General features: G+C 43.9%; 3 protein-coding genes, 1 long non-coding RNA gene and 1 other non-coding gene across 7 annotated transcripts in view; 3 read left to right on the top strand and 2 right to left on the bottom strand.

Annotated features, from left to right (window-relative positions):
- Positions 1-19,485: 19,485 nt before the first annotated feature.
- Katnal2 (katanin catalytic subunit A1 like 2) lies at positions 19,486-76,434 on the top strand. The gene is made up of 16 exons (XM_038330372.1): positions 19,486-19,589; positions 35,423-35,493; positions 36,516-36,682; positions 38,247-38,289; positions 42,720-42,834; positions 43,833-43,931; positions 46,553-46,651; positions 46,834-46,911; positions 50,582-50,680; positions 52,578-52,641; positions 52,765-52,883; positions 57,829-57,920; positions 63,072-63,182; positions 73,866-74,028; positions 75,218-75,320; positions 76,056-76,434. The coding sequence occupies exons 1-16, from the start codon at positions 19,539-19,541 to the stop codon at positions 76,193-76,195; spliced, it is 1,614 nt and encodes a 537-aa protein (XP_038186300.1). The 5' UTR covers positions 19,486-19,538; the 3' UTR covers positions 76,196-76,434.
- Positions 76,435-81,681: 5,247 nt separating this feature from the next.
- On the bottom strand, positions 81,682-114,832 carry Hdhd2 (haloacid dehalogenase like hydrolase domain containing 2). 3 transcript variants are annotated; one of them, XM_038329593.1, is made up of 7 exons: positions 114,758-114,832; positions 106,000-106,110; positions 101,723-101,931; positions 97,995-98,079; positions 88,832-89,048; positions 86,373-86,436; positions 81,682-83,002 (listed from the first exon to the last, which is right to left on the bottom strand). In XM_038329593.1, exons 2-7 carry the CDS (start codon positions 106,098-106,100, stop codon positions 82,899-82,901), a joined length of 780 nt encoding a protein of 259 aa, XP_038185521.1. In that variant the 5' UTR covers positions 106,101-106,110; positions 114,758-114,832; the 3' UTR covers positions 81,682-82,898. The 3 variants fall into 3 exon arrangements, with proteins under 3 accessions (XP_038185521.1, XP_038185520.1, XP_038185522.1); XM_038329592.1 differs by having other exon boundaries at positions 114,683-114,823; XM_038329594.1 differs by having other exon boundaries at positions 114,675-114,789.
- Positions 103,546-103,669, top strand: LOC119815961. Its single transcript, XR_005285632.1, has one exon. It is a non-coding gene; the product is annotated as a small nucleolar RNA SNORA40 (small nucleolar RNA).
- Positions 114,833-119,495: 4,663 nt separating the features above from the next.
- On the bottom strand, positions 119,496-128,751 carry Ier3ip1 (immediate early response 3 interacting protein 1). Its single transcript, XM_038329596.1, has 3 exons — positions 128,562-128,751; positions 121,380-121,481; positions 119,496-120,635 (listed from the first exon to the last, which is right to left on the bottom strand). The coding sequence occupies exons 1-3, from the start codon at positions 128,650-128,652 to the stop codon at positions 120,580-120,582; spliced, it is 249 nt and encodes an 82-aa protein (XP_038185524.1). The 5' UTR covers positions 128,653-128,751; the 3' UTR covers positions 119,496-120,579.
- An 85-nt stretch (positions 128,752-128,836) lies between these two features.
- LOC119815404 overlaps positions 128,837-137,668 on the top strand; it is a 38,751-nt gene continuing 29,919 nt past the window's right edge. Inside the window, exons 1-2 of the long non-coding RNA XR_005285504.1 lie at positions 128,837-128,886; positions 130,346-130,473. This is a non-coding gene — a long non-coding RNA (uncharacterized LOC119815404). The remainder of the gene's footprint in view (positions 128,887-130,345; positions 130,474-137,668) is intronic.

The raw sequence follows: 137,668 nt of genomic DNA, 5'->3' as shown, positions 1-137,668 counted from the left end.
AGCCCCTGTTTACTACTGCTCCTACCTAAGGCTTCTTGTCATTTTCATTCATTTTCAAGAGTGGATCCCTGGGCAAAGAATTCCTACTCTATGCAATCTTGAATTCTCAATTGCTTACTAAGTGCTTCCTTCACCCATTTTAATTCAGATGCCTTTTTAAGGTTAGGTCACATAGGTCAGTGGTAAGCTCTTGTCTAGACAATTAGGCTCTGACCTCCCACTCCCCACCACAGGAAAACAAAAAAACTAAGCCCTACAAAGTCTCTTCTTAAATCCTTACCCACAAGCTAACTGAGCCCAAGCCTAAACTGAGTAAGGTATCTGTGTGCCATGAATGATGGGGTTCCAGTCAATGGAATGTGTGCAGCTGACTGAATAAGGTGTAAAGACAAAAAGCTGCATCTTAGTCACTTCTTAGTCACAGCACTTCTGTTGCTGTGATGCAACACCATGGCCAAGACGACTAGTATACAATAAAGCATTTAATTGGGAGCTTGCTTACAGTTTCAGAGGTTAGCCCATTATTATTGTAGTAGGGAGCAAGGCGCCTTGCGGGCATGTGCTGGAGCAGTAGCCAAGAGGTACATCCTGATCCATAGGCGGAAAGAGGGGCTCTAGGCTTGGAATGGACTTTTGAAACCTCAAAGCCCAAGTGCTATTGGCTGTTTTTTACTCTTCGGGCTCTCTGGAGGAGAGGGGGCTATGACTCGGCTCCCAAAAAAATACACAGAGGCTTATTGTTTCTTATTAATGACTGGCCTTAGCTTGACTTGTTTCTTGCCAGCTTTTCTTGACTTAAATTATCTTGTCTATCTTTTGCCCATGGGCTTTTTCTCTATTCCTATATACTTTTCTTCTTTCTCTGTGACTTGATGTGTAACTGAGTGGCTAGCCCCTGGAATCTTCCTCCTTTTATTATTCCTCTCTGGCTCCTAGACTTCCCCTCCCAGATTTCTCATATTTATTCTCTTTCCCTACAAGTCTCACCAATCCTTTCTCTTGCTTTGATATTGTCCATTTGGCTCTTTATTAGACCAATCAGGAGTATTAGACAAAGTAGCACAGCTTCAAAGAGTTAAATGTATCATAAAACAGTGTTTGTATCATTAAAATCAATGTTCAAAGCATAACACATCTTAAAATAATATTCCACAACACCAACTCCCAGTGACACACTTCCTCCAACAAGGTCATACCTCCTAATCCTTCTAATCCTTTCAAATAATGTCACTCTTAGTGACTAAACATTCAAATGAGTCAAAGGGGGTTATTCAAACCACTACATTCTACTCATTGGCCCCCATAGGCTTGAATCCATTTCATAATGCAAAAATGCATTTAGTCCAACTTCAAAAATCCCTGTAGTCTGTCAGTCTCAACATTATTTAAAAGTCCAAAGTTGAAAGTTTCTTCTGAGGTTCATGCAATCTCTTAATTGTGATCCCCTGTAAAGTCAAAATGAAAAACCAGATTACACACTTCCAACATATAATGGCACAAAATATGTATTACTATTCTAAAAGTGATGTGGGAAGGTCTTCTGTTTTAATAAAGAAACTGCCTTGGCCAGCCCTTAGGTGGGTGGAGTAGACAGAACAGGAAAAAGGAAGTGAGGTAGAGGGCTCAGTCAGATGCTACGCCTCTCCTAAGTTAGACAGACCGCCGTGCCTCTCCTCAGAGAGAAGACAGATGCAACAAAGCTCCAGCCCAAGATGGACGTATGCTAGAATCTTTCCCGGTAAGACACCACTTTGTGGTGCTACACAGATTATTAGATATGAGTTAGAGAAGATGTGAGTAAGAGGCTGAAAATAATGGACCAGGCAGTGTTTAAAAGAATACAATTTGTGTGTTATTATTTTGGGGCATAAGCTAGCCGGTGGCTGGGAGCCTGGCGGCGGGAAGCCGGCCCGCAGCCCCTCCACTACAGAACAAAAGGGACGAGAGTGAGGAAATACTGGACCAAAGCAAAAGGAAACCAGAAGGATATGCTCCAAATTCTGCATCTCTATATCTGATGCCAAGCACACTTCAGATCTCCACCTCCTTTCAGCTTTGTTAACTACAACATACTTCTCTCTCTTGAGTGGATTGCACATTCTGTTAGCATCTCTCCTTGGCAGGTATCCCATGACTGGTATCTCCAATACCTTGAGGTTTTCAAGACAGTCCAGTCTTCACCTTCACAGCTTCACACAGTGGCCTCTCTGGCCTCCATGCAGGGACACCCCTGACATACCTCATCTCCGCAGCTCTCCTTAGTCTCTGAAGGAGATTCTGCAATCCCCTTCTTGAATCTTTATAGCTGGAACCACATGGCAGAAACTCTGCTGCTTGCTGGAGCTGGCCCCCTCCTTTAACTCAGTTTTCACCAGCTTTCTGTTGGTGGTGGTTTCCTTCACTGCCTAAGCTTCTCTTTAATTCCATTGCACTTCTTGGAAGCTTGTACTGAGGTTAAACTCCCTTTATTTCATTTAGCATCATGCTTGTCTTTAAACTTTCTATTTCCTCAAGCACTGGACTTAGCTTCATTACACTTACTCGTGCTCCTTTTCTTCCCAAACAACATTTGTATTTCTTTGTCCAGCTTACTCCTTTTCATCATTACAGGTCTGCATAAGAAAAATTACTAATAACCACAGGACAGGATCAATACTAAGCTATCTTGAAATCTCCTCTACCAAAACCATTAATCCAAAACTTTTCAATTTGGCCTCAGGCAGATTTTTCAGACAAGGACAAAGAAGCCACATTCTTTGTCAAAATATGACAACAGTGGTCTCTAGGCTATCAGTTAAGGATCTCTATATAAGCGGCTCTATTACACAATAAAGGGGGCATTCTTGGGGCATTTTGGCATCAAGGATGACACTTGTCTCAGTCTGTGAGTCTTTGTGTGTTTCAATAATCAGCCCCTTGCCTGGTTCACGAACTGTATGGTAGCAGATGGGGCACAGACGGGCGTGGTGTGCTACAGTTAATGTTGGACATGTGATTCCAGCTCAAGCTGCCATTGGGCATTTCCAGGCTTAGCCTTTTAGATCAAGTGTGCCATATGATTGGCTGTCAGGGAAATTGGGAGGGGTCAATGGTTAGACATGAGAGAACTGTTAGGCAGGGAATACTTTGCTAAGGTTCAGAAGCCAACCTTATTACCAGGCCTCTTGATCAGAAATGACAGAAAATGAGAATTGCCTTTGCTGGTACCTTTCTTTGAGTGCTTTGAGTCTCATGTTCATTGCCACCTAAAAATCCCAGAATGGGGAATTATCTTCCTGAAGCAGATTAGGATGCCTTTCTGAAACTCCAACTTTAATAGTCATGTGATAGCCACTTAAAGGAAAGTCTTAATGGCAAAAGGTATAAAGCACACATGTTACTTTTCTTCAGTGTTTGAGTTTTCAACTCTGATTCAGATATGTACATCTCACTTGTCCAAAAAAGAAGAGGGGTGGGATGGGGGGCAGTGGTAGTCCACACCTTTAGTTCCAGCACTAATACTTAAGAAACAGGAAAGCTGATGTCTGAGTTCCAGGCCAATCTGGTCTACAAAGCAAGTTCCAAGACAGCTAGGGATACACACAGAAAGCCTGTCTCAAAAACAAAACAAAACAAAAAACAATGATTGCCTTTGGTAATTAATCCCCATATTTCCTGGTAGATTGAACAGAAGGAGAATGTCTGGGTGTTCTGTGGTAATGGGAAAGGATCAGATGCTTTAAGCCCTAGGGAGTCGACTTGAATTGACCTCGAAGAGCATTTTGGCAGGTCTAAGTGGTGCCTGATGGTTCTACAGAGTCTGGAGAGTGAAGTGTAACAGCCGGGTACTCTAGGACATGGCTGGCATTGCAGCTTTCTCAGGTCACCCAAAGATGATCAACACCCCCAGGTCAGCAGGAAGTAGTCTTGAGAACACAGTGTCCACATCCCCATCTCACCTGCTACCCCTTTCTAACTCCTCACCTTTTTTGTTTGTTTTTGTTTTTCAAGACAGGGTTTCTCTGGGTAACAGTCTTAACTGTCCTGGAACTAGCTCTTGTAGACCAGGCTGGCCTCGAACTCATAGAGATCCGCCTGCCTCTGCCTCCTGAGCATGGGGATTAAAGGCGTGTGCCACCACCTCCTGGCTCACCTTTTTATAGCAAATAAAAAGGGAGGGATGTTAGTATTCAGGCATCTGTACTGGCCTGCCCTTGGAGTTCTCACAGGAGACATCCTCATCTGTGGCCTGTGCACATTCACTATGTTCCCTTTTAAAAGGGCCCTGCCAGGCAGTGGTGGCACAAGTCTTTAATCCCAGCACTCAGGAGGCAGAGGCAGGCAGATTTCTGTGCGTTCAAGGCCAGCCTGGTCTACAAAGTAAGTTCCAGGACAGGCTCTAAACCCAGAGAGAAACCCTGTCTCAAAAAAACAAAACAAAACACACAATAAAGGGGCCCTGTCCAGTGGTGACATAGCCTGGTCTGCAGAGTGATTTCCAGGACAGCCTGAGCTATTACACAGAGAAACCCTTCCTAAAAAACTAAAGACAGACAGACAGACAGACAGACAGACAGACAGACAGACAGACAGATAGATTAAAAGGGCCCTGCCCACCTCCCAGCATTCGGGTGGCAGTGACAAATGGATCTCTGTGAGTTTGAGGCCAACCTGGTCTACAAGGGTTCCAGGACAGCTAGGGCTACAGAGAAACCTTGTCTCGGGTGGTGGGAGTGGGCAGAACAACAGGACACCTTCCAAGTTAACTCTGTCACATGGTGTTTTTCTCTCTCCTGCCGGTTTTTAAATTACAACACAAGCTAGACACAAATCCTCCTACTTCAGCCTCCTGAGTGCTATGTTTACAGATCTGTACCGCCACACACCTAGTGATTAATAACTTGGTATTTTATTTAACTTTGAAAATATTTGTAAAATTGAATATTAAGTTTTCTTTGGAATGTTTGTTTTTGTTTTTGGGTTTTCTTTTTTTCTGGTTTTTTGAGACAAGGCTTCTCTGTGAAACAGTTGTGACTGTCCTAGAACTCACAGAAATCCACCTCTCTCTGCTTCCCAAGTGCTAGTGCTGGGATTAAAGGTGTGTGCCAGCCACCATCACCTGGCAGAATGCTTGTTCTTTTTTTTTTCTTCAAGACAGGGTTTCTCTGTGAAACAGTTATGGCTGTCCTGGAACTAGCTCTTGTAGACCAGGCTGATGCCTGAGAATTGTTTTCTAGTAAATATTTTCCATGTCATTAAATTTCCCATATAGAGAATTGCTGCATGGGGTTAGCTCAATTATCCACTATTATTTTGTTTTGTTTTTTGAGGCAGGATTTCTCTCTGTAGCCCAGGCTGTCCTGGAACTTCTTTTGTAGATCAGGCTTGTCTTGAACTCAGAGATCCACCTGCTTCTGCCTCCCAAGTGCTGGGATTAACAGTATACACCACCACACCTGGTTTATTTATCTATTATTGATTCACTTGTTCAGTAATAAGACTTTTAAGTTATTTCCACCACAGACAAGGTGAGCCCTATGTTCTGTCTGCTTATTATGCACCATGCAGAGCCGGTGAACACACACATAAGATCAACACACAAACAGAGCAGGTGAACACACACAGGAGATCAACACACACAGCAGAGCAGGTGAACACACACAGGAGATCAACACACACAGCAGAGCAGGTCAACACACAGCAGAGCAACACATACAGCAGAGCAGGTGAACACACACAGGAGATCAACACACACAGCAGAGCAGGTCAACACACACAGCAGAGCAGGTCAACACACACAGCAGAGCAACACATACAGCAGAGCAGGTGAACACACATAGCAGAGCAACACACATGGCAGAGCAGGCCAACACACACAGCAAGTGGACACACACAGCAGGTCAGTACACACAGCAGGTGAACACGCTTAGCAGAGCAGGTGAACATACGCAGAAGGTGAACACATACAGGGGAGCACATGAACACACAGCAGGTAAACACACACTGCATGTGAACACACAGCAGGTGAACATGACACTGAAACTTGGATTCCAGAGTGTGATCAAGTTTGGACAGTCACAAATTTTTACTGCTCTTCCCCTCAAAATGTACTTTGACCAGTATATAATATGACAGACATCATGCCATGTGAGTCACAAGTGACAATAACGAGAAACAGTTATGCGGTTTAATGCCTGTGACCCCAGCACTTGGGTGATAGCAAAGGGATCAGCAATTTAAGGTCATCCTCTGCTATGTGAGTTCAGCCAGCTTTGGCAGTGCAAGACCCTGCCTGGAAAGCAAACAAAGCAAATTTTGTATTTCATGTTTTCCTTAATACTTTTGTATTTTATGCTTCTTTTTATGATTTTAAGGAAAATGTAATTATCTTTTCCACCGAATGCAAGACTGATGTTCTCTCTAGTTGACTAATGGGTTATATAGATTTTATCAATTCTATCTGAGCTCTGAACTGAATAAGAAAAGCACAAGCTATAGAAACTCACCCATATACAAGGACACTAGGCAACATTTAGTAAGATATGCATGTCATCATTGTTGATGATAATGAGTACAAACTCATGAATCACATGAATGGCTCTAAAACACAATGATAGATTCCTTAAAGAGAACACTATTTACAGAATAAGAAAAGTGTGTAAGTAAAAAATACACGTGAAAATGGACAAATCTCAAAACCATTGCTAAATTGGGCTGGGTACAGTGGTGGATGCTTCTAATTCCAGGGCTTGGAAGGCTAAGGCAAGAGGATCACACCAAATTCAAAGCCAGCCTATATAGTGAATCTGGGCCAGCTGGGGCAACACAGTGAGACATTGTCAATAAATAAATAAATAAATCAATAAATGTTGGAACAGTTGCTAACTATTCATGCAAAATTTAAAAAATACAAATGCTGTACCTCTTAGACATATACATTTGTGATAGAATTTCAGCAGCATACATTATGAAAGGTAAATACCAAACTAGAAGAGTGAGTAACCAAAGAGAAGGTAATTAGATCTGTAAGGCTAGTGTGGAGCTTACACAATATATAAGATTGTGGAATAATATATATGTTGTGGAGTGTACACACATACACACACACAAATATGTATTGTGGGGGGGTTGTTATTTTTAAGACAGGGTCTCACTGTGTAGCCCTGCTGGCCTGGTACTAACTATCCTAAGTATGCTGGCCTTGAACTCAGAAAGATCCACTTGCCTTTACCTCCCTCATATGTGTGTGTGTTTTAATTTTCTACTGCATTTTTGTTTATTTTGTATAGGTGTGGGTGACCATATAACACATCATGTATGAAGAGGTTCAAGGATAACTGTGGGTGTAGGTTCTCTTCTTCCACCATGTTATGATTTGGATGGTGATTGATAAATGTCCCTCATAGCCTATGATATTTGAATACTTGGTCACTAGTTGGCATCCCTGTTGGAGAAGCATAGTTGGTATGGCCTCCCTGGAGGAATTATGTCATGGCTTGGAGAGTTTAAATACTCATACTATTTTCACTTCTCTCTCTCTTGTTTCATACTTTATTGGGGCTTACAACTTCAGAAGAGTGCATGGCTACTATGACTGGGATCATGGCAGCAGGCAGGCAGGCATGGTGCTGGAGCAGTAGCTGAGAGCTTGCATCCTGATCCACAAGCATGAAGCAAAGAGAGTTAACTGAAAACTGTCAGCATTTGAAATCTCAAAGGCCACCCCAGTGACATACTTCCTCCAACAATGCCATGCCTCCTAATCCTTCCAAAACAGGTTCACCAAGTAGGAACTAAGTATCCAAAATAAGAGTCTATGGGGATCATTCTCATGTAACTACTACAGCTACCATGCCTAATACTTGCTTCCATGCTTTCCCCACCATGATGAATTCTAATCCTCTGGAACCATAAGCTAAATAACTCTTCCTTATCTAAGTTGCCTTCATGGTGTTTTATCACAGCAATATGAAAGTAATTAGTATACACCATGTAGGATCCAGGGATCAAACTCAGCTTGTCAGGCTTTGTGGCAGATGCCTTTTCTTTCCTGTTTTGTTTTTTGTTATATTGATAGAAGAGTCAGAGTTAACTGGGAAGAGGGAACCACAACCAAGAAAATGCCTCTTAAGACTTGCTTGGGCAAGCCTATGGGCATTTTCTGTTTAGTGATTGACTTAGATGGCCGAGGAAGCCACCCAGCCCATTGTGAGATGGACAGATGGCCTTGGATAGTATTTGAAAGCAGGCATAGCAAGCCATGAGAATCAAGCAAGTAAGCATGGCTTCTGCATCAGTTCCTGCCTCCAGGTTCCTGCCTTGAAATCCCTGGATGATGGACTAAAAACCATAAGATGAAATAAATTCCTTCTTTTCTAAATTACAAAGGTCATGGTGTTTAGCAAAAAGAGTGGAAACCATAACTTTTTTTTTTTTGAGACAGAGTCTCATTATGTTGCCTTGGCTGGCCTGGTGTCCTCTCAAGTATGTGCTCTTACCCACTGAACCATTTCTCTAGCCCAATTGCCATGTGCCTTTTTTTTATTGTGTGCTGAGAACCAAACTCTTATATTTTTGGTTGTGAGCCTAGCCTTTAATGGCTGAGCCTTCTCTCTAGCCCCTACCTTATTTTTTTTAATTGTCTTGTTTGTTATATTTGTTTAAGACAGGGTCTTAATATGTGTACTGCTCTGGCCTAGAACCCGTTGTATAAACCAGGCTGGCCTTGAGCTTACAGAGATCTTCTGCCTCTTGAGTGTCAAAACTAAAGATGTACACGACTATGTCTACCTCTAACCTTGATTTGTTTGTTTAGATTTATCTGATTTTTATCTATTTATTATGTGTGTGTGCACGCACATGCGCATGTGTATTTGTGAGTCAGTATGCATCACATACATGCAAAAGCCCAGAGAAGAATATCAGATACCCTAGAACTGGAGTTGCAGGTGGTTGTGAACTACCATATGGGAACTGAACCAGGATTCTCTGCAACAGCAGTAAGCATTCTTAACTGCTGAACCATCTCTGCAGCCTCTCCTGCCATCCCTTAGTGTAGGAAGTTCTTCTGTTTGTGTGTTTCTTTCTTTTTTTTTTCTTTTTTTGGTTTTTCGAGACAGGGTTTCTCTGCAGCTTTTTTAGAGCCTGTCCTGGAACTAGCTCTTGTAGACCAGGCTGGCCTCGAACTCACAGAGATCCGCCTGCCTCTGCCTCCGAGTGCTGGGATTAAAGGCGTTGCGCCACCACTGCCCGGCTTGTGCTGGTTCTTCATTGGTTAATGAATAAAAGAAACTGCCTTGGCCTTTTTGCTAGTGCAGAACTTAAGTAGGCGGGAAAACAGAACTGAATGCTGGGAGGAAGAAAGCAGAGTGTGAGAGAGAGCGCCATGGAGCCACAAAGTCAGACATGCTGAATCTTTCCCAGAAGCCACTGCCATGTGGGATATACAGATTAGTAGAAATGGGTTAAATCAAGATGTGAGAGTTAGCCAATAAGAGGCTGGAGCAAATGGGCCAAAGCAGTGTTTTAATTAATACAATTTCTGTTGTGGTATATTGGGGCTAAGCTAGCTGGACGGCTGGGACAAACAAGCAGCCTCTCCCTACAACAATCCCTCCCTCTTTTTGTTGTAGAGTTTAACTGTTTAGCCCAGGCAACCTCAAGACTGACAGTTTTTCTGTTTTTGTCTCCCAAATTCTGGATTTACAGTCATGAGCTACCATGCACGCTTACTCTCTGCTTGTTCTCTACCTTGATCCACCAAACTCATTCTCAGTAGCCAGAATAGTAGTGATGGAGGAGGGTCATCTGTCTATGTGTTGCTTTTATTGGTTAATAAAGAAACTGCCTTGGCCCTTTGATAGGACAGAAAAGAATAGAGTAAAGCATATTTTCTTGGTAGTAGCAATTTCTCGGGTCTGCTCTGCTTGCTAGAGGCAAACAAGTGCTCTCATCTAAGAGAGGCTTCCTGACTCATCTTTAGCTGCAAAACCCTACAGCTCTTTGAAGAGGTCATGCCACAAAACACTTAAAGGGTGTTGATGAAAAGCTAAACGCATGCTTTTCGGTTTTCAGCCGTAGCAGAAAAAAAGCTGTGCCATTTTAAAATGCCGGCTTTTGGGGCCGTCCTGCCAGGACAAACTCTACTCTTTCAGACAGACAGTCCGACTGAGTGTGCTCTGTGAGCAGAATGCTACAGCTTGCTTACTGACAAGGACCTTAAAACACCATAGAGTTGTGACAATAAAAATGGCTACAGGGCTGGAGAGATGGCTCAGAGGTTAAGAGCACTGACTGCTTTTCCAGAGGTCCTGAGTTCAATTCCCAGCAACCACATGGTGGCTCACAACCATCTATAATGAGATCTGGTGTCCTCTTCTGGCATGCAAGCATACATGGAAGGAATGATGTATACATAATAAACTAATAAATCTTAAAAAAAATACTCATTTAAAAAATGGCTACAGCCGGTACCTCCACCATGAGGCTGAAAAGCTAAGAAATGGGCTGTACCCAGTTATCAAAGCCATGGCTTTCATCCTCTCCTTAAAGACTCATGTAGTCAAAAAAGGAGAGATATATAGTAAAGAGAGATTCAAAAAAATATCTAAAGTGTTTACTGTGTGTTAAAAATATATGCAGGCTTGGGAGAGAAAAGAAAAAGGTTAAAGTTCTTAAAAAAGAAAAAAAGTAGTTGGGTGTGGTGGTACACACCTTTAATCCCAACACTTGGGAGACAGAGGTAGATTGACCTCTGTGACTTCAAGGTGTGGTAGCACATGCCTTTAATCTCAATGTCTGGGAGGCAGAGACAGACAGATCTCTGTGAGTTCAAGGTGTCGTAACACACACCTTTAATCCCAGCACTGAGGAAGCAGAGTAAGTTGGACCTCTGTGAATTCAAGGACAGCCTGGTCTACAGAGTTATTCCAGGACAAAGATATACAAAAAACCTGTCTCAAAAAGTAAAAGTAAAATAAAAATATAGAGGTTAAAATAAAGCCACATAAAGGTAAAAAATACACAAAAATCTTGATACTGTATGCTCTTATGCTCTCTTTAAATTGTTCAAATGCTGAAAAGGGAGCAACAGCTGTTAAAAGATATTTGTTTTTTTTAATTATTTATTTATTATGTGTACAACATTCTGCCTCCATGTATGCTTGCAGGCCAGAAGAGGGCGCCCAGATCTCATTACAGATAGTTGTGAGTCACATGTGGTTGCTGGGAATTGAACTCAGGACCTTTGGAAGAGCAACCAGCGCTCTTAACCACTGAGCCATCTCTCCAGCCCAAAAGATATTTGTTTATAAATGCTACTAAATTAATCCAAGATAGATATTTTAAAATATCTTGATTTCAAATTTGGATCTAAGGTTATGATGCTTTGGAAAAGTTCTTCTTTTGTTTTCATAAAGGATGACACCCTGTGGATTGTTTCTAATCCCAATATGGTTATGATAGACCACGCCCTCCTAAAAGGTTGCTGTAAACACCCTCAAAAATTACTTTGCTCAACTGCCGACATAAACCTAGCAGACAGGTTGTACTATAAAAGACCTAAATAACAGCGCTCCCATTCAGCACAAAGCAGTTTGGAGAGAAAAAACTGAACTGTGCCCATATTCCCAAATATTGTTTATAAATGTTTTTTTTACATTTAAAGGAGGATATGATATAGATATGAATAATTTCAATTGATATGGATTTTAAGGTCAATTTTATTATATGTATTTCTGCTCTTGATTAAGGTATTGTGATTGTATAGTTTATTTAAAAATGTAATGTATAATTAGGAAATATAGGTTGTTAATGGATAATCATCAATAATAGTCAAGCTTTGTAGTCATGTTAGTTAGATTTTCTAGATATAGAGAGATATTTCAGTTAGATAGACATTCTTCATATCTTTCAAAGACTGCACAATGTGACATTTTAAATGTCTTAATAACTTAGGGCTTTTCATGACAATGAGACACGTCTGCTCCTGGCAGCACCAGCTACTTCAAAGAAAAGATGGGCATCAAAGAGGCTCCTTATGGAGTTGGTTAGCCATTTGGGCAAGAAACTGCTCTTGCCTGGACTGATGCATGAACTGGACACAAAGAACGCACAGAGAGAGGACTGCTAAACTTGCCTAAAGGTGAGATGGTCTTTTGGGGTTCTTGATTCATAAAAGAGTCTACAAGACATTCTGCAGGACACAGCAGATAGTGACTAAACTGTCTTTAAAATTTCCTGCTTCATGGAAATGTCTGCTGGATACTATGGGTCTATAGGCTGAAGATGGATGCCCCAACAAGTACAAAAGAACTTTGGGTGACTGTCCAGGCAGCTAGATGTCTCTGTCATTTCTAGAGTTTGGAAGTTGCTTATTTCTTGTTTGCTTAGGTAATACTATATCCTTCTGGAGTCTTTGATGGAGTTAAAGAATAGATAGATAGTTATAATTATAGTTTTCCATTGTTATAATAAAAGGTAAAATAGACATAAATATTGTAACTGTAATTCTAGCTTGATAACTTGTTATATGTAATTTTACTATGTTAAAGTTAAAGTCTTTCTTTTTTGTTTAAATAGAAAAAGGGAAAATGATGGAGGAGGGTCATCTGTTTATGTTTTACTTTAACTGATTTATAAAGAAACTGCCTTGGCCCTTTGATAGGACAGAAAATTAGGTAGGCGGGGTAGACAGAACAGAATGCTGGGAGGAAGAAGGCAGTAAGACAGATGCCATGGAGCCAGCTGCCAAGTCAGACATGCTTAGTATTTCCCGGTAAGCCACCACCTTGTGGTGCTACACAGATTATTAAAATGGGTTAATCATGATGAGAGAGCTAGCCAATAAGAGGCTAGAGCTAATGGGTCAAACAGTGTTTAAAAGAATACAGTTTGTGTGTTGTTATTTCGGGACATAAGCTAGCCAGGCAACCGGGAGCCGGGTGGCAGGAACGCAGCCAGCTGCTCCTTCTACATAGTAGTCTGTCAGTAAATCACATCCAGCATACCCTTATTTAAAACTTCATCAGCTGCTGGGCAATGGTGACCCATGCCTTTAATCCCAGCACTCGGGAGGCAGAGGCAGGCGGATCTCTGTGAATTCAGTGGCAGGCTGGTATACAGAGTGAGTTCCAGGACAGTCGGGGCTGTTACACAGAGAAACCCTGTCTCAAAAAAAGCAAAGATAAATAAATAAAATAAAAAACAAGAATAAAATACATCAGTCTGAAAAGGAGACTCTAATTCTCTACCACAGTCCTTTAGTTCAAAGTTTCATGTCCTCTTCACTCTGTGATCATTATCTGTCTTCTTCCACTGCTTTATTTTCTTTATGGAATGAACCACTATCTTAAGTCATATTAACTCATGGATTACAGGGGTAATAATCCTAGCATCTGTTCCCTGCTAGAAAATAAGTTTCATGAAGGAAACTTTGTCTGAGTCCCTTTGCCAAGAACATTGATTCATAACAAATATGAAACAAATCTTTTTTAAATGAATGGATAAATGGATGCTTCTATTTTCACTTAAAGAAGGGAAGACATAAGGCATGAGTTTCATCTGGAACTCAAAACAGATGTACGAGGGAAGGAGGGGAGACAGTGGGAGAAGGGAGGTCATTTCTGTAGTAAACATGATCTAATAAAACACAAAGGCTGAACATAACAAGGGAATCTACAGATACTAACGGTGGCTAAAATCCACTGAGAACTATGTGTTAGGCATTTCCAAGCATTAGTGCCAGATACTTTTAGGTTTGAGGGGACTCATCAGGGTTGCTCTTCCTCCAGTAGGCTCTTGCAGACCTATTTCTATTATGAGGTCATACACTATAGCCAGGGCTGACCCATCTGTCAGCCAGAGAGAAACATTCCATGTCTTCTAAGTTTGGGCTGAGTGTTACACTGCTGAAAAGGATTTAAAGTGAGTCATGCTAATGGCAGGACACTTCTGAGTGACAGGAACAGCTGTTGAAGCTGCTCTGGTCACAACACTTTTTGAATTGTGTTGTTCAATACTTTCTGTCATAATAACCCAAATAACCACAGCTGTTTGTTCTAGTAACACATACTCCCCTCACTCTCTCTTTTTTCTGCTACACAGAGAAACCCTGTCTTGAAATAGGAAAAGAAGAAAGAAAAACCCCAGGTTGTACAAGCAGCCCAGAGGAGGGAGACAGGGAAGAGTAAAAAAAAGTCTCAGAGTTCAAGTTAACATGACTGGGTGGGTAGCCACATGGTGGACAAACACGCGTGCACACATGGCACTGAGGAGAGCCCTAGAGAAAGAGAGATCCAGACCAATTAGAATTCACGCTGCACTAGGCCATAGTGCAAGTGCAAAGGATAAGTCTCCGGAGCGGGTTGGGGGCAGATGGGGAGGAGGGATGGGGGAGAAGGGCAATGGGAGAGGGAGGAAGAAGCAAATGAACCATCTCCGGAGCCAGGTCATGGTTGCACATAGCTGCAATACTAATACTCGGCAGAGTTGCACACTTGAGGCAGAACACTGAGACTGAGGCCAACTTTTGTGACCTTTTGTGTTCCAAGCCTTTCCAGACAACACAAGTAGTAAACTGAAAAGGAAGGAAAACAACTGAAGAGGCCTCTGAAGGGGCATGAATTCTAATTGGTCTTAATAATAAAAACTCTCAGGGTAAATGCTGAAATATCAGAGAAGTAAAGGAGCCAACCACTAGACTTTTTAACTCTACCGAATCCTCAAAACGAATGGCCAAGATCCTGTCTGTGAATCCTCTGACTGAATGGACCTGACATTCTGTCTCCACCTCCCTAGTGTTGGGATTAAAAGTGTATGCTTCTCAAGTGCTGAGAACAAAGGCATGAGATCCCAAATGCTGGGATCGAAAGTGTGAGCCACCATCGCGTGGCCTCTATGGTTATCTAGTGGCTAGCTCCACCCTCTGATCTTCAGGCAAGCTTTATTTGTTAGAGAAAAAAAAATCACCACAATCTAGGCTGGATTCGAACTCAAGGAGGTGTTCCAGGTTCAGCCTTCTGAGTGTTCAGACAGCAGGCATGGGCCACCACAGCCAGCTCATGAGTGCTATTGATGGTTTCTAGAATAGCAGATCCCAGTGTGTTTCATTTTACTTTGCCCAGATCCTCAGGAAAAAAAATGCTGTGCAATCAATCACTGTCTATGCCACAACAACTTTACGTATTTCCTAAATACAACTCAAAAATTAAATTACTGATTTACCCATGGGCTGAAAATGAGATATCTTTTTCAAAGACATGAAAATGACATTAATCTTGTAGGTCTCCATTGGAGCACTTGGGTAACCACAGGAATTATCAATTAGAAATATTATTTCAAAAGAGACTTTTTTCTTCTAATCAGTAGCTCTGAAAAGTGCTTAAAATATGGAGTAGACCATATTGTAACCAGAGGTACAGCTATCCAAGCTTTGTTATTCCAATTACAGAGCACAGAGACTTAAGAAAATGATGAAGGGCCCTAGGAGGTTTTGAGTGGGAAATAAACATTGCTTTCTTCTTTAGTCACCGGTCTTTAGCCCCCAGAGGAGCGGCAGCCTGTCCTTTCAAGTTTTAGGCTAGGCATTGCCTTCTGTCTACACACTGAAGTCCTAGATAACATCCTTTCTGTCACGAGCTCTTGGGTTTAGCCACTTTAATCACTGTGACTTTTCTCAGCTCAAGGTTCTTTTGTGAGTAGTGTTATGAGGACTCAGTGTCATTCTCCCCAGAGAGCGATGAGTAACCAGACCAAGCAAGAGAATTGTCTTTATAATGATTCTTTTTTTTTAAAGATTTTATTTATTTATTATGTATACAACATTCTGCCTCCATGTATGCCCACACGCCAGAAGAGGGCATCAGATCTCATTACAGATGGTTGTGAGCCACCATGTGGTTGCTGGGAATTGAACTCAGGTCCTCTGGAAGAGGAGTCAGTGCTCTTAACCTCTGAGCCATCTCTCCAGCCCCTTTATAATGATTCTTTATTAGTGGCTTCTATATCCAATGCATTAAGGGGGTTCACACTCTTAGTACGCATGGGAGGACTGTGATAGGCAACACACAAACAATTCAATATCACAATTACCCTACTAATCCTAATACAGAAGACCAATTCCTCACCTCTATTCTACTTATCAATTATCCATAAAACACTTCTTAACGTTAATACAACTTATCAATTAACATTTCCTAATCTTACCAATTATCCATAAAATATCTCTTAGCATTTCACACACTAAACACACACATTAATACATCTGTGCTCTTCTAATTATCATTAATGCATCAATCTCAGATTTATGAAGTTCCATACTTGAGTGTAAATACAACCTAACATCCTCTGTCCTAGGCTATTGGTATCGACTGGACACAGAAGGGTGGGGTCCTTCTCGTGTGGCAAGATTACTTTTGTTACCAAAGTTACTGGATGGGTGTGGTAGCCTCTATGTGGGCAAAAATGTTCTCTTAATATTTCTCCTTAATAATTTTTTACTTCACACAGTTTTCTTAATTTTCTATTTTCTATATTATACTTATACTATAGATTTCCTATTTTACCTACACTATAGATTCCCCCTTTTTTACTCATTTAGAGGGATCTGTTTCCATGCTCATTACACTTTCCCAATAAAAGTTTGCTTCATCTGCACTGAGAATCACTTTGTTGTTTGTTTAAGACAGAGTCTCACATAGACTCTTTTAGACACTACCTCTCATGTAAGCAAAAGTGACCTCGAACTTCTGTCTCAGCCCTCCGAGTGCACTAATATGAGCATGCACTACCGGGCCTGGTTTATTCAGCTCTGTGAATTGAACCCAGCTTCTTACATACTAAACAAGACTCTAGTAACTCAGCTACATTCCAGCATGATAATTTGTTTAATATAACCACCCTCATCAAGAATCTTAGCTTCATTTTCTAGACAACTTGCTTCAGCTTTTACATCAGGCTTTTGCTTCCCTGGAAATTCTAGGAACACAGGAGACTTTTAAACAATATTTTAATTTTACATGTATGAATGCTTTGCCTGCATATATGTTTGTACACCACAAGCATGCAGTGCCCGTGGAGACCAGAAGAGGGCCTATCAACCTCTGGAAATGGAACTATGAACAGTTGTGAGCCACTATGTGTGCTTGAAACAGAACCTAGGTCCTCTGTAACAGCATAAATGCCTTTAATCCCTGAGCCTCCTTGTTTTCAGGAAGTGAGCTGCCAAGTAACACTTTCAGTTTCCTACAGAAGCTTCCCCTTCTCATTTACAGCTTGGCTAGCCCATGTAAAAGCTCTGCCTTTCAGCCAATCTTGTCCTCATTTGTTAACTCATTTGTTTAGTTCTACTGGGGATTGGATTCAGGGCTTTCACAGAAGCTGGGCAAATATTCTATTACTGAGCTAAAAGACCCAGCCCATTTTGGCTTTTGACACATCTTCCTCACTTAATCATTACAGCCTTCTGTCTCTTGAACAGTTAGAGGCCATTGTAGCTTGTTAATTGGCTTGACTTTAATATCATTGTGTACCTAGGAATCCATAGGCCAATTAGTAGGGGACAGTATGAGTGCACGTACCACATACCAATTTAGTTCATTACCTCCAAGCAATTATAATAGTAACATCACAGACCATTAGTCACAGGTCATCATAACAGATATATAATAGAGAGAAAAATTTAAGTGTCATGATAATTATGAAATTTGGCATGAATATAGCAGATGCTGGGGAAACTGGGACCAATAGTTTCCTAGCTGTAGGGCTGCAACACATCTTCAATTTTTAAAAGCAGGGCTGAAGAGATGGCTTAGTGGATAACAGCACACACTGCTCTTGCTGGGGACCAGAGGTTAGTTTCAGCACACACTGCTCTTGCTGGGGACCAGAGGTTAGTTTCAACACACACTGCTCTTGCTGGGGACCAGAGGTTAGTTTCAGCACACACTGCTCTTGCTGGGGACCAGAGGTTAGTTTCAGCTCTCACGGCACCAGCTCACAATTACCTGTAGCTGGTTTCAGGGGATTTGACATCTTTGACTCACTCACAGACAGACACATACACTTATATAATTAAAAATAAATGCTTTAAAAATACGGTTGCTCCATAGGGCAACAACGCACAGCACAATAAAATGCGGTAGGACTCCAAGTCACGTAGTGCTTGGGTGCTATAGATGTTTAATAAAGTATAGATGTTAGTACTTCTAACATAATGGGTATCAGCTTTAAACAATGTCAAATTTGAAAAGGAAGGCTGGGTGTGGTTGCTAATGTCTGTAATACTAGCACTCAGGAGGCTGAGACAGGACTGCCACATGTGAGACCCTGTCTCCCGATCCCAACTCCCCACAAAAGATAAAAGTGTAAAATAATTTGTTATTGAATTTTACAAATAGGAAAGAATTTTTAAAAAATTCAGGGGTAGCCGGGCGGTGGTGGTGCACGCCTTTAATCCCAGCACTCGGGAGGCAGAGGCAGGCAGATCTCTGAGTTCGAGGCCAGCCTGGTCTACAAGAGCTAGTTCCAGGACAGGCTCTAGAAACTACAGGGAAACCCTGTCTCGAAAAACAAAAAAATAAATAAAATAAAAAAAAATCAGGGATAGAATGTGTTGAAAAGTGTATGGGAGATGAAGTAATGAAGAAAAAAAAAAAAAGACTAGTTATTCCAGGATGTTCATAGTGACTGAGAGATGAATCATTCAACAGTTAAGAAGGTAAGTTGTTTTTTGTGTGTTTGTTTTATTTAAGATTGAGGACACTTGAGTACTTTATATCTGAATGAGAGAGAATGAACAAAGAAGGCAGGAAATAAAGAAGGGAAACTCCAGGGGATCAGATGCCCTCTTCTGGCATGCGTGGGCACCCCCCCCCCCGAATAAAATCTTTTTAAAAATGTTCTACTGCAGTAGCTTCGAGAGGTGGGGGTGGGGGAAAGAAAGGAAAAAAGGGAAGACAATGAGGCCATAAATGAGTTAATATACTAAGAAAACGGAGGGAGAAAAATCCCAGAACCCACGTATGTCCACTCCTACGGATCTCGGGCTGATGCAAAGATGAAGGAGAACGAAAAGCTTGGTGCGCGGTTGTATTCCTGAAAACCTCTGACAGCCAGAGTGTTGGCAGCCTTCCAGCCTGGGGCAGAATTTCAAAGAAAAGCTGGGGGAACTCCCTAATCTTTACCCTTTGAAGCGGAGGCGTGTGTCAAAACCTAGCCATTGGGCCACAACCGCCTCAACAGCTGCCCAGACCAAGTGCAAGTGCGAACTGGGAGAACCCAAACAATCACAACGCCCGCCCCCGTTCTCTACCAATCACACCCTCTCAATGTCTTGATTGACTGGGATCGCGCAAACGCTCTGGATCAAACGTTATCTGTAACCTTGACTGACGCGTTAAAGAATCCGTCTGAGGCCTGTGATTGGCTGGGACGTCTGGGTCCTGGCCAATCCCGAAGGGGGCGGGCTGGTTGAGCGTCGGATTTCCAGCTGCAGTCCTTAGACACGGGTCCGCTGGTGGCGGGCTTCTCTTCACTCCTCGTGGTCCCTGGCTCAGTATCTGATGGAGCTTTCTTATCAGACTCTCAAACTCACGCACCAGGCGCGGGAAGCGGTAAGGAAAGCTTTCCCAAACAAACAAGACCTAGAATCGTGCCAGAAACTCTTGTTGCAACAGGCAGATTCGCGAGTCTCCGGTTGCTATGGTGACAGAGGCGGCTGCCCAAGTGGCGCAAGCGCAGTGGCTCTCGTTTCACCCGTTGAAGGAGGCTGGGTTTGAAGTAGTGGTCCCGGCAGGATAAGTCTGGGATCGAACCATTGAGGGTTTGGGGATGAAGGTCGGTTTGTTATTACGGAAAATGAATTTTAAGGGTCAGATTAGGCTGCTTGCGGATGTGAGTTTGGACCTGCGCAAAAAGAGACTGTTAGGCTGGGCGTCGAGATGCACGCTTTTAACGTTAGAGCCCTGGAGGCAGAAACAGGCTAGTAGTCTTAACTAGTGCAGTTCAGTCAGAGAGGATACATAGTGAGACCCCGTCTCAAAAACAAAACAGAAAAACAATAACAACAACACAATGACATTGTTGAAAAGCGCCTCCTTCACCAAAAGGGAAAAAAAAAAAGCATTGACCTGAAGGTAGAATTTTAGGTTTGGGTGCTCAGTTGTCATTACCAAGGCTAGAGCTCATAGCCACTAATTCGCGCCTCCCAACCCCCTTCAGGGTCTCCTTGTGAAGTAAGAGAATTGGCTGTGATCCTATTCACACGAGGGTTTTGTGAATTTACAATACTTCCCATGGCTTCCTGTGGTCTGGGTCGTCAGCTACCACCAGCAATATTTCCACAACAATGAACATGAATTGAAAGCTTACCGTAAATGCAGGCACCGGGCGTGAAAACAATAGTGGGTACTGGGGGTTGTTGGGGGGAGGGCCATGCTGCGGGTGCCTGGGCAAGATGAATAAAATTAAAGCTAAGAAAATAGGGACATCTGGCGCCTGCTCGGGGAGTCAGGATGGGTCCATTTTATTGACAGCTTTTAAAGCTCCACAGGTGACCACTCCATTGTGTAGCTGAGGCTATGAATCATTGCTCTAGAGTCTTTTTAACCTTAAAAAAGATATTTCTTATTTTTGTGTATGAATGTTTTATCTGTGCATGTCTGTGCACCACCTGTGTTCGTTGCCTGCAGAGGCCGGAAGAGTGCACTGGAGCCCCAAAGAGTGGAGTTACAGACGGTTGCTGGCTGACATGTATGTGCTGGAAATTGAACCCAGATCCTCTGGAAGAGCAGAGTCTGTGTTGCTCTTCTTCAAATTATTATCGTTATTATTTTTTTTACCCGGTTTCCCCTTCCTCCTCTATTCTCAGTCCCTCCCTCCCACTTTCCCTCTGCCTCCTCCCTTATCCACTCCTCCTGCATTTCAATTGAGAAAAGGGCAGGCCTGCCATGCATATCAGCCAAATATGGCATATCAAGTTGCAGTAAGACTAGGCTCACACACACACACACACACACACCCCTTTCTATTAAGTCTGGGCAAGGCAACTCAGTATGAGGAATAGGGTCCCAAGAGCCAGCAAAAGAGTCAGATACAGCCCTAACTTCCCACTGCTAGGAATCCCAGCGGAAGACCATGCTACACCACTGTCATATATGCAGAGGGCCTACATAGTCCCATGCAGACTCCCTGGTTGTTGATTTAGTCTCCGTGAGTCCCTATGAGTCCAGGTTTTTTGATTCTGTGGGTTTTTTGTGGCATCTTGACTCCTCTGGCAGTCAGTGTTCTTAACCACTGAACCATCTCGCCAGCTTTTCTACCTTTTTTTTTGTTGTTGTTGTTTTTGTTTTTGTTTTTGTTTTTCGAGACAGGGTTTCCCTGTAGTTTCTAGAGCCTGTCCTGGAACTAGCTCTTGTAGACCAGGCTGGCCTCGAACTCAGAGATCCACCTGCCTCTGCCTCCCGAGTGCTGGGATTAAAGGCCTGCGCCACCACCGCCCGGCCTTTTCTACCTTTTGAAGTGCCAATAATACCACACACACAAAACACACATCCTTTTGTGTTTGGAACATCTTTATCCCGGCATTGTGTTTAAACCCACTCCACACTGAGCCTGAAGTACCTGCGTCAGAATCAGAAGCACCACCTCATGATAAAGCCGATTCTAGGCCTTCAATGGGACTTGCTGAAACAAACCAAGATGGGGCTTGTGAAACTGGTGTCATACACTAACGCCACGTTTTTAAGGCACAGCACTAAATGGTCTCATGTTTCTATAATTTCAATTCTAACTACATGTGGGAAAACTCGAGACCGCTTCTAGAGCACTGTGCTCAATGGACCCATGTCTTAGAAAGATGCCTCACAGAGAAGAGGGTGATACAGACAGCGGGGTAGGCTAGGTGTCTTCACTTGTCAGTACCTGACTTACAACCTCCCGTATCAACACCTCTACCTTTTCCATCTTCCTGACTCTGAGATTGTGCGACAATATACACCCAGTTACCCTAATCAGAATCCCAGTCACCCACACTTTCACCACCAAATATTCTTTATTCTACCTCTGTAATGTATCTTTAATGGTTCCTGTTACCACCCCGTTCTGATGCCCAGAGATCCCTCATGACTGCCCCATTCGGTAGCCTTTCATCTTTTCTCTGTTGGGTTTGCCCCTCTGCAGCCTTCATTGAGTGTTACTCTGTTGCTGGGGTCCTTTTAATGACTTTCCATTACACTTGGAAAAGCAAACCCAAACTTAGACGGAACATAGGGAACACGACAGTGAGACAGAGAACCGTCTGTCGCAGGGTTCTTCCTCACTGCCTTCTGCTGTGTCTCCCGCAGTAGCAGCTGCATTCTTCCCGGTCAGACATATTTCCATACTGCATAGAGTTTGCACATTGTGATTAATGTATTACCTGTTGTCTGTATGTAACATACTCTCAAAAACAAATTTTCTGAAGCTTAAAGATAAAGATCCGAGTCTTTTCTGTTTCTTTCGTTGTTTTGTTTTAGGCCCTAGATGGCGCTAAAGCAGTGTTTAGATGAGCTGGGATTGTTCTGCTTAGGGGTCCCAAGGAGGGAGAAAGGTAAAGCTGGAGCAGGTGCGGGGGAATTCATTATAAAGAGAACTGGCTGTCCACGGGAATTTCAGTCCCTTAATTCAGATACTGTATTAATATTTCCAGAATGTTTTCTTTAAGATAAGTGTCTTGTGTGGCCCAGGATATTCTCAGATTTGCCATGTTATTTAAACAAAGGAATCCATGCCCTCGGTTCTGAAAAATAATGTAGCATAGTTTAAGATACTTTTCTCACTCGTCCCTTTCCTCTCCCCTCCTTTAGGAAGAATTTATAATGGATGAGTAATCTAGAGATGACTCTAGGTCTGTGGAACGTGTACGGGTTATGTGCAAGCACTGTTACATTTTACGTAAGACGTTGGAGATGCACAGGTTCTGCCATCTGAAGGGGGTCATGGAGCCAGTTCTCCCCAGGACACCAAGAGATGCCCCACCCTCCATCCCGAAGTGTGTGTGTGTGTGTGTGTGTGTGTGTATGTGTATGTGTGTGTCTGTGTTTGCAGGCATATATGTATCTTATAGGTTTTGATACTTTGGAGAACCCTGATAAATACAGGTTTGTATAACAAAGATTCTATGAAATGCTGATGCTATTGGTGTCTTTGGGTGGCAGATTTTCTCTTACAGTATTTTTAATTTAGTGTTTCATTAAAATTAGCCTATATGTAGGGGCTAGGGATCTAGCTCAGTTGATAGAGTGTCTTCATAGCATGCATCTCCAGTTCAACATGGACTGGGTACAACAGTGAATGCTTGTTGATGGAAGAGGGTCGTCTGTCATGTATTACTTTCATTGGTTAATAAAGAAACTGCCTTGGCCCTTTAATAGGACAGAAAATTAAGTAGGCGGAGTAGACAGAACAGAATTGTGGGAGAAAGAAAGCAGAGTCAGACAGACGCCTCAGGCAGACGCCATAGCTCTCCTCTTTGAGATGGACGCAGGCTAAGATCTTTCCCGGTAAGACACCACCTCGTGGTGCTACACAGATTACTAAATATGGGTTAAAGCAAGATATGAGAATTAGCCAATAAGAGGCTAAAACTAATGGGCCAGGCAGTGTTTAAATAAATACAGTTTCCGTATAATTATTTCGGGTGTAAAGCTAGCGGGGTGGCAGGACTCAACCCGCTGCTCCTTCAACAGCTTGTAATCTTAGATAGGCGTTCAGGGTCATCTTTAGCTACACAGCGAGTTTGATGTCAGCCTGAGGTACCTGAATGGGACCTTGTCTCAAAAAAGAAGAAACTAAAATAAGGTTGCATCTAATTTGTGTACCTCTGCCAGTTTTTTTTTAATTTTATTTCTTTCTAAATTGAATATCAGAACCTCTAAAATGCTCTGAGACAGGCAGGTTGTAATGAGCAATAGTGTAGGTGTTTTAAATGTGAACACATAATTAGAAACAAATAATGACTGGACTAATGTCCATGAATGGTTTTTGGAAAGCCTTGTGTACACACTCATGTGTACACTCAAGATGACTGGGACACGAAGCCAGTCTTCCTTTTTTCTCATCCAATCTCAGCTGATTGGAAGAGGCCCTTCTCCTAGGGCTGTCTCTTCTTTCTCATGTACTTTTTAAGAGGTTTCTGCTTTGCCTAGGGTGAGCCTTGTGTATTAAAAATTATTTAATATCTGTTTAGGTAATTCATTAAGCAGTTGACTAACTTTTAAAATGAGTGTTAAATGCCTTAACTTTAATTAATTGCATGGATCCCTAAAAAAAACAAGTAATTGAAAATCTAATTACCTCAGTGTTTTCCTTCAAAGAGCTGAGGCTTATTAAACTTTAAATGTTAAAACATTTAAGTATCTATTGAAATACCAATAGCAATAAACAATGTTCAGTTCTAAATACTAATTAAACAAGTTCTAAATCACCATAAAGCTAGGCTGAATTGTAAGTAACTCATGCTTTATGCCCTGCTCTGTCCTTACACAAGGAAGATTAACTAATTCAACTCTGACCACTGCTGCAGCATAGTGGACATCTTCCAAAACTCCGTGGCTTTAAAAGCTGCGCTCTGGGATGCACAGCTGCAATCCCAGCACCCTGGAGGCAGAGACAGGAGGGCTGCTGAGAGTTCAAGGGTAGCCTAGGCTACATATAGTAAGTTCCAGCATGGCCTATTTATAGATAGACCATGTTTCAAAACAAAACAAAATAAAAACCCAGAACATAAATAAATAAAGTGCTGTTGTTAAACCACATTCTACTTGTAAACCTGGACCAAGAAAGGGAAACTTATCAGAGAAGCCGGAACACTTTGCCAACATCATGCTGTACTTGTGGAGATGTATTACTGTCACCGTGAATATCCAGGTTTTGTATTAAAAACATCCTTACTGGCTTTCTTTTGTACAAATAACTTATTTTTTTTTTTTGAGGGGGAAGAGGTGAGATAGGATTTTTACAATCAAACTCACTCTGTAGATCTTGCTATTCTTTAACTTTCAATGATCCTTCTCCCTCTGCCTTCCACATACTGGAATTACTGCCACGAACCACAGTGTGTGGCTAGGTTTTACTTCTAACCATCAAGAAATAAAAATCTCATATCCTTTTTTATATTTTATTTTTAAGGTTTATTTTTATTTTTGTGTGTAAATATGTGTGAGTGTGTGCAGGTATGAATGCAAGTATTCGTGGAGTCCTCAGATCCCATGGAGTGGGACTTAAGCAATTGTTGGTGCTAGGAACTGAACTAAGGTCCTCTGTTAGAGCAGTGCATGCTCTCAACCATGGAGCCATAGCTCCAACGCTGATTTTATTTTTATCTATAGGTATATATGTCTGCTGTGTGTGCAGATGCCTGCAGAGGCACAGGACCCCAATAGCTGTTGTTCTAGGTAGTTGCTAGTCACCCAATCAGGGTGCTGGGACCTCAGGTCCCCTGGAAGAGCTGTAAGTATTAATAACTTATGAGCCACATCTCCAGCCCTACCCAAATACATCTTAAAAGGACTTTTAAAAACTGGTTTGTGGCTGGGCATAGTGACACGCACCTGGTGACCCTAGCACCTGGGAGGCAGAGGTGGGCAGATATTTGTGAATTCAAGGCCAGCTTGGTCTATGCAGAAAGTTCCAGGTCAGCTAGGGCCACAAAGTGAAACCTTATCTCAAAACATTGGTGTAACCTTTTACTCTGAACTGTGGTACTGGTTCCTGAATTAGCTCTCTTGCTGTAAGGACCCAAGTTTGGTCCCTAGTACACATATAAAGAGAGGAGAGTGGTGGTGGGTGCCTATAATCCTAGAGCTGGACAGGCAGAGATGGGGGGGTTCCCTAAACCTTGTTGGACAGTCAGTCTAGCCAAATTGACAAGCTGCAGATTCAGTGAGAGACCCTGTCTTAAAAACAACAACGGGCAGAGCTGGAGAGATGACTCAGCAGTTAAGAGCACTGACTGCTCTTCCAGAGGTCCCAGGTTCAATTCCCAGCACCCATATTCACGTGGCAGAGGCAGGTGGATCTCTCTGAGTTCAAGGCCAGCCTTGTCTACTTAGTGAGACCCTGCCTTGGAAACAAAGAATGAAATGGGACTTCAAGAGTTGAAGATACAGTACTGCACCTGAATGCCAGATTTCCTGGAGGGCGGGAGAAGTATATCAGTGAACTGAAGAACTCACACCAGAAATGATCCAAACTGAGTCACACAGAGAAAGAGAAGAAAAAAAAAAATGAAGGACGTGTCCCAGGGAAATGCAGTTCATACCCAAGAGTAAACTTGGGGAGGGGAAGTAAATTATGGCCAAACATGTTTATATAGATCATAAAAACCCCCGAAGCCTCCATGCAGGAGAAACACTCGCTGACTTTGACAAAGGAAGCTACGCAGTGAGCTGCTGCTTTGAAGCCAAAGTAACAATAGTGAGGCATGGGAATTTTTTCTGCTTCCAAAGACTTCTGTTTCTTCTCTGAACGCCCAAATTCAATAACCAATTCGTACTTGTATCAGTCATTTTTGGTTGCTGTGGTAAAGCAGCATGACCAAGGCAACTTCTAAAAGTTTATTGGGCTCACAGTTTCAGAAGGTTGAGTCCATATGGCAGGGACAGCATGGCGGCAGACAGCCAGATGGCAGTCAGAGCAGAGAGCTGAGAGCTCACATCTTGAACTGCAGCCATGAAATGACACAAGGCCTTTCTTCTCAAAGTCTTCCCTAACAGTGTACTTCCTTCAACAAGGCTGCACTGCCTAAACCTCCCCAGACAGCACCACCATCTGGGGACCAAGTGTTCAAATGCCCAGGACTATGAAGGGCATTTTTCATGCAGATTATTATAGTACTCATAATTATGAACCAATCTCCCTCCTGATCAGCACCCCTGGTTGAGCTCAGGATCTCAGGCATGGTAGGCAAGCCCTCCCACCACCGAGCTCCATCTTCAGTCCTTTTTCTAGTTCTTATTTGAGGATAAGCTAAGTTGCCCACTAAGTTACCCAAGCTCTAGTACTTAAGACAAGTCTTTATCTCTGACCTGTTGCTTCAGCCTCTCCAGAGGCCAGGGTTACAGGCCTTCACCACCACCACGTCTACTTCAAAACTTCCTTTTATATTCAGGAACACAGTTGGTCAATTCTGGCTCTGTATTAAATACAATAATTCTCTTTCCGGATTCTGGAACATTCTAGTTCCAGTTTTAGAACTAGAACATAGTTCTAGTGTTCCGTTGGGGTGTGCAGCCTTTGAAATTTAGGAAGTTTCTTGGCAAAATCAGGGAGTAATCAGAAAACAAACAAAAACAGATTAGAACCTATGGGCACAGCTACTCAAGCTTTTAGTTGAATATTTGATGCGGGGGCTGCAGACTAGAACTATAATAAAAATCATTTGAAAGAAGAGATGTGTCCTTCTTAACTGTTTGTTTTTGAGATGGAAAACTCAGTGCAGAATTTAGACATTATTACAGAGATTGAAACAAGCTCATGCAAATTAATCTCCACTGCACCCGTAAAAGGAAATTGAAATTGAATAATGCCGCATGTGGTATACGTACAGTAGCATTTCCTAAGTATCTTTGGGGTCTAAATCTGGAAATGACATTCAATGCTTCCTTCTCCTCAGGCTACAGTATCATAGGATTCAATTTTGAAGCTGATAATGGAGCATTTTTGTGGCACAATAGCCCACAAAGGAAAAGGAGGAAAAAGTAAACAGCCAGATCATTGAAACAGGCAAACAAGACCCCTACATTAGATGCTCGCTCCTGGGCTTCTTTTTGTTCGTAGACAGAAATTAATTGAGTATCTAATTGTGTCCATCTCTGGGGCACACCCTCACTTACACTTTCAATTGACCATTTGTTGGTGGTTCATTCTTGGCTTTTAATTCAGAAGATGATTTTCTATGCTAATTTGAAGGGGATGAACAGGAAGATATTGTAGGCCTGGCAGACTTTATACCATCAATTTAAAATTTTGTGAGTCAGGTATTGTGGCTGGGGCTCATAAGCAGAGGCGGTGGGGGGTCAGGAGTTCAAGAGCAACCTGAGATAGAGAACAAATTCCAGGTTTGTAATGGAATATTAGAAATGCTGCAGGTCCCCAAGGGGTGGCAGTAGGCCATGCGGTGGCAGGCAACAGGCCCTGAGAGCAACCAGTCCCAGGCAGGGATGGCTGCAGGTCCCTGAGCAGTAGCTGGTCCAGGGCAGGGAGACACGCGGTGGCAGGCAAGAGACAGATACATGGATAGGCACGCCATGCAGAGTGAGGTTGGCTATTTATTTATTCAGGGGGTTATAGAGGGGGAAGAGAGAAGGGGAAAAGAGCAGAGAGGCAGAGAGAGAGACAGAGGAGAGACTGAAGGGGGAAGGGGAGAAGTGGGAGAGGCAGAAGCTGCCTCTTTGAGAGGGAGATAGAAAAGAGAGGGAACTCAGGCTGGAAGCTGAATATCAGCCTGTCTCAGCAGACAGTGGGACAGGGAGTGAGTGTGGCTTGTCTCTTTAAGAGAACAGATCATTACAAGGTTAGCCTAGGCTTTTACAGAAGAGCCTGTCTCAAAATTACTAATAAAAGAAAACAAATGGGGGTCAAATGAGCAAGATGAATTGTGGATATGTATAAAATAGTCAAAGAATAAAAGACATTCAAAACCAACAAGCAATTCTGTAAGACCATTGAACACCACAGAATCACCTGGGAAGAACCTCGGCTTGGCCTGTGGGCAGGTCTCTTAGAGATTGCCTTGATTCCCTTCATTGGTGTGTGAGGACCCAGCCACTGTGGGTGGCACTGTTCCCTAGGCGGAAGACCCTGAACTATACAGGAAGGAAGAGAAGTACCTCGGCCATTGCCACCTGCTGGCATCCTTTTCTCCCCACGCTCTACTGTGGATGGTGACCAGCTGCTCCAGATCCTGGTGCTGTGACTCCCTGTGGTGAACAGTGGAGGAACCGAAGCCAAAGGTACCTTCTCTAAGTTGCTTCTTGTTAGGGTATTTATCACAAGAGCCCTGAAGCCAAAACAGCCCCATTCTGTGTTGAACAGAAGTGCATCTTAAGTATTTCCCATTTTATCTGTATCTCCTTTCCATTATACTAAATGGGGAGTTTCTATCTATTGTGTTTTTAAAGTAAAAGCTATTTTATTTCTAAGCCAGTGACTCCAACTGTAAGCCGCTTCACAGTCTATGTAACACAGAAGCTTTTCCCCCTTCCCAGTGCTGGAGACTTTAACTATGGCCTCTTGTATTTTCACATCTCCAGCCCTTTGGAAGCCATGTTTAAAGTGGCCTCATTCTCAAATGAGAGTCTATCTGACTAAACTAAAGGGTATTCTGTCATTTCTACCTTCCATCACAGACAACAGGACTGTGGAGTCTGTGGGTTTAGTGAATGAGAAACAAACATAAGTAAATATTCTTGGAGAGAGGTGGAACAGCTTCTGTCTTCCAGGGATGCAATAAAAACTGCCCATGTCTCTCCAATAGGTTATCCCCCCCTTTTTTTTCTTTTGAGATGGGATCTCACTGTGAAGCAGGTCCCCACCTCCTGGGATTGTAGGCATGTGCCATTGTTCCGGGCTTTCTGAGAAACTAAACTGTGTTCAGATCAATTTAGGATCTTGAGTTCCCTCCATCTCAAGAGTTGGGGGGTGGTGTTGTTTGAGTTAGAGCTCTCACCTTCTTGTTTATCCTGATCAAGTGTTTTCCTAGGTTGGTGGGTCAATAATGCTTAAAGAGTCTACATAGATTTGAAAATGGTCTAACTGTTAAGATCTGTCAACCGTGAGCCCCCTCTCCTTCCTCTAGAGAAGGCTGACATACAGTGTGTTTGTACTTCCCTGCAGTCAGAAGAATTCTTCTAGCACGTGTTGTGGCGCTGACTTAGTTGTCATCAACTCCTTTAGCTTGACTTCATCCTGGACTGTCCTTATTCCTCTGTCAGTTATGACAGACGCGTGTAGTAGTCTGGGTTGGCATCTCTACTTTCGAGAATTTGAAATTTATCCTTCTTTGTCCTTCTAGCTTTTAAAATTTCTGTTGTGAAATCTGCTATTATTCTGATAGGCCTGCCTCTGTACATGACTGGGTGTTTCTCTCTGGCATATTGCAGGACCCTTTCTGTTCTATAGATTCAGAATGAAGTGGGGAGTTTCTTTTCTGGTCCCATCTAGTTAGTGTTCTATATATGCCTGTTGTATTGGAGGAACCTTTCCCAAGATTTGGAAAAAATTTTCTGCTATGGTTGTATTGAAGATATTTTCTATGCCTTTGACTTGAAGTTGTTCACCTTCTGTGCTCATAATTTGTAGATTTTATTTGGTTTTGTGTGTGTCCATGTCCCAAAGAGCTTGCCTGCTCTGTTCACGTGTTTAAAAAAAGTTACCATTGGCCAGATGTGGTGGTGCACCCCTTTATCTCAGTACCTGAGAGGCAGAGGCAGGCAGATCTGTGAGACAGGCCTCTGGGCATGTCTGTGAGGGATTTTCTAGACTAGGGTAACCTAACTTAGGGAAGACCCACTGCGCCTGTGGGGGTCCTAGACTAAATAAAAGACCGAACGTGAGATAAGCGTTAATTGCTCCCTGCTTCCTGATTATGGCCACAGCACCACCAGCTGCTTCCAACTCCTGCTGCTGTACCTCCCCTACCGCGATGTAGTCCCTGAAATTGTAAACAGAATAAACCTTTCTTTCCTTACGTTGTTGTCATTTAGTATTTTGTCATAGCAACAGGATAAGTAAATGACCCGAGGAAGGAAAATTTCAAAGGCAGTTATAGGGTAAGCTCCACCCGAAGCCGACTGAAGATGGAGGTGTTGAGGGAAGTCACTACCTCAACCAGTCTTTTCCTGTTCTTGGTGTTGTATCCAAAGAACTGTACAAGAGCACACACAGCAAAGCAACAAGAAGTTTTATGTAACAAGAAGGAATAGGACCCACTGCAAAGGACCAGCAGTCTACTTGAGCTAGAGTGTCCCAGACCTTTAACTTCTATTTGATATTTCATGGGGTCTAGGAGTAGAAGTCGGTTGCTAAGGGATAAAGTGTGGGTGGTTCTCTGTTTTGATTGATAGGCCTGTCCTTACTACACATGTCCTTTCCAATGATGCCTCTGCTTTTAACCATATATATACTAAACCTGGGGATAGGCATAAGATAGGAAGTAAATAGGGGATTATCCCAAAAAGTTCACTGAGAGGACAGAATTTGTTTTATTGTTTAAGGATCCAAAACCAGTCAAGGCTAGATGGGCCCATTGTCCATAGCTCCCAGATAAATTCCAGTGTGCGTTTAGTAGCACAAGGGGCGTTATCAAGGAGTTGCTAAAGGAGAGTGACCTATTGCTTTGTTAGGAGCAGAGTGTGCATGCAGCTTGATGCAAATGAGGGTCCTAGATTGCTTGGGGCATTGTTAGGAGAAGAGTAGTGTCTAACCCAAACAAAGTGCAGTTCTAGGTTCTAAGCCATCACTAAGCTTGACTGCCTCCGGTTCCTGGAGGGAGGCCATGGGGCCAGGAGAGGAGTGTAATAGACCCATTGTCTGACGTGTTCCTCAGTGAGGAGAGTGACCATGACATTGTCGGGTATTTATAAGGGTATCAGTCACTTTTCTGCTGCTGCGATAAGACATCATGACTAAAGCAACTTAGAGAAGAGTTTATCTGGAGCTTACAGATTGAAAGCATTAGCGTTATGATAGCAGAGCTGAGGTCACAGGCACCAGGTGCTGGGGCAGCGGGTGCTGAGGCAATGGGTGCTGGGGCAGTGGGTGCTGGGGCAGTGGGTGTTGGGGCAATGGGTGCTGGGGCAATGGGTGCTGAGGAAGCGGGTGCTGGGGCAATGGGTGCTGGGGCAGCACTGAGGGCTCACATCTCAAAGCCCACTGTGGGAGTTGAATGTAATTGACCCCCATAAACTCAAAGGGGGTGGCACTATTAGATGGTGTGACTTTGTTGGAGTATGTGGGGTCTTGTTGAAGGAAGTGTGTCACTGTAGAAGTGGGCTTTGAGGTCTAACATACGCTCAAGCCATTCCCAGTGTCTCAGTTCACTTCCTGTTGCCTGCGTAAGATGTAGAACTCTCAGCTACCTCTCCAGCACTACGTCTGCCTGTACACTGCCATGTCCCACCATAATGATAATAATAACTGAACCTCTGAACTCTAAGCCCTCAATTAAATTTGCATTTATAAGAGTTGCCATGGTTATGGTATCTCTTCACGTCAATAGAAACCCTAACCAAGACGACCCCTCCCCCCCCCCCTGCCGTGAGTGACCACCTTCTCCAGCAAGGTCACACACCCTAATCATTCCCAAACAGTTTCTTCAGCTGGGGACCAAGTATTTAAATAGATGAACCTATGGGGCCACTTTCATTCAGACCACCACGATAAGCAATAAGTATATTAAAAAGTAACCTAATGAAATGAACAATAGTATTATAAGAAAAATACAACTGTCAAGGACTAGTAAATAGTAACTTGTGGCTCATCTGTAGACAATATTTACATGGTCTTAATCATATAGTGACTGCATTCATATAGTGACTGCATACGTGAGGGGAAGGGAGACGGAGGGGAGGGTGTGAGATGCTTAATTCTCATCTAGCGTTAACAGGGAAGGCATATTTCATGCAACTGATGTATTATTCAGAGGCATGGAGCAGAATATTAGATTAGTTAAATAGTTGATTTTTCCCCCTATAAGAGTGAGTTTTTGGTTAATGTAGTAAAATTTGGTATGCAAATATTTTATAAGGTAAAAAACTAAAAATTTTATCATAGTATATTATTTTCAATTTTTAAAAAGGTATGGGCTGAGAGATGGCTCAGTGTTAAGACTACTGACTGCTCTTCCAGAGGTCCAGGATTTGAAATTCAACACTCACAGTTAGCTCACAGGTCTGTAACTCCAGTCTCAGGAGATCCCACACCCTCTTCTGGCCTCCACAGGCCCTGCATGCATGGGTCTCACAGACATGTATGCAGGCAAAAGACCCATACACATAAAAATAAATAACAGTTTTTAAAAGTTATGCTTACTGTGTGTGTATGTTTGTACACGTGTGGATGCATGTGTACATGAGTGTGTGTTGTAGAGATCAGGGGAGTCCATTCTTCCACCAGAGGGATTTATCTCGGTTTGTCGTTTGAGTTCTTTACCTACTGACATCTCCCTAGCTTCCGTTTGAATTTAGAAGGAAGGAAAGTTTGACCCATGCTGCAAGGTGGGTGAACCTTGAAGACCTTATACTAAGTCAAGTTTACCGAACACCAAAAGGCAGCTATTGTGTGGTTCTACCATGTAAGGTGCAGACCACAGAGGCTAGCACTGGATCCCGGTAGTAAGGGACCCAGGATAGGCAGGGTCACAGGACAGAAAGCAGAATGGTGGTTGTGGAGGCTGGGGAGGATAGGGGCAGGGAGCTGGTGCTTAATGGGGCAGTGTCAGCCGAGGGAGGCAAGAGCACCCTGAAGATGGCAGTGGAGATGTGGGTGTACTCAGTGCCTCTTTCCTAGACACTTAAATCTATTTTACTACAATAGAAAGTCACCCAAAGGGGAAAGGCTTTGTGGCTCCTGCCTGTAGTGCTAGCACTTAGGGATGGGAGACAGGAGTGTCAGAGTTCAAGGTCACCCTGCAGCACTTAGCAAGTCTGAGGCCAGCCTGGGTGGTAGCTCAAAAATGAAAAAGGAATAAAGCACTACTGCTTTTTGAATAATTAATTATATGCATGCTTTTATTTTATAACATTAGTTTTTAGAAAGCTATGAAGGTCATGTGTGTCATGAGTGTTTGTATATAGATTAATATTTTGACACAGGGTTTTCTGTAGCCCAGAGTAGCCTCAAACTCCCCATGCAGCCGAGGATGATCTTGAGTTTATGACCCTCTTGTATTCTTTTAATTACAGGGATTACAAGCATGTATTGTTTCATCCAGTTTTATGTTTAAGGCAGTGCTGGGTTTGGGTCCAGCTCTCTGTGCGTGCTAAGCAGGGACCCTGCTAACTGAGCTACATCACCAGCCCATGTACATAGATTTTATGACATAATTTGGACTACATAGAGGCCATTTAACCTCCCCCCTCTCTCTTTCTCTCTCACACACACACATACACACACATACACACACACACACACACACACACACACACACACACACCCTACTTTTTACCTTTGGTCTCTTTAGATAAGGATAGTTATTTTTAGGAGAAGTGCTAGGATAGTTATTTTTAATTGGGAGAAGTGCTATTGGAGGTAGATATTTAGAGAATCCACCAGGAGAATTTGGAATCCAAGAGTACGAAATGTGCACATTAGCACTACAAATAAAGGCACAAATTCATCCAGCTTGGATGATGGCCTTATCATGCTGGAATTTCCCTTTTCTGACTCTGTTCTGCTCAGTGGCCTGTCTGGGTTCTTGATGTATGGCTATGGCTTGGGGAAACCCTTAACTGAGTTGTTCCAGGAAGTGGGTTGGACTCTGAGTGAATTAAAGATCTATTTTCATGTGATGTGTGTTATCAAGCTGATTTCTAGGTCACAAGTTTTTTTAAATTTATTGTTTTGTTTGTACGGGTGTGTTGCCTGCTTGTGTATCTGTGCACTATGTGCATGTAGTACCCATGGAGGCCAGAAGAGGGCATTGGATCTCAGGAATTAGCGTTTATGAGCCCCGACGTAGTGCTAAGGATCAAACAATTATCTCCTCAGAAAAGCCATTTCTCCAACCCCCACAAGCTTATTTTGTAACCACGCTCTTTAACCTGGTCTAAATAGCAGGGGTATATGTTGTGATTTCTGCACGAGAGGGACCCAGCCACCCTAGCTGGTCCATGGCAGGTGAGGAATGCGGGCAGGAGACAGATTTTGCCAGGCAGAGCTTGAGTGGGGAGTTTATTGAGATAAAGGAATGGGGGAGGGAAAAGAGAACAGGAAGAGAGAGAAGAAACTACCTCCTCAGAGAAAATGGCAGAAGGGAGGAAAGAGGCAGTGGGAGGTCTTTTAAAAGGGACCTGGTCAGGGTACTGCCTGGGCTGGTCAGGGTACTGCCTGGGTGCATCCTGCCAGATGTCAGGGCAGGCCAGCATAATGCCTGAATCCTCACAGTATGCATATGTCTTTCCTTCTGGTTTTAGACAATAAAAGGCTGGCTAGCTTGGCAGTAAGTTCAACTAGTCACCTGAAGTCCTAATTCAAGTCAGTGTCTCTTAAATCTACTGATGAGGCGCTGGTCAGAGGAAGAAACAGGCGGCAGAAAACAGCTTTGCGCAGCCTCCGAGACCACAGAGGCGGGCCAACCTTTCGGCCAGGCTGCTCAGTTTCGACAGATCGCCATTCCCTCCAAGCCGTAATTTCTATAAAGCACTGCTGTGTCCTGCTGTCCCATCTAAATTTTCCTTTTTGTTCACAGTATGAGATGAGAACAGAAGCCCGGCGGAAAAACCTTCTCATTCTGATTTTGCATTATTTAACACAAGAAGGGTATGTTATCACGGTCATTTATGGTGACACCCCTCTGCTCTGACCCTTTAAAAGCAGAGACCAGACGTTACTTTTAGAATAGCTTTGTGTTTACAGAAAGATGAGCAGAAAGCATAGTGACTCCTTATATACTCTCTCTCCGCCTGTTTCCTATCTTACTATTACTATTAATAATATTACTATTATTATACTAATATTATTTGTAGTGTTGGCAGTGGATCCAAGAAAGCACTCTACAACTGAGCTCCAAGCCAGTCCTTTATTATTAACATCTCGAGTTAATTCAGTTGATTTGTTATAACTGGCGAGTGCCTGCACTAATACAATGACATTCTCCAAGTCTATAGTTAACTTCATGGCATTTTACGACAGCAACAGAAAAATACCCAAATACACCACAGCACACATATTCAGCAAAAAATGAGGAAAGGCAAGCCAAGACAGTTTCTTAGTGGGCTGGCTTATCTGAGTGTCAGCACTTTCAAACTAGTTTTGAACAATGGTAGCATCACTAGATGCCCCCAGAAGCAGGTGACTTCCAGACAGCACTGTTGTGAATGACAGTGTTTAGATACATTTAACATGTGGTTCAGTTACATGTCTGTAATGACAGTGTTTGGATACATTTAACATGTGTTCAGTTACATGTCTGTAATCTCAGGGCTTCAGGGGCTGCCACAGAAGGATCGTGAGTTCTAAGGCAGCTTGAGCTATTTAATGAAACCTTGTCCCTAAAACAACCACTTGAAAACAAATAACAAAATCAAAACCACCAGCAAACAAAAATACCCCTCCTCAATACAGCATTAAAAAACCCGAACCAGAAAACAAAATCCAACACAAACCATAAAAGCCTATGTAAGATTCCTTATCTAGAAAAATCTCTTCCTCGCCAGTTTTTCTATGATGTGCTGCTTACGGTCTGCTTGCTCTTTGTGCTGAATCTCTTTGGATCTGCACCCGCTGTTTGCTTTTATCCTTTACACCCAGGCTTAATCTTTTCTCTTCTGTATAACTGCCAGCTATATCGATACGGCTAAAGCACTGGAGGAAGAGACTAAGCTGGGGTTACGGCGCTTTGAAGTTTGTGACAACGTTGACCTGGAAACAATTTTGATGGAATATGAGAGCTATTATTTTGTAAAGTTCCAGAAGTACCCCAAAATGATTAAGAAGGCGCCAGAGACAGGTACATAGTTTTGGTGTATATCAGAATGTACATCAGAATGGTATTTCTGGCGGCCCACATCTGTAATCCCAACATCAGGGAGGTGGGGACCTGAAGATCATAAGTCTGAAGACCAGCTTGGCCTATCCCTCCCCCTAGCCAAAGGTGTTCCCAGGAGCGTGGCTATATGGTTCCTTCTGTGCCTGGAAGGGGAGACCAGAAAGATCTGGAGCCCATCTCAAACCCAGAACTGGCCATTCAGACACAATTGCCTGGATTTTTTTTTTCTGAGACAGGGCTTCTCTGTGTAGCCCTGGCTGTCCTGGAACTCACTTTGTAGACCAGGCTAGCCTCAACCTCACAGATATTCATCTGCCTCTGCCTCCCAAGTGCTGGGATTAAAGGTGTGCGCCACCACTGCTGTGCCGATTGCCTGGATTTTGACATCCTCTAGTCTCTGTGGAGTTTGTTTGAGGACTGTGTTTTAGGGTAATGAGAGTAAAGCCCCAGTGTATTGAAGGAGCTCTTTAGAAGGAAGACCAGCATTGACTTCTGGAGTGATGGAAAGGGCTGTTGGAAGACGATAAATGACAGAAGACTTCTTGTTAGGAAGACCTATTATCTATCTTGAAAATAACATGGAAATGAGTATTGGTGATGCTAATAGCTCATGTATAGATAATGAAATGCTTTTGAAAGCCATCAATCCAGATGGTGATCAATATACTGCAAAGACCCAGGATAGGTCAGCAGTCAAGAAGGCTCTAAAGCCGAGGGCCTAGGTTTGTAGTAACATTGACTTAGAAGTCTGTAAGTAGGGGAAGTAATTACAAACCGAGGGAGATCATTGTCCTGTTTACAAGGCACTTGTTAAGCCACAGATGTTAACATTTCATGTAGGGACCAGGAAACCGAGAGGAACGTCAATTAAAAATAGCCAGGACCATATCTAGACTTGGAGGAGGTCTGCAATTTTAATTTTCTTTCTTTTTTTTTTATTTTCTCTGAGCTCTCTTCCAGTGAAGGGTTCAGAGCTCAGCTTATTTGGCTGGTTGTTTGATCTGGGCACTGGCTCCTGCACAGAGGGACAAGCCCTGTTCTCACGGAGCCGATTTCTAGGTGGACTGTCCTCATCTAGCCTGGCACCCGTTTTCTCCTGTGATATTGAGCACAGTGGCTTAATTCGAAAGGTCAGTTGGCAGAATTTAACTCAATCAATGATCCTCTCAGACTCATGCAATCCTGAAGTGCCATGTGACCCAGAAAACAGTGGCAAATTTGTGAAATCTCAGTGGAGTGGCCAGCCTTAGAGGCGGCCTGTTGTGGGCATTGCCCCAGATGTACGGCCACAATGGTTTTACTGAGGCCTGGGTCTCTCTCTGTGTGGCTCCAAATGCCTGAGAAGCTGTGATCCCTTCTGCTCTCTGGTGCCTTCACTTCTCATTACAACAGCTGTCTGTGGTCCGGAGGCTGAAGCACACACTGTAAGACCGTGTAAGAGCACTGCGAAAGAACAATGTACCTCAAAGTTTGTTTGCTCTCTCTTAACATTAAATTCTCTCCCATGTTTGTTTTTCCACAATAGAAAATAATTTACAAGCAAGAAGCGGAGGGAAGAACAACAGAAGGTAAAGTGATTCGTTGTCATCAATTTAACTTTTTTTTTTTTTTTTTGAGACAAAGCCTCTCTACATAGCCCTGGCTGTCCTGGAACCCCCTCTGTAGACCAGGCTGGCCTTGAACTCACAGAGATCCGCTTGCCTCTGCCTTCAGAATGCTAGGATTAAAGGTGTGCACTGGCATGCCAGGCCTGATCAGCTCAAGAGTCTGTGGGATCTCTTTCCTAAAGAGTCTCCAGTGCAGCTCTGACTGTCTGCCAGCAATACCAGCTGAGGTCATGTGACCTTAGAGTCCCCTCTTGTCACCACTGCCTGGACTTGAGCCAGTGTCTTCAGATTCTCCCAGGGTCACTGCAAATTATTCTCAGTGATATCTAGTCTTTCCTGGCCATGCGGCTTCAAAAGTCCAGGTCTTCAAGGTTAAAAGATTGACGTGCAGTTCCCACAACTGCTTTTTATAAAGATGGAGCAAGCTTCTGGTTTATGCCCCGGGGTTGGCTGGCTTGGGGCAGCAGAGACTGTAGGATTTTGCTAGTATAAAAAAATCCAAAACTCAGGGGCAGATGGAAGTACAATACTGGAAGGAACTACACTGTATATTCAATTTATGCAATGAGAAAAATTATTTTCTAAATCTTAGAATGTGCCAGAAAAAGGAAACTCAGATTTAGGTAAGTAATTTGGTCTGAGAGGTGTGCATTCTGTGTGTCCTATCAAGGGCCTCTGTTCTGTGACTTCAGTTCATGTATCCAGCCCAATAAGGAAGAACCAGAGTCCTCCACGAGGCTCTTGGCATCCTCTGTAGCAATGGCTGGCTGGAGCCCACGCCATAACAGTGGCTATCACCGTCTTCTGCCTGAGCCACCACTGCTTTGCCCTGTGCTTCAGGGACAGTGTCGCTGCCGCGATGGAGCGCTGTTGCCCTATTCATGGTTCCCGTGAAGCTAGTCGGTCTCTGCTGATGCTAAAACGGCTTGTGCATAGCAACAGCGAGGGCATTTAATAGGCCAGCCTTGGCACGTACTTGGGCTCCGCTTGTCTTTCAGTGCATTCATACCCGCTGTGTGCTCAGGGCACCTCAGTTCTTCTGGGTTGATGTCTGTGTGTGGCAAGCAAAAGGGCTGAACCCCAAATGCTTAGTCAGGAAGGAGAATCAGGAAAGCAATGGCAGTGTTTCTGGCCACTGTGGGCTTTTTAAATTTTTTTGAAGAATTTTATTTTTGTTTATTTGTGTGAATGTTTTAGCTGCCTGTAAGGATGTGCACCACATCTGTGCAGTATCCACAGAGTCCAGAAGAGGGCAATAGATCCCCTGGAACTAGAGTTACAGGCAGTAGTGATCTTAGTCACTGAACCATCTCTCCAGCCCCTCTGGGTGCTGTTTCATGCCGAGATGCTCGCTCAGTAACAGGGTGTGTCATTGGGTTGACTGCCAGTCGTCCAAGTGTTCTTTCCTACTTTTGTGTCTCGCACTAGAGATTTCTCTCAGTTATGGATCTGCTGATAATCCAAGGGAGGGAAGTTAGCTAATGAGACAGGTGACAGAATTGGGGTCCCAAAAGGCTTGAGAATTTGGGGGAATACTATTTGAAGGTGTGTTGCTTTTGTTTATGCTGCATTTGTTTAACTCTGCGAAGCTGTGATTCTTTGCCTGTCTAAAACACCTGGTGGTCTAATAAAGAGCTGAACAGCCAATAGCGAGGCAGGAGCAAGGACAGGCGGAGCCGGCAGGCAGAGAGGATAAACAGGAGGAGAAATAAGGAAGAGGGGAGCAAGAGAACAAAGAGAAGAGGACATCAAGGACCAGCCACCAAGCTACACAACGAGCCATGGAGAAAGAAATAACGAAAAGTATACAGGAATAGAGAAAGATAAAAGCCCAGAGGCAAAAGGTAGTCAGGATAATTTAAGAAAAGCTGGCAAGAAACAAGCCAAACTGAGGTCAGATATTCATAACTAAGAATAAACCTCCATGTGTGATTTATTTGGGAGCTGGGTGGAGGGCCCCCTCAAAAGCCAGAAGAATAAAACATCACACAACAAAGAATTTGTGGGATGGGCCTAAGACGGTGGAATTTGATAGAATAAAGCTCAGGCTCTAACAAGTCCCTTCCCCACTGCAAGATCAGAGACCTAGAAATCAAGTTAATAGTATGTTCACACAGTGTACAAATATTTCACAACAATGCTGGTGCTTACATTTAGGGTAGGTCTTCCCTTCGCTATTGAACATCTCTGAAAACAGACTCACAGACATGTCCCAGGGTGTGCCCCATTAATGCCTTTGGCATTTCTTTTTTAAATTTATTGTATGCTTATGAGTGTTTTGCCTGCACTTGTGCAGTGCTTGCAGAAGCCAGAAGAAGGCATTGAATCCTCTGGAATTGGAGTGACAGACAGTTATGAACTGCCACGTGTATGCTGGGGAAGGCCATTAGCATTGGTCCAGCCCCTCACCAGTGTTTCTTATAGTGCAACCAAGTTGACAATCAAAGCAAGAGGTTAGACCTTCTCGGTAGAATTCTCCTGAGCACAGGACTGATGGATAAAGTTAAGGCCAAAGAAGTTTGGTTCTATATTCAGAAGAATTTTATAATTATTGGTGTTTTTGTCTTGAGTCATATCAAAGCAAACTTTATGGTTCATTTTGCTGTTGGCGGGAAATCAAAATGGGAGGACCAGAGTTCTGGACCTTTGAGAGACCCAAATGGATGTTGAGACGCGTGTGTGTGTTGTGTGTGTTACCTATAATTATATTTAAACCAACCCTATTAGTAGAATTTGCATGTATGAAATGCTTGGTACTCATTTTATGATTATTTCATTTTTGTCCCAGCAAAAAGCCTGAAGGACAGATTTTCTAATGTCTAGGTTAGAGATGAAAAAAAGATGCCCTAGGAGTGGTCCATGTCCACTTCTCATGAGTTGACCATTAGCGTGTGGACACCAGTAGTATTGTTGACATGGTATTTATATTAGAGATGATCAACTTTTCTTTTCCATAATTAATTGAACTGAGGAAGAAGCTGTCTGAGATCATTTAGAATATGAGAGTCATTCCTCTAGTGACCCTGCTGCAGATATCTTGCAAAGAGCTGAAAGGAGAGAGCAGCTTAAGGCATCAGAGCTCATGATGGTCTCTAAGAAGGTCCTGCATGTCTCTGACCTTGTCTTCCATTGCAAAATGCAAACATCCCAATACCATTTTTTGCCTACTGATGAGGATGTACTGAACAGATTAGTTCTGCCTTTGTAGTGATGTGTGATGCACACTCAAACGTGTGTGCATTGCCTCTTATGACAGTCCAACAGCAGACTCCCTTTGTCCCCTCCACTCTGTAGACCCCATCTTTACCAGCAACTCTTCTGACTTCCAGTCCCATCACTGTGTTTTTCCAGACAGGAACATACTGATGAGAAATCATTTGCAAAGATGAGTCATTTGTGACAGTAGACGTAGACTAAATTTGCTGTCCTTCCATAGTGCGTCACAGTGCTTTATTATCTTTGTGTATTTGTGTGTATCTGTGTGCAGTTACCTGCAAAGGTCAGAAGAAGGTGTCAGATCCCCTGGAGATGGAGTTACAGGCAGTTGTGAACTGCCCGATATGGGTGCTGAGGACCAAACTCAGGACCTCTGGAAGAGCAGCCCATGCTCTTGACCACCGACACTATAGGTCCTTTGATGTTTTACACAGAGGAAGGATATTCCATGTATGGGGTTACAACTCAGACAGAGCCCTAGATCTTTAGGTGTTTCATAACATGAGAGGACGGACTGTCTCCTCCCCCACCCCTGAGTTTTCCCTGGTCTGATGCTTGTGAGGAGGGTAGGAGATGTTAGCAGTGAGAGTATTCTTCCTTAGCAGTGGTTCTCAGCCTTCTCATGCTGTGTTGATATGACCCCAATCATAAAATTATTTCACTGCTGCTCCATAACTGTAATTTTGCTACTGCTATGAATCGTGATGTAAATATCTGATATGTGAGATATTTGATATGTGACCCCTGTGACATGATCATTTGATTCTCAAGAGTATTGAGACCCACAGGTTGAGAACTGCTGTTCTAAAGCAATGTTTGTTGTTTTAATTTTTTTTAAAAAAAAATCATTCATATGGGTGGGTTTTTAAAAACTAAAGCAAGCTGCCAAGCATGGAACCTCTGTGGTGTGACGGAGAATGGAAGAGGGTAGATTGGGGGTCCCTGGGAAGGGTGGGTACTCTAGCTTGGTTGAGAGGAGCCCAGTGAGTAGCCAGGAGGGAGCTGGAGCCAGGTCAACTAGGAGCAAGTAGATGGTGCAGCCACACGAGCCTCGTTGTGCTGTGTGCATGCGTCTTTCTAGAACTGCCTTTAGATGTGTTACACACACATCTAAATTTACTTACCTTGAATCAAATGGTTAGAATATGTTGTGAAAGTTTTTGTTTCCTTTTTAGGGTGACAAATGACAATTGTCAAAATCTCCCCAAGATCTCTCAGCAGAGGCCACGACCCAAAACCTCAGTAGTGAAGACAGGGGACACCAAATCTGTCAAGGACCATTCTAAACAGGTTACGATGACTGCTTAATGTCGTAATACCATATTTGGCTGATAAATGGCCTCAACAAAATTAGCTTATTTCTTTGTTGTTTTTGAAGTTCTATTTTTAAAATTGCTGTATGGTTTAATTAAACTGTAGAGTTCCCCGAATACTGTAGATGTTTTAGTATGTTGGAGAAAAAAAATGGAAGAAAATGTACAAATTCCTAGATTTGCCAGCTCCTTCTCTAGTTTCAGCTCAGGGTGAGGGTACTGGACGGTTTGGGGCTGAGTGATAAGATCCTCATAGCTGAGAGAAGTACAGAAAGGAGGTCTTCCCATCTCAAACGTGTCCACTGGCTCCCCAGCGTGGTCCAGGAGCAGTCTAAGATACAGCTGGGCCTTGACATCTCCTGCTGGGCTTTTGCAAAGCATGTAGGGTTAGTCCTCACCCCTACCTCAGCACTAGACTTTCTAGAAGGGAGGGCAGCAAGAGAAGTGGGCCTAGGAGATGGGTGAAGTCTGTAGCTCCCGCCTCAGGAGATCTATGTCCAGAACCTTCTTATCTTTGGCAAAACATTCCAGGTTTTAAAGAGCAAGGGGCAGTGGAAATCAGGAGAAGGAACAGCAAAGGTTGCTGCTGAGGACTAGTGGGATGGGGAGAAATGATCATGGGATTCCGTTGTCTTGAAGAGGGTTATGGCTGTGCCCAAGGTAGAAGGGAGGTGACGTGGGACAGGTGAGTTCCACGGGAGGCTGGGCGACTCTGCTGAATCCCCAGACTTGGACAGTCTTGGCCAGAGGAGAAAAGAGAAGCTAGAGAAGCCTGTGGGAGTGAGCTGAGTGCGGGTGTTTGTGCACAGGCAGGCCTGCTCGGAACCCACGGTCTGGAGTCTCAGCCTTGGGGAATAGCTCCTTCCTCATGACACAGGAGCATGGTTAGTTGGTTCTGCAGAGGGGATGGGCAGTCAGAGCCTGGGTCTCCACTGCTTCCACATCTGGCTTCTCATGGTCTTCCTTTTCCTCCAGGAGAATGTCAATAATGCTCAAGTAGAGAGTGCTGACTTTGGCCTAAACATATCAAAAATCCAGAAGAATGGCACAGAGGAAAATGCTCATCCACAAAGAGTAAGTGGAACTCAGGACCCTAGGGTGGAACAGGGGAGTTTGTTTCTCTCTAGAAAAAGGAAACCAAACATGACCATGGCAATAAAAGTATGAAAGATTGGTTGTGGGGCAAGAGAGGAATATCCCGGGAGGATCAGAAACCTGGCATGCGATTCTGATCTTCCCGCTCCTTTCTGGAAGGACCTTCTAGAGTGATCCTTCTCTAGGGACCACAGGCTCCTCATTTGCAAATGGATGTTCAAAAAAGAGAGGGTTCTTTTCAGCTTAAAAATTCAGTGATCAGCAGGGGTGTAATCAGGTGGTAGAGTGTTTGCTTCCTGCTATCAGAAATGGTTAGGAGAGCACAAAGAGCCCCGTGATGACAACGACAGACATTGGTGTGCTGCTCTAGAGTGAGGACAGCCCAGAGGGTCCCCTGCTCATTTGTTTATGACCCTGCCAAGGGTAGTTGCTTAATGCCCTCCTGCTTAGAGGCATGCTCCAGACTTGAGTACAATTTATTTGTTATCCGTAAAGATTAGTTGTGATCCTGTGCTTAATAGATATTTCTGCTCCCCCTTTCCTTCCTCCTCCTTCTTGTTTTTTATTTTGTTTTGTGAGATAACGTCTCACTAGCAGGCATAGAACTTACTTTATAGACTAGGCTGGCCTCCAACTCACAGAAATCTGCCTGCCTCTGCCTCCCGAGTGCTAGGATTAAAGGTGTGCGCCACCAGCTATTTCTGCCTTTTTTTCCTGTTGAAACTCAGGTCTGGCTTTGTAAAAAAAAAAAAAAAAAAAATTTCTCCAAGAGAAAAGTCCCAAATGGGGTGGATGTAGCAAAGGTAGGGGTAGTGGACCCTTAGGCAAGAAGAGTACATGTTCCTCCCGAGGGACCCTCCAGGGTGTCCTTCATTAACTCTTCTCCTTCAGCCAAGTTGTTAAACCATGGGTTGCTGCCCTGCACACAAACTGGTCGCTGTGCTGTGTGCTGGACAGGCTACCAGGCACACAAAGCCTGGGGGCTGCTTCCCTGGCCTGCATGGCTCCCTGGAGGCCTCAGGGAACTGATGACGCAGGAGAGGATACAATTGCCTCCCCCCAGAAAATGCTCCCTTGTTAGTCCTCAGTGCCTTCTTCAAATTCCGAGTCCCCTGTGGTGTGCCTAGCAGTGTTGTGGCTTTAGTCTCTTGTGAATGCCTCACACTGATATAAACGGTGCCTCTGAGCGAGTCACAAGGAAGGGACTATTTAACCCAGCACTTAACCTTTGAAATAGTCTGGCTGTAAATTCTGTTTCTAGCAGAAATGGCTTTGTGTAAAAGGTAGACAGATTTTTTTTTCCCTCCTAGATATTCAAATGTTCATGGGTTGGGTGACAGTGCCTAGGAGGTTTCTTCTATGAGGGTTTCTCATCACTGTGTTAGGGACTCTAGCGTTGGATTCTGACGCCTTGCTGAAGATGTCAAAAGTATGTTGTTCTTTGGAGTACAGGCTGAAGAGTCAGTTTGCCCAAGCCCAGAGTGCTGCAGTGGTCAGGCTGTGGTCGAGCCTTGTTTGTTTGTTTGTTTGTTTGTTTTTGAAATCTGTAAAATGGAAACCATAGCACTGCCTGCTTTAACTGTGAGGTTGAAAGGAGAGCCCATGTCTTCGCTGCTGCACAATAGACAGTCGGTAAACACTGCTGGTTGCAAGTGTGTCTTACCTGCACTGTTGACTTCCTTTCCCGACTCTAAGGGAAACAGGACTAGAGCTTGGAAGATTATATTAGTTACTTTTTCTATTTTGACCAAATGACTGACAGTGGCAGCTAAAAGAAGGGAGGATATGACTCCCTGCTTTAGGGGATGTCCATCATGGCCGGCAAGGCATGGCGGGGTGGTTTGTCTGTGATAGTGAGAGCCTGAGGTTGAACTCCTTCCCTGGTTCCATCCAGCCAGGATGCAGAAGCTAGACCAGAATTAGAATAACAGCCATCAAAGGACCTCTGGCAGTAACCAAGGTCTGCCAGGAAGGCATCAGTGCCTCCAGTGCCATTAGGACCAGATATTTAAACTCATGACACTATGGAAGACATTTCAGAATCAAACATAATAGCAACCATCTGGGTTCGAGTCCTGGCCTCAGCCTACTGTTAGTCTTGTGACCCTCAGCAAATTGTTTAACTTCCCCGGCTTCCCTTCACAGAAACAAAATTAAAATGTCACTCACCACTGGCAGGGGTGGCCTGAGAACCTTGCCTATCTGTCTTGTCCCAGGCCAGCCTCCCCTGAATGAAGCATGCAGTCAGCACACGGGCCTTTCTTTATCTGCATCCCAGTGGGTTCTTCCTGAATATCTAATGTTTTAAAGGGGTGTGGTCAGACAGGCCAAGTAGCCACATAAGGAAGCAGATGTTGAGTCTCAGGGATGATAAACGTCCCTGAATTTTACTCATCTAACTCCATCCTAAAGAATTAATTTAGTTTAGTTTTTTTTTTTTTTTTTACATAGTCCCGACTTTTGCAAATCATCTTATACAGCAGTAGTTCAGCTTTTCCTTGAGATGAAATCTGCCTGTCTTACAAGGGTATAGACACCCAGCTCTAAGGCTACTCTGCTCTTGTGTATTTATGGCTTAAATAACCATTGCTCCCTTTTAGGGCCAAATCATTGACTTCCGGGGGCTGCTCACAGATGCTATCAAAGGAGCCACCAATGAACTCGCCTTGAACACTTTCGAATGTAACCCAGACCCTTCGGTAAGTGACCAAACTGCCCAAATCTCGTGGAACTTCTAGCAGTACCACCCCGAGTCCAGGGAACTGTGAGATCCGGTCAAAGGTCATTGCAACCAGTCACCGTTATTTTCTCCAAGACCCCACTTTCCTTCCTACATCGCGGAGCAGTTTTGTAAGGCCAGCCTTTCTGCTCCTCTCCCCAGGAGCGGTTGCTGAAACCTCTGAGTGCATTTATTGGCATGAACAGTGAGATGCGAGAACTGGCAGCCGTGGTGAGCCGGGTAAGATCTGCTGTTCAATTCACAAATTTATGGAGGCAGACCAGGGCTCCTGGAGCATTGTGGGCTGCTTCTTTTATTAATAACAATAAATATGATCATTTATTTATAAAGTGCCCCCACTTGCAGAGGCACTCATATTGTTTAGCAGCACAATAATGCATGATAAATAAATTATAGAATCATAAAATTACAATAGAAAAAGCCCACCATCCTACTATAGGGGCCAAGAAAACAGACAACAGAAAAGATGCAGAAAGGGACGGACAGGTGAAAGGCTTTCTGGCGGGATCCAGAGCAGGGGAAAGAGGGTTCTAAGAAAAGCACGGACCACACGTGTGTTTTCTTTAAAGAGCCCCAGTCTGAAAATGCGGGGTCTGGGAGTGTGATGACCTCACACCTGGAAATTTCCTTGAACATAACCAGATTAGTAAGAAAGATTTTTACCACTAGGCTAAGGATACTTCAAGCTTGCGCCGTGGAACCTGAGGGCGGTGAAAATGGACGGCCAGTGACGCAGCCCTGAAATCCTCGGACCTGCACTTGATTTCTGGAGCCTTCTCTTTCTAGCTAGATGGTTTTAAGCAAGCTTCTTAGGTTGAGACTAGATTATTGATTACAGATGACTTTTCTAATTTCCGCTGATCTCAGTTTAATTGAAGAGGGAAACTGAGCAAAAAGATTATTTAAAAAAATCCTCCAAAAAGCATACAGTTGCTGAGCTGCAAGGGCATCTGTGCACCAGTCGGCAGATGCCCACTGCACTACCAGAGGCTGCTGAGGACCTGCAGACAGAGGCGGGTGACTCAGGCCCAGGCTTGCCTCGAGAGACTCGTTGCGTGGATGAGTGCATCTGGGGAGCAGTAGGAAAGGGACGGAGAAGAGGGAGCTGGAAGGCACTTGGAGCAAAGCTGGGGTGCAGAGAGGGGCAGGATTCTCCACCCTGAGCAGTATCCAGGGTGGACACCTGGGTAGAGAGATGAGAACCCTGGGTTAGCATCCCTCTCGGGGCACAGGTCATCCTGTGTGTTGAGAGGCAGTTTCAGTGAGGCGGATGTGGTAAAGAGATGCAGAAGAGAGCAGCTATGAGATTTCCACCAGCGAAGCAGGGTAAAGAGTAAGCCTGCCAGGATACACGAGGAAGCAGAGGCTGATGCTCCTCATACCCCCAAATCTGTAGTCTCCTTCCTGTCTCTACAAAAGGATAGCATGACTGAAATTCAAAGTAGAGAACAGAAGTGACCTGAAGGGATCCCATACTCCGAGGAAGGGGACACAGATACTTCTTGTATGTTTCCGGTGATGAGAAGATCATTTCCTCATGAGGCAATGACAAATGATTTTGGATGTGTACAAGGAGGAACTTGGGGTTGGGAAATTAAACATCACCTTGTTAAACTCAGTGTCACCTCTAGACTGTGGAGGGAAATGCACTTATCTACAGATTGTTCAAATACCAAAGTAGATGGAGCCTCATTGTGTGCCGGGATTTCCTAAGAAAGGCCTCAATAAGAGATGTGTGCTCTCCCCAAGTTTTGGGAGCCTGAGTTGGGTGTGGTATAATCGCTATGATCTTACACTCAGAGAATGAAGCAGGGAAACCCAGCCACACAGTGAGTGCCAGGCCGGGGTACAGAGTGAGGCCCTCTCTCAAAACACAACATATGGAAGACTGGGTCTTTTATCCACTACCCTGTCCAACAATGAGCAGTATACATCACGTATGACCCAATCATTTCTAATAAATACTGTGGTGGTATTTTGTGTTTTAGCAAATAAAGCTTGCCTGAAGATCAGACTGTGGAGCTAGCCACTAGTTAGCCATAGAGGCCAGGTAGTGGTGGCCCACACCTTTAATCCCAGCACTAAGACCCTGGAGACAGAGGCAGATGGATCTTTGTGAGTTCAAGGCCATTCTGGGCTACACAAGATTGATCTAGTCTAAAAGAGAAAACAAGCCTAGCGGTGGCTCACATCTTTAATCCCAGGATTTGGGAGTCACAGGCCTTTAATCCCAGCACTAAGAAGGTGGAGACAGGAAGGGGTATGGCTGGGCAGAGAGAGGAATATAAGACATGAGGAGACAGGAGCTCGGGGCATTCAGTCTGCGGATTCATAGAGACAGGATCGCCCTTTGAGTCTGAGGAAGGAGTAAGAACTAGTGGTTGTCTGCTCTGCTTTTCTGATCTTTCAGCTTTCACCCCCTAATATCTGACTCTGAGCTTGTTTTGTTTTGTTTTTATTTCTTTTGAGATGGGGTTTCTATGTAGCCTTAGAGCCTCTCCTGGAGCTTGCTCTGTAGACCAGGCTGGCATCATCTGCCTGCCAAGTGCTAGGATTAAAGGTGTGCACCAACTGGTTTGACTCTGAGTTTTTATTGATAAGACCAATTAGAATCTGAGCTACAGCCAGGCGGTGGTGGTGGCACACACCTTTAATCCCAGCACTTGGGAGGCAGAGGCAGGCAGATCTCAGTGAGTTTGAGGCCATCCTGGTCTACAAAGTGGATTCTAAGTCAGCCAGAGCTGTTACTAAGAGAAACCCTGTCTCAAAAAGAAGAAGAAAAAGAAGGAGAAGGAGAAGGAGAAGGAGAAGAAGAAGAAGAAGAAGAAGAAGAAGAAGAAGAAGAAGAAGAAGAAGAAGAAGAAGGGGAAGAGGAGGAGGAAGAGGAAGAGGAGAAGAGGAGGAGGAGGAGGAGAATTCAAGCTACAAAATACTAGAATACTTCTCAGTAAAGTGGAATTCCTGGTGGGGAACCCTGGGGGTGGGGGGAGTAGCTGTAGGACCATAACATTTTTTGCCATTTTAAAAACATACTTTTATATTTTTAAAACATGTGCACATAGCACGTATTTAAACACACACACACACACACACCGTAGATAAACAGTTTTCAGATTTGTTCTTTACTCAGAATGACATAGGAAAGGACCTTAAGAAAAAGTAATAATACTCCAGACATTGTTTGCCTGAAATAGTTCCGACGGAGAAGGGCCCAGAGCGACTGTTCAGAGGCGTCTTGTGAAATTGAAATTGGAAAACTGTAAATTAGTAATCAGTAAAAGCAACTTAATTGATTGCCCTAGGGTGGTCGCTACAGGGCTCTCCCGTAAGAGGGGAACTGCGTGCGCACTTGGTTGTTGGCCTCCTCGAACGCTGCAGAAGCAATCGTTCCAGCTGGAAGCAGGGAATGCTCACTAGGGAAAAGGGAAATTGGTTTCAGGGGAACGTAGGAGAAGTCTCTGTTTGCAACAAATTAAGAAAGTGTTTGCCAGATCACATAGCTAGACAGATGCCTAGCTATGGTGAGGATATGGTTTTCACTAAAAATTGGGGTAATTTGAAGGCATTTCTTGACTGTGGTCATAAAGCAGCACAGGTTGCTATTGGCTGATGGCAGGTATAGCTCACTCTTAGACCCGCCCCCCCAAAAAAGTACCATATTTTACTATCAGTATCTTCTCCAGGGAAAATTATTGACTATTTTCCCATCTCTTTGGTAAAGTAACCCCAACTTATAATGTGTGCATAGGTCTACATTATAATACTGAGGAAACTTTTTTTATCATCAGCACATTATATCCTATCAAGTCAGGTGTTCTGTGCTGCTGTGTTTGTTCCAGAAGTGGAAGAAAATGTCAGTTTTAGCAAAATAATCAAATGCATATTGCAGGACATTTATCTCCATAACCCCAACATAAAGTGGAATGACATTATTGGACTGGACGCGGCCAAGCAGTTAGTCAAAGAAGCTGTTGTGTACCCAATAAAGGTAAGTATGGGAAGCCATGTTTCTGATTGCTATCAACTAGACAAGCTATGTCAAGAAGAGACGGCGTGGTGACTTTTCTGTCTGTAAGGTAGCCTTTTGACTGGGCCACCCTTGGTCAGGGCTAGGGCATCGCACGCAGTCTGTGTTATCCCAGTTGAAGTCCTATTCCTGTTGCAGCTCTTGCAGAGGGTAGGCTCCTAGTACCCACATCAAGTGGCTCGCAGCTGCCACTATAGCTCCCCATGAGTTATAACTCTAGTTCCAGGGCATCCACTGCCTTCTTCTGGTCCTCGGGCACTTGTATGTTACTTGTGCATACTACCACAAAATAAAAATAACTCTTTCTAAAAAGTAACATTCTGTATTGGTTCAAAGTGTCTGCTCAGTGGTAACTGAAGACCTAAGACATTGTGGAATATAGCTTTTCAGATGCTAAACACTGACCATTAGCTTGCCTCCCTAAGAGTGTGCAGCCAAGTCTTTTCGTATGGCCAAATCCTGCAACAAGCAAGCTCAGCCTTTTCACAGGGTTCTTAGAGAGAAAGAAGAAAGATCGTGTCCTAACGTGTGAGCTTTTTCACGGCCCCCCTTCCATTTGTTCATCTTATATTTTCAAACCACTTTTTATATTTTCTAGCATCCCACTGGGCAAAGTCAGAGGGCCAGGAACCACATGCAGGTGGCGGAGAACTCTACTTTCTTCTGTGGGAGGCCACTATACAGAATTTGTATAATTTGTGGACTATAATTTCCTAACGACAAGATTACACATTCATTAAAATAACAACAGCAACTGTGTATTACTACCTCTGACTCCATGGAGCTCTTGGTTTTGCGTACTTTCATTCTAAGGAAATAAAAAACATTAAATTCAGATTATCTTTCCCTCCCTCCTCCTCCTGCTCAGGTGGGAGTAAGAAATATATTTATTCAGAACTAATAGTGAAACCATAGCACAAAACTTTTGGGAAGGATAGAGCATTTTATTGGCACCCTGGATATGCTGTTTTCTCATTATTCTGGGGAACAAACCCACAGCATTTAACGTGGTCGGCAAGAGAATCTACCACAGAGCTACAGCCCTTCCCCGTTTCTGGATGTGCTATTTCCATGGCATTATACCCTACAGGCAATGGGTGTGTGTTTGCCATTTCCCCTGTCTTCCACCAGTCCTGTCCAGTTCCTAGAAGGTTTGAACTTGAGCTAATGGAAGAGACCCAACTAAAGTCTGTTAGTATCCTCTGAGCCTCAGTGTCCCCAGCCTCTGCCACAGGCTTCCCCATAGAGCTTCCCATAGGCACACACGTTTATGGGTTGGTTCTAGGATTCATCTTGGATCTGTGTCGTCTTTACCATTTTAAAAAGGAGCTGAAGGCTCCACATGGAGAACATAGAGGGAAGGAAATTATATGCATAGAAATAACTATTATCACTGGGCGGTGGTGGTGCACGCCTTTAATCCCAGCACTCAGGAGGCAGAGGCAGGTGAGTCTCTGTGAGTTCAAGGTCAGCCTGGTCTACTGAGTGAATTTCAGGACAGCCAGGGCTACACAGAGAAACCCTGTCTTGAGAGAGAGAGAGAGAGAGAGAGAGAGAGAGAGAGAGAGAGAGAGAGAGAGAGAGAGAGAGAGAGAGAGAAGAAATAGCTATTGCCACAGAGAAGAAAATAACTGCATATAACTTTCTTTTCCTTATGTATGTATGTATATATTTATTTATTGCTTTTAAGAAGCCACAAAAATTAAGTCAGACATTTTTACCCAGTGTGAAAATTCCCCCGGGACAAACAAGATCCACACAGAGGAGCAGACCTTAAAAAAGTGGGGCAGGAACTCCTGCCCTCCTAGGAATGTGCAGGTTGATGTAGTCATGCTCACCTCATTCTTTGTTCTCCAAGTACCCACAGCTGTTTACAGGCATCCTCTCCCCTTGGAAAGGTCTGCTGCTTTATGGCCCTCCAGGTAAGCGCATCTCTCTGTCCTCCTGTCAGATGGGGTGGAGGACGTCTGTGGGAGCCTGGCTTCTGCCGTCAGTGAGGCAAGGAGCAGTAGCACCTGCTCATGGTCATCCTCGTGTGTCCCTAGGTACAGGAAAGACGCTGCTGGCCAAAGCCGTGGCCACCGAGTGCAAAACAACTTTCTTTAACATTTCTGCCTCCACCATTGTCAGCAAGTGGAGAGGAGATTCAGAAAAACTTGTCCGGGTAGGAATTCTTAAGATGTTTAAAAATCAGTTTTCTAGCATACCAAAGTACAAAATTATGCTAGAGCGTGTTTGTTTTAAGGTGGTATATATGTTAGCCTCTACTTGGATTGTGACTCCCCAAAGCCCAGGAAGTGGATTGACTGTCACATGTGGGTATTAATCATATCGCCACCAGCAAAACATGGACTCCCTTCTGGAATTTTACCAACAGCTATTTTTTGATTCACACAATTTAGGACTAAAAGCGAGAATAAAAGTCTCTAAAGTGGCCCACTGTTTCCTCCACTCAAGAACCATCCATTATTAAGCATGTACAGTTTATCCAGTTAACATTTAGTGTGAGGCCACTGCTGTGTGCCAGACCCTACACTAAGCACTCTGTGGAGGAATTGGAAGACGTAAACTTTAATTATTCTTTCGGATGTTCTGAGCAACTTCTCTTCCTCTGCTCATGGCCTGCACAGTGTGATCTCTCCTTGGAAGGCTGTTTCCATCTTTACAGTATCTCGCTCCTGGTCCATGGCATCTCTTACACTCTAACTAAGAGAACAGCTGCTGTGATGTACACCTTGCCATAAAGGGGGATCCTGGCCAGGAATCCTGTTAGACTGTTGCCTCCTGTAGAAGGACTGATAAGTAATCAATACTCAGTGAATGTAAAATTTACTTTCTGAAAAGAAATCACCCTAAAATATTACTCTGGAATTATAGTCCCTCATAAGGCTAATTTCCAAATGATCATAGACTCCTTAGAAGACATAATGGGATATTTTAGAAGGGTTGGTTAAAAAAATAAGACCATACCTATTATTTAGTACTTTGACTGTTCATTCATTCATTCATTCATTCATTTCTAAGGATTAAATGCAGGCATTTGCATGTCAGGCAATTACTACAACACCAAATTAGCCCTTAGCCCCTTGTTATTGTTTTCAAGTTGTTTCAAATGTTTAAGTTTGTATGGATTTTTTAAAAATATTTTTATGGTTTATTTAACTTTATTTTATGTGCATTGGTATGAAGGTGTGAGATCCCTGGAACTGTAGTTATAAGACAGTTGTAAACTGCCATGTGGGTGCTGGGAATTGAACCCAGGTCCTCTGGAAGTGCAGTCAGTACTCTTAACCACTGAGCCATCTCTCCAGCCCCGTTTGTATGGATTTTTATCACCCCCTCAGCACTGTATTCTTTTCTGTTGCTGTGTTTATTTTAGTGGTACTGTTTTGAGTCAGGGCCTTTTTGTAGATGTAGCTCAGATGGCCTTGAGCTTATGATCTGTCTTTTGGGATCACCTCATTGTCCTAGGTGCTAGAATTAAAGATTGTGTCTCACAGTGCCTGGATCAAGATGAAATCTATGAAAATATTTATCTACATTTTCTCCTTTGATCTTTATCTCTGGGTTGTCTCAGACCAGATCCCCAGGTAGTCCTGTTTGTCTGCTGTGTGTGGATCCCTAGGGTTCTTCTGGTCAGTTCTATTTCAAAGGGCTGAGGTTCAATTAACAACAATCATTATCAGCCTAAAGCTCTTTGGGATGTGTGTGTGTTTAATTTCTGTGTGTTGAGTAACAGTAAAACAACTCACGAAAGACGCCCTCCCCTGAAGAGTAGAGATTCATGTCCTGTCACAAAAAGTGTTTGGAACCATGAGCACAAGACATTGCAAAGGGTTTAAAGAAAGTTCCCAGACTCCCTGGACAAGCCCTAGGTGGACAGACATGTACATTTAGATATTTCATGATTATCCTCAATAGAGATGGTGAGAAAATTGTTTCTTAATTAGTGTTGAATGTCTAGAAATGCCAATCACAGGAATGTTTCTTCTTTGTGAGTATTTTTTTAGCTCCGGTTTTTTGTTTTCTGCTTTAGTATCATTCCAGGAGTGAGGCAATCCTTCCTGTCCCAGGTCTCCATCTCCTTCAGCACATATTTAAAAGAATCTAGCTTTATGGAAAATGCATGAAAGCGTACATTTCCTTGATTTAGATCTATGAACTCATATTCTCAAGGTCACATGGCAGGCCCCTTACTGAATGAGCTACCTGACCCCTCCAGGCCCCTAATTTGAGCATTTTACAAGTTACTTTAAAGATACTTATATTTCTTTTTTCTTATGAAAAATACATTTTCATTTAAATATTTGAAAAATATTCAAGAAGAAACTGGAAACCTCTGTCAACCTTGAAGGGTCTTATTTCCTTGTAGAAGTTATTTTTTCCTGTTCTGTGAGATTTTGGGAAGATCCTCACCTGGGGAGGTTCAGTCATTCTGCCCACCCCTTCCTGTAAAGGTTTTTAGGGAAAGCAAATCCTTTAGGACCTTCCCCCCAATCAGGAAAGCGTTTTCTCCCATTTGTTTCTCTTTCTATTCCAATTAAGTAGTTATTTATAGGGAACCTTTGGGCTGTGAACCCCCCTCCTCTCCTAATGCTCCTGCCTCTTAGGAGTTGAGCACTATTGAATAGCTGAGTGATCTCTTTAGCAAATGCATACACCTGTTGATGGTTACATCTCCCTCCCCTTCATATGATTTAACTTCCTCCAAGCACCTCTGGATATTTTAGACTAATGCTTCTAGAAGCACTTACCAGGATTCTATTTCTTCTCTGGGAATGGAAACTCAGTAATTTGAGTAATATGGAGACCTAAGCCCTAAATGCAGGTAGTTCTTCTAACTTTGTGTTGAAGAGGCCCTTGGTTTCCTACACCTGAGTAAGCTCCTTAAAACTGTGTAGTGAGATAGAGTTCTAATATCCTCTTTTTCATTGAGTCAATTGGTGTTATTGTAATTGCTTTTAAAATCAGGTATAATTGGGCTTCTCTTTCTGTGACAGGAAGAAAAGTTACTTGTTCCTAATTGGCTGGCCTCCAGTGTATGAGAGAGGTGTTAGTGATGAGTTTCCCAGAACTGCCTTTTGTTTCATGACTTTTGCTGGGCATGTGTGAACCAATGTGTATTCACCCAGCTAAATACCAAATAAACAGTTCTACACAAGTGTCAACCAGTGAGTTTTGGAACATAGACATAGAAGTAAAAACCTCTGAATCACCAAAAAGCCCACCTAGCGTAGGTGATGATTCGTGGAGGACGCACACCTGGTACTCCCTAGACAACTCGCAGGGAGTTCCACCAATCACAGAATCTCCTCTCTGTACCAGTGTTCATGCTTCTACAACCATGGGGATCGCCTTTTAAGTCTTGTATTTCAAGAGTTCCCAGAGCCTTGTAAATTCCCTTGACTCCCTGATCCTTGTAAATTCCTTTTATTACCCTAGCCTGTAAATTCCCTTTATTCCCTGAGCCTTTTAAATTTTCATTATTCCTTGAGTCTTGTAAGTTCCTTTTACTTTCTGAGCCTTGTAAGTTCCCTATTCTTCCTGAGCCTTGTAAGTTCCCTTTACTTCCTGAATCTGTAAGTTCCTTTTATTTCCCGAGTCTTGTAAGTTCCCTTTACTTCCTGAATCTGTAAAGTTCCCTTTATTTCCTGAGTCTTATAAGTTCCCTTTCCTTCCTGAGTCTGTAAGTTTCCCTTACTTCCTGAGTCTGTAAGTTCCCTTTACTTCCTGAGTCTGTGAGTTCCCTTTACTTCCTGAGTCTGTGAGTTCCCTTTTCTTCCTGAGCCTGTAAATTCCCTTTACTTCCTGAAGACTTTCACATTCCTTTTGTTTCTTAGCTTCTGTCCTTTGTCTAGGAGGGGATATTTCCATCAAAGGAAACACCTACACACAGCTCTACTCTTAGTTTGTGAGAGAGAGAGAGCAGGGGTTATGGACCAGGATTCCGTGACAGGGAAATGCTGACTCATCACCTTGGACTCACTGAGTCTCGGGTTGTGAGGGATTTCCTCAGAGGGATATTCTGTTGCTCCTGAAAGCCACACTGGAGCATTTCCCCTCTTGCTTATCCTGCAATGCTTTCCTTATGCTCAGTGACTCGGAGAATAAATCCCATGGCAGCTGAAGAATCTCTGCTTTTCTGCTCATCACTGCTGCGTTCTCCAGTCATCCAGTGAAGAATTGAACATGGCGCTTGAGAGATAGGCTGCAGGATTTAAAAAAAAAATAAGAGATTTATCTCTTTATACTGCTCACTGCCACTATATCTCCCTATCGAGTTCTTTATTTTGTTTTTATGTCTGTTCTTTTGCTGGCTGCTATATTGTTCTTGTTCAGTCTGTCATATTTTACTCTGGAACAGAACATCTTATTCAGTCAAGAATTGCCTTTGGGAATCTGCTCCTCTTGTATTTGAGAGGTAGGGCAGGAAGATCCCCTGAGTTCACCAGCCAGTCTGAGCTATACTGTGAGTTCCAGTCTAGCTGAAGCTGTTTCAAGACAACAACAAAGCCCAGCAACAATAGCAAACAAAAGGGAAAAGGTGTACAAAGACCCTGATCCTAGCAAGCAGTGTTGAGGTGGAGTGGGGCCCTGTGGAACCACGTGGGGAGCAGAGAGGACATTTTCAGTTTTTATCCATGAGTGTCCTTTTCCCGAATTTCTTCCTTCTGAGAATAATCCTATTTGTCCTAAAGATGAAGGGGGAAAGTTACTACATGATTTTATGTATTCTAAGGATGTTTGTGTCCACATGGAGCATGTTATTGGCAGGTGTCCCGAGGGTTAACAAGGCAATTAGGAGCTTGGGAACTGAATTTTATCTTCAGCTCTCATACTTATCATTCGGAACCTTGAACTCGCCGCCCACTCTCTGTCAACTGATAAATGGAAATAATTGGACCACCCATCCCCCTAAGGTGGAACTAGGGAGAAATAACGGCGATGGTTATAAAGTTGCCCCAGAATACTGGTATAGAGGAAATGCTTAATATTACAGCAATTCTAAACTTTTAATCTGGGAACATTTGAGGGCTAAAGTTTACGTGTATGATGAAGACTAACTTAAGAATATATATTTGACCCTGCTCTTGCTTTTCCCCACTCAGGTGCTGTTTGAACTTGCCCGCTATCATGCCCCCTCCACGATCTTCCTGGACGAGCTGGAGTCTGTGATGAGTCAGAGAGGCATGACTCCTGGGTAACAGACGGTTTTGGTTTGGTTTTTTTGGGTCATCATTTCTCCCCTTCATAAGTGTGTGTGATGGTCGGAAGCCCATCGATGTTTACCAGCAGAATGAGCCTATTAATAAGCCCACAAATTTTCTACAGACACATGGAAAGGTCTTTAAATTAGATCCTGTTAACTGAGTAGCTGATTTAAATAGTTTTTATAACCGGAGGGAACACCATCCCCCTTCCCCACAGAGTGGCTTTCAGGCCTGAAGATCATCCAGCCGCAGGATCCCAGGCTGCCACAATGGCCTGGCTGCCTCAAAATAACCTCCTCTGGAGCCGGAGGGCTGCCTGTGGGACTGGGGCTGGCCCATGCAGCCACAGGATCAGCGGCTTCTGCTTTACATTCTCTGGAGGCAGAGGAACCGGTGATTCTTGGACATCTGTCACATGCATTATTTCTAAAGATTAAGTGTCCGAAAATGTCCCCAGAAGGAAGGACAAATGCTTTCTGGTTATGCTTTCAAAAGGGCAAATAGGGCTGCTTGTTTGCCTGCTTGATTTTGTGCGTGTTTGTGACATATTTGTGTGTGTGTGCATGTTTGTGCTGGTCCTTGTAACGTGTGTGTGTGTGTGTGTGTGTGTGTGTGTGTGTGTGTGTGTAGGTCAGAGGTCTCTTTCTGCATTGTTTTATTTTTGTGTGTGTGTTTTTGAGAGAGAATGTGCCATTGTGTCTGGCCTTTCACGTGGATGTTGGGAATCAAAGCTTAGGTCCTCAGGGCTGACATTTACCAACTTACCTATCACCTCAGAACCCCATTGTTAAGTTTTAAAAATTTATTTTAAAATATTTTATTAATTGAGAATTTCATACAGTTTATTTTGCACACATTTGCTCTCAGTTACTCCCTTTAATTTCCCCAGATCCTCATCACCCCTCCCTCCTTGTTTTTTTCTTTTTGCCTGAGACAGGGTTTCTCTGTGTAGCCCTAGATGTCCTGGAACTTGCTTTGTAGACCAGGCTGTTCTCAAGCTCAGAGATCCACCTGCCTCTGCCTCCCGAGTGCTGGAATTAAAGGTGTGCGCCACCACTGCCTGGCTCGTGTCTTTATTTTTTGAAAATTATTTATTTAAAAATTTATTGACTCTGACTTGTGCTGACTATATACTTCTGGGTGTAGGGCCATCCGTTGGAGCATGGTCGATTTACCAGGAGCCACGCCCTTAAAGAAAACTGACTTTTCCTCCCCTGGAAGCCATGGACTGTCCATAGCTCCTCAGTTAGGAGTGCGGGCTCCATGCTAGAACACGGACTGGCTGGCCCTTGTGCAGGTCTGGTGAGGCACTCAGAGCTACTGAGGTCTTGAGTGTAGTGGTCCTGTCATGCCCAGGAGATGCTGTTGATTCTGGTTCTCCCTGACCCCTTCCGACCCTAGCTTCTGAAAGAGTTCCTGAGCTTCAGAAGAGGAAGGCTGTGACAGATCTGTCCCATTAGTGGCCGAGCACGCCACAGCCACTTACTCCCTTCACTTTGACCAGTCTGAGTTTCTGCATTAACCACTGTCTATCGCCCAAAGAAACTCCTCTGAAAGAATATGAGAGCTCCACTGACCTATGGGCAGAGAGTTAGGAATTTAGAGTAGTTTTATACTATGCCCAGTTAGCGAAATCATAGTAGTAGGTTGATGAACTATGAACTCTCCAACCTGGGGTTATTGGCGGGATTTGTAGTACCAGGCAGTGAATGGGGCCTTAACTCCAATCAGAAAGCAGTTGGTTACCTCCATAACATTCATGTGACTATTGCCATATCCATCATTACTGCAGTTTAGAGGGGGTGTAGCTAGATAATACTGTTGACTCCCAAGCCAGGCATAGTGGCACACGCCTTTAATCCCAGCACTCAGGAGGCAGAGGCAGGCGGATCTCTGTGAATTCAAGGCCAGCCTGGTCAATATAATGAATTCCACATCAGCCAGATATACAAAGACCCTGTCTCGGAGAAACAATAACAACAAAAGACTGTTGACCCTCCCTCCCCTAGCATCCTGCATAGCACCCTCTGGTGAGTTACCCAGAGGGAGGAAACTTCCTGGTCAATACTAACATGATTTCCCAATGCCCTATGACCAATGTGCATGCTGTCTTCAGCCACAGGGTCTTGCAGTCAAGTTCTGATGGGCGCTCAAGAGCAGCAGCAGTAGCCTGCATTGTTGGGTTCTCTAGGACACCCTTGACCAACGATAGAGGAGAGGAAAGTCTGGGGCTTTTTATTTGACAACCTACGGATGGGTTCCGAGATGAGTTTAATTCCCTGTGAGGGACAACTCCAATTAAACTCTTGTGTGAATTTGTGTGTGTGTGTGTGTGTGTGTGTGTGTGTACACATATTTATGTACACATACATACATGTGTACACACATATATGTTGTATATATTTTGATCTCATTCTGACAATAAAGTTTGATTTGAGTCAGAGAGTGGAGCTAGCCATTAACTGACCAAAATTAACCATAGAGATTTTGGGAGAACTGAGGACAGATAGGAGACAGGAAGTAGTAAGGCAGGGCTTAGAGAAGATCTCAGCCCTTTTGAATGGAGGAACAGAAGAGATAGGAGATCTCAGGTGGCGTTTCCTCTGCTTCTTTGTTTATTCAGGCTCTTACTCTTACTGATATCAGATATCTTACTGATATCTGACTCCCAATTTTTATTGATAAAGAATAAATAAATGCATCGCACACATATATGAAACATAAAATAACAAGTTTCCATATAGCTTTCCCAAACATCCTTAGAGTTCCCATGTATTCTAGACTACCGTTGACTGCCGTTGAACTCACCGTATAGTTTAGGATGATCCTGAGCTTTGATTCTCCTGCATCCACCTCCCAAGTGTGGGAGTAATGTGTGAGTACACGTGCTGGGGCTTGAACCCACGGCTTTTGTGTTTGCTAGGAAAGCACTCTATCAACCTGATTGATTTGTTATGATTAGAGATACTTTTTGAAACTTTTATTAAATTTGGTGCCTCAATCTGGAAATATAAAAAACTGGTGTCTGGAAAACTTCTGTGTAGCTGTATTTACTAGTGACCTTTAATAGTCTGATATAGAGATAAAGCCCAGGCTAATAAAAGGCAAAGATTTGCTTGTTGGAAATATAAAAGTAGAATTAAAACATAATTTGTGAAATTTTACCCAGTGGAAACCACTTTACCAGCAGGAAAACAGAAGAACGAGGCTACAGGCAGGATGGGTGGGCTTTACGGTTGACTGACATGGGACATGGACATGCCAGGATGGGTGGGTTTTACGGTTGACTGACATGGGATATGGACCTGCCAGGATGGGTGGGCTTTACGGCTGACTGACATGGGACATGGACCTGACCTTACTGTGCCTTGTCAGATCCCACTGCAGCCCTCTGCCTTGCTGCATCAGCCTGACAGGAGCAGCCAGCTGCACCCGAGCCACAGGCCCCTGCGTGCTCTTGCTGGTCTCCCCCTGCAAAGACGGGCCTCTCTGGCCTGCCTCAGGGTGGCCTAGATTTGGCTAATTTGGTTCTTCCTACCATCCCTGTGGCAAGTGCTTCACCCAGGTTCTCCTTGAGTTTCGGGGTCCCCGTATGGGACTTGAAGATCCCAGTTTAAAACACAAGGGCAACGAAGCTGAGCATGATAGCGTGCACCTTAACCCAGCGCTCAGGGAAGCTGAGCATGAGAGCGCACACCCTAATCCAGCGCTCAGGGAGCAGAGGCAGAGGCGGGCAAATCTTTGTGGATTGGAGGTCAGCCTGTAGCGGGTTCCAGGCTAGCCAAGGCTATATAGTGAGACCCTATCTGAAAAAACAAAAACAGACAAAAAAACTAGGGCAACTGTTTTGATGTCTTCTTGGGCCATATCATGCTAGTTGTGCATAAGAATGGATAATTACATTAAGATTAGCACATGCACACATATCATGCGTAATTGTGGGCAAAGGCTATGTGAACATATCATTGTAGAGTGGGAGTCTTTTAGAAAACGTCTGGGCCTTGAGAGGTACAGATTCTAAGTCACACGCAGGTGGAGCACCCCAATATGAAAATTCAGCATTTGAACAGACCTGTTCTGAACTTTTGTTAGTGCCAGCAGACAATTAAAGTAGGAAATTCCACCCAGGAAAGTTTGTTTAATATGTGAAAGTATAAAATATCATATAAATTACCTTCAGGCTGTGTGAGAAGGTACAGGTAAAATATAAACTAATTTCATACTTAAACCTGGGTTTCCCCCCAGTATGACTATGTATGTGCAAACATTCCAAAGTTCAGAAAAATCTGAGATCTCTGTGATAAAGAATACTCAGTCTGTACTCAGGATGGGTTGCTCCCACACATGCGCATAAGAGGTGGATGTTGTGCATGCTAAGGAAGACATTTAGTCATTGTTCTTTTAATTAAATGAATGAGAATGAACAGAATCTGCCGAGCGTGCTCTGGGTGTGAACCTAATGTGGGTTGTTCCGATCTCGGTGGCATGCTCCTTCTGGAGGAAGGGACCCGGGCAGTGGTCATGGAGGCAGAGAGGGCAAATTAGCACAGAGAACAGATGCTAATCTTTGTCATTATTATACATTTCATTAAGAGAGGATGAAGCCAACTCAGTGCAGGGATTTTATAACACACAAATGCACACATACACAAGAATAAGAAGCACGAACATTATGTGATGCCTGCTCTATAAATGGGTTATTCTATTATGCCATTTCAATTCAATTCATTAAACTTGATTTTTTAAGCCCAAGCTGGCTGAAGCTATGGAACCTGGGCTAGCTGCAAACTCATGGCAGTTTTCCTGCCTCAGCCTCACCAGTTTCAGGCCATGCCACACCTGGCCATTTGGCATTTTTAAAGGGTTAAATAATGGAGCAGGAAGACACAGCTGGGATACATTTACTTTCACCCATCTTTCTATTATTTTTTTTTTTAGTTCTATGTCAGCCTTCACTTTTCTCCTAAATATCATCATTGTATGTATTATTTACCTTTTTATTACTTTTTTATGTGAAAATAAAGCACCTGAAATGCCCATTTATTTGCTATCAGAATGGAGCCTGTTTTTCAGCCACAGGGCATTGCTGTCAGGAAGGCAAAGACTGCTGTGAGAGGAATCCTATCTCCTTGTCTCTGCAGGGGAGAACACGAAGGGAGCCTCCGAATGAAGACGGAGCTACTGGTGCAGATGGATGGGTTGGCCCGCTCGGAGGATCTCGTGTTTGTGTTAGCAGCATCTAACCTGCCATGGTAAGGCATCAAGAGAACACGTCACATACATTTTCATGATCCATTGAATACTGATAAAAATTTCAGGGAGAGCTATAGGAGGAGGCACTGAAGTCACACACAAACTGAATCCCTAGTGGATGTGGGTGACAAGGAGCCAATCTCCCGTGGCTATAAAGACCAGTGAGAAAGTGGGCAGCGCCAGTTCCAGGGTCTGAGCTCTAAGCTGTGTAAGAGTAGGCATGCATGCATCTCCCTCTGCTCCCGGCCGTGGCTCCTGCCTTCTGACTGCCCTGCGGTGATAGACGGTAGCCTGGAGTTGTGAGCTAGACAAGCCCTTTCTCCCTGAAGTCGCCTTTGTCAGTTTTTTATATTATTATTAAAGTAGCAGAAATTAGGATATAGGAGGGACTATAGGTTTTTTTGAATCAGGCAGAGGTTTTTTTTGAATCAGGCAGAGGTTTTGCATAGACCTATAAATGCTTAATATCTCTAGTTCTCAAAGAACATTTCAGAAATAATGGCTTGATTTTTATTGGTATTAAAATTAAAGTTTTTTAAGTTAGGAGGAAAATTCTATCTCTAATGCCATATAGTAAATAGAAAACTAAATAATCTCTAATTGAAAATATAATCTACTCTCAGAGTTTCCTATTCAAACTGTATCCCAGAGTGGTTTAAGAACAATTCTAGAAGAATTGGGAAGTAAGAGATGTTGATTAGCGAAAACAATATCTACTCAGAGAATATATTTTTAAAATGTTATAATGCTCTTACAGTTCTCAGAACATTTTCATATTATTATTTTTATGCCCTGGAGAGGGAAGGAGATGTATAAGAAAATATTCTTAGAGAGTGACCAAGGTCATAAAAGGCCAATCAGCTGGTGGCCAACACCCCACCCATCTCCTTTTCCATATTTAGGGACAAACAGAAAACTCCTTCAATCATGCTAATCCTCTGGGTCCCAAACGAGAAGAGACAGAGACCAATTTTAGGCAATCTGTGTGTAAGCTGTTCCTTTAGATACGTTCGCAGTCTGAACCTGGCCCACCTCCCTGCACATCTGTAATACGTGTTTTCTTGCTCTCAGACGACTAGCATTTAACATCTGAAGATCTGTTTATGCACAACACTAAAAGTGGAGTCCAATAGAGAATTGAGATTTCAGTATTTAAATCTTTGCAAGTCAGTGATTGGTGCTAAGCTTCCACATGGGGTCACAATGGGGTCACCTGTGTTAAAATTCCATTCAGCCAAACTGGGACAGTTGTTATTTAACCTTCTCAGAAATCAAGAGAGATAACAGGACAGATTCCTAAACAGGCCAGTTTCACATAAATGCTTCAAGGCTCTGGGTTGTACCCTGTGCCTTGCCACAGCCAGACACAGCAACCCAGTAACTGGGCGTTGGCCAGTCAGTTATTAATTTTTTTTTCTGTTGTTTTGTGTCCTTGTCCCCTACTTTCCAAGGATTGCTACTTTTAAATGGATCCAAACTGCTTTTGCTTTTGTGCCTTTGTTCTGTGGCCTGGTGGCTCTGGGTGTTTTCTAGGGAGGTGTGAGGCTGTATGGCCCCTGATACAAGAGTGGCAGGTCTGTTCCTCGAGAGACTTACACACACAATTTCCAGAAGAGTGGAGAGCCCACCCTTCCATGTGAATTCAGTAGCTCCTGCAGTGCTCTGTGCGATTGATTGGCCAGGGTCAGCTGTTGTCTTCGTGCTTCTTCCTGCTCTAAGTACTCTAGGCTAAAAATGGGGCTGATTCAGTTCAACAGTTTTCTTCAAATGTTACATCAGTATCGGGAGCGTTGCTCTGCATCACATCCCGAGGTGAGCATTGTCTTGTTTCTCGCTTTTGGCGATGCCATGATTGATCTGGAGGTTCAGGTGTATTGGTCTGGTTCCTCTGTGGTACATCTCTCTGAGATTAGCATCCCCCGATCAGGGTTGCCTCAGTGGTTAAGAGTACTTTTTGCTCTTACAGAGGACCCAGGTTCTATTCCCAGCACCCATGTGATGACTCACAACCATCTGTGCTCCCGTCCTGGGGGATCCAATGTCCTCTTCTGACTTTCTCCCATACCAGACACACACGTGGTTCATAAACATACATGTAGGCAAAACACTCATACACATAAAAATATGTTAAAATGTTATTAATGAATCTTCAAAGCTATTCTTTGTATTTTAATTAAAACTCTCTGACCTTAAACTGAGCATGCTCAGAAATGTGGACCTTAGCGAGTGTACTCAGAAATGTGCCTTCCCCTAAATGTGCTTTTCTCCTTGAGTGTGTGGGTGACCATGGGGCTGCTAGGTTACCCCAAAATGTCGACAAACAGGTGTCACCACTAGCAGTCCCCTCCCCCTACTTCTCCAAACTGAGAATTACACCATGGTGTTTTGTGAGTGGTTGTTTTTCTGGCTTTGGTTTTGGCATGGTCTTATTTTATAGCCCAGGCTGACCTTGATTTTGAGGTCTCCCTGCCTCTGCCTCCTGGCTGCTGTGATTACAGGAATGCAGTGTTGCCTCTGGTGAGTTCTGTGAGTTTTAAAAGACACTTTCTTGAGCACTTGCTGCACAGCTCATGGCCAGGGCTTCTAAGTGGTCATGGCATTTAATTGTGCTGTATGTTTTCATTGTATTATTATTATTATCATTACTATTCGTATCGTGTAGAAGAGATCAAAGCCAGCCCCTTGTATGCCTATGTTCTGAAAAAATGCATATCTGTTATTATAGGGTGTAGCAGAACTCTCTAGAGGAAAAGAATCAATGTGTATCACAAAACAGGATTTGTCCTAGTTCCAGTTGAACACACCTATAATCCCTCCTGAAGCAGAAGCAGGGGGAACTCTGTGAACTCCAGCCAGCCTGCTCTACATCCTGAGTTCCAGGACAGCCAGGGCTCCATAGTGAGACCATGTCTCGAAAAAAAAACAAGAAAACAAACCAAAGGGATGTGTTCATTAGAGTGACTTCCAACTGATAACGGCTTCAGAGTCCAACCCTGGCCATTTGCACACTGGGACGGCGTAGAGCCTGGCAGCTGCGCAGTTCATCAGATGGATGCCTCAGCAGTCCCAATCTGTGTGGGAGGCCTGAAAGAGCCCATGAATCACTGGTCCTCTCTGGAAAGCCAAACAAGCTAGATTCTGACGTTAGTTAGAGAAGGCTCAGCAGCTTTAGCGACATGTACTCAACAGCAAGAAGCTAGCCAAGCAGGCAGCAAGCGGCTCTGCATTCTCCTCAGACCTTTTTATACTTGGGCCATTGGATCTTAAAGAGGGTTCTCTCTCAGCTAGCCCTCCCTACAAGTGCCTTCAGTTCACAGACATGCTCAGAGGCTTGTCTCTCAGCCTTGTTAAGTGGACTGTCGAGATTTACCATCAGGCAGGAAGGACAAGCCTAGATGATGTAAGCCACTCACTCAATGAAGCCTCTCGAGTCAATCAAGAAATGCAAACAAGAAAGGCCTGTCGTGGTAGCACAGGCAGATAGTTCTAGCACTTGGGAGGTGGATATAGGAAGGTCAAGAGTTCAAGGTCATTATTGGCTGCATAGTGATTTTGAAGTCAGCCTCAGCTATATGAGGGGTTTGGGGTGGAGAGAAGGTTTGTTCTAAAATTGCTTGTGGTAACAATTGCATAATCCTGTGGGTGTACTGAAGCCATGCGCCACATAATGGTGCCTCAGGTCGTGATGGGCAGCATATGCAATGGTCCCACAAGGTAACAGTGGAGCCACCGAGGGTCCATGCCACACAGTGAGAGCACTTTGCTCTCGTGTCTGTTGATGCTGGTGTCAGGAAGCTGACTCAGGTGCTAACTGTGTCCAAGTATAGCATTCACAGTACAGGACATAGTAAAGAGAATACGCAACTGTTACAGATATACATGTTTTTGTAAATGTGTTTGCTACTCTAGCTTTTTATTATTTTAAAAGCTACAACTTCTAGCTATTTAAAAATATTTTCCTGTGACTAGCACTCCATTTTTACAGGAGCAGTCTCACAATCTTGCATTTATCTCTTACACAAAAGAGTGCACACCATAGAAATTGTTCTGTTTGAGTTTTTTTTTTCTTAACAAAATACCAGAATATCCTGGAGATCTTTCCAAATAAGGCCACAAATTCTTCCTTATTCCCTTTATAGTTACATAGTCCTCCATTGTGAATCTCTGAAAGTTTATCTAACCTGTCATCAGCCATGGCAGCAGGGTTGTTCCTCTCCTGCTGTTGCAGACAGTGGGGCAGTAAGGAGTGGGCACGGATAGGCCACTTTTTGTTTTCACCAGTGCGGCTTTGGGATAGGTTCCTGGAAGGAAAACCACCAGGTCAAAGGATAATGTGCATGGAATTATGGTGTAGCTGCCAAATTTCCCTCCATAGAGGTTGTGCCATCGTGCGGTCCCACTAGTGTCTTGGTTTCATTACTTAACATTATAGTGAGAACATTTCCAGTGTCATTAAATAATCCTTGAAAATTGGATTTCGTAATGGCAGCCCAGAATTCCCACACGTGGACTATGCCATCATTTAATCATTCCTTTCTGTCCAACATGTATGACGTTCCCAAACTTTATTCATAAGTAACAGGGAAATGAGCTTCCTTGCAATGAAGCCTTTGTGAACAGGAGGGAACAGGGAGAGAGTTCAGTCATGAGATCACTCATAATCCCAGTGCCGGGAGGTGGAGACAGGTGGATCCCTGGGGCTTACATACCAACCAACCAAGACTACTTAATGAGCTCCAGGTCAATGAGAGACTCCCTCAAAATGGAGGGAGGGTTGTGCCTGAAGAATGACATCCCATAATTGTCCTCTTGCCTCCACACATTACATGCACCCCCAGCACACATGAATGTACAAACATAAACCAGTGCACACATGCACAAAACAGCACCTTTGGCTACAGTTCTGGTTGTTATGAAAGATATCTGGAGGTGGAATTACTGGATGAAAGGGCTTTATATTTTGACTCCCTTGTGGCATACTGTCAATCCCTTTAATAAGGGAAACTTCTAGGAAGAGGGAATATTCTTGATGAATAAGATTTTCCTTGGCTTCAGGATCTCACTTCATTCAAGCAGTCTAAGCCTGGAAAAAGAACTAATTCAGAGCAACCATGTGAAGACTCGGTCCTAAACATCCAATTCCTCACAGTTGGGGTGGCTTTCATCAAGAGCATCATTCTGGCACTGCTGTCTCAGCAGTGAGCTGGCTTACAGCTCTTGCTCACCTGCCTTGACTGATCTAGAGCATGGGAGAGGGCCAGAAGGAAGCAACAAGGAACGATTCTCTGTGTCATCTGATGTGTAAGTGAGCAAAGAGAGGCATAAAAAATGTTGTACATTTAATATTACCACTTAATGTAATAGCGATGCTAAGAAACTTAGTGAGCATAATTAGGGCTAATTTGACCTGCCTTGATTGTTGTGTATTCACAAGCTCAGGCCTAGCGGTCCAGAGGGAATGAAGTGCTGAACAGGGCTATTAAGGCAAATTCCTTCTAGACATGTCTACTTAACTCTATGGTAGCTTGTACAAACGAGGTGGGGGGGGGGCTGTTTTGTGCATGTGTGCACTGGCCTAACACGCTCCAGGGATGCCATGTGCTCACACCATGCACGTGGTGCACATCCAGCAACAGAATGGAATCATCCTGTGGGTGGAATTGTATTATGCTATGGGCTGCTGTGTGTTCTGGGCTTGATGTACTGTGGTCACCTTTGCAGATTTGCTTAATTCTATAAACAATTCCATTATGTTAGTGTCCAGTCACTTACTTGACTTTTCTTTGGGTGAAGGGATGGATATATATATATATATATATATATATATATATATATATTACACACACATAATTATATATATATATAATTATATATATATATATATTATACACACACACACATAATTTTTTCCACGGTTGACTCTGCTCCGTCCTCGCCTGCAGCATTGCATGGCTAGGTTAGAGCAGATAATATCAAAAGGGTTTCTGTCTTACAAAACTCTTTTTTCTAATCCTCTGACTGGGGAGAGCAAACTTTTCTCGGTGCTTTGTGAAGTTCTGAGTTACGGGCTTCTCCAGTGAACCATCGGGACAGATGAGAGACAAGAAAGTCCAGGGCACTGGTTGCCATGGCAGTTGCTAAGTGCTGAGGTCCCCAGCCAGTCTGCCTCCTCTTCCGGACTTTCACAGCCTCCTTTCAGTGATTTATTGTATGAAAGCCATGGGTTTCAGTCATTGGGGTGACAAGTGCAAGTCTCTTGTTCATCCTTTTGAGTTGCCTTCTTTCTTTATACATTTTAAACATTATTTTCAATCAATAGAGTGTAGTTCTGTTGTTAGTTTTTTTCTTCTGAATTTCATTGATGGTGGCTGTTACATGTAATTTTATTAGTGGTTTATTCGTTAATGGTAATTTATTAATGGTTATTTTGTAATTTTATTAATGACATAGATGCTATCTATGGGAGTCATGCATTGGAACCCTATAGAGGAAATTTGACTGTTTGGGGTTTTGAGCCACTCTGCCTTAATTTTTCTTTTCTTTCCTTCCTTCCTTCCTTCCTTCCTTCCTTCCTTCCTTCCTTCCTTCCTTCTTTTGTTTTTGTTTTTGTTTGTTTGTTTTTCGAGACAGGATTTCTCTATAGCTTTGGAGCCTGTCCTGAAACTAGCTCTTATAGACCAGGTTGGCCTCAAATTCACAGAGATCTTCCTGCCTCTGTCTCCTGAGTGCTGGGATTAAAGGCCTGTGCCACCACCGTCCAGATTCTGACTTAATTTCTCTTCTCAGTTTAAGATGTCTGGGACGATGACAATGAGGACAATAGTTTTGAACTATATCCATGAAGACTTTCTCTCCCCAGAGTGCAAGGCAGAGACTCATTTAGCTGATGACTTCCATTGCTAACGGGGAACTATCCTAGCCTACACTATCATAATGGGCATGTGCCCTTCAACCATATAGGGCATTTGCTTTATGTTGTGAGCCTTGGCTCTACCTCTGAGGAACCCAGGCTTTCTTGGTTGCCTCATATGAAGCCTTCACAACCTAATCCTTTTGCAACCAAGAGGCAAATAGCCCAACTATTTCAACTTTATCTATCCAGTCTTGACTGAGCCTCTTTAATTTTAGCATTTGGGAATTTTGCTTCTGCCTCCAGGAGGGTTCCACTGTGCATTCAAAAAGTACTTTTTAAATATTTATTTATTTATTATGTATACAATATTCTGTCTGTGTGTAAGCCTGAAGGCCAGAGGAGGGCACCAGACCCTATTACAGATGGTTGTGAGCCACCATGTGGTTGCTGGGAATTGAACTCAGGACCTTTGGAAGAGCAGGCAATGCTCTTAACCCCTGAGCCATCGCTCCAGCCCCTCAAAAAGTACTTTTTATATATACTTAAGACAAGATTTCTGATCTAGTTCATCTGTGGTCAGAGCCATCCGATCTTTCCCCTCAGTTGCTGGTATTGTTTTGTGGGGTGGGAGTAACCAATGGGAAACGTGAGGTGGTTTTTACCCCTATGAAGTGAAACTTCTAGCTCACGCATGCGTACAGCAAAGACTGCGCATCTGCGGCTCCCTTGCTTCATTCTCTGGCCTCTCGGAAGCCCGGATGTGCATCTTTCAGGTTCTCTTCAGAAGCACTGCTGAGGGAACCTGGAGGATTAGTCCTGAAACTTACAATTACCATGATCTTCCCTGAGAATGATAGTACAGTGCTCGCCCGGTGATGGTGGTGCACGCCTTTAATCCCAGCACTCAGGAGGCAGAGGCAGGCAGATCTCTGTGAGTTTGAGGACAGACTGGTCTGTAAGAGCTAGTTCCAGGACAGCTAGGACTATTACACAGAGAAACCCCGTCTCAAACAAAACAAAACAAAACAAAAAACAACAAAAAAACAACAAAAAAAGGAAGTACAGTGCTTTGTTCCCATTGCCAAGCCGGTCCAGCTTCTCCCTATTAACCTAAACCAATGATGGCCATAACATTCTAATTTTCAACAAAGCACATACCCTCTATAAATAGTTCAAGGAGTTTAAGAAAGTTGGCATTCACCCACCAACCTGAGTGGGATTTCTTGGCAACTTTTCAGTAATCTGCATGATGGAGGAAGCAGGAATCCAAGACATACTGTCCGTGACATTTGACCTCTGGAAACTAGATGGGACAGTGTCTCACTTGTATACATATAGCCACGAGCTGGAGATGCTGCCGGGATTATGTGAGCTGTGCAGACAGAAGAGTTGTCTTGCTATGAGTTCAGGCTGCCTTTGAACTTGCTCTGTGGCTCAGGCTCTCCCACTCATGCTCCTCCGTCCTCACCTCACAGGTGTTGAAATTACAGGAAGGTGTGCACCACCAAGCCTGGCGTATTTAGTAACTTTTATGATAGACATTAAAGCAAATCAAAAGCATTTACTGCATACAGAGAACTTGCTCTGAATTTGAGGCAGTGACTTCCCTTTTGACAAAGTGGGAAGTTCCTATAAAGAAAATAATATGAAGATGCCAGCAGCACCCCAGTTACTGCCTTCCTCCCTTGTAGTGTACCCAATAAACCACACATACACACACGCACACGTACACGCACACGCACGCACGCACGTCAGAACTAGAATGGAAAATGGATCTGTCTGGGGACATGTGTAAGCAGGTGGCCTTCCATGTAGGGCTTACTGTAGAAGACAGCCCTTGAACCTCTCACTGCTTGTGAGCTGTCAATGCTGGCTCCTCAGCCTGCTCTCCCAGGCCTGTCATGACTGTCTACTTCATGGTGGTTATGGATGGACTGCAAAGATTTGCCTGCTGAGTGAACGTTCCCTCTTCTCTTATGGTATCCAGAGAACTTGAACTTGAAATACTATAACTGTTGAAGAAACAAACTTGAATTGTACTTGGTTCCCTCCTGCTGTAAATTTTGGAATGATCTCAGTTCCAGGGCCATGCAGTACGGCAAGGACAAAGGTCAAGGCCTGAGGAGGATACCTGAAGATCTGATCTAAGGCATTGCTGCTCTTGGTAGCGCTCAGTGTGGCCAGCGGTATATTGCGTTTTGTGTTTACAGCAGGCAGGGGTCTTATGCATCCCATCTTACTGGTTGATTTGACCACTGATGAGCTAAAAGTACTGACTAACCAGGAGGAGGGAGTCACGAGAACACAAATAACTAGTGTAAAATCTAAGTGCAAGGGCCAGGCGGAGTCTTTTCTGGTGGCCACAAGTTACATTTTTATATGAATATATTGGCATAAAGAATGATTTCTGGGTACATTCCATTTGTCCTTTGCTTCCTCCCTCATATGATTCTATGATTATTGATGTCGCTAAGAGTGCATCCATCAGGCCGGGCTGTCAGAGAGTTGCACTTATTTTGTACCCACAAGCAGTTTTGAGGTAAATCTCTCACTTTAGGGCATTAGTTGATCAATATAGACATCTCTATTGAATAATTGCTTTCCCACCCCCACCATGTGATCCTGTTGTCTTGATCTTCCTCTAAAGGAGCCGCTCAGGATGAGCTGTGGACAATAATTAGGTACTGTCCAAATCAACACTTGCTCGATACCCTCAGATGTACCATTCTGTCAAATTCTTCTTGCAGATATGTCTTATAGAACCTTCACGCCAGGTCCAAACTGGATTGCTTGTCCTGTGCACCTTGTGTGCAGAGGGGACCCTGAGCTCTAGCCTTGCCACCCTGGTGATTCCCTTCCCTTCTGCATCCAAGTTCTCTGGTGCTACTTTTACATTTTAAACTTTCTTATGTGCTCTTAATTTAATCTATTTTGTGTTTTGCTGTTTTTCCCTCTGAATGATTCTTTTTAAATGGCAATCTGTTTTATTTCGTGGATATAACGTGTTTCTTCTATTTTCTGAGAAGAGTATTTTTTAATTGTTTTCCTTAAGATTCATTCCCTGTCTACTTGTTTCCAGTGCTGTCTTGTGTTGGAAACCATCCACAGAAGCAGTCTCTTTGTTGCCTCATCATGTCTATGAGCACGCTAAAAATGCCCGAGGAAGCTTCGTCCTTGTCCCCGTGGGGAGGGTTCGTCCATGTGGAGGACCTGACAGGGCTTTTGTGCTGGGAAACCCTCAGCAGCTATGTCTTCTGGGCTTTCTTTTGGGATGCTCAAACTGTGGTCTCTTGCCTGGAAGACAAGTGCTTGGCTGCCAGTCATCTAGGAGCAGGAAGATGGCGCCTCTCTGTTGAGCGAGGACTTAAGTCCTCCCATCAACACAACACACGGTTTCCACTTTCCCCGCTCTGTCTCCCTTCTTTCCTCTTTGTTTTCACCAATTTTTCACATCTTAAATTTTTTTCTTTCTTCAAACAACATGAAATAACTGCCCGGACTACTGCGTTGTAGATGCAGTGACGATCAAGACACTGAGCTGCTTCTTGTGGAGCTAAACTGGGACCAGTGAAATGACTCAGTGCTTAAAGGCAGCTGCCTCCAAGCCTGATCACCTGGGTTTGATTCCTGGGACCCACATGGTAGAAAGGGAGAACCAACTTCTAAAATCTGTCCTTTGACCTCCACACATTTGCCATGCACACACACACACACACACACACACACACACACACACACCAAACAAACAAACAAGTGTGAGAAATCTGTCTTCTGTCTGTGTGAAGCACTGTTTGCAGCTCCATCCATTTCCTGTCTTCTTGTGATACAGGGAGCTGGACTGTGCCATGTTACGGCGCCTGGAGAAGAGGATTCTGGTTGATCTCCCCAGCCAAGAGGCCAGACAGGCCATGATCTACCACTGGCTGCCCCCTGTGAGCAAGAGCCATGCCCTGGAGCTGCACACAGACCTGGAGTACAGCGTGCTGAGCCAGGTGGGCAGCCTTAGAGGAGCCTCCGAGCTGCCCAGGAGGGCAGTGGAGCCCTCCTCATGGAAGAATGGGCTGCGGGAGACTGGGCTACAGGAAGTATGAGCTGCGGGGAGTGGCATGGGGTCCAGATTCAGAGAGCCTACAGTCAAATCCTGGCCCTGCAGCATATCAGCTGTGAGACCCTAGGGACCTCATGTACTCCATTTCTAAGACCCACAGTGGGTAATTGTGATCAATGAACTGACGAATCTTTAGCAAAGAAAAGCTCAAGGTATGTATCTTGTTAATGCTCTTTGGGTATTGTATTAATCAGGGTTCTCAGGAGGAACAGAACTTATAAAATGAGTATATGTATATTCGATATATATGTGTGTAAGTATATACATATAAAGGGGATTTATTAGAATGGCTTACATCCTATGATCTAGCTACTTCAACAATGTCTGTCTATCAAAGTAAGGCCCACAAATTCAGACTATGGGGCTGGATGTCTTCAGTATACTTCAGAATTCCAAAGAGGTAGTTGATGGTTCTCTCATCCAGTGAAGGAATGGATTTGCTAGTTAGGACGAGCAGACAGAGAACCAGCTTCCTCCCTCGTGGCCTTGACTAGGCTGCCAGCAGAAGGCGTGCTGCCAACTGAGGGCAGACCTTCCCACTTCTAAAGAGCTGAATTTTAAAGGTGGTTCTTCCCACTTCAAATGATTTCATTAAGAAAATACCCCTCACAGATACACACAGCTGCTTCAGTTTTAGTTAAGCCCAGATGTAGTCAAGTTTACAGCCAAGAACAGCTACCACAGGCATCCATTCCCAGGATCTCTGCTTTGGGTAGACTCTTAAGCCTAATGCTTTCTGAAGTCCCTCAAAACAAGAATGGCCTTGTTTAACACATGAGCAAAATGTCCACTTTAGCCAGTGTGGACTTAGGGTAAGGGCCCCACTAGGCAACACTGGGTGGCATCTCACAACGTCTTTGAAGGTATGAGGAAGCTATCGCCCAGATGGCCAAGTTTGCTGGGCGTGTTAGCATCTCCTCTCCGTCCAGCATTGCTTACTCAGAGATGCTGACATAGTGAACAGGGATGACAAAATTGTAAGCCAGTGTTCTGCTACTGGATCCTGCCTACAAGAATGAGTCAGACGCCAGCCTTCTGCCTGCTGACTGACCCTGGCTTTGTGGCTATCCCAGGAGACGGAGGGCTACTCAGGCTCCGACATTAAGCTGGTCTGCAGGGAGGCGGCCATGCGGCCCGTGAGAAAGATCTTCAGCGTGCTCGAAAGTCACCAGTCAGGTATGGCTGGGACCTACAGCCATGTTAGCATGGTAGAGAAATTTGTGCCCATGTGTTCCAACTCTTGGAGGGGTGTGGTGGTGCATGCTTGTACTCCCAGCCACTTGGTACCTGAGGCAGGATCAAGTTTAAGGGCAGCTTGGATTACATAGTGAGCTCAAGGCTAGCCTGAGCAATTTAACAAGACTCCATCTCAAAATCCAAATTCTAAAATGGACTCAGTTTAGTGGCCGAGCGCTTGCTTTGCGTGCAAGAGTCCCACCCATTCTGACCAGCAGGTGGAGCCTGGAGCCTGGTTTTCCAGGCTCTGTGGCTTTTAACATTTGTGTGCTCTCTGGTGAAATCATCACCACCAACCCCCCCCCCCCCCGCCCCCATGTATCAGCTGCATCCTCTGCTGCAAGATTCCCGCTGCTGGTTTTTATTCCCCCTCTGGCACATGCTGACATGGGGTCAGATTTATCTGAGATACTGTGTAAACAGTAAACAGTAATTTGATATATATTTAAGTCCCTTTTGGAGGCAGGGTTGTGGGGTAGCTAGGGTGTCAGGGCTGAAAGCCTCTGTTGCACTTTAGAAAGGTCCCCCACAGCCCTCTTCAGATGTGAGTTTGAGCTGCATTAGCCGTCAAGAACGGGATATTGTGCAGTCTCCAGACCTGGCCCAGTAACCTGTCAAGAACTCTTGTCACCGTGAGGTGCCGCACCGCACCTTGACTATTGCCTTTTTGTCTAGAGAGCAGCAATTTCCCTGTGATCCAGCTGGATACTGTGACCACGGAGGACTTTTTGGATGTGTTGGCTCATACCAAGCCGTCAGCAAAGAATCTGACTGAGAGATACTTGGCCTGGCAAGAGGAGTTTGAGTCTGTGTAAATAAAACTGCAGTCAGCCTGACCTGGCCAGAGGCAGTGAGAGCCTCCACCGCGTGACTGGGATGGAAGGGAGGAGATTTTTCTTGAACGCTGGATGAATCTGGACAAATGTGTTATTTTGGAGACGAGATCTTGTGTCATGGATGTAAGCAAAGTGAAGGCTTTGGTCACGATTGTGTGGGTCAGGCAATGGAGGGGTTCTTACAATTCCACTATAAAAGTTTGAAGAAGTTTTGTGAACTGAGGTCTTCATTTTGAAGAAAAGTATTTTCTTAGTCTCTGTTCTTAATTTCTTTCTTGTTAACACATTCTCAAGCATGTCAGGTACCATCAATGTCCCCTCCCTCCCTCTATACCTCTCTCCCTCCCTCCCTTTCTTTCCTCCACGACAGGGTCTCATTGTATAGAGCTGACTGACCTGGAACTCGCTTTGTAGACCAGGCTGGCTTTGAACTCAGAGATCCGCCTGCCTCTGCCTCCCGAGGATAGGGTTAAAGTGCTTCACTAACACATCCAGCAGTATGCTTTTCTAAACAGCTGAACACCTCATGTGACTCTATCCTCCCACTCCCTCTGCTCTAGGGGAAGGAGACCACCACAGAACCATAGATGCCAACCCTCCCTTTTCAGTCCCTCTTGCCCTAGCTGACCACCATGACCACTGTCCTGCCTCCAAGCCCTTAACTTCTGTTTTCCCAGGGAATAAAGGAAAATCTCCATTCTCCTGCCCTGGCTACTCAGGGCTTCTGGATTCCAACTAGTTTGTTAACTAACTTTCAACCACTTGGCTTTTCAGCCCTGCCCTACATTTCACTCTCCTGGTTCTGAAGGATGGAGTATGTATGTGGATTTTTTGGTCTTGTCCTGCATTTGTTGCTCAGTTTGGCTAAGAGTCCAGCTACTTTGCATCTTCCATGGTTACATCTTCTCGTCAGCATTCCCTCACTGGCTGATCTCCTGGGTTTATAATTTCTTTATTCTCTTCCTTTCCTTAGTGGGGGTTGGAGAAAGGAGACCAGCTAACCCTGGATTTGTTCTGGAGTATCTACAGTTATTTGTTCATGTTTCTGAGTGAGTGTACATCACATGTGCACAGATGCCGTGGAGGCCAGATGAGTGTGTCAGCTCCCCTGGGTCACCCTTAGCTACAGTCACAGGCAGTCGTGAGTGGCCCAACATGAGTGCTGTGCACCACGCTAGGGTCCTTTAAGAGTGCAAGCGCTAACCACTGAACCATCTCTCCAGCCCCCTATTTATTAAATTAAATATACTGGACAGTTTCATACATATGTATAATGTATTTTGGTTATCCTCACCCCTCCCCTCTCTTCCCTTCCTCTCACTCCCATCACCTCTCCCTCCATGTCCCTTGTTAATGTCTCTTTTCTTACTCATTGAGTTTAACCAAGGCATGCCATGGGTACGGAACTATCCACTGGAGCTGGTGGGCTCATCCGTAGCCGCATGGCTGAATATAATGATACCCCCATAGCATCCATCAATAAGCAGTAGCTACCCAGGGAAGGGTAGAGACCCATAAGCCCCTCCCCAATCCATGACTGATTGATAGTCCCAGTCTCTCCCCCACCCCCACCCCCACCCCCTGAGACAGGGTTTCTCTGTGTAACAGAGCTCTGGCTGTCCTGGAACTCACTCTGTAGACCAGGCTGGCCTCAAACGCACAGAGATCCACCTGCCTCTGCCTCTGCCTCCCAAGTGCTGGGATTAAAGGTGTGTGCAACCACCCAGCAATAGGCCCAGTCTTGGCAGCCCTGTACAGGTGGCTGCAGCTGCATGAGCTGATGATTGTAAAACCAAGACATTCTTAGCAGAGTGGTGTTTAGCCCATCTCCCTGTCACCCAGCTCTTCTGAGATGTTCTCTGAACTATGTGTAGATATATATAGAAGGGCCTATAGTTATTTTTTAGTGGGTTAAAGGTTCGGAAGATAGCTCAGCTACCTTGCCTCACAAACATGAGGACCTGAGTTTGACCCTAGCATTTACATAAAAACACCAGGTCTAGGGTGCACGCTTCAAATTCCAGCGTTGGGGAAGTAGCAGAGAGGGAGGAAACCCTGGCTCACTGGCCAGGCAGGCTAGCCTATTTGGTGAGCTCCAGGTCAATGAGATCCTGCCTCAAAGGGGGTGGGTGATGTTTTTGAGGTGACACCTGAGGTTGTCCTCTAGTCTCTAGAACATAGGTACACTTGAAAAAGATTATACACACATTATATATATATATATATATATGCATATACATATATATAAAGTTATATGAGAAGTTGACTTCTTAGTAACTGGAATAAATAAAATTTAAGTTAATCCAACATGTGGGGTATTTTGTTGTTGTCTGTTATAAATCAGCATTCACAACACTAATGCCTATGGTAGCAAGGAAACTGATACCACATGAGTCAAATGAGCTAGGTGTAGTGCGAGGCAGAGGCGGGGAGGGGTGAACTGGTGAGGGCCAGAGACTCTCTGAAGGACACAATAGTGAGTCAGCTCAGACCCAACATCTGCCAGGTCTAATCTTCCCAGAAACAGTGGCGAGTGACTTGCGTCTGAACATCATCCTCAAATGGTGGCAGCTGGGGCTAGTCACCCCTGCTCCTGTGTCTGTCACATCCTGTAGACGTCCAAGTGGACCACACTGAGCTCAGCAAACCCAGCCTTTCTGTCGACGGTTGTCTTCGTCTCTCACCAGCTGCTTGCTCCTCAGATGAAAGGGACCATGGTTTGAGGTTCTTTTTCATTCCTGCTGATTTAATGAGATGTTCTTTAAAACAGTGTAGGCCAACAGCTACCTGAGCCCCGGAAGTTAGCTTCTGCACTCTATAGGAAGTCTACCATTGCTTTGACTATGTCAGAGTCCTTTGTATGACTAGATTTGTTTTTATACGCCTCAATGCCCTGACTTGCGGACACTCATCTTAGGAGACAGAGCTGTGCCTGCAGTCTTCCTTCTGCTTTAGCCACAGTAAGCATCTAATAAATACAAATTTCTCAGGCACGTCAATCACGGAAACAGTTCCAATGCCTATGACATGAAAGTAAACACTAGAAACTACTCAGAGTTGTTAGTGACCTATGCAGTTCATATGATTTTTGATCTGGTGCCTCACTGCTGCCTCTTAAAGACAGAAATGTGCTTCTAGCTAGTAGGCCTTGATGGCTGCCGTCATAAAAAGCCAGCAAAGCCCTCCCTCATGAATTTCTGAGGAGAAACATCTTTGTGATTGATGACAAACAAACACGATAATGTAAACACGGCTCCACGCAAATGACTGTAATATCAAGAAGGGATTCATTCTGCTACTCAGGAAGGGGTGTTTTGGTCAAATAGATTAATGCAGTTTTAAAAATTTTTTACTGCAGGTGCCTAAGCACTTTAATTTCATGTTACTGGAACCACTGATCCAAAGCTAACTGAACATCATAAATACAGGGTGTTTCTACCTTCCCCACCCTGGAGTTTGAAAGTGTGGGATTAAGGGAGAAGTGACAGAGCTATCATTCCAAGATGGCATCTGACATCACACCTGGGGACATCTGTGGACCTGTCACAATGGGGTGGCCCCTTTTCTGTGCAGAGCCATCACAGTGGGCTGGTCTCTGTTATGATAGATGTGGTGTGTCAGGCAGGCAGAACCCAGCCTCTAGCTGTGTGAGTCAGGAGCGACAGAAACCCGGCCACTACTGGACTGACTCCCACTCCGCCAGTGTATTCAGTGCTTGTAACAACCGTCGATTCCGATCGTGCCCTATCGTCTGCACCCTTCCACGCGCGTCCATTTGCTGGCCTAGAAGACGACAAAACCAGTGTGTGCAGTCTTCTGCGTCAGCACGACGCAACCCTTTAATCACGAGGTGGCCTGTGTGACAGCTGCGGCTGGCCCAGTGGCATCTGGAGTCACTCTGGGCTGTCGGCGGGGGATTATCTTGATCTAAGGTGGTGAGAAGTGTGTGTTCAGAGTGGCACCATTACCTGGCTGAGATCCTGGATTGTGTAAGATGGACAAAGGCCCTTGAGAGGTATAGGGCATTCTTTGGGGATGTACTGAGGGCAGCTGCTTCAAGCTCCGGCTGCCTTGAATCCCCTACCACGAAGGACTTGTACTGTGAGCTATAAGCTAAAACCTCCCTCCCTCCAGTTTCTTTCTTTCATATTTTTGGTTGTGAGCCTAGCCTTTAACGGCAGAGCCCTCTCTCCAGCCCCCTCCAGTTTCTTTTATCAAGGCATTTTGTCACAGCAGACAGCTGGTACAGGAAGCCCCTTAAACACTTGGTTACATTTCCTGCAGGAAGCCAAGAGACAGCTGAGACCCTTACTGGAGTGTTTCTAGCAAGTCTAAGATAACAAGCTTCTGAGCTATCCTGGACTGCTGGAAAGGCCAGTTAACAAGCCCTAATGTGGGGCTGGAGAGATGGCTCAGGGGTTAAGAGCACCGCCTGCTCTTCCAAAGGTCCTGAGTTCAATTCCCACCAACCACATGGTGGCTCACAACCATCTGTAATGAGATCTGGTGCCCTCTTCTGGCCTGTAGGCAGAGTACCAAGAATACTGTATACATAATAAATAAATTAAAAAAAAAAAGAAGCAAGCAAACAAGCCCTAATGTGTTAAATATGTTACAGAAACACTCCGAACTCAGATTCCCATGGTCCTCAGGGACACTGGAGCAAGCTGCTTCTCCAAGCTGGACGCCTGGCTGAGGTCCCTCCCATCCTGTGGCCACGTGGTCCATCATGAGCTTGATCTTTGCTTTAGCTCTGTCTGTCTCCAGAGCATCAGCTCCACCGTTTCCTCTCCATCCACAGTAAGCCTCCAAGCATTACATTCCTGGGATATTCAGTTCATCTCCACTGGTTCAGTTGTCTGTGTGGCAGCAGACATAAAAAGAAGGACTCAGTCTTCTCAGGATGGCCTGGGCAGGAAGCCGTGAGGCTGCACTCCATCTTGCAGGTGGGGAAGTCATCAGCACAGGGTTCTCAACTAGAAAACCCCTTAAGGTAAAAGCCTTGTCTTCTACACTTACTATTTCCCACAATAACTGAATCCAGCACAGCGTCAGTGCACAGCAGCTACAGAATATGACTCCTGAGCAAGAAACTGCCCCTGGCACCCCAATCCTAGACCACAGATGGATGTGGTCCCTTCCCCAGGTGCCAGGGCAGTGCTACTTTCTCGCCGGCTGAGCTATTACCCACATGCAGCACAGCACTGACCCTTAAGACCAATTTCAGCCCTTGCAGGTTCTCTAGGCTGAGTACTGAATATGGGTGCCCACGTCTGATGCTCACAGCAATACTGTGTGGGGAGGGGCGAGGTGACTTACTCTTGCTTGCAGCTAAAGGGCTCCCACAGCTGTACCCCAGCCACTCCACCCTTCCTTCTGACTGGGCCTGGCAATCAGGTCACACTGTCATCTGCACTTGACAGTGTGTAAGCGCTAAGTTGGGGCATTTGCTGAAAAGAAGGAAGCACTTGCTAAAGTACATTTATTTAGCTTTGTTCCCTTCCATCCAAGGCAGAGTTGATCTCTAAACAAGCATCAGAGCCTGAGGCTCATTAACATCAGTGTGTGCCTCAATAAGGTGAGCACAGCAATGATGCACAATTACATTCTAATAATTCAATGCCCAAGAGCCCTGAAAACAATTGCCATGGCCTCGGATTAGCACAGCATGCAAATGCATCGGGAAAATCATTACCTACTTAGTCTCCTTCGTTTGGGTGGGTTTAACATGAGAAGAATAATCCAGGCGCTGAGACGAGATCTCATTTTACCACTGTAGTAAGAAGTACATAAAAGCTTGAATCTGTCCCAATAGCTCCTACAAGATTTCTCCCATAGTGTCAGAGGCAAAAATAATGAAATCTTGCAAATGTACAGTTAATAGGTCCCCAGTGGACACTAACTTCAAAAATGCACGGTCTATAAGACATTAAAGGCTTGATTTTAGTTTCTGCACTGTTCCTGTTAATAACAATGTCTAATTAAAACATCTGTAAAATACTGATAGTTTTAATTTTACATAAAATTTCCAAAACAACTGTTACACAGTATAATAGGTATCTGCAATGAATAGGTTATTAATGGAAATATTATTTTAAATTAAATTCGGGTTCTAAATTTAAATTAGTCATCTCTGGCTAATGAAGAGAAAAAGAAGTCATCTGTGCTGGGAATACTGTGGAAGATTTCCTTTCCACATCTGTTAGAGCAGCTTCACGGGATCTCAGCAGAAGGACTTGCCATGCTGCTTCTGTCTTGCACTCTTTTTGGCTCTTCTGCTGGGCTTCAGAGTTGAACTCTGCATCTCGCTGGCAGCCTAATGCACCTTCCAGTGCATCCCTGTGTGATGCACCGTGCTCAGATCTCCCTCATTTCCAGCATGGAAGTGTGGACTGCTCCTCCACTCCCGCAGCAGCGGCTCCCCCAGCCCAGTGAGCCTGATGAATATTTTAACTGGAATGGCACAAAATCTCGACTCTCCCTTTCTTCTTGGCTCATCTTCTTTTACAAAACAAAACAAAAGAGATTAGCAAGGCTTAGGGCTGGCTGCAATTCAATACCCCTCTTTCTAATTCATGCACAATGAAGAAGGGTCCACAGGATCAGTACTGGATGGCGCTGACTACTGGTGCCACCGTGTTAGAAAGGGATCCATCCAGTCCAGACGATGGAAGATGTGGGTTCACAGGAGATTCTGCAGAATGTGGTCCACAGCGTGAGGGAAGCTCTCGCAAGTTAAGTAGGGAGGTGGATTAATTTTTTCTTCATCTGCAGCTCGATATTTCCCTGAAATGAAGGCAAAGTCAGTGAACAAAAGCTACAGCTAGAATGCCAGGTTCAACACGCCCAGGAGCACCCCTAAATTACCAGAGAATCAAGGACTCCATCTCCCCCAAAGCAGTCTCTCCTGAGGCTTCAGGAGACACGGGGGAGTTCGGGATGGTCACATCCATCACTTCCCCAGCCCTTTGATCGCTCACAAAGGGCAGCTCTAGGTATGAGTCACCTCACATCACTTCACATCACAGAGCCATCTTCTCTCGACCTTCGGTCCTAAAGATGGCTACTGATTTAAATCAACGCGTTTTAAAATAGGAGAGTAGATATAAAGCAGAGGCAAAGTGCAGGCCCGCCGCCTAACCTGGGACTCTCAAATTCATCAGTCCATGCAGGGGCCATGGGGGACATTTTACAGCAAGGCCCCTCTTCATCACTCTCCCTCCCTACCCTCCCAACTAGCACCCAGTTGTCTCCCCTATGTTTACAATTTGTAGCTACCCACTGATTTAATGACTCACAGCAATAGGGGCTGTGAGTTTTCTGGGAGCAGGGATTATATCTGCTCTGCACCCCAATGGATTCCTATCACCTAATATCATGATGGCCACATAGCGAGCATTCCCTAAATATGTCTTTAAAAAATGGGCAGGAGAGAAGACAGGGAAGGAAGAGGAAAAATAGGTAGCTAGGCTCCACCCTCAGTGAGAGGAGAGTGCCTGCTACTTGCCTGTGGCCTGCATGACTGCAGCGCATTTTGCTTTCTTTTCTGTCTCCCCTTCTATGACCTCTATTTATTCTTCAACTTTACCAGGGTTTCTCTGCCTGAATTTAGTCAGTTTCCCTCACAGAACAGACCCCTGTGTTCTGCAGTTCCCTGATCCATCAGAGGGCGGTTCCTGTTCTGTCCTGCTGGAGTTCTTCCTGTGAACTAGCATCAAAGGTGTAAAGGTGATTAACAGGCACCTCACTCACCGCCCCTCTCAAGGTGCTAGCTCCACACAGCAAACTACTGATTAACTCTTTAGCTAAGTCCTGCTGAGAGCAAACTTGCAGGCAGTTCCTACTTGGCACGTCAGTGACCGACTATACCACCTACTTTCTAGATGCAGTGTTCTAAGGCCACGGGTTTTTGGAGTGCTCCTGCTAGAACGGTCAGTACGAGGGTTTCTACATGGCTCAGTGACACGGGGCACAGGTCTGTGTCTAGTTGTTGCCCACGTTATGTGTCTGGCACAGAGCAGGTGCTCAGTAATGGGGGCTGAAGGAATGAGGCAGAGAGCCATCTGCCCCATTCACAGCAGCGGCCCGCGCCTGTGGGCGCTGTGAGACAGCGTCATCTCAGTTCTCGGTGTCAGCATACATCCTAAACGGAAACAAATTCTGGTTAGGACAAGTCAGAAGTCCTTTTAACCAACAGCTGAGCATGCAAAACTGACCATATGCTACCACTAAGAAGCAACATTGCTCAAGACAGTCCACGAAAAGCACTTCTTACTGAATATGGATTTAGATGTTCAGAGTAATTTTAAATTTTGGGATAGCTAGTGCTTGTCCGTTGCACTGTATTGAAAGTCATCTGCGCCGGCTGTTATCGTGGTTTAGAATGATGGGCTTCCTCTTAGTTTTTCTAAGATCAACAGTATGAATGGTCAGTCCTCGTGAGGGCTAGAGTTGCTTTATTCTTCAGGACTAACTTGATGCAGCAGAGATAGGCTGCTGACAGACCAGCTGGGGCAGATGGGCCATTCACAGTACTGCTTAGATCCAGTTTGGGTGGCTGGTAGATATTCTTAGTTGTATGAGATGAAAAAAGGAAACATTCATTGTTGGGAGCAGAGCGACCCCCAGATCCTGAATTTCTTGAAATCCCCTGATCTGAGTGCCTACAGCTGTTCTGAGCATGAGACCTTCAGGAGTTCCTGATGGCAGGAGAGTGGTTTCTGGTAGGTTTGTCTGGGGCGTGGCTATCTCTATATAATCTGCCCCTGAACACAATAAATGGGGCATTCTTGGTGAATTCAAGGATGACCCGTGTCTCTGTCTCGCTGTCTGTCTGTGTATTTTAACCTCCAGCCCCTTACCACTCGGTAACTGGGTGCCAGCGCACCGAACACAGACACAGGGGCGCAGTGCATGGCAATTCATGGACTAATAGCCAGAAGCAAAATCAGTTATCCTAGGGCCCTTCAGTGGTGGGAAAGTGAAAGCAAAACAAAGGAAGGAGGATGAACGCGCTCTTTTTCTTGACTTCTCCCCTGCTTCCTTGTGGCTTACACCATCGGGTTGCAATGCTCTGCAGTGGGAGAAGATGCTGTGTTAATTCTGAAGTGATGGCATTTACTCTCTGTACGGCTCTAAACGGCCCCACATGAGCTCAAGCGTTTTCACACTGCACACAGTGCCTCGTCGGCTCTTTCTTACTGAACTGTCTGACATTTTCCAATCATTTACACTTCTGTTTCTGTTGCTAAACTCAAAGCAGCTCTGGAGAGATCACACTTTGATGGTCACTGTCCTGTACTAACTCTTCCGTGACTCCATGTTTCCACTCTTGCTTGATCCATCCCACACAGCTGTCAGCACAGCTGAGCCCAAGACGCAGGACAATTAACCACTGCATTGCTGTCAAAAGACTGGGTGAGCTGCACCTGCCAAAGAAGGCATTTCCTTTTCCCTAAACTTGAGCGACTGTGTGAAGGAAACGAATTTTAGTGGAAATAATTTGTAAACTTTTGTTTTTGTCTGGTGCTAAAGTTCAACCCCAGGGCCACGTGTGGTCACGCATTCTACCACTGAGCTGTATTCCCAGGCTCCTGAACTTTTTGAGCATCAAAACAGAACAAGTTATGAGACAAGAAAAATGGTTTCTGCATAGACTTTTAAAGAGTGCACAATGAACAGATAGGAACATCTAGCAGGCCTGTTCCTGGAGATCAACTCCCTCATTGTCCAGCTACACAACACAGGAGTTATTTTCAGAGCACCATGACCCAGGCCGCCTGCTTCCTCTGCCATGAATCCCAGTTCTTGGAACCCTACACCACTGTGTGCGGTTCTCTGTGAGTGTCCCAATGCCTCTAGCCCGCTCTCTCTCACCAGCACAGCATCCCTCGCTGCCTTTTCCCTGGAACCTAAACTCATTTCCTTTCAGCTTCATGGCGGAAGAGAGCCAAAGTGCCTAAGAGCTCTGCCACTTCCGCCAAGGCTGTTGTGGCAACTGTGACCTCTGATGCCTGGTTCTGGGGAGACTGGGTTTCCTGACTGCCCCAAACTCATGGCAATCCTGCACTTTCCGCCTCCCAAGTGCTGGGGTTTAAGTGTGCTGCCACGCCCCACTCCATCCTTATCTGTGAAGTCACATAGAGGAGATACATACCAGTTTTGACTAAGATGCCCAGCATGCCAGTGTTCTGAGCCCCACCAACATCATCCCTGCAATCCTGGAAAAACAAAGACATTTAGACCAGACTCTTCACTTGGCTTGCCAACAAACTCCACCAATGACTGATTGAGCTGCACTGGTCACCTAAAACTCCCTGTGTCTTGGTTAGGGTTTCTACTGCTGTGAAGAGACACCATGACCACACAACTCTTAGAAAGGAAAACACTGAATTGGGGCTGGCTTACAGTTCAGAGGTTCAGTCCATTATCATCATGGTGGCGTGCAGGCAGACGTGGTGCTGGAGAAGGAGCTGAGAGTTCTACATCTTGATCTGCAGGCAGCAGAAGCAACCTGTCCCACTAGGCGTGGCTTGAGCATATATGAGACTTTAAAGCCTGCCTCCAACAAGGCCACACCTCCTAATAGTGCCACTCACTATGGTCAAGCATTCAAACAAATGAGTTTATGGGGGCCATACCTATTCAAACCACCAAACCCTGCTTTTCTTCTTTCTTAAAATACAAGAAAATAACGTGTATAAAGGGTTAAGGAATTCTGTGTAACATTCTTGCTGGAAGCCATGCTGGAGATCAAGATCAGGGCAGAAGGGAAACATTACAACAGGAGTCCCAGTAACTGAACACAGAACACAGTGACGTCTCCATGCTTCTCACATGCTTGTCTCTGACAGGAGACCACGAGAAAGCACATCCTTGACAGGGAAATTATCAAGCTTCAGTCAGTCAGTGAACCAGACTTACAAAATAACTTTTCTGTGGCCCAAATGTCTTTCAAGCCCACCCAACCAGCTAGGATCAAGTGAAGCAGTGTATGTAAGCAGACTGCCTGCATTCATTTCACACTGGGAGTCAGGTGTCTGCAGGGAGCTCCTTGGACCAATTCTTACTCAAGACAGAGATGAATATGCCTGGTGGGGCTGGGTATGGTGGCACATACCTATGGTCCCAGTACTCAGGAAGCTAAGACAGAAAAACTGATGGAGCTCAGAAGCTTGAGGCTGGCTGGGCAGCACAGTGAAATTCTATCTTAAAAAAATTTCCCACATTCTGAAACCTAGCCGACATAAACTTGGTTGATTTTGACAATGGATGTGGGGTAACTAACAATTCAAAGTCTGGAAGGGGCATCAAGACAATCAACCTTGCCAGTTCATGCCTGAACACACACTCACTTAGATCATGCCTGAAGACAATTCCTTTCTATAAAAAAGATCACAATTACTCAATAACGGTCCGTGGAAGTAATTTTTTCCCAAATGCCCACATCTTCCTTTCAGGTCTACCAAAGACCTTTTATGTTACCACAGCTGAACCTTCCCTGTTGAAGACGTGAGGGGGAGGAGTGGAGGGGAACTGCCTGTCTCCTGGATAATGACAGCACACAGCTGAGCACACTTCTCATGCCTCTCCCTCCTATCCTGCATCCCTTGGGGTTTTCAGCCCCAGATAATTAACTTGTCACACACATTTGTCTGGGGATCAGGTAGAATGCCAAGAGAAAAAGGTGGGACAAAAACCATAGTTTCTCAAACGACGATCAAGTTCAGTGACCGTTCCATCAACTAGTGGAAGACTCCAGAAGCAGAAGGTGATACCAGGAGGACTGTGGCACTTTCACCTCTAGGGACTAAGACCCTAGGAGGGACAAACCCTGAGATCTCCATGCGGCAGGGCTAGGTGGGAGACCTACTTCTCTCTAGGTTTCCGTTTCCTAATGTGTAAAATAAGGGTTGGACCAGACAGTCTTAGTGGTTGCTTCCTGCAGCAAGCTGTCATGTAGAGCTACAATGAACCATTCATACCAGCTTACCATACACAGCACACACAGCAAGTATACCAGCTTACCATACACAGCACACACAGCAAGTATACCAGCTTACCATACACAGCACACACAGCAAGTATACCAGCTTACCATACACAGCACACACAGCAAGTATACCAGCTTACCATACACAGCACACACAGCAAGTATACCAGCTCAGTTTGTGAGAACAAAAGCCAGGTGCACATCACCACTGGTGACCATTGAGGGCTTTAACTCATTCCGGGCTCCGCCCCACCACTCAAACAGCTAATGTGGTCAGCATCCCTTGCTAATGGATACAGTGATTGGGTAATTGCAAAAGTATATGCTAAAAAGACAACAATGATAGAATTCTTTCAGTATATGATGTTTTCTACATAAGCTACATTTAAAAAATGAGATCTGTATTGGGATTTTCTTTAGCAAAATCCATAAAGCATTTAGCTGACTGGAGTATAAAGGGTGTATTCAATCATTATGGAGACACGTTAGACACAACATCTCTATCTTTACCAGAATACCACTGAACATCCACAGGAAAGCTGCTACAGGAAGCAGGGATTTGAAGCTATATATCAAAGCAAGACAGATAACTCAGGACATCTCTCTTTGGCTCTAATACTTACATCTCCTATCATGACGGCCTCCTCTGGGGCACAGCCAGTGTCCCTCAATGCTTCCAGAAAGAACGTCTTCTCTGGTTTCCCCACAACAATGGCTTTTGTGTCTGTGGCATACTCTAAGGCAGTCACGAATGGTCCTGGTCCCAGGGCTAAGCCATCTTTTCTCTTGTAATACCTGGCCTTGTGGATAGCTATCAGAGGGGCTCCATCCAGGAGTAACCTAGAGAGGGAGGAAATGGAGATAGGCTAAAAGCAAGTCTTTTATGAGCGGGAGAAAACGTCAGACTTACAAAGTGGTTTTACTCACATTCACAGAAACAAATAGTTTCTTATTAACTTTTAATGACTTGCTGTCTTCTAATGAATTCACAAAGAACTGCTGGGAATTACACACGGATACTAAAGAAAGGTGATAGATTATTAAATTTGGGATTGCTTCAACCTTTTACCTTTAGTGATTTTACACACTTTACCCAAATCACCAGGGAAAGAGAATTAGGAGAACTACAGCTAAATAAGGCACTGGAGGGAAGAAGCTTAACTTAATGAGACGAGTTGGTTCCCTTCCCTAATGGGAAGCAGGAGGCTCCCGAGCCTCTGAAGACACCACAGGGTTGTTGCTGCCGTGATGAAGGAGCCCACGCACCAAGTACGTGCAACTCTGTCTCCTCTACTTCAAAATGTAAGTTGCTTTTTACTTTACAAGGCTAACAGAGAATTCTCTAGTTTCTCCTTGTAATTTTACCTCTTCATAGAGCCTTCTGACTTCTCTCAACACTGCAACCAGGCCATCATCCCAAGAGACCCACTAACCAGGTTTGAAGGGCAGCCCACCACCAAGTCTAACACAGGCCAAAGCATACACTCACAGAACAGAGGTGTCAAGACTTCCCAGCAGCGTGAGAAACAAGCTCTACAGAAAACCAGGGAGCTTAGGGACTCAGGCAAAACCATTGCAAACCTCCACAAACTCAATACCTACCTCTCAAATCTTCCCCATCCCAACAAAGCAGTGTTAGCCAAACACAGGCAGTCACATTTGGTTACTGTGTAGTGGAATTGGAGACATGATATTATTACTTAATCTGATTTTAACCATGAAATAAATGACCTCACTAGCTTAATTTACTTTAAGTCATCTACTTAGTTAAAATATTTAGTATGTCCATGGAGGAAGAATTCATCACATCTTATCCCTCACAATTATGAGTAATTAAGCACTCGGCTATGAAACTGCTAAATTATTCTTGTCAGTGGGCACAGAAATAACTTCCTGTGGGAGATGCAGAATTCCGACATTTATGATTAAATATTTTATTAAGTAAAAACCAATGCCGGACTATTAGAGAGGTTTACTGTTAGTTACTACAAATTGCTCACAGAACAGGACAGAGGCTGCAAAGCCCCTCTGCTGGTCTTAAAGAACCACAGTGCTAGCAGTGGCTCAGTGCAGCCCAGGATGACTCACCTAGCCCCGCCTCCCAATTCCATTTATTTGCGTCTCCACCACGGAACTGAAATTCTTTATGTAATAGACCTCAAAATTGCTTTCCACTTATAGAGCTAAACTAAAAACTCATTTGATTTAGCTTAGTTAATATTTTATTATATATTAACTGGGGATGAGAATTACCATCTTGGTCGATGTGTATACTTAATTTTGAGTGTCTTCCCTGGAAGGGCTGAACCTGTGGGTTCCTCTCCATCTCTCTAAGCCCTGAGCTGTCTCCGTAGAGGCTGGGAAGGTGGCTCTTGCCTACTGCTCTCAGCTCAGCATGAGCCTCACTGGATCTTGGAAAGGTTGAAGCACATTTAAGTAAATGTTTTCTAGGCACAGATTTAAAGGTCTTTTGTGGTTAAATATTTTTCAGAAAATATACAAATAGAGCCAGGCATGGTAGCACATATCAGAATTTCTCTGTGGAGTCAGAGGCACGAAGATCTCAAGTTCAAGGCCAGTCTGGACCATACAGTGAAATGTTGTATCAAGGAAAATGGTAAGTGTATTAAAAGCAGCTACTTTCTTCCTTGAGTGCTCCTGTATCTACTAAGTCGGCAACAATGGGGCTTTTCTATTTCTGTTACTAGAAAGAACATGTTGGCATGAAATGGGAAACTTCTGAACTATAAGCCAAAGACAAGAAAGCCTGATACCAAAGCCTCTGCCTATAAATTTCAGTTCAGCAAAGAAAAAAACTGAAAAAATCCTAGCTGGGGAACAGAATCACACAGAAAACCCAAGGCAGCACAGTAAGGGATAAGCTGCCCAGAAGCAGATGGGGAACTACATCTCAGAGCTGCAGAGGAGCTTGCAGGGACCTTGTTTCACAGAGAGCCAGGACCAGGGTCAGCTGGGAACTCTCTTAGATACACTACTCCATCTTTTCAAGTAACTGCTCTCTGAGGCCAGGACCAGTCTGCTGGCATTTGGGGTGAAGATGGGCTACAGTCTGATCTGTCAGACACCCACACATCTAACAAGCAGCCTCCCTCACCTAGTTCCCTCCTGATTGCTCTCAAGAAGCTTACCCAGTGACTCAAGCCAGAACCCAGGTGTACCTGCATTTCCCACTCATTCCACTCTCCCCGTATTCCGATCCACTAACTGTTTTCAAAACAAAAACAAAAGTATCAACATTCTTCTTTCACCTGAACTAGACACAACACCCTCCCCACAGATCTGCAAGCTGCTCTTGCCCTAGGATTCCAATCCACTGCCCGGCAACAGTGGGAGTCTATCACGTTCCTCCTTCTTAAGACCTTCAATACTTCTCACTACAGGCTACAGGGATGCAGGTCACACAGTGGCCAGGTCTTCCCCATCCCACCCAGAGCATCTCCAGCCACCTTCCCAACCGTGGGCAGTGTTCAGACACTGTCCCCTCTTATTTCCTAGGAAAACCCTAAAACTCTGTCCTGCTTCACAGACTCAATGTTCCCACCAATGAACGGTCCCACACTGTTCACAGAGCTTTCTCTGACAGGCCTAAGCTTGAGTGTTAGGCATAAAAGAGAGCATTCTCAAGCTCCTCCTTTGAGTGAGCGGACTTCCTCCTCACCTGCCCAGCAGTTCTACCTGTCTGCTTGGTCTGTCTTCCTCACTGGAACAGAATCTCCAAATTGGCCTTCAGTTTTATTCCTAACTTTATTTTTGGTTTAAGATGGCCTTGTACCTCTCACAAAATGGTTCTGAATGAAACTCCAAATAAATGAATATACATTTTATCTTTATAGGCTGGAAGATGTATTATCATTTAGATGCAAATCCATATATTTAATAAGCATCAGTGAATGCCAGGGATCTCCTAAAAGGTTAACTAACAAGCTGATTCTAAAATTTATATGGAAGTGCAAAGGCTAAAGCATAGCCAAGGTGATCATACAGTAACCATGGCAGTGTAGCGATGAGGAATCTACAAACATGCTACATACATGGTCACTTGGTTTATGTCAAGTCATTCAGTGGGGGAAAGAACAGGTCTCTTTTATAATGTTTCTTGAACAAGCAAATATGTATTAAGAAATGACTCCATCAGTGGGCATGGAAATGCACACACTCAGCTCTTGGGAAGCTGAGGCAGGAGATCACAAATTCAGTCAATGCCAGGCTGGGCTAGATAAGAAGACCCTGTCCTCACTCAGTCACTCATTCTTACCTCTTCTGAGTCATAAGGACTCAAAAAGATCCCATACACAATAGTTAAAGGCAAAACAACAGCTTAAGAAGAAAATATAGTATCTCCATGTCCTTGGGGTATAAAGAGTTATAAAGTGGAACAGAAGAGAAGAGTCACAAATTGGACCCCATCAAAATGAAGAACTTTGTGCTCTCATATTAAGAGGAGAGCAAAAAGGCAAATCCAGTTCAGGCTACAATATCTGCAGTACCTACAGAAACTAACACTGGTACATACAACACACTAAAACCAATCACACACCCGGTCGGTGGTAGTGGTGCACGCCTCTAATCTCAGCAGCTGGAAACAGAAGCAGGCAGATCTGTGATCTACAAATTGAGCTCCAAGACAGACAGAGCTGTTACACAGAGAAACCCTGTCTTGAAAAACCAAAATAAATACACAAATAAAATAAAATACCAATTACACATCAATACACAAAGTAACTCAGCCAGAAAAGCAGAAGATGCAAATGGGCACATCATAAAAGAGGCTGTCTAATGCGCAACAACGAATGAAGAGTTTTCTAACGACATTACTCATCAGAGAAATTAAGACCTCACCGTGCATACCAAATGGAACAGCCGCAACTCCACAGACAGTCAACGGACTGGTGAGAATGTGGAGTAAGTGCAGCTAATGAGAATGCTAGACTCAGTGCTAGCACCAGGAAAACTAGCAACACAGACTAAACTAAACCATTGCCTATTTTACTATCTGGCAACTTCATTCCTCAATATATACCCACGACAACAAATGTGAATGTTCCCAGAGACATGCAGAAGAATGTTCCAGGACAAAGCTGCACACAAAGCAAGTGCCCAGGAAGAGCAGATAAGGCGGCCTGGAGAGCACATGCGATCTGCTACACTACACGATGCAAGAAGGGCACAGTCGGGAGTGAAGGTCCTCTGCCTGTCAACACACGGGCAGATCTCAGGACAACAAAACAGACCATGAACTGCCGTAGTGATGGAGCCAGAGCAGGGGTTACCTGGGGGAGGAGCAGTGCTGCTGACAACGGGAGCATCTGGGGTGCAGTGCTCTTTATTGTGAACGCAGATCAGGTTACACAGCTGTCTAAAATCTTCTGGTAGCATTTTCTGCATTCCTCATGTCCAAAGCTTTAACTTCTTACTGTTTGAACTTGTAGGAGTAGGTTCTCTCCTTCCACTATGTGGGTTCCAGAGATGGTCCTTAGGTCACTGGGCAGCAAACGCCTTTAGTCACTCAGCCATCTCGTTGACCCTTTTTGGACTTTAGTTAGGACTGCATAGTAGAAAGCCACTTCAAAAATAGAACAGTCCCACAAAAAATTTCTAATTTGATCTTGATAGCACACTACTCTGAAACTGCTCCCGCACAGGGTTCCAAACACCTAGGTTCAAGAGTATATGCAAACCATACTCACAGAGGCCATAACGGCTCGTCTTCCCCGTCCTCTTTGCTCTCCTCTTCTGATTCATAATTAACATGCTGGAACACTTAAACCTGATTTGTTTGCTATTAAAGAGGATAAGTTCCTAAGGAAGTACTCTTCTAGTCAGCAGCAACGTTAACAATTTCCTCCCACCTTGCTGGGAAGAAGGAAGATTCAGTGGGAGAGGGAGGGAGATGAGAAAACAGAACGGGAGGTGAAAATGACTAATTTCTTTATATAAATGTATGGAACTATAACAAAGAATTAAATGATATTATGAATGTTCTGCCTGTGTGCCTGAGAAGGGCCTATGCATCTGGAGTTTCCTCTGGAAGGGCAGCCAGTGTTCTTAATGGTTGAGCCATCTCTCCAGTCCACCCAACTGTTTAATAAAAAAGGAAAGAACTCCTCAATCCAAAACATACCCAAATCTTCATAGCTCTGACCCTGGGAGTATACTCAGACAAAAGAGAGGTCATGAGCAGAGCTGCCTCTCAGGCAGGCATCCCCTATGTGTCTGAATGTGAGGTTGTGATGCCCTGTATCTCTGTGTACTGTGACACTGTTCTAGTATATACGAGTATATGCACAGAAACTAGCTATGTGCTAAAACACCGAATCACTATTATGATTGTAGGTGACTAAAGCAGATAATTTCTAGTTTACTCTTTCTTAACCTTTATAATTTTCTGCAATGAAAACACGCTATTTCCATGATTAGTTATCTTTCGACTTATTAATACTAGGATCAGGTTAGATTATTAAGTAATCTACGTACGTAATCTTCCTTCCAATTGATGCATTACTTAAAGGCTCAAAGACTGAGCTTCTAGTTATGATCATAAGATAAACAGACCTTTCTATAATCAAGTAAGATTGCTGTGAAATTTAAAAATATAACTGTGTTCATATTAATAAATCATACAATATTTCTAAGAAAGAAAACTGGTGAAGAATTATAAAAGATAAAAATTAATACTTTCTATCAGTTCGGGATAACTACATAAGCAACACAGATGAAGAGACGCATGGGAACAGGAGCACCACACTCATGGGCCTAACTATACAGTCACCACCAGGGCGTGGGCACGGGGCATCTGTAGGCGCTATCAAATGCACTGGTGATTTCTACTTCTTAAAACAGCCAATAGGTACAGAACACTACCTCTTCCTGTAGTGTGCATTAAGGAAAGAGGAAAGAGGTCACCACGAGTTCTTGGGATTTGAATGTTTTAGACAAAATAAATCCAGATCATACACATTTTTTTTACAGCTGGTTTATATTCTTTCCCCCAAATCAATTCTTTAAAATCATTTGCAATTTCACTCAGGCAGGTAAGACAGATGTATGTATGTGCCATGCATTTTAGAGAGGCCAGTTCATTAAAAATATAATAGAGATGAAGCAGTGTAATATGAAATTTGATGCATCTGTCTTGATGCATAATGCCTGTGAAGGCAGTTATGCAATGGGCTTTAGCATCCAACGCTTATTCTCATTATCAACGTGAATAGTAATTTAATCGGTGGTTCATTTGAGATGCCTATATTTGCCACATATAATCCAAACAGCTGCAGCCACTGGGTGGAAGGCACAGTCTCTGTGGGAACATCAATATGCAAACAAGGCCAAGACCCAGAATCTTTGTTAACTCTCCATCCAGCTGTTAAGTGCGTCTGTGAAATTAGAGTTGACCTATAAGTACACTGTAATGCTTTAAAATGTGGTATCTGAAAAATCAATATGGTTAGGAAAGTGTACTAATTAGACAGCATCTGAGCAATTACAGAGCCAGTGTTATGTCAACACACATTTTATTACCCTGAGTCTAGTATTCATTTAAAAGAGACCTCCCAACTTCCTATTAAATATGTCCTTCCCAAATTACCAGCTAAAATCAATCAATAATTTCTTCTTGAAATCTGTGGCTAGATGAATGCATAAAAAGTAACAGGAGTAAGGAACAATGCAGGCTTCTATTTCAAATAAACCCCAACTCTGATATGGTTGGAGGTCTTACAAAAGGAAGGCAGACAATTCCACAAGAACTAAAGCAGGACAATTAAAGTATGTGAAGCATAAGATATTTAATAGCATATACTGTGCAGTATATTCTCAAGCCATTCGGCAATTACTAGACGAATTTTAAATAAAGGTTTGAGCATCACAGTGCCTACAAGAGCTGCAAACAATGGTGATTTGCAAGGATTAGTCCATTAACCAATGATTCACAATGATCATGCACAGAGCAAAAAACCAAAATAAAGCCGGCCCTCAAACTGTAATTTCTGCTCATTCAGTTTTACATGAGGATGGCTATTTTCCAAAACTGACAGTAAACAATGTAGCCAGATGTGTAAAATACTGTGTTTAATTAAAGCTTCTTACAGGGCATGCACAGCAATAAATGAATTCTACGTCAAGGATATGATAGGGTGATTCTTGTATGTCCTTATACTGGAAAGGAAAATAAAAAAGTGTTCTTGTGGTTAAAATACTAGATATCTATCAGGCCATCGTTTGTTTTTCCTTCTTTTGTTTGGTTATTTTTGGTTGTTGTTGTGAGTTAGTGTCTTGTTTTTCAGGCTAACCTTGAACTCTACGTAGCTGACTGAGCTTCTGGCCCTTCTGCCTCCATCTGAGAACTGAGGACCTTGTACCTGGTAGGCAAGCACTCTACATCCCTGTCAAACCACTGACATTTTTGTAAATTGATTCAATATATCTTCTGTAATATTTTTAACTATTCATCTGCCATAAATGCAAAGGCAAATTATACTGTTCAGTTGTTTGATAAGAAAAATCACAATGAGAAAATGAAAACCTTAAGGGGGAAAAAAATCACGATATCTCTCCAGATCAGATTTGTAAGTAAATTCTGTCCAACTTATTTTGGAAAGTAAGAGAACAGTCCATGGTTTTCCTTTTGGAAGAAGCTGAAGGAGCTGGTGCAGGCTAAACACACACACACACCGGACTGACAGCACTGGCGTGCATGTGTCTGTGCATACTGCTGTGCGCCTCCACCTGGCTGTCTCACGAGCCCTCGGCTACTTGCAGAGGCTGGAATCTGACATTCTTCTGGACTTACTCTTCTTCAGCCCCCACCCGACCTAGTGATTCAGCAAGTTATATAGACACTACCTGAGCCTCCATCTTTACTCTACAGCCAGGTTCTAGGGCAGTCCTTCACTAGCTCCAAGGCTCCACTCTTCAGAACCTGGCTTCCCATGAGGGGAATCACCTTCACTGTTTTCAGTTGAGGAGCTGGATGTTTCTCTCTCTCAGTGGCTGGCATTGTCAGTGGAAAATGCCAACAGTAATAAAATAATAATAATAATAATAATAATAATAATAATAATAACAACAATAATAGTAAAAACCACAAAAACCTATTTCTTTTCCAGCTGTAATTTTATTATGAATTCCTATTCTAGAACGTTGCTTCTATATATAAGAGGGGGAAATGATCACCAGGCATTAATGTCCAGATATTAGAAAAACAAACAAAATGAGACGATGCAGGTAAAGGCGCTTGCATCAAAGCCTAGTGACTTAAATTTGATCCAAAGGACACACATGGCGAAAGGAAAGAAGAGCCAGCTTCTGAAAGCTGTCTGAACTCCATGCAGTGACAGATGTGTGAGCGAGCATGTTTGCATGTACACACACACACATGCACACACACACAAGAAATAAATGTTAATTTAAAAAATTAAAAAGCTGGGCATAGGGGTACACGCCTTTAATCCCAACATATGGGAGACAGAGGCAAGTGGATCTCTGTGAGTTCAAGGCCAGCCTGGTCTGCATAGAGCATTCCAGGACAGCCAGAGCTACACAGAAAGACCTTGTCTCGAATGAATGAATGAATGACTGAATGACTGAATGAATATAAAACAAAACCCAAGATAGTATTACGTAATGCTGACACAGAAGTGACCTGAAAGATGTTTGTCCTCATGTGCAATCCAGGTAGTCAGACATTAAAACACAAAATCTCATGTGCTAAATTTTAAAGAAGAAATGAAGGGAGAACACAGGTCAGAGGAAAAGCAGCTGGCTTACCGAAATGCCTGATTCAGAAGCTGGTAATGGAAATGTTCTGGTGCCAGCCCGATGACCACAGCATTGGGGTCACCAGTTTGTACTCCTGGCAATGGAAAAAGGGAGTGTTTAAGGCTGCCACACTGAATGACAAAATCTCCACTTATGTGCATATTGCTGTCACCATAATTTGAAATACATTTTGAAAATCTTAAGAGGAGAGAGGGGTGGCATAAGGTGAGGAGGGGGTAAGAGACATTATTATTCCATACTCTCTACACATGGTTTTATAGCTATTGAGTATCTAGAATACTTGCATTGAAAATTATAACCTGGTATTTTCTGGGGATGCCTGATTTCTGAATGTTTTCCTGATTACAGCCAGGAGAACATCTATGAGTTTTATCCGAGCATCAGTGGCTGATGAGGGAACGAAATTCTCATAGGCAAGGGAAATTAGACTTGCAATTGGCATATGCATGACAAATATATAAAGTACCATCATAAAGAATTCTACAGCTTTATAATAATTTCCTAATATACCTTTAGTTTCATACATATTAAAGTATGTTTTAAGGCCTTAGTATTTAATAAGACATCAGATATGACAAACACATTTACCTTCATAGTGATAATTTATGTACCTTCATACACATAATTTTGCATATACTAATCCACTTTGCCCGTCATTGTGTTCAGATACCCATTTTCAAATGTCTTTCTTACTAATTGCCATGAGTATTAAATAACTTGTTAAAGTTCGTTGAGGAAACAAACTAAAACAACTGCCTGTAGTGAGAACTGAGTAGGTTTAGCGTTAATTCTTTTTCTTACATCTGCCTTTGAGGCAGAGATAGTGTTGGCAAAGATACTCTCATTTTCTTAAAATATTCACACACATTGATTATTTTCATGTATATCAACATGTTCCAAGAGGTACAGTCCATCACTGAATGGCAAGATTTCTTTCATCCCTGACTGAGGATTCTGCTTTTACGTGCCAATTCTAGCTTACTGCTGCCACAACAGAATCTAGAATTTTAATAGTTTTATTACAGTCAGAAAGGAAAAATCAGATTCAAAGCTTGTTCTGTTATCCCTCAGTTTATTCAGAAACAACTATGTTGATTATGGAAACTGGTCTTGGTTGGTTTTCAGTTGCTCTGCTCCGGTACCACACTGGCGATGGAGAATTTGTTGGCTTATGTGGCATCACAGGAGCAGAGGCAGTGAGCACCAGAATAATGGGTTTCCTTGTAGCTAAGCAAGGGTGGCCTAAGACTAAAGCTCTGCTAAGACAGAGAAGCAGGAAGTCACTCTTCTGAAGAAGTGGCTACCAACCTTATCAGGTTCCAGCTGCAGAGCCTGTTGGGGCCACAGGTCTACCCCGAGATCGGCAGGGACATCAGGGGCACCTGATTAGTTCTGTGGGCGCTGCTGCACATTGCTTCTGGCTTCATAGCCCTGAACACTAACTCTTCAGCTTCCTTGACAGTTCTGCGGGCTACCACATGGCCTTGTAAAATTTTACATTTTAATTGTGTGTGTCTGTGTGCGCATGTGCACAGCAGTCATGGTGCAAGTGTGGAGGTCGAGGACAACTTGCAGGAGTCGGTTCTCCCCTTCCACAATAACAGTTCCCTTGGATCAAACCCAGATTTTCAGGCTTGTGGCAAGTGCCTTTATCCATGGAGCCATTTTGGTAGCCCATGGTCTTTCTTGTTCTCATGAAAATATCCATAAACACATGAAAGCAGAAAGCTAGTATTATGAGCCTAGATAGATCATCATTCTACCAATCTGCCCTTGTGTTTCTGGGAAATCTTTATAGAGAAAATCCCAGGTTACTGTGTCATTCCACTCTTTCATATTTTAGTATTTTTAATCAATAATGAAAATATTAAAAACCTTAATATAAATACCAAAAAGTCAATAGCTCCTAATATCATCTAATACTTGAATTTCCCCAAACATCTCAAACTGTTTCTTTACATAGGGAATGTCAAACTGGCAACCTATAATCCCCATGTTGCTTTTGTCTGTTATCTTTTATTTCTCGTTCTGTAAGTTCACTTCCACCCCTTCTTGGTGCAATTAGACGCTAACCCTGGAGAGGCCAAACACTGCATCTGGCTGACTGCAGTAATGTTTAAGTTGTTCCTTTATCCCTATCTTTCCTTTATATAGGTTCATATCCAACTAGCTTATTTCATAGGCGATACTATGAATTTCCTACTATATCGGATCATGAAACGTGATTCTGGTATTCTACTAGCAGCAATGTTGAAATTGATCAGTGGAGACAAGGAGCCATTACCCACACCCCTCCACTTTGAAGGCCAAGTCACCCTTGCCGCTAATGCTTTAAGGTTTATTGATATTCTTGTCTGTTTTTTGAGGGCTTACCAAGTGATGATGTTTAATTCTGTCATTTCTACCTGTGATTCTTCTATAAAGAACTTAATTTTTATCAAATATTGGGTTATTCTAAGATATAGTTTAATTGAAGAAGTAAGGTAAGTGCTTGTTCCAGTCTTTCCAGAGCCAAGGAGCTAGAGCCCTCCCACACCATTCTCTTCGGTAGTGAAATATTCCCTTCTCGTGTTCTCTGGACATGCACTCATTATGAGGTCTTTGGCAGTTTCTTTACAAACATAATGCACCAAGCACGACTCATCTACTACCTGCTGAGGCAGGGAGCCGCCAGCCACTTTTTCAGGAGCTACAGAAGGGAAGTGGCATCAGACAACATAGTCTGAATACGAGTTTGTCACTGCTCGAAGGCACGCTCAGCGGAAGACTGTACAACCTGGAAAATTTTCAGGGATGGTAATGTATCTTCTTTTTCAGTTGAAGGCAGTCAAAGTTGGTTTCTGTTTCCCTACAAGTGATAATTCTGATTGGTACTGGGGTGTATTTCCTATTAGTACAGGTCTGGAGGTTCTGACCAACCTGGAGAGCTATCACGTAGAATTATAATTAGAATATTCACATCTGTTTTGTATACTGTATCAGCCACTGTCTCATCTATGACAACAAAGCAATGCAGCAAAGCTTCATATAACAAGGACATTTCCTACAGTTACTGTTTCCAAAGTGGGAACAATTTTCTCTTTACTGAAAAATATTTCCTATTAATTGCAAATGGCATCTGTTCCTAAGAAGGCCCTTATTTATCTCATCTAACCAAGAGAAGAGAGTACATCCTGGGTTGGGAGTCATAATACTCAAAATAATTCTTTTTTTTAAGCCATGGCTCAAAATTCACTAATAGATTATGAAATTAATTTAGAATACTCTAGCATTAAAAATCAAACAGCCCAAACAGATAATACAGCATATGTCACAAAGTCAGAGTACTATTTAACACACACACACACACACACACACACACACACACACACACACACACTATACAGCCAATCTCTTATTGTGAACGGTGGTGAAAAAGAATGGAGAAACATCAGCTCAGATCCAAGCTCTATTCACACAGCAGGTGACCTGGCAAAGGCAACCTCAGAAGTGCAGGAGCAGCTTCACCTCCAGTCTACAGGGGCTCCATCTGAGGGGAGCTGTCCGGCCAAGAGGTACGGGGTAAGTCACGCACTGCTACGGACAAGGCTGTTTTCTGTTTTCTTGGTTTGTTTTGTGGCCCATTTCAGTACTAACAGAGAACTCTAAGGAGATGCCTCCTTCACATGCTCTCAGGTCTGAGAACTTGTTTGTAACTCCTTCTGAGTCTCTCTCACCTGTGAAATCAGGCAGTGCACGGTCGTCCACCAATAGCATGGGCCTCACTTGCTTCTGCTCTACTAAGTTCCGGGCTGCTGTCAGAGAAGTGAAAATCTCATCTTCGGAGATGTCAAACTCCAATTTCTTCAACCTTTCCAGTAGGTCCTGCTTGCTCTCTTTGGTTGTATTGGTCACAAACCTAACCATCACAGAGGCAGCACGTAACCTGGAGAAGATAGAGAGTGAAGGGGTGGTTTTGCCTCATGGGCCACAATACCACCTATTTTTTTTTAATAATCACCCAACGCTTACAAATTGTCTATACCTTATGGGCAGTGCTTCACCTCCAAAAGCTGGAATATTAAACTTTGAAAGCTATGTCTACTTTTGTGAGGCCTTCTGGGCTCCAGCTGGCCTGTGCTGTGGAGTTTAGTGAAGAAACGAAGCCCCACTGTCCTCATGGGTCTGAGAGGTGAGTTCTCGTAAAGACTACCCACTGATGGGACATGACAGAACTAGGCTCAGGGAGGCGAGTAACTTCTCCGCCAGGCAGCAGTGCGGGCACAGCAATGCTTCCATGTTCTGGAATAGTGTTTTATTTCCCTTACTTAAAGAACAAAGGATGCCCAGTTACTAGAGACCTGAGAAAGTATTCTGGAAGCAAGTGACATAAGGAAAAACCCCCAAACAAGTCCAATAGATAATCCAGCACATCTCACAAAATGTGCTCACCCCAGTGAGTCGCCGTGTTTATAAACAGAAGTTACTTAGACAGCTCAGAGAGATGCTCAAAACTGGTTTTCTAGCTGGGCAGTGGTGGTGGCGCACGCCTTTAATCCCACACTCCACTCAGAAGGCAGAAGCAGGCAGATCTCTGTGAGTTAGAGACCAGCCTGGTCTACAAGAGCTAGTTTCCAGGTCAGGCTCCAAAGTTACAGAGAAATCCTGTCTCGAAAAACAAACAAACAAACAAACAAATAGAATAAAAACCAAACAAACTAATTTTCTTGTCAGACCCAGGAGCTGTGAGCTGTACTTCTACAGAAAATTTGAGGCTGCTGTGGGCATAGTGAATTTAAGGCCAGCCCGGGCTACACAGCAAGTCCCCATCTTCTCTTGAACTGCTTACATGAAGGGCTGATTTGATTCCATTTGCTTTTGAATAACGGGTATGGTTTCAGAAAAATATTTTGTGAATCTGGCCTTCTTTAAAAATAATCTTTTCTTGGTTCAATAGTATTTTAACATAAAATCTAGAAGTAATTATAATTTAACTATAGTTTAGAATTTATATTAACAGCGTTGCTTTTTATGTCTTCCCCAGAAGGCTACAAAGGCATAAAAGTACTAAAAACAATTTAAAGCAAGCAAACGAATAAAATAGAAAACAGTTTTAAGAATTCACCCAAGGAAGCATTAAATAAAATTATTTGATTAATTCACTGTAATCACGATTACCTTTATAATGTCTGTGTGGTAGTTTTTCAGCAAAACACACTAAATGTGGTGGTTTATCTAATGAAAGAAACTGACTACTTCAATATGGCTCTGGGAGTTACTGTGCAATCACCACACCCGGTCAACAAACAAACAAAATCTTCTCGTGTCCTTCACTTCCCTTGTCTCCTTGTTTCTATAGAAACCACAGTGGTAGGGCCAGTGGAAAGATTTCCCTGGGAGGAAAACCTGCCAGAGACTCAGACAGAACAATGGATGGCCTCCTGCCCGACAGAGTGCTGGCTCACAGGCCACACAGCCTCACAGAGGTGTCTCTGTTCAGCAGAGATAAGATTTTTCTCTCATCTAGAGCAGAAAACTCCTCTTCGGAGCAGTGAGACCTAGTACTGATGTGTGATTTTGTTGAACTCATGGACAAAGACTTAGACAGGTGGGAAAGTAAGTCCTCTTTTTCAACCCGGAACTCTTTGTCGGTGTGGGTTTTCATATATACATAGAAGAATATGATACTTAGGACAATTAAAAGTAACGGAGGTACTGACAATAGGTTTCCACCTTGAATATGAGGTCTGGAGATGAAGGTGCATGTCTTACTGTGAACGAATGGTGTCGGCTTCAATGAAGCACTGGCATATCCCGCAGGTCTGTAGTCTTCCTCAGCGTGACTGGCAGCTTGTGGGAATATTACCTGAGCTCAGCCATGCTAAGAAGTTGCACAGGGTTCATTGTAAAAGGGATGCTGAAGTAAACAGCTTCTAGAAATTAATGTTAATAATCTCAGATAGGGAATGCTGACGTTGCCATCAGTATTTCCATTGTTCAAATGTAGATTGAAGAAAATCAAAGAGAAGAACTATGGGCTCGGAATGAGTAAACATCAGCTTGCTCTAACTGGAGGGTGGTCTGGAGGAGAAATCAAGCTCTGACTCTGGAGAAGCTATGGTGACTCTGACGAGTAGTAAAGGAATCACAGAGAAAATCCCCTAGATAGAAAAGCAGAGAGTTTAAATAATTCTGCCTAATTTTACTTATTTTTATAAAGCCCTTTATACAGTGTGTAGAAAGTCAGCATTATTGTTCAGCTTCTCTAGTGTTTTTTATGGAGGAGATAAAAATTAAGTTGAGCTGTTAAAAATAAATAGAGCTAGCCGGGCGGCGGTGGCGCACGCCTTTAATCCCAGCACTCGGGAGGCAGAGGCAGGCGGATCTCTGTGAGTTCGAGACCAGCCTGGTCTACAAGAGCTAGTTCCAGGACAGGCTCCAAAGCCACAGAGAAACCCTGTCTCGAAAAACCAATAAATAAATAAATAAATAAATAAATAAATAAATAAATAAATAAATAAATAGAGCTGGGATGTCTGTCAGTTGGAAGAGCGCCTGCCAGTGTGCAAAGTGCTGGGTTCTGCTCCCCAGTACTGCAGATGCTGGGCGTAGTGGCACACACCAGCAATTCCAGCCTGAGGCTAAAGTAGGAGGATCAGAAGGGCAAGGCCTTCTGTATTTTGGCTGTATTTTAAAGGTCAGCATGAGATACTTGAAAAAGCAAGAAAGCAAACACAGAAGCTCACCATAGAAGGCCTGACTAAGACAGAGACTATGCCAAGGGATGCAGTCTAGCTGGGCACCCAGTTGTGTACTGGTGTTAAATATTGCTCTGCCCGTCACTCCTCCAGTTACAAAGCTAACGTCATGACTCCAGAAGAACAGGACAGCTCCACCGATGAGCACCAGCGACACTGGCATGCTTGTGTTTGCGTGTCTATGCGGAGAGGGAGGACGGAGCCTGTGTCAGCTGTTACCCTCACACCCAGCAGTGGTGGTGCTTGTCACCGGATGTTAGATTAACAGCACACAGTGAATATTCTAAGGTTTGAAAATGACAAGTACCAAATTTTATATTGCTGTTTTGAAAGTCTCTAATTTTGTTCATGATACCTGGAAGCAAAAATTCATATTCAGTTGACGATTATGTATATATGTGCACACGTGTGTGGGTGTGCACACGTGTACATACATTAGGCCAGAGGACAAACTCAGGTGTTTCTCCTTTGGTGTTTATCGACCTCTTTTGAGACAAGTCTCCCACTAGCCCGAAAATTGTGAATTTGGCTAGGCTGGCCTGCCAGTGAGCCTTGGGTCCACCACACCTGGCTGTAAGTGAGTGCTGGGGACTGAACGCGGGTCCTCATGCTTGAAGGGCAAGCACTTTCTTCAATGTTAAAGATAACCGCTAGCCCCTCAGTTATCTTTAACAAGCCTTTACCACGCATTCTCTGCTTGTTCCTAGACTTGTTCTTGTTTAGTACTGTAACTGATGAATAAGAAATATAAGACACTCTTTAATCTTTGGAAGTATTAAGTTTAGTGGATGGAAATATTTAAAAAAAATCCCGTCTTTCAAGCAGTTTTAAATTCAGCATTAGATTTTAGGAGCTCAGAAGGCTGAACATGTATATATATATTTCAGCTGGATTCCAGGATTCATGTGATTTTTTTCCCCAGTGCTATTTATTCTATATTTTTAGAATTAAATTATTATTTCAAGTTCTTGAGTCTTCATTCCCAATTTACATTATCGATTTAAAAAAAACAGACTGGGGGAGGGAGGAGAGAGAACAAACAGACGAGAGCCAGAGGCCAGACCTAATAAAGGCAGGGAGAACAGTGCTTGAGGATATTACAACACATACATCTTCTAGCCAGACCCAAGGCAGTTCCTCCATGGACGGTGAGCTGGTGAAACACCATCTCAAGGCCATCCATTTAGCTAATGATCTGCCTTGGTAAAGCGGCACTTAAAAACGTATTTGTCATCTGAACCTGGAGGATAGCTTGCCTTTTAAGAGCTTCCTGTGCGCCTGGCACAGCTGCATCTTCAATGTGAAGTGTGCCATTGAGATCTACCAAAACAGCTTTTAACGCACGGCGCGCTGCCATCCTTCATTCCCTAGGAGAGAGCAAATGAAATTAAAAATACAGTTTAACAAACAATGGACAATTAAAAACTGGTAAGCAATCAAAAATACCATTCATTTTCAGGAAGATATTGCTTAGTGCTAAGCTGCTTTTCTTTTGGAAAAAAAAAAACAGCATTAAAAAAAATCAAAACCACAATATTTAACACATGAAACTTTTAATAATGCTTAGGTTTTTATGTATTTTCTTTTTAATACTGAGTTAAAACTTGGAAGGGAAATGCTAAAATGAGATGCTACTACCTAATTTCAGGTTTTGTAGAATAACTCTGGCGAATGGTTTGTGTAAGCATGAGAACAGTGAGGACAAAGACAGGAACCCCACATTAACAAGGTCTTCTCTGTTTTCGTTATGGACAATTAAAACATTCTAATTGCAACTGCTATGTTCTGAACTGGTGTGTGTGGCCAAGGGGCTGCCAGTATTTATGGGTTACTAAGGGTGGAAAATCAAGTTATATAGCTAACAATAAATGGTATATATAAACACACACGCATACATATATAAGTGTACTTAAAATAAGGTCTCATACAGTCCAGGCTGAACTCCCCGTGGTCCTCCTGCCTCCACCTCCCAGCTGTGCACCACCATACCTGGTTCCTACAATGGTGGGGATGGAATCCTGGGCTTCATGCATGCAAGGTTAGCATGCTAACAGCTAAGCTACATCTCTAGTTCCATGTAGAATTGTTTTTTTTTTTTTTTTTTTGAGACAGGGTTTCTCTGTAGCTTTGGAGCTTGTCCTGGAAACTACCTCCTGTAGAAAAGGCTGGCCTTGAACTCACAGAGATCCACTGCCTCTGCCTCCCGAGAGCTGGGATTAAAGGTGTGTGCCACCACCAACTGGTTCCATGTAGAATTTTTAAAGATCACTTCCTCACTTTTTTAAATATGTTTGTTTGTTTATTTATTTATTTATTATGTATACAATATTCTGTCTGTGTGTATGCCTGCAGGCCAGAAGAGAGCACCAGACCCCATTACAGATGGTTGTGAGCCACCATGTGGTTGCTGGGAATTGAACTCAGGACCTTTGGAAGAGCAGGCAGTGCTCTTAACCTCTGAGCCATCTCTCCAGCCCACTTCCTCACTTTCTAATGTGCAATTTTACTTTGCACATTTTCCCCTCACTTAATACTTAGCTTATTTTGACAAGGTCTTGTTACAGCCCAGGCTAACCTTGGATTCACAATCTTCCTGCCTCCTAAGAGCTGGAGCTACAGGTCTGTGCTACCATGCCCAACCCCTTAAATCTCTGTTGTGAGTTATGGGATCTAACGATAAATATGGTTTATAAATCACGGGGGAGGTGGGCTTAAATATAGAGGTTCAAGAGAAGGAATGATATTTGAGACTTAGGGTTTGTTTTGAGACAAGGTTGCTCACTATGTAATCCTACTTGATCTGGAACCATTCTGTAGACCAGGTTTGCCTCCAATTGGCCAGCATTACAGGCATCTGTCACCATGTCTGGTGATTTAGGTTCTTTTTTTAACTAGCTAATCCATTTATTAGTTACTTCTTTTTTTTCTATTTGTTTCTTGTCTTTACAAGGTGTCCTAATTAGGGTCACTATGCTGTGCTGAAACACTATGACCACAGAAACCTGGGGAGGAGAGGGTTTGTTTGGCTCACACTTCCACGGCACTGCTCATCACCGAAGGAAGTCAGGAGCTGATGCAGAGGCCATAGAGGAGTGCAGCTTACTGGCTTGCTCCCCTTGACTTGCTCAGCCTGCTTTCTTATAGAACCCAGCACCACCAGCCCTAGGATAGAACTACCCACAATGGCTTGGTTTCTCCCCTATTGATCACTAATTAAGAAAATGATTTATAACTGGATCTTACAGAGGCATTTCCTCAATTGAGGTTTCCTCCTTACAGATGACTCTGGCTTGTGTCAAGTTGACAAAAAACTAGTTGGATACAAAGAATACTGTCAGCTCTAGAAAAAAGGTATTAAGGACAATAAAAATCATCCCTTTTACCCATCCTTCCACTTCAGAATAAGATGTAGACAGTCAGAACTTCCTGTTTACCTTACCCAAGTCCTCTTCTTATATAATTAATGCTTTACATTAATGAAGTTATGAAGTGTGTTACACTTAGCAATTTGCCACATCATTGTCTATCATGTTAGGTGTATGTAAGTTACTATAGGTAGCTTTGGACATTAATTTTTACTTCTGTACTCTACTATATGAATGCACTATAATTATGTTCTAAAGTAGTCTCCCTACTCTACTATAGCGCAGAGCACATCTGCTAACACCTTCGCACGCCCCCTGTGGACACCTGTGAGTGTGTCTCGGGGTCCTGTAGGGTCTGCAGATGTACACCCGTCCTCCCTTATACAGTTCTGTTAAGCTGCGATCATGGTGTCATGCTATACACTCAGCACAAAACTCCACAGAGAATTCATTACTTTTAAGAACAAGGCTGGGTGTGGTGGTTCAGGCCTACAATGCTATCTCTGGAGCTCCAGAACATTCTGTTACAGAGTTGAGTTTGAGGCCAGCCTAGCTACATGACACCCACCTAAACCACCCCAGAAAGGAAAGAAAAAATAAATTCTGTTTGTCTTTGCCAAAAACCTACTGGAAAAGAAGAATGCAGAGACCAAATTTTTTTTTTTTTTTTTGGTTTTTCGAGACAGAGTTTCTCTGTGGCTTTGGAGCCTGTCCTGGAACTAGCTCTTGTAGACCAGGCTGGTCTCGAACTCACAGAGATCCGTCTGCCTCTGCCTCCCGAGTGCTGGGATTAAAGGCGTGCGCCACCACCGCCCGGCTGAGACCAAAAATTTTTAAAAATATATTAAGAACAGCCAGCAGTCAGGGCTGGAGAGACGGTCAAGGTCACTTACTGCTCTCCCACAGGACCAGGTTTAGTTTCCAGCAGCTATGTGGCAGTTCATAACTGCCTGTTCCAAGTAACCCAAGAACATACGGCATTCTTTCAGAAAGGAATGGGCTCCTGCCTGCACACAGATATACTTAGGCACAGGAATACACACATAATTATAAAAGCAAGTTGCAATCAACCACAGCTCAAGTACAAAATCCTCCCTTTTATGAGTCATCATGACATTCTATCTGGTCTTTACTGTGACCTTAAAATGAATAAATGGTTGTGCATGCCTGTGATTCTAGCATTTGGGAGGCCACAGCAAGATCACAGCAAGAGACTATTCTGGGCTACGCAGCAAATTCATAATCCACATGGGCTAATTAGCAAGGTTGTGTCTTATAACCAGAAGGTAACTAAATGTTCTTAAAGAACAGAGGACTGGAAAAATATAACCAGAAAGGACTGTATTTAAACAACTGTCCAAATAGTGCCAGGGAATAATCACAAAACTGATGGTTTTAATTCCTCCAGAAGCACCCAAAGGTGAAATATTATTTTAAAGGCCTACATCTTTTATTTTTTATCATTTGCATAAGAACATATGTCGTTCTTTGGGGCTTTACACATGTGAGAGGAAGGGAAAACAGAACTTAGATGTTCCAGTCAAACTTCACAATACATCTACTTCTTCAGCCAGTCCTGTTAAGCCCTGGCCACAAATGCCAGGTGCTCGCTTCTTGCCTCTGAACCTTTACAACTACTTTTAACGGAACCCCAAACTAGTATTTGACAAAAGAACTTTGGTATGCGCGGGCTTGGTCTCGAGACCGCCGAGGGATGCCAAAGTTCTCAAGTCCCTTTTCTAATGTGGTACAGGACTTGCTCACAGCCACCACCCACCCCCCACTAGACAACTGGAATCATCTTTCAATACAGGACTTAAGACAATGTAATAAATGCTGTGTAGCATTGTATACGGAATCCTTTAGGGAATGATGACAAGAACTTCACACTGTTTATCATAAATCAAATTTTATTTCTCCCTTAGAAGATTTCTTGCCCTCCCTCCCTTTCTCCTTCCTTTTTGATATTTCTAGAACAAGGTCAGGCTGAGCTGGCCTTGTACTCATGAATCTAACTCCCTAGTGATGGACTTGCAGGTACCTACCACTGCAACTGACTTTTTAGGAGTAGCTCTGATGGGCAGAAGATGGAATGCAAGATACAGACCCTGCAGATACGGAGGGCCATGCAGTGATGAATGAGCATCAACCTGAAAGAAACGTAAGAGCTTCCAAGGGAGTCTAATCTGGGGCAACACTGTCCATTGCCACAAATTAGACAGACTCTCTCTCCAAGAGTTATAAACTGCTGAACCACCGTGGTAGCATCCAAACAAAACAGAATAAAAAACAAACAACTGATAGGAACTGTTCAGTGCAAAGAAGAAAAGCACCCTGACTTTCACACCAAGTAGAACCTATCCAAATACTACGAAGTGCAGTTGCCCTTGGAGGCCAGAAAAACTGGGGCTGGAAAAGATTCCATTTTTGTACTGGGACCTTTTGGAACTTCAAACTTCACCCTAACCCCTAAGAAAAACCAGAGCTGCGAGACCCCTCCTAGGGGAAGTATTAGTTAATGGAAAAACCCAAGTTACACAAAACTGCTAACTGCTACCTACACCCCCACTTGTGGTTACACAAAAGATGTTGACCACATAGCTTTACCTGTCAGTTGAATAACGATGGACCAATCAGTTAACTTTCCAAACAGCCCCTGCAGTTAGCAAAGGGTCAGCAGATGTCTCGAGGATGTGACCAAGGGACTATTGCTATGGGTGAACAGACCCCCCCACCCACATACACACCTGGAAAACAACAGCCTATCAGAAACTAACAGTTAAGCTTTACCTAACCTTTAGCCAACTAGGATATAGGGTAAGTAATTTTGTACTTTGAAACTGCAATCCTATGACTGTCTTGTGGTTTTTGTCTTTATAAACCCCTTACAATAGTAGGCGGGGTCCTTCTCCCTCCAGCTGCTGTGTCAGACTGCAAGGCAGGGAACCCGTGCTAGCCTGTATACAATAAATGAAATCTTGCTTTTGTATTCAGAAGAATGTGGCTCTGTGGTGGTCTTCTTGGGGGGGGGGGCTGTCTCAGGACTTAGGCACAACATTTGGGGCTCGTCCGGTATACTCCAAGACCCATTATCAAGCCCTGCTCCTTAACACAGCCAGAATAATGTTCCAAGTCCTAACAGCTCTTGACTCAGCTACAATGCTGCCAGACCCTGACCTCGAAGCCCCACTTCATGACTGTTCTGGAATCCTGGCCCAGGACGCAGAGGAGACCTGGTTTATGGATGGTGCAGCTTTGTGCAGAATGGACTGAGGTATGCGGGGGCAGCAGTGACTACAATGGGTGAAGTAGTCTGGGCAGAACCAATGCCATGGGAACCTCCATTCAAAGAGCTGAACTAATAGCACTGACCAAGGCTTTAGAATTGGGACAGGGAAAGAAAATTAACATTTACACAGACAATTGCTATGCCTTTGCCAAAGCCTACATACACAGGGCAGTATTCAAAAAAAGGGGCCTCCTACTGCAGAGGGAAAGATTATCAAAAAAAAAAAAAAAAAAAGACTGAGATCTTGGGTCTCCTGAGAGCCCTATGGGGGCCTCGAAAACTAGCTATTATACACTGCCCTGGCCACCAAGAAGGAGATGGGCCGATAAAAAAGGAAACAATTTGGCCGACAGAATGGCTAGGAAAGTGTCAATGACTCTTGTCCTGGTACCAGTCCTGGCCGACCCCAGACCACCAGCTTTGCCAGATGAGCCGAAATACACTCAGGAGGATTTGGCATGGATAAAGACTCTTCCCATGGCACACCACTATAAGGGGTGGAGATCAGCGAACAACAAAGTAATACTACCCAAACATTGGCCTCCAAGTGCTGTGGAAGATACCCCAAGCCTCCCACAGGGAATCTGCCAAATTCAGGACTAAGATATTCAGACGTAAAGACAGAAAATGGAAATCAAATGACAGGAGACCTGGTTAACAATTGCCAGGCCTGCCAGGTAACCAACACAATTGCTAACCCTCAGAACTCTGGGGGCTCGGGTTTGAGGAAAGAAACCGGGTGCATACTGGGAAGTTGACTTTACAGAGATCAAGCCTGGTAAGTTTGGACACAGGTGCCTTCTAGTTTTTATAGACACCTTCTCTGGATGGATGGAGGCCTTCCCAAGAAAACATGAGACTGTGCACACTGTGGATAAGAAAATATTAGAAGACTTAGTACCCAGGTATGGATTTCCCACCATGCTGGGATCAGACAATGGGCCATCTTTTATATTACAGGTAAACCAGAACCTAGTCACCATCCTGGGGATTGACTGGAAAATACATTGCGCATACAGACCCCAGAGTTCAGGCCAGTAGAGAGGGTGAATAGAACTCTAAAAGAGAACTTGACCAATCAGCCTTGGAGACTGCTGCAGACTGGGTAACTCTCCCTCCCTTTGCCTTTTACAGGGTGAGAAATTCCCCTTGGGCCTAACCCCCTTTGAGATTATGTTTGGCATCCCCCTTCCATTATCCCCAGCCTCCAATCTGAACTGCAAGCAGAGATGAATGACCGAGGTGTGCTTGACTCCATTAAGAAACTACAATGGACCCACAAGCAATTTTGGCCAAAGCTCTGGCCTTATACGAATCTGCTACAGCCCCCCAACCTAACAGGTTTCGAGCAAGAGATTGGGTCTTCATCTGGCGCCACCGTCAGGGGACCCTAAAGCCAAGATGGAAGGGCTCGTTCGCCATCCTGATGACAATACCGAGGGCCCTAAAGATGGATGGAATGGCAGCCTGGGATCACTACTCACATGCCCGCCCCGCAGATCCATTCGCCCTCCAGAAGGACTACAGAGATGAACGGGAGGCTTCGCAACACCCCACCAACCCTTTGACGTACAGCTCAGGGGACAGCAGCGGCAGCAACCCTGCTGATGCTGATCATCTCTCTCACTACAATCACGTGACTGTCTTGTGGTTTTTTTTTTTTTTTTTTTTTTTTTTTTTTTTTTTAAACCCCTTACAATAGCGGGTGGGGTCCTCCTCCCTCCATCTGCTGAGCAGACTGCGAGGCAGGGGTCCCTCACTAGCCCATATACAATAAACGAAACCTTGCTTTTGCATTTGGAAGAGTGTGGCTCCGTGGTGATCTTTTCGGGGATCTTAGGACTTAGGCACAACACCCTGATAGCATCATTGGGCCAGTTCCATCTTGACCTGAAAGCGGTTCTTTTCTCTGTAAATCACGAGGGGCTGTACCTGCAGCCCCAACGCTAAATCCAATCAGTCCTACCACCTTGGTTTTCAGCCTAACTTCTCTTTATCTTTAAAACTATCTTGGTTTTAAGATCACCTCTTAACTATTTTAAGAAAACCCCAAACCTCCTCTCCAATGGTCTCTTAGTCCAGTCCCACATCATTACCTGGAACGCAGGAGTGGCCGCTGAGTATGAAGGAACAAAGGAAGATATGAACCCTGCCTACAAGAACTCGGGAGAATTTAGCTGCTTAGCCTGTTTCTTCACTGCTGGGAGTATTCGACACCATGAACAGTGCTCTACACTGGAAGAAGCAGGGTTCTGTATCTGAGATTGGGAAGGGAGAGTACTTAATAATGCAATAAGTTCTCTAAAAAATCACCAAGGTAAATACGATGCAAGGGTTGGGAATTTGAGAAAACTACCAAAGCAATGATATTTGAGACATATAATTTTAAAAACTTGTGCAAATATGATAAAACATGAGATTTTAAAGAAATCATTCTCAGCGAGTTTTTCCAGTAATGCCACCTGGACGCTCGGGATTAAAATGCCCCCATTTTCTTACAGTACCCAACATTTTGGGAAACCATATGTGCGTCAATAAATGATATAAGTATCGATCCAGTCATTCTCCTATTAAATCATCTACAGGCTCTCCATCCCCTCAAGCCGAAGTTCAAACAACGAACAGTGGTGTACAAAGCGGAGCCCTTCACCTCTTCTACCGATTTAATTTACTCCCACATCCACGTTCTCGGCAGCTTGCTCGGCCGAAGACGTCTGCTTCCCTCATCGGTGGCTGTCTAAAACTGCCGCTATCCGTCCCATCCTCCTTCCCTCTGACCGCCTCCTTTGGTGCTCAGACTCGGGCATCATTTTCCTCTGGCTAACTTCAACTTCTCTCCGGGCGTCAGTGCGTCCCCGGTATAAAGTCTACCAGCCTTGCCCCGCCCTGCCTGCATCTCCCACTAAACGGTAGAGCTCTGTAAATGAAAGGGCTGTTGCCTTTTCCTATGAGGACACTCAAAAGCGTCTTAAATCAACTAAACTCATGCATTTATCTCTGAATTGGGAAAACCTAAGAGCAAGGATCTCTTTTTGCAAACTCAACTGCAATGACTTCTACCTCCTCGGACCCTGCCGTCCTCACGATACAGGGCAGAACAGAAACAACCACAACATAACCACCCGCCTTGGGAGACTGAGCCGGGACGCCAGAGCAGACCCTGGGAGACCAGCACTGCGCACGCGCACAGCGCACAGAGGGGCGGTCACCAGCGCGACGCGGGGAGGCCCGGCCTGAGCAGCTCGGCCCTCTAAGGTGGTGCTGGTATTTCCCTAACCCGCTCACAGGGGATGCGCCTCCGGCAGGGCTGCGGCCGCCGTTCCGGAGCCCTCCGCCTCTTGGTCGCGCGCGCCTCCTCACCCTCGCGGCCCCGCCGTCCTCTGGAAAGGCCAGGGCGACACCGTTCACAGCGCCTGACCCGGACGGAGTCCCGACGCGCCGGAAGTCCCGCCCCACGTCCCAGAGCAGCTCCCGGGGTCTCTGGTGCGCCTCCGGAGGCAAAGAGGCTTTTGGAAGTGTTTGGAGCCCTGGTTCGCAGAGGAGCTGTCACTTTTGCAATTGCTCAGTGTAGCGCTCCGTACCGTAGCACCATTGCACAAACACTGCTTCCTTCCTCCTTCGCTTCCCTATTTCTTGTCCTTTTCTTAGGCTTCACACGTCTAATATTTTGGCACTTAAAGAGCGTTTTCTTGTGTGCCCCAGTAACTTCAGGCCTCTACATTTCCCCATCATGCCATCCAAAACTGTGCCTTCGGCTTTCCTAGTCCGCTTTTCCTTCCATGAGAGTTCCCATGGGCCTTACCTGCTTTTAGGGGAGCAAGATCTTGGTCCATTCGTCTCAGCCTTCCTTACCACCCCTTTCTGCGCACACATTAGGAGTCACTACTTATGAAGCTGTTTGCAGAGCTTATCCAAGGAAAGGATTCATTCTTAATGTGGGCCGTACCATCCTGTGGACAGAGGTCCCAGGCTAATTAATCACAAAGGGGTTGGAGAGAAGCCAACTGAGCTAACATTTGTCTCTGCGTCTTGTGGCCGAATGTGACTAGCAGCTGCCTTATGTTTCTGTTGCCGTGCATTTCCCCGTTATGATGGACCGTATCCTTAAACCAAAATGAATCCATCTTGAGTTGTTTCTGTTAGGTATTTCGTCACAGTAGTGAGAAAAATGATTAAGACATGAATTAACTTTCAGGAACACTGTGGTGGGACGGCCTACACATAAGGACCCTCTTGTCGGGATTGCTGCTCTAATGCTGACCCAGAACTCACATGCTATTAGAGCACCATTGAGCACTTTCTCTGCCCAGTGTTGCAGTCTCTAGTGTTATTGAGAACGACGAGGAAGACCCACCTCTCCTCGGGGAATGGGGTGGAAAAGTCTGTTAAGATCACTTTGTGTATTAAACCGCTCTTACTGTGAGCACTCCCTTTGTAGCGAGCCAAGACCCCAGGGAACAGGCAGCTGTGAGCAAAAAGGCTGAACCGGCCACCCTGACTCACCCATGCCAGCACCAGTCGTCTGGAACATTCCACAGCCACTGTGGAGGTTTGAGAATCCCTTTCCCCGTGTTACACGCTTAGTCTCCAGTAGATGGACTGTTTGGGAGGGATTAGGGTGTGTGTCTTTGTTGGAGGAAGATTGTCATTGGTGGGTGGGTTTTGAGGTTTCAAATACCTGCCAGGGCTAGTTTGTCTGTCTCTGCCTGCAGCCTGGGCATCAGGATGTAAAGCTCTTCGCTACTGTGCCAGCACTGTGGTTAGAACAAGAGGACCCTCTGGAAGTGTAAGCAAACCGCTGTATAAGAGTTGCCAATGCCATGGTGTCTCCTCGCAGTGACAGAACAGTGACTGAAAGTCCTGAGATGCCAACTCTGATGGCTATGATCAGTTGTTACCTTGACTACATCAAAACTCAAGTTAGGGACACCTGTGAGGAATATTTTTCTTTTCGGTTTTTCAAGACAGGGTTTCTGGGTAGCCTTGGCTGTTCTGAAACTCTTAATGTAGACCGTACAATTTTTTTTTCTTAAATCATTTGAAGTGGGAGGACCAACCTTTAATCCACATCTTTTGAGGTGGGACGAGCCACCTTTAATCTGGGCCACATCTTCTGCTGGCAGCCTATATAAAGACACTAAAGGAGGAAGTTCATTCTTTTTCCCTGCCTGCTCTTGCTGGCAGGTCCATTCTTTCACTGGCATTAGAGCCTGCTTCTTTGGGAATCTGGCATGTGCTGAAGACAAGCTGAGACATCCAGCCTCGTGGCGTGAACAGCTACTAGATTCTTGGACTGGCCATTGGTAGAGGTCCATTGTTGAACTAGCTGGACCAGTCTGAAAGTGACTAGGTTGTAAGCCACTCTAGAGAACCTTGAGGAATACACCACTGTCTTGTCTGAATCCCCTACCTTCTGAAGGTGCAACCTAAGGCAGGTCTGGATGACACATTTGTACCCAGCACTTTGTTAATAAGCCTGGTACAAAAGTTGTGACTGTGACTGACCCCAAACACAAGCCTCACTACTGTAGCTGGCAGCAAGGGCAAAGCCGTGGTTGGTCCAAACATCCCCTCTTGGCTCTGGAAGCAGGCTGTCTAGGTTCACTGAGTCAACAGGGAGACACTTTCCTGTGCTATCTCCCCTGGTACTGCAACATCCAGTGTCTTAAAGGGCTTCTCTTGAACAGACTTCCTTCCTTCCTTCCTTCCTTCCTTCCTTCCTTCCTTCCTTCCTTCCTTCCTTCCTTTCTTCCTTCCTTCCTTCCTTCTGTTGTAATGCATGGTAATGCCAAAAAAGAAGCAGGAGAGTAATGGTGGCATTTATATAGCTCAGCAGGCAGTGATGTAGAGTTACAGAGGGGCAGCCCACGGCAGCTAAACAGCCAGAGCAAGAATAAAAGGGAAGGGCAGCACAAAAGAGCAAAGGGCAGAATGCTAAGACAGATCAAAAAAATAATTAAAGCCTGTAAGGGGCCGGAGATATAAACTGTAGGTTTGGTCACTCAGATAGTTCTCGAGAGCAGACAAGAAACCCCAAATGCACAGACCTATAGAAGAGCTGCAACACTAGCTGCTGCCAAGGGCTGAGACCTAGGACTGCCTGGGTGCTATGATGCCAAACACAGTTGGCAACTTTGGAATCTTGGCTTTGTAGGCTCACACCAGAGCTGTAACTCTAATAGGACTAAGGGCGCTGAGGCCCTCCCAAGTCAGCAGCCTGTCACTGTGGACTGCCCCTTACGCTCTCTGCTGCGTAACACCTACAGAAACGGTGACTGCCCAAGACCAGCTCCTATGGAGCCTCAGCTGTCAGGGCATCATAGTTCTGTTCCTTCGTAGTCTGGGTCTGCAGTTCATAAGCAAAACCTAAAAACCACTATACTTGAGGTGGCTGGAGAGATGGCTCAGCGGTTAAGAGCATTGCCTGCTCTTCCAAAGGACTGGAGTTTGATTCCCAGCAACCACGTGGTGGCTCACAACCATCTGTAATGAGGTCTGGTGCCCTCTTCTAGCCTGCAGGCATACACACAGACAGAATATTGTATCCATAATAAATAAATATTAAAAAAAAACCTATACTTGAGTAAAACTGTGTTGTGAAAATTTTAATATCTAGAGTAATATCAAGACCCTTTAAAAAGAAGCAAGGCAAGCCGGGCGGTGGTGGCGCACGCCTTTAATCCCAGCACTCGGGAGGCAGAGGCAGGCGGATCTCTGTGAGTTCGAGGCCAGCCTGGTCTACAAGAGCTAGTTCCAGGACAGGCTTTAAAAAAAAAAAAAGCTACAGAGAAACCCTGTCTCGAAAAACCAAAAAAAGAAAAAAGAAGAAAAAGAAGCAAGGCACAGACATTGGTCAGAGCACGAGGACCATAATTACTAAAAACATTTTGGAGTCTAGAAGGATCACACAGTTAATCCTGAGAATGGACATGAGGATATGGGAGGGAACTGGGAATGTCAGGCTACCAGACTAGAAAAAGACACTGCAGTTGTTTTTTACAATTCATTTTCCTTTAAAAATACATGTCAGAGACTATCTTTTTGTTGGTTTTCTTCTTTTTTAATTGAGCTCTACATTTTTTCTCTGCTCCCCTCCCTGTCTCTCCCCTCCCCTTCAACCCTCTCCCATGGTCCCCATGCTCCCAATTTACTCAGGAGAACTTGTTTTTTTCTACTTCCCATGTAGATTAGATCCATGTATGTCTCTCTTAGACTCCTCATTGTTGTCTATTGGGATTGTGATTTGTAGGCTGGTTTTCTTTGCTTTAGGTTTAAAAACCACTTATGAGTACACATGATAATTGTCTTTCTGTGTTACCTCACTCAGAATGATGTTTCCTAGCTCCATCCATTTGCCTGCAGATTTCAAGATGACACTGCAGTTTCTGAATCTCATCCACTCCAGGGAAATCAAGGCCCCGACTGACGTCAAAACTAGATCATGAGCACGGACGGCTCCAGAAGCAAGTGTTTTGGAACCAGCACTTCATGCTCTCAACTGCTGTGCTCAGTACACTGGTCCTGCAGGCTCCCAGTAGAGTGAACTTGAACAATATTCCAAACTAAATTAATAGGAAGGTGTGTGGTTGTGTCTTATATGAACAGTGGGGGTAGGACCAAAGTCTCATTTTGAAAATTTGAAATAGGAATGCCCTCAATTGATCACTTTTTAAAGAGCTGATTAGGGGCTCCAACTTGGATTTAATCACCTTCAATGTTTTTAGAAAATAAAATTGGGTGTGAGTCACCAAGACTGGTCTATTAACTCAGTCTACAGGACCATCCTACTACCGAGTATGATAGGAGTCAAGCATTCAAATGCTTTTTCCTGGTCCAGCTGCCAGCCCTTGTGTCCAAATGAAAGATCAGCCCTCTCCAATTAAGACATGACCAGATCTTCAGCACGGGCTCCAGTTTTAGAATTAACTTAAGCCATAAAAGCGATTTGAGGGTCCTCTTGACTTATATCAACAATTCAGTTAATTCACTGAAGAAATACACAAATTATGAATATTAATTATTACAAATTTATTCAACAGTTTAAACAAGTGAACAAATTAATAATGCTAGATTTATACTAAGGCACAAACCAAATGCATGAGTTGGAAAGTCAACTTTATTTATGAAAGTTTTCCTATACAGAAAGATGCCATCCCACCCCTTTGAAATACTGTAACTGAAACATTTCATACAGTATTCACACAGTTTAAATCTTCCTATGTAAAACTGTACTGCAGTATTATGGGATGAGCAAAGACCCTCTCAAGGTTGGCCTAAGACATTAACAAAAGACATAAAAACAAAAACAAAACATAAAAGTTATCGAGCATAAATGGTCTACTGAGACAGAATGGCAACCAAGAACCGTACCTTTACCATGCTATTCCACCAAGACATGGAAATATGACAAGGAAGGAGGCGCGCATCATGGTAAACAGCCTGCTCAAACACTTACTTTGTGAACGTATGGGCTGATTTTGCCAAGTAACAGTTATACTAATTTTATCAAACAAATCATCATTGTAAACAAGGAAGACTCTACCAATGAAAATATGTAAATACTCTGGTCTCACTGTTCAGGTCAACAACAGCTTAAAAAGAACTCAAACCCACAGTCACCAAACAACTGATTTACAGAATTGTAATTCTTCCTGAAATCAGGGTATTGTCTGATATGTAGTTATGTATACATTTCTTTATAGCAGAGATGGTGTAAACTAATTAATCAAAGAGATCAAAATAAATTACCCAAATTACTAATTTGTCAATTATATGTCATTGTTCCTTTAAAAAACTCTTTAAGTTTATATAGGAAGTTAATTACTCTTAGGTCATATCTAAACAACAAAGGATCCCAACACTTTGGGGCGAAGTCCATCCCTGAGCTGTGAGACAGAGCAGTATCTAACAGGCAGAGGCAGCAGCCCTTTAACAACCTCTGCCCATTTTAACCGCAGCAGTGTGTGCAGTCCTGGAGCGATCCTGCTGCCGATGAGCTGACCTTTGTACTGAAACTACAAGTGCAATATTGAGAAAAATCAGGTAAATAGAAACTGGCTTTATTGTCAACTTTACATTTTTGTCAACTGCAAGATGAGCCTGCTAAAACACGGATATTCCAGTCACAATGGAAATAGTAACTTCTGGGCATCTCTTCTGAGTCTCTGGTTTTCCAACGATGTTCAGCCAAATAACAAAAGCAATACAATAGTAATTGAGTTTACTATTATCAATGGCACTGCAAGGGAAAAAAAGTTTGTTACTATAAAAAGAAAACAACAACAACAAAAAAAAATAGAAAAAAGCTAAACAGTAACAAGTAGCTTCCAAGGAGGATGAAGTATCTAAAAACTATGCCATCATAATCATAATGTAATAGTAATTAATAATAGAAAAATTCACTATCATAAAGCTTATGATATTTTCCTCTGTACTCTAGGCTGGCCTGGAACTCGCAACAACTTCCTTTCCCTGCCTCCCAAGGGATGGGATTATAGGTGTGGACCACCACCCTGCATCTTTGGATGGTGCTGGCGCAGCTCTGGGAATATAGAGGACCAGGCAGATCCACATGGCTGCACACTTGAGCAGAAATACAGTGCAAAGAAGGTTCTGTGGTTTCATTAAAAAGAATAAACTCAAGAACAATGAATCCCAAATCCCAAGCTATGATTAAGACATGAAAAGTCTCTAATCTCAATGTCTAAATACAAGGTGCCTGCACTCTTTGGTTGAACTGCTCCACAATATTTCCAATACAATGCCAGATACAGAACTATTCTACATTGCAACGTGGAGGTCACTCGTAACATCCATCTCCTAGAAATCAGATGCAACGTAAGAAAGAGACCAGCAGCCTTCAAGCAGTAAATCCAGGTTAAAGAAGAAAGAGTTCCCAGTACAAATGAGAACCCGATAGTTCTCACTCTCAAAAGTTTTGCTTTAGGTAACACACAATTGTAACCTAAAGGTTTCTTCTTACCTCTCATCACTGTTCGTACAGACCGAATCAGGTTCATGAGTTGAGATTTAATTCCTGGCTCCTCTCCGAATCCGCCAATTCCCTGGTCTGTTCCCCAGCCAACTGTACAAGAGAAAGATGATTAGCTGAGTTAAATGTATTATGTGCTGTCTTGTTCCCTCATTAGTATCTCTTAAAATATTAGTTTGAGCCCTGTATAGACAAAGTATAAAGTCATACATCTTAGAGTTAAGATATTGAATTCAGTAGTTTTTTCCCCCTCTTTTGATAGTGGCAACAATCATATTCTCTTCATTCCACTTTGAATTTGTAAAATAATCTACAGTCCAAACAATCCCATGGTGTCACAACTTGCTTATTTCTTTCCTTAAAATGGTCAAAGGACCCCTTCTCAGTGCAGAACTAAAAATATGCTAGGGCGAATAATTACTAACACAATTAAAAAGTTATATCAACAGGAAAACGCAGTAGCTGGGAATCACATGGGCAAATTTTAACGTGCAGTTTGGGCACGCCTTTGGAGCACAGTTTCCCATTTTCCTTGATCGTTCTTCATTTTTGCATTCTGAGCCATTCTCTGTAAATGAGTCTTTCACCCCTCTGTCATTTCCCCTGTCATTACAAGCCACTTTCACCCTTTATCCACCAGTTCTCATGTCCTCATTTCAGCGATTCGTCCTTCTCTTGTCCTCATTTCAGGTCCATTTTCTCTCACATGACTACAGCGTTAATTAATTCCTGGCATGCTAACCTCTAAACCGAAAGACAAGTCTATCTTATACACGAGAGAGCCCAAGCGTCAGGAAACTCACACCTAATCAGCTCTTACTGGGTTGAGATAACAGTTAAATAATGACTGTCTGCATTTTTGTCCTGTTGTGGCTTGAAACCGTCTCAAATTCAACTTCACAAAGAAGTTGACCAACCCCCCACCCCATGCCCGCACCCAGCCGCGAGGGTCTGCTCCTAGCCCTTCCCTCAGCTCTCAAGGGCGGCAGTGGGTTTTGCTTTCACAGTGCATTCCAACCTCCATCACAGGTGTTAGTACCAGACTTTCAAAATCTCACTGTTTCAATCCCTTTAGATTTTCTTTAAACTCAGAACTCAGTGACAATGGCCAATGGACTGCAAACCCCTTAAACTGGCATTGTGGAGTGTGGTACGATGAGCTGGAGCAAAACCCCAACAGACACAAAGGACATTGGCCCAGCCAATTACCCATCGGTTGTTAAAGCCAGTTTCTGATCTGGGTCTGACTGTCACATCCAGACCCAGGCCACAGTAAACCCTCTTTCTCTTTGTTCACCAAATCCTACTTATTGTAGGGACTTTCTTCTCCTTGGTTGGGTGTTTTCAGGAATTTCCCACAAACTCCTGGAGGACAGGGACTGTAATACAATCACCTGTCTTCATGCTTCCACTTCCCCACACCACAGCAAGTACTCAGCAAATGGCTGTGGAACTAAGTGGAATTACAGTGAACTGAGTTAATCAGGAATAATGGAAAATGAGATGAATTCTGAGCTGTGGAATTGAACTGAACTAAAATGAGTTAAAACTGAGAAAAGGGAAGATAATATGAATTCTAGGATCACAATATTTCTGAATAACTCCATTTATTTATTTATTTATTTTTTATTTCTAATACACATGAGTATGAGAGGAACAAATCATTCCACAACAGTTTTAAGGAACAGGTAGATGGTTCACATGTAGAGAGAGCACTTGCTGTGCAAGCACAAGACGTGAGTTCAAACCCCAGCCCTCACACAAAGACGTGAGTTCGAACCCCAGCCCCCACATGAAGCCAGCTGCGTATCTGTAACACCAGTGTTCCTGTGGAGAGACGGTAGGTGGAAACAGCAGACTCTCTGTAAGCCTGAGGGCCAGCAACGCTGATGTGTGCAGCAACAAAAGAGATCCTGGCTCAAACAAGGTGGAATGCAGGGACCTACACCTGAGTTTGTCCTCAGACCTCAACGTACGTTTGCACACACACACTTGCACACACAAAGATCAAAAAATAAAGAACAAAAACTTTTTAAAAGTTATTTTTCTTTTTAGGATTTATTTATTATGTAGTTTTCCGCCTGCATGTATGTCTGTAGGTCAGAAGAGGGCGCCAGATCTCATTATAGATGGTTGTGAGCCACCATGTGGTTGCTGGGAATTGAATTCAGGAACCAGAAGAGTGGCCCATACTCTTAACCTCTGAGCCATCACTCCAGCTCCAAGAAAACAAACAAAAATAAACCGAAATTAAGAAAAAAATAAAAGTTTTTAAAGAAGCTTATAAAGATGGCTATCTACCAGAGAAAGAAGTATGACTGGGCTTCATCTCTAGACAATGAACATTTGGAAAGCGAGGATAATTCCTATATGATGTGTCCACAGACAAACACGAACACATGTGAAGGACCAGGGGGAAGAGATGCTTGTCATAGTTTCCCTCTACAAAGTGCTACACAGGGCTTCTCAACTATTTTGTTCAGGAATTTGGTATGTGTTGGTGTGGGGCGTGTATGTACCCGTGAGCACGAAGAGACCAGAGGCTGACGTCAAGTGTGCATTTGTGTGTGGGGTACATGCACCTGTGTGCATGGAGAGAGCAGAGGTTGACGCCGGGAGCTTCTCTGACTGTTCTTCATCTTCTGTCTCGAGGTACAGTCTCTAGCTGAACCCAAGCTCACAGATTTGACAAGTCTAGCTAGCAAGCTGGCTGTAGGCACTACTGCCTCCACCCCTGGAATGCCGGATTATAAGCAGGCCACCAAGCCCAGCCAGTATTTATATGGATGACAGGGATTCAAATCAAGTCCTCAGGCTTTTATGGGGGGCGCTTTACCAACTGAGTCCTCACTCCAGCCCTGAGCAACAGGTCTTCATGTGTTTTCTTGTGTGACCCAACCTTAGTAAGCCTGCGTATGATCAGCCTCACAGCTTTCTAATGCACTGCTCAGGATTTCCTATATACACAAGAGTATATTATCTGCAAACGGATAGTTTTGCCCTTTAAACCTCACAATGTAGATCTTTTATTTCTTACTTCTTGTCAAATTTCCCTGGGCAGAATCTCCAGCGCAAGGTTAAACAGAAACAGGAAGAGAGGCCTCCATGTCTTCTCCTTGGTCAGGGAAAGCATCCAGACTTTCGCCAGCAAGCGTGCTAACAGCTGAGACATTTTCTTAGATGTATGGCTGCTTGAGGAATCTCCTCCTATTTCTAGTTTGATAAGTATTATTTTTCATTTTGTGTGCATGTGTATGTACATGTGTATGCACAGGCTAGAGGTTAAAGTCTGGTGTCCTTCTAAATCACTACCCGCCTTATTTGTTTTTGAGACAGATTCTCTCAATGAACCTATAGTTTGCAGATTCCACTAGAGTAACTCTCCAGCAAGCCCCAGGGTCCATCCTATCTCTGCCTCCCCAGAATGTGATTATGGGCACAAACCACACCTGGCCTTAATGACTGTGCTGGGAATTAAATCCTTCTCTTCCTTTTGTAGCAAACACTACAAGTCATTCCCAGCCCCCTTGATGAACACCTGGTGTAGGAGAATTGTCTGTAATCTGTCAATCATGTTTTAAATAAAACGCTGACTGGCCAGGCAGAAAGTATAGGCGGGAAAAACAGACAGGAAGTAGAAATGATGTAATGAGAACAGGAGAGAATTCTGGGAAGGAGAAAGTTGATTCCTCCCACTCCTGCCCAGACCACCGAAGCAGCAGGATGTGATCTGCACCACTGAAAAAGGGTACTGAGCCACATGGTTAACATAGATCAGAAAAATGGGTTAATCAGAATGTGAGAGTTAGCCAGTGAGAGGCTAGAGCTAATGGGCCAATCAGCTTTATAACTTTAGAGACCTATGTGTGATTTTCTTTGGGGCTAAACAGTTGTGGGGTACCGGGTGGGACAGAAACCCAAACAAGCAGGCCTGGCCCCATTCATTGTTACAAACACCATTAACCGAGGACTGGCTTTCTGAAGGCCTTTCCTCTGCCAATTGTGTTGGTCAGTGATTTCTGCTGTTAATATGATAAAATGTTGAACTGATCCTGCAATTCTGGGTAAATCGCACTTGGTCATGATAAATAATATTTTTATACATTAGTGGATGTGGTGGTTTGAAAGAAAATGGCTCCCAAAGGGAGTGGCATGATTGAGAGGCATGGCCTTGTTGGAATAGGTGCAGCCTTGTTTAAGGAGGTGTGTCACTGGAGGTGGCTTTGAGGTCTCATATGTGCTCAAGGCACACCCAGTAAGACAGTCCACTTCCTGCTGCTTCCGTATCAAGATGTGAAACTCTAAGCTCCTACTCCAGGACCATGTCTGCCTACAGTAGCTGCCATGCTCCCTGCCATGATGATAATGAACTAAATGTCTGAAACTGTAAGCTGTCACCTCAATTAAATGTTTTCTTTTATAAGAGTTGCTGTGGTCATCATGTCTCTTCACAGCAATAGAAATTCTAACTTAACTAAGACAAAAGTTGGTGCCAGGAGTGGCGTATTGCCGCGATAGGCCAGACAATGCTTTTGTTTGGATGTTATAGACTTTGGGACTGTGGGTTCGAAGAGCAGTGGAATGCTTTATGCTCTTTGGGCCAGCAGCTCACAAATAACGACAGAGACTATTATTAATTACAAAACCTTGGCCTTAGCTTAGGCTTAGTCCCACTAGCTCTTATAACTTAAATTAACCTGATTCTATTAATCTATGTTCTGCCACGTGGCTTGGTTACCTCTCTTCTGTACCATATGTCCGGCTTCTTAAGTGTTTTGCTGTCATCTCTTGCACACAAACCTAGATTCATCCTGAGTTCCTCTCTCTGCCTAGAAGTTCTGCCTATTCTCTCCTGCCTAGCTACTGGTCATTCCACTCTTTATTAAGCCAACCACCGTAATACATTTTCACAATATAAATAAAAACTCTGCAACATTTCCCCCTTTTTGTCTTAACACATTCCATTTCAACCTCTACCCTGGTTCATTTCTACCGTCTTCGATCCATCAGCTACTCTACATCTATTTGCACGCCCCACACACATCTCAAAGTGAACAAGTCCAGACTTATTTCATTTTTGTCTCACCTCCTGACCAACCGCCACCATCCAATTTCCCTCCGCATTTCTAACACCATAAAGATATTTCACTCAATGGCTTAAGACAGGAAGCCGGAGAAATTTTTGGCTTCATCTTTTCTCCCTCATTACTAGTATCCAACGTGCTCTTTGTGTGTGTGTGGCTGGGAGCAGCAGGGACTGAACCCAGGGCTGTGCACCGGAGGCAAGGACTCTACCAATGAGCTGTATGTCCAGCTGTCTTTTTACTTTCTAAGACAGAGTCTCACTAACCTTTCCAGTGGCCTTAAACTCACTTTGTAGCTCAGTCTGGCATTAAAGTTTCAAGCCTCCCCAACAATACATTCTGCCTTGTTTTCTAGTCTGTACTAGTCTCCCGGGGCTGCCTTAATAAGGAAGGCACCATGGACAATGCTTAACACAACAGAAATCACTTTCTGAGTTTTGGAGGCCAAGTCCAAAATCCAGCAGAACTGGTTCCCTCTGGTAACTCTGAGGGATAATCTCATCCAGGCCTTCTGTAACATCTCTTTGGTAGTTGCTGGAATTCCAGGGTTCCTTGGCTTGAAACCAAGCCACTCCAATCTCTGCCTCTGTGACCACTTCTTTAAGTGTGTGTCTGTATGCTTCTGTATCTCGCTCGCCTTATAAGGATATCAATGACTAGATCTAAGGCCTAACACCTAATCCACTTATGAAGAGCTCAACTTAATTACAAATTTTCAAAGATGTTTTTCCAGATAAGGTCACAGCCACAGGTGCCACGAAGTCAGATCACAATCCAACGCGTCACACGATCACGAAGAGTTCTCTGTATAGTCCAGAGGTAAAGAAATGGACTCTGGAGTCAGTGTGCTTAACTGTGCCAACTTCTATCCATGCGATCCTAGAAGTTATGAGCTCACTTTCTGCTTTAGATTCCCTATCTGAAGGCTGGAATAAAAACTCTAACTGTATCACAGAGTTGCAGTAAGCTCTCTTGCACGCTCTCTCTTACACACTTACTTACACACACACACACACGTAAAACACCTAACACCAATCCTGCACACAACTACACAATTACTAGTTATTACCAATATTAAGGTTGTATTCCAAATCCATTCCTTTCCCTTCCCATCCCTTCGCGCTGCACCCAAGAGAACTCAGTAACATAAACCTGGCCATGGCATGTCCTTAGTTACAACTATTTCCACCTACCTTGGTTTTCCTACCAGAGTAACAGTATTCAAGGCTTCAGCCTCCAAACTGGCCCCAATATTTTCTTTCACCTAGTTAATATTTACTCATTTATCAGACTTCGGGTCAGACACACCTTTTTTCCAGATTCTCAGGCTAATATCACCCTACATCTTTCTAATATTCGGCACATCTGTTACTCATTTTAAGTTAGATTAAACTTCATCTTAAGAGCAGGTGATTGGTGTAACCTGCTCCTGTTAGAGAGGCCTGTCACATATTCGTGTTCATCTCTTCCGGAGTAACATATGAAATGCATTATTCTTGCCTTTGGGTTTGAGTTTCAATGATTCCAAGGACACAGTTGGTATATTGAAACAAATGTCTAACATCACGTAGTCCTTTCTGTTTTGTCCTATACAGCAAGAAGCAGCTGGACCAGTCTGGCAAGAAGATCTGATTGTGAGGACGAAGAAACCATAACGCGTGCGTGTGTCTTCATGTTTGTATTTTCCTCGATTCCAGCACGGTATACACCCAATGGGGCGTGCACCTAGAACAAGGGTGGCTGGAGTCCTTGCTAACTCCTTTCACCATCAACCCGACCTCCCACCAACGTCTACTGCTACCTTCAGGTTCCCCACCAGTCATTCCAAAGACGAGCACGCTGAAAGCGCCCCCACTCCCAGCTCTGAACTCAAAACTCCTCTGCCAGCTTTCCCTCTATAAAATCGGTAACAACACCAACAAAAATGCACGGATTTGTCTCAGCGAAACATCAGGCAGACGGAATCGAGTCGGGGCTCCTCCGCCGCCGGCCCCAGGCCCCACACGCCCACCCCGGCTCGCCGCGCGGGGACGCCCCTCTCCCAGGCGCCCCGCCGAGTCCCAGCCCCCACCCCAGCCCCGGCACTCACTGTTCTTGAGGAAGCGCTCCTCGTGCAGCACAGCGATGGCGTTCACGCACAGCAGGGCCGCCTGCAGCAGGGAGTACAGCGTGAAGGCCATGGCCACCCCAAGCAGTTCCCAGGCCTATTGACTCCTTCCCGGACACCTCCCGGGACGTGGCGCCTCCACCGCGCCCGGCTACGGGAGCCCTCGCGGCCCAAACCGCGCTCATCGAGGAGCCCCGCCCCCTCTGTCTGTGCCCCGCCTCCTCTGGTTGAGCCCCGCCCCGTGCTGAGTCCGCGACGGAGTACCACGTCCTGGGATGAGCCACAGGAGTCTGGAACACTTGATATGGTAATTATTCTTCACAGACAGGGGCTGAGAAAACAGATGTGGAGTATCATGCAATTTAAAAGTGTTCTTTTTATATTGAAGTAATGGGAATATATTTGAAGTAAATTTTTTTTCTAGCAATTTTTCTGTCTACTTTTGCTCTTTTGTTTGCTGTGGTTGTGAGCCACGCATGAGGCTTGTGTTGTGCTTCTCTTGAGCCCGGCTGCCCACATGTTCCCAAGAACTGTGTGAAAAGTTTGTGTTCAGATTTTACCCTTGAAAAAATGGAGACTGTCAAAACGTTTAAAATTATTGACATTATTCACAGAGAAGCGTTCAAACTTGATCAAACTCTAGCCAGAATATAAATAATACAGAAGGGGAAAGGAAGCTCTTTCACCCACGCCATATGGAAAGACTTGGATATATTAACATCCCTAACTGTTCATGGCTGCGGCCCTAGGATGATGACCCAGTCCTTCTTGACGAGTATGTTCAGGGTTTTGTTGTACCAACAGAAAATTAACTGAAACAGGAAGTGACAGACCATGGGTGGATGGATTGGAAGCTGGATTAGAGCTGCCTAGAGCAGTGCCTTCCAATTGCCACATGGACTGATTCTCTGACTGCCATAAAAACCAGGTTTATTTCTCTGGGCTTCTGCCACTTTTTGTTATAAAATTAGGTGATGGTCATCTCCGAGGCCCTTTCTATTTTAAAAATCTAGCAAAAGCAGCTTGGAAGGAAGTATACACGTCCTGCTGTTGTGTTATTTGATTTATTATTTCTCAAAATTTCAGGTTTGTAGCCTAAACTGTTAACAGCAGATTATATCCCATAAGAGAAATGTTGCCCTGAGTGGTGGTGGCGCACACCTTTAATCCCAGCACTTGGGAGGCAGAGACAGGGGGATCTTGTATACAGTGAGGTCAGGGCACCCAGAGCTACATAGAGAAACCCTGTCTCAAGAAACAAACAGCTTTATTTTCAAAGAAATTCAAAATCCTAGAAATTGTATCACACACATATATATGTATAAAGTAGATATTTCAGTTTATTTACTTATTTAGGGACAGGGCCTCACTGTCTACCTGTAGCTGGCTGGCATTCTCTGTGTAGACCAGGCTGGTCTAGAACCCACAGAAATCTACCTGCTTCTGCCTTCTTAGTGCTGGCTTCAAAGGTTTATGCTACCATGCCCAGCGCAAGTTGTTACAATTTATAAAGCTCTCCAATGAGCTTTATAAATTTTGTTGGTGCAAGTCTTTAATCTCAGCACTTGGGCAGAGGCAGTCCGGTCTCTGAGTTCGAGGCCAGCCTGGTCTACAGAGTAGTTCTAGGACAGCCAGGGCCACACTGAGAAACCCTGTCTCAAAAATAACAAAATAAATAAATAAATAAACAACAACAAATAACTAAAAGTCTCTCAAACAACAACAGAGAAGAAACTAAAAGAATGTTTTTGTTTTTTATCTTTGAGGGCTGAGAGTTTTAAACCGGTTGTGGTCTGGTGCTGAACTTCAGATGGATGTTTGAGAGGGCTTTATGGGGACTCATGCTCACCACCCTATCAGATGTTCCTGCTGGAGGTGAAACTGTCTTTACAAGGTCAGACAGTGATGACTTTTCATTTCCTTCAGGACGTTTTATTTGTCTGGGGTTTTCTCTCTGGGCTAAGAGACAACAGTATGATAACAGTTTGTTATCATATGCCATCTTGCTATAATAACTTTATATAGTATATACTATATATGCTATATAACTTATAACTACCGATTTGGAGTCAGTGATTTTATTTGCTTCTTAACAAGTATCAAGGAATTAGGACCTTCAATAATCAGTTTCTTCCTGAAAGAGAAAACAAAGAATGTGTATGGGATAGGGCTGGAGAGCTAGCTCAGTGGTTAAGAACATTTAGCTGTTCCTGCAGAGGACCCATTTTGGTTCTGAGCACACACCCAAGGCCACTAGCAACTATAACTCCAGTTCCAAAGGATCCAGCACCCTCTTCTGGCCAATTCTGGAACTGCACATATTCATTGCACCAATATACATGCAGGCAAAACTACCCATACACACAAAATAAAAATAAATGAATCTTTGAAAAATAGAGTATATATGAGTGAATTCCAGAGCTGAGAGGAAAATTCTAGGATCGTTCCTGGGTCTCTCTTTCACTTTTACATCCTGCATACAATCCAGCAGTAGATCCTGTTAACTTTTACTTTAATAAACAATGTGGTTTGAATGTTCTCTCCAAAATGTATGCTGAAATTTAATCAGCATTGTAATGCAAAGGGTGTGTGTGTGTGTGTGTGTGATGTGTATATGTGGTGTGTATACATGAGTTTTCAGGTACAGATGCCCATGCTTATGGTGCTAAACCCAGAGGAGGAGGCTGAATGTCTTTCTATCGTTCTTTGACTTATTCTCTTGATGCAGACTCTTGCTCTACCTGAAGCTCACTAGGCTGGCTGGCCAGCGAGCTCCCAGATACATTTGTCTCTGCCTCCAGTGCTGAGGTTGCAGGCACAGGCAGCCACAGCTTTTATGTGGGTACCAGGGTGAGAATGCCGGTCCTCATGTTTGGACAGTGAGCTCTCTTGCCTGCTGAGCACAGGCCCATCTGTGGTGGGATGTTCTTTTAACTGGGCAAAGGTGTGGTACATTTGTTTATGCAGCGGATTATTACTTTAACTGTGTAAAGGTGTGTTACATTCATCTCTGCCGCCTCTGTTAAGGATGTAAAGATGTGTTACATTTGTTTATGCTGCATTTGCTTGATCATGAAAGGGTGTGTTGCTGTCTCACCTTGCCTCCCTAAGGCACCTGATTGGTCCATAAGAAGCTCAACATCCACTAGCTAAGCAGAATGTCCTTAGTGGACATTCTCGGTGTCGTGATGATGATGTCACTTTCTTGAGGACCCACTGAACTGTTTGCTGGAATGGCTATATCTCCACAAGCCGTTTATTAGGAATCCAGTTTCCCTCGTCATCACTGACACCTGTCAACTTCCCATTTGTTTGAGGCAGGGTGTTGTGTGGAGAAGGCTGGCCCTGAAGTTACTGTGTAGACAAGAATGACTTTTAACTTCTGACCCTCTTGCCTCCACCTCTCAAGTGAAGGAATTACAGGTATGTTCCACCTCACCAGGTTCTATGTGCTAGCACTGAGGATTGAACCCAGGACTTTGGGCATGTTAGGAGAGCATGCTACTAACTAAGCCAGATACCCAGCCCCTGGCTGCCCTTCTATCATGGTGGTAGCAATTTGCTCTCGCTAGCAATTTGACTTGCATTTACTAATATAATATAATATATCTTACAGTTTTCTTGTCTACTCTTACCACTTGCATATCTTTTCTGGAGAAATATCTATTTTGATCTAAGCTTAGCTGTTAATTGAGTATAAGGATTCTGTACATATGGTAGATGCAAGTCTCATATCAGATATCGTTGCTGGTCCTAATGTCTTCCTCGGGGTGAAAAGGCGCGATATCAACAAACACAGATGCCAGGAGTCAGGTAGAAGTCTTACAGCAGACTCATTCATCTAACAGTGGGAAACTTAAGTAATACCCTCCCAGCACCCAGGTGTTCCGATCCATTGACAGTTGGCATCTCATGCTCAGCTCTCATTGGCTAGCATGATCAGTACCTCTGACAGCACCTGTTCCTAGGCACTCTGGAAACACCAATTGGTAGCTCCTTATTGGCTAGGCAGACAGGACCTTTAACAGCTCCAGGCAGACTCCAGGTTGGCTTCTTTTGGTCTGGTAGGCCTTAGCTTTCCACAAGATATATGATTTGGAAGTTTTTTTTTTTTTTATTCTATGAACTATCTTTTCACTTTCTTTATGGTGCTGTTTCTATTCAAGCATGTGTGATTTTGATCAAGTCCGATTTATGTATTCTTTTCTTTTTGCTAAGTACTTTGATAGAAGTAGGAGGAGCAGCCGGGAGAGAGTGATGTATGCCTTTAATCCTAGCACTTGAGAGAGGCAGAGGCAGGTGGATCTCTGTGAGTTTGAGGCCAGCCTGGTCTATAAGAGCTAGTTCTAGGACAGGCTCCAAAGCTACAGAGTAAACACTGTCTTAAAAAACCAACCAACCAACCAACCAACCAACCAACCAACCAATCAAATAAATAAATAAATGAAAATAAGTAGGATGGGCTCTGATGAGAGCTTCAGGCTCAACGTGGTGACTTAATGCTATCCTGTTTGAGATTCTCTGACAGGTGGGAAACTCAAGGGCGAGGAAGCTTTAGGGGAAACAACACCCTGGCTGCAGGGAAGCACTGGCCCCGACAGCCAGAGCCCTGTGCCCAACAAAGCCAGGAAAGCAGCTGGCAGAGACTGTCATAGCAACTAGGACCAAAGAGACTTCTGACAGCTCTTCCTTGGCAGCTGGTCCCATGGCTAGCCTTATTTTCTTTCCTTCATTCAACTGACCATTGCTCAACTGACAGCCAACACATGTGGGTGCTCTAGAGTCAAACAGGAGGCAACAAGAGCGCTCAATGTGGGAGACACAGAAAGACCACTAGAGATGGACTTGCTGGCTTCCTGTGCTTGGGGTTCCTACCTTAGGCAGGAAGTTCATTCTAAGACCGACTCATCAGATTTCTTGCTGTCCTGGTCAGGCTGTTACTCTTGTGTGGCAAATAAAGGTACCCTTGCTTTTGCTTCTCTGCCCACTCTTGGAGGGAAGAAGTGGGGGGGATAAAATTCAGTTGTAGACCAGGGACAGTCTCCACCTACCAATGGCTTCGTCATCTAGGGATATATATGAGAAATCATCTCAGCTAAGGTCTTCTAAGTGTTTGGTGTTGTTAATTCTTTGGTGGTCCATTCTGAACAGTGTCTTTCTGGAGTATTTATCAATCCAGGAGCATGACACCATAGGCAAAGGAATCACGAGAGTGTTATTTTAGCTTTGAGTGAGTTAGGGAAGGATAGGTTGTTAAAAGGATTCTGTCGGTATCCTTACAAATAAGGTAACTGCTATGTGATTTCCCCCATTACCCCAAACATCTATTCACACAGGCAGAGCATTGATGACAGACCAAAGAAATTATTTAATCCTAGTCTAATTAGGTGAACAGTCAGTTGGCCGGAGTTACTTAGGGGCGCTTCGGTCAGGGGTTATATACAGGGACACGGATGACTCAAAGGCAGCTGCATTTCTGAAAAGTTCACCTGTCTTAGCTAAGGTTTCTATTGCTGTGAAGAGACACCATGACCATGGCAACTCTTATTAGAGAAAACATTTAATTGAAATGTGGCTTACAGTTTCAGAGGTTCAGTTCATTATCAGCATGGTGGGGAGTATGGTGGTGTGCAGGCAGACATGGTGCTGGCTACATCTTGATCAGAAGGCAATAGGAAGTGAACTGAGACACTTGCTATCTTGAGCATAGCTAAGACTTCAAAGCCTGCTTCTACAATAACACCCTTCCTCCACCAAGACGACGCCCACTCCAACAACGTCACACCTCCTAATAGTGTCGCTCCCTTTGGGAGTCATTTTCTTTCAAACCACCACACCACCCAAGCATGGGCGAGGACTCACAAAAGCTGCATCTCTGGAGCTCCCTGCCCGATTTGCAATCGACTGGCTGCAGTTTCCTCTCCCCAGGATTGTCCCTGCTTTTGCAACCTTGGGGAAGAGCCTTGTGGATCTAGTTTCAGGGGCATCCTCACCTGTATTTGTTTCCTTCCTGAGCCTTGCAAACTTCATTTGCTTCCTGAGTTTTAAGAAGCCTCCCCTCCGGAGGGAATGCTTCAATTAGGAGGAAATAGGCACAGAAGATTCATCCTCAGGAATTTTGGTACACACGGTGCAGATGGGGGTCGGCGTGGCTCACTTACTAGTGAGCTGCGGTATTGAATGGTAAAATTAAAAGATTTCCAAGTGTCACTGGCTCCAGGTTCAAATCCTTGCTTTGCTACTTAGTAATTTAATATCTTAACCCTGAGGTTCAATTCGATAGGCTCCACTTTGTAGGTTATTGAGAGGATCGTATGAGTTAATAGACCAAGAGATCCATCACAAGGTTTAGTTTACTGGGAAAACTCAGCTGATGCTCGTTGCTGCTACTGTGATTGGCTGCCAAGTAACTGGATGATCTCTTCATTTAAGCAGAGAGATGAGAAAACAAGGACATTTAAAGTTGCAGTTTCACCAGTAATAGTGCCGAATTTGAGCAGTATTTAACCATGTTTTAAAGTACACAATTTGGGGGAAACGTTGAGCCTTTGAAAAAGCCATTCTCTAGAGGGCTGTAAAAGCTATTTAAATCACTACAACTAATTACAAGGAAGTATAAATCAATAAACTTTGCTAAATGGTCTGAAATATAATAAAGAAAGCCATCATTAACAACCACCCAGGAAGCCACTGTCCTTAGGAGATGATGTAAAAGCTGGACGAGAGCAGCGGCTTTTATCATTTGAGAACTGCAGGCTTTGCTCTCAGGGACGCTCTTGCTGTCGTGTGGCGTCAAGGGGTTTCAGGACGATGACTCACTGCGGTGCGTGAGACTACTGTTTCTAAATTGCGCCGAGCGTCTCTGTCCTAGAGTAGGAACAGGTGGCTGGCTGTAGAAAGGTGTTTCCCAAGCATCCTTCTCAAGTGAAAGCCACTTTGGTGGTCTCCTTAAGACTGCAAATCAGCTCAGACTGCTCTATAGACAGAGAGCCTCAGCCCCTCCCTCCCGGGCATGCCTGTCTGTAACTACCCAACTGTTCAGCAGAACTAGTTACCATATGAGGCTTATTTCTTGATACCCTGGTTTTTCCTCGGTGTTCTTTTTATCCAAAGCTGGAACCTGCCCACAAAAGCCTTGTGAACAGCGCCATTGTGAGTGCTGATTGACAGTCAGCTGCTTTCGAACTTGCCTGTGCTATGGAGCTCTGGCCTTGTTGGAACTGGCTATGCACCTGCTTGCATCTCCGCTTGTGTCACCGTGAACTTGTGAAGACGATGCAGTGCTCCCTTCCATCTCAGTTTCTGACCTAGCAGATCGCTTTTAGGACCTGCTCTGTTCTCTAGTGTTTTCAATGGATGTTTGGCCTGTATGTCTGTGCAGCATAAGTGCAGTGCCCACACCGGCCAGAAGAGGGCGATAGATCCTCTAAAATTGCAGTTACTGTCATGAGCCACTGTGTCCCTGCCTGGAATCAAACCTGAGCACTCTGGAAATTCATCCAGTGTTCTTAATGACTAATCCAACTAAGAACAGTTTCTCTGCCCCCTACCTATCTCAGTCTGCCTACTTACAATGAGAAACTCAAAGAATGTTGCAAGCATTGGCTCAGTTCTATGGTAAAGCCAAGAAACTGGCAAGAAAGCTTCTCATGGAAATAACTGGGTTAGGGTTGACTCTGCAGCTAGCTCACCTTTATACCCATTACCTAAACCAAGTGGCAATGAGTTCACAAATGATTAACAGCATTAATATCCTCTGGAACACTGTCACATAAGCAAGCGCTACTGCTGGCTGAGCCACAGCCCTAAATAGAACTAAGGGTTTGCAATCAGAGGCAACAGAAAACCTAATGTGTCTATTGTCAGATAAAGAGTACCCCTCCCTCCTTCCTCTCTTCCCCTTTTGTCCCTCCCTCCCTCCTTCCTTCCTTCCTTCCTTCCTTCCTTCCTTCCTTCCTTCCTTCCTTCCTTCCTTCCGTCCTTCTGTCCTAATAGAATTTTTTTTTTGGAGTAAACTGATTTCAAAATCACCTGTACATGTAGGTCCTTGAGCCTGTGTGCCCATAGAGCACTATCATGAGGAAAGGTAAGTTCTGATTAGTTCCTTCTTCAGCAGTTAGCATTTCTAGAAACCTCACCCAGAAAACAGAATGACCAAGACACAGTGCAGGCTCCTTCTGACTGATCCACCCTGTTCATGTGGGCAACCATGCAGAAAGAGAGGGCCATCTTAGCATTATCACTTTTAAAACTCAAGTTTACTTTCAAACGGAGATTAATTTTCTCCTAAAATACTTAACCCTTTATATAATCTACAAAACTTGGGGTTTGGAAATGCTCTTTGCTGGCCCACTTAGATTGTTTTAAATGCACCTGGTACTCTCAGACAATCGATGTCCTGACTTATTCACAAGTGCTAAAGCATTGTGTTCAGAGTGAGATTTTCCACACTGCTTGGAGCCACTTCCCTCCAAAATTAGAACACCCAGGACAGAACACCTGCAGGACATGACCTGACAGTGACTGATTTCAAATGCCGCTCCAGAATTCTGTGTCTGCTTGAATACCTCATTCTTCAAAAAGGTCCCCGGCATAGTTAACTCAGGGTGATCTGCACTGGAGACCCAGAGTGAGCGCAGCACTGCCAGATGTAACAGCTCTTCTGTGACTTAAAGGACCACGCATGAGCAAGGGGCTGGTAAGGGAGCAGAAAAAAAAAAAAAAAACACATTTAGAACTTTGCCTTTGATGACTGCACGTCCAGCCTTGATGTTTGCATTTTAACGTCCATATTAACAGCCGAGCTCTGCAGTTTGGGATACGCACGCTTGATGGGTGGAAGTGGTTTTAAATCAGTTGGAGTAAATCTTAGGGAGAAAAGACATGATATAGCAGGATTAGGACTCAGAGAAATACAAAGCCCCGCCATGACCTGCCTCCTCATACCTGGGCTCTGTAGACAATTTCAGACAGGACTTGAGCATGGACAGTCGCTCTGAAGTAGGCAGTCCCATCTCAAAGTGACTTATCAGAAGGGGGTACTCATTTGAATGGACAAAAAACTAACTCATTTTCTAGGTTTTTAATTC

Source organism: Arvicola amphibius, chromosome 5 (genome assembly GCF_903992535.2).
Source record: "Arvicola amphibius chromosome 5, mArvAmp1.2, whole genome shotgun sequence".
In the NCBI taxonomy this organism is placed as follows: Eukaryota; Metazoa; Chordata; class Mammalia; order Rodentia; family Cricetidae; genus Arvicola; species Arvicola amphibius.
Note: the sequence above shows the minus strand (reverse complement) of the source record. Positions and strands in the feature narration are given on the sequence as shown.

Excerpts from the sequence above, each read along its gene's own strand:
- Ier3ip1 (XM_038329596.1), bottom strand. The coding sequence starts at position 128,652 with ATGGCCTTCACGCTGTACTCCCTGCTGCAGGCGGCCCTGCTGTGCGTG. Across the intron at positions 121,482-128,561 it reads GGAGCGCTTCCTCAAGAACA|TTGGCTGGGGAACAGACCAG; the intron begins GTGAGTGCCGGG and ends TCTCTTGTACAG. Across the intron at positions 120,636-121,379 it reads TGTACGAACAGTGATGAGAG|TGCCATTGATAATAGTAAAC; the intron begins GTAAGAAGAAAC and ends TTTCCCTTGCAG.
- Katnal2 (XM_038330372.1), top strand. The coding sequence starts at position 19,539 with ATGGAGCTTTCTTATCAGACTCTCAAACTCACGCACCAGGCGCGGGAA. Across the intron at positions 35,494-36,515 it reads CATTATTTAACACAAGAAGG|CTATATCGATACGGCTAAAG; the intron begins GTATGTTATCAC and ends TATAACTGCCAG. Across the intron at positions 46,912-50,581 it reads TGGCAGCCGTGGTGAGCCGG|GACATTTATCTCCATAACCC; the intron begins GTAAGATCTGCT and ends TGCATATTGCAG.
- Hdhd2 (XM_038329593.1), bottom strand. The coding sequence starts at position 106,100 with ATGGCAGCGCGCCGTGCGTTAAAAGCTGTTTTGGTAGATCTCAATGGC. Across the intron at positions 89,049-97,994 it reads CTTCTGAATCAGGCATTTCG|GTTACTCCTGGATGGAGCCC; the intron begins GTAAGCCAGCTG and ends CTCCCTCTCTAG. Across the intron at positions 83,003-86,372 it reads GGGCATCTTAGTCAAAACTG|GGAAATATCGAGCTGCAGAT; the intron begins GTATGTATCTCC and ends CCTTCATTTCAG.